Source organism: Chiloscyllium punctatum, chromosome 34 (genome assembly GCF_047496795.1).
Source record: "Chiloscyllium punctatum isolate Juve2018m chromosome 34, sChiPun1.3, whole genome shotgun sequence".
Classification (NCBI taxonomy): domain Eukaryota; kingdom Metazoa; phylum Chordata; class Chondrichthyes; order Orectolobiformes; family Hemiscylliidae; genus Chiloscyllium; species Chiloscyllium punctatum.
In genome coordinates, this window is record NC_092772.1 from 72374986 (window position 1) to 72519164 (window position 144179).

Consider the following 144179-nt stretch of genomic DNA (forward strand, 5'->3'; position numbering starts at 1 on the left):
ACAGCTGAGTGCCACAACTGTAGCGGGGGCAGCGGGTTTGAAGTTTAATTTTGCTTCATTATCACCCAGTTCCCTGGAATGAATTGCTTTCACCAGTTCTATTTCCAATTGTTTAATATCTCCCTGTAGTCTGCGGCTTTCTTCCTCATGGTTAATTGCATGACGAACTGTTGTATGATCTGCACACTGCTAAATCACGGCCACGACAAGTAAATATGACTCATTGATCTATATGAGAAAACAGTGGAACACACAGCAGGCATGCTTCGTAGGTATGCAGGCGACGCCAGAATTGTAGACAGTGAGGAAGATTATCTAAGTTTCAAAAGGATCTTAATCCAATGAGTCGTTGTACTGAAAAATGTAACATGGAGTTCAATCTGGATAAATGGAAGATATTGCATTTGGTACAACAAAAAAATATGGCTTTGCGTATGTTGGAGAGCACGGACGTTCGGTGTGCAGGTACATAATTCCTTGTAATTTGCATTACCAACAGACAAGATTGTTCAAAGGCATTTAACATACTTCCCTTCATTGTTCAGTCCTTTGTGTATAGTAGTTGGGACGTTATGTTGAAGTTTTGCAGGACATTGATGAGGCGTCTTCTGGAATATTATGTCCAGTTCTGGTCGCCCATTTGTAGGAATGATATTATTCATTGGTGTAGTATCACAAAAGGTATACACGCTTGTTGCCTGTGGAAGGTTTGAGTTATAATGAAAGGCTGGATAGGCTGATACTATTTTCAGATTCGAGATCGGGGTGCTGGAAAACCACATCAGGTAAGGCAGCATCCCAGGAGCAGGAAAATATTTTTTTTCGCGCAAGTGTCCTTCACCAGGCTCTTCCCCGAAACGTCGATTCTCCTGCTCCTCAAATGCTGCCTGATCTGCTGTGCTTTCCCAGCACAACATTCTCGACTCTGATCTCTCATCTGCAGTTCTCACTTTCTCCTAGTTGAGAGTGTTTTCACTCTAGCTTAGGGGTTTGAACGGCCACCTGACAGAAGTTTATGAATTATTGAGAGACAAGTTTAGAGTTAACGAAGGCGGCCTTTTCGCAAGAGGGGAATGTCAAGTCGAGAGGGCATATGTTTATGATGAAAAGAGAGATCTTTAAAAAAAAGACATGTGCGGCATTTTTTGAGGGACGGTGTTTTACATGTGTAATTAACTTGCTGAGGAAGTGATTGATGAGGGAATGTTTGCAGCATTTAATGGACAACTGATTCCAAACATGAATGGGCAAGTAGGATTTTAAAAATAAATGTATTCATGCCTAGTAGGTCATTTATTTCCCAGAGCGCATTTAAGAGTCAACCACGGTATTATCCATCTGGAGTCTCCTGTGGGACAGAGCAGATGAATAGGGCAGTTTGCTTCCCGAACTGGCATGAGTGAATCAGATGGGACTTTCCACACAACTGATTCAGGTCATCACGAGAGTCTTCAATTCCAGGTGCTTATTGAATTCAAACTCCACTATCTGCCATGCCAGGACCTGAACCCTTTGTCCCCAAAATATTACCTGTGCTTTGGATAAACAATGCAGTAATAAAACTACAAGGGCATTATCACCACTCAGCGGGTACAGGAGGAGGCAGACGGGAATGGGTTAGTTTGGCAGTATGTTCAGCATGGATCGGTTGCACTGACAGGCCTGTTTTCATGTTGTATGACTCTGACTGACGCAATGGAGCAGGCAGCTGGTTGGGATTAACAGCCGCATTGACATCATAATCGAACACCTGATGGGATATGTAATCCTGCTGGAGTCTCCGAGGTTGGTTTGCTCAGTGATCCCTTCCCACACACGGGACTGGTGAACGGTCTCTCCCCAGTGTTACTGGTTAAATGAGATTCCATTTCTATGGTGAATTAACTCTCTTCCAGCAGTTACCACATTGCCCTGCTTTCTCTGTGGTATCAGTGTCCTTTTTTTCTACACAGGGAGAACGATCCTTTTAAATTGTGTCCACACAGATACAAATCCTGTTTTCCATGTTATGAATGTGTTTTCATTCTTCCTCATTCTCCCACAGGGTGTGCGTATCACTGGTGATGACAACATTTATTCTTTGCCCCTCGTTCGTTGCTGTCTGGCTACACCACACACCCGGATGTGATCCCAGCCTCGGGTGTCTGTCTGTGGGCAATCTACACATTCTCTTTGTGTTTGCGTTTTTATTTCTCCCTCTGACAAAAGATGTGCCAGTTACAGGGATCAACAATGGGAAATGCAGGCTTTTGGGACAGGGAATACTGTGGGGTCTGGTGGAATGCGCTTCGGCTGTACCGTGTGGACTGGAAGGTCCGATTTGACTGCTTCGCCACGCGGTGGAGATTCTTGAATTAAGGGTCAGCTCATGTTTTTCTGGTCCTGGAGTCTCTCGTAGGCAGGACTGGGTGAAGATGGTTGAATCCCCTGCATCGGGGACATGAATGAATGGGATTGCAGGAAATTAAAGTCATGATCTCTGTTCCTGAGGTCAGGCTTGTATTTCATGTTTTATTTGTCGAACGTCAACATCAAAATTTCCGGTGTCCCAACCCACAAGGTAGACTAGTTTAAAATATCACTGCCAGCAGCACCTTCTCCAGGTTGAAGTCTTGACTGTGTGGAAGAAACTGAGCTGATGCGAGCAAATGTAGCTGCCACCGCCAGTGTCGGAAACACAGACCCAAACAGCAAAATCATCTTTGCAGCAAGACCATTGCAAAGTTAAGGGCTCAACACGCTCCAACTTGTGCCACTCAGCTGTCTTCGAAAGATGCTCCGGAAATCGCTATGATAGTATAAACTGGGACAACCATTCCCTTGAGCAGGAGCACACTCAACCGAGGAATTTCTTGCGCCTCTATACCATCACAGAAGGACAGGACGCTCACCTATTGCATCACTGGAACCAGAGAGTAACTCCGCGCGCACATTCCCATCCCCATTTCCGGTTGGATCTGGGCGGCTGTGCTGATGTTAAGCTAAAATGCTATTGAAGCATACATTTCAACAATATCCTGTACTGTCCCCCGAGTCTTTGATGTTTTGTCGAAATCGATCGATCTCATTGTCATTCAAGGGATCTCCACAGTCTCTGAGGACATCGAACTGAAAGATTCAGCTCATTCTCAGTTCCCACATGTCTGTCACTGTTCGCTGAGTACTGATATTGTACATTTGCTGTTCTTCCGAACATTTCCTCTGCTAGTATACTTATTGCTGCTTGCAAGCATCCAGTTCAATGATTGCTGTGATCGTGGTTGTCGGTATTTTGCATTGTGACCACAGCAACCTCGATTTGAAACCAAATCACGGCACGAAGTGTTCTCTCCGTTGTCCTTTTTGTGACACATGCTAAGAAAGTAATTGTTTTACCTTCAAATTCCACTCTCTTACATCTCTGCGTTTCATATATCAGGATTCAAACACGCCCGTTGTCAGAGATTCCGGTCCTTCCCACGATCATTAAACCTCCTTTCTGTCCCTCCTCCCATTTCTCTGAGGCAATGCCCAATCTATCACCCTCTTTCACATTCATACTGTTCTGTCTGTGCTGCTGCTGCGGTCACTGTTATTGGGTGAACGTGCCCCAATCCCACCATCCCTTCAAACAAGTCGATCCATTTGGATACCGCGGCTGTGAAATCAATCCCCGTGTAGCAGCTTTTACTGACATAGGCCAGAGACAATTGGAGCGTCAGGCTCATGGAAAATACCCAGGGCAGTTTTGGTGAAAAGGCATTTTGTTGTTCAAGATTAGCTTTGTGGCTTTCTGTGTTGGTCTTCTGGTAATTTCATAGGACTGATAATCCAAAGACCGAGGTAATAGTCTGGGTACTCGGGCTTGAATCCCACAATGCCATTATCGTCAAATTTGGATTCAATAAATATCTGCATTGAAGAATCTAATGACTACTATATATCCAATGACAATGGTTGATAAAAAAAAATCTGTTTCATTGATGTTATTTCGGGATGGAATTTGCTATCCTTAATTGGTCTGGGCTGCATGTGACTTCAGACTCGTAGCAATATGGTTGAGTCTCAACTGCCCTCTGGGCAATTTGGAATGGGTAATAAACTCTGCCCAGCCAGAATTGCCCTCATACTAATCCAGAAATTTTAAAAACAAATGCTCATTAGCCTCAAGCAAGAGTATTGTGTGCAGTCTTGCAAGTCACATTATAGCAGGGATGCGATCACACTGAGAACATTACATGAGATATTTACCGGGATATTGTTTGGGCTGAAGAGTTTCAGTTTGGAAGAAAGACAGGACAGAGTGGAGTGTTTGTCGCAGTGCAAAGGAGATGTAGACAAGACATGATTGAGTTAGGGTGTGGTCAGTGTTGACTGAACGAGTTTGCCATTGATGGAGGGATCGATCAGTAGGGGCCAGAGATTTAAGGAGAAAGACAGAAAGGTTTGAGAAGATGTTCGAAAAAGCTTTATCAGCCAGCGGGGGGTTGGAATTTGGAATACACTGTCTGCATTGTTCAGAGCGGCAGAAACCCTTATAGCCTGAACAAATATTAAGATGTGAACTTTTGATGCCAAGACAAATCAGGCTGTGGGGTAAGCATTCTGAAATGGGATTCAGTTCATTAGGCATTGTTTTTGACAAGTGTGGCCACAATTGGTGGAAGGGCCTCCTTTGACACTCTTGTCCTCGGTAGTATAATGGTTAATATCCCCGCTTGTCACAGGGCTCAATTCTCCACTGGGCACGATGTAAATATTTTTAAATTGTCGCTCCATTTCCAAGTGCGGGTATTGATACCTGTCCTTCCATTCTCGATGGGTCATGTCACAGGAAGGACAGTGCTGCCTGAATCAGTGGAGGAAAGGGCTGCAGCTCTCAGGGAGGCAGGGTGTCAGTGAAAGTGCAAACACGTGACCTCTGCAAACTGCACCTTTTTACTGTGTTGGAATGAAAAGCATTTGACAGACTTGTTCCGGATTGAAGTGTTTATTGGAAGCAGGAAGGTGAGGAAGGAACAGCGTAAAAGCGTTCAAATATGAGTGCAGAAACATTTCCCGCAGCACGAATCAGATTGTAAAGCACAGAGTAGTGTTTCGATACATTGAATTTGGGTTGATTTGCTTTGATGAGGCTGAGTTACCAGGATATAAAGCCATTAAGAATGATACAGGTTTTGCTCACGATGATGGAACATTGGCTCAGTAATTCGCATTGCTGTTCGGTCAGAGGGTTATATTGATTGGCCAAGTTAAATTGCCCTCTCGTGTCCAGGGATTGAATTAAGTAAATTAAGTGAATTAGCCATGGGTAACGCGGGGATAATGCCAGAAGTCACAGGACGCCAGGTTATAGCCCAACAGCTTTTTTGTTTGATATCATAATGGGGAGGGTTGCCCCTTCTTCTGGTGAAATATAAAGAAATGGGGAGGGGAGCTAGGTCTGGGTGAGATGCTCCTCAGTGTGTCGACACCGGCTTGATTGACTGAAATGCTCTCTCTGCACTGTAGGATTCTGTGATTCTCTCGGAGAGGGTTATGAAGGTGTTTGCTGGGGTGTAAAGCCTTTAGAGACGATGCTGAGACGGGGTGTACTGAGGATGAGATTTTATTCACTTGTTGTCTTCGAAAAATTAGAACAGTTATCCCTGAACCAAGAAAGACTTAATTGGGGTAGGGGGTTCATGTTATGAGATGTTTGGACAGAGTAAATAGGAGGAAAATTCCATATTTCAATTGAGTAAACGTCTAGACGTCAGGCATTCAAAACCTTTGATGAAACCTTTGAAGGACAAAGAAATGATGAGAGCAGAATCGCTGTTACTCCGAGAATCTGTTTTTCAAGATATTTGGAAAGGCACATTTGGTGACATACAAGGAAAAAAATTCACAAGGAGAGAGACAGCGTGTGGCTAGGTAAAGGTGTAGGGGTGTGGTGTAGTCGGTCGGAAGTTGCGGGGAAACAATGTCTAAGTGGGTTGACTTTAAATGTAAAGAATTTCGTGAACGTGTGCAGCTGAATATCATTCGATTCCAAAACCTCTGGACTTCGAAAGATTTGGCATAATATTCTACCTGAAGCATTGTGAATGGAACTGAGTGGATTTTTCTTATTGTGAAGGGAAGATATTCCATAATGAATAGGAAGTGACCAGTTGCTTGGAGAGCGACTTACTGCTTTAATCACATGCGATAATGATGTGAGGACAAATACCATGATGTTTGGTCCACTTAATACTCGTTGAAATCTGCCAAAGCAACGAGCAACAAAACTGGTGGATTTTCTTTTGCACTTTAACCCTCTGATTTTCTAAGCAGTATTTTCCTAAAGCTGAAATAAAGTCTGAGCAAATTTGAATGCAACATTAATCGTTCCAAGGAGATAAATCTAATTCACTTGTGATTATTACAATGAACATTGTGAGGTTGCAGCAAAATTAAAATGAAACGAACAAAACAGTGTTTCTTGCGATTTAATCCAATTCAGGTTCAGCCATATGAGAAAGGCCATTGAGCCACAACATCGCCTTTATTTCCCTCTCCATGGCTGCTTCTTGACGTGAAAGAGAAAGTGACTGAAGAAATTATGAGTCAAATGTAGATGTGATTATGAGGGAAAATTCTTGTTCTCTGTTTCATTCCGACACAGTTCTGACTCAGAATGTATCAATGACAGCTATTCATTCGGACGAGCATGGCGATTTGTTGGCATTTGCTGTTATTATAATTCAGGTGCAAGCAGAATCACAATGGTGTGGATTTGATTCCGCTCTGCAAATTTCTCATCCTTCACTTTCACCACATATAACCTGATGAGGTGACATGTCACCGCTCTACAAAATGTGCTGAGAAGACTGAATGATTGTGGTGGTGGGTTATTACACCACTGTGCTCCGCATTCACGAGTTCGAGTCACACTCTGGTTGCTAACTTCACAAACCGCTCCAGCAGTTTTTATTGGCACCTCACACGTCTGGTATAGAATGGATAGAGAATCTTGTTCTTGCCCTTCACTGCACGGGAGATTCACGAATAATCGGCATCACATTAAAATCGAAATGAAGAGTGAGAGCAGTCATTCTATTCAATTGTAGATTAACTTGGTGTAATGAGAAAGAACGCATTTTTCTTTCCGCCCCACATTCCATCTCGTCTTTCTATGAATTTGCATCGAAAGAATGAGAAACAAATAACAACAGATCGGGAGCACAAGTTTATCCAGTCGGGGGTGGGGGGGGGGGGGGGCATGAGTATCTTAACCTAACACTTCACACAATGATCTGATCAGTAATTCAAACAGTGACTCGGAATTGGAACCACAGAAGACTTCTGCAATGAAACGAACCTTTCATTCTTTCACAAGTTTCTGCTGTGTGTGAATCATACAGCGATCCATCACCCAGCGTGATCACTGACTTGCCAATTTATAAGGTCTACCAACTTTCTTCAGCTTTCACAACTTATGTATGCAGCCACCTGTGCTGTGCCCAGTGCCATTTGTTATCCCCAGGTCACAGTACATTTCGTCCTCCTGAGATTATGAGCCTTGTTCCTGATATGTCTGATCTGTTTAATAAACCTTTTCTATCACTTCATCCCATCCCCCCACAATTCTGAACTTATTAATAAAATAAGGCGTTTGACAAAATGTTAAACAAAAGGGAGTTTGCCATTCAGCCCATGGAGTCTGCCCCACCATTCAACGAACTCATGTTTGATCTGATAATCTTTAACTCCTTTCTGCCCACTTACTTCGTCAAATTTTCATCATCTTTCTGATTAACTATCTGGCACAGTTTGAAAACACCCAACAACACTGATGGCACAGATTGTTTGGCCACTGAGCAAAGAGTTGACTCCTCATTTCTGAATTAAATGGGCAATATCTAATTCTGAGATTATGTCCTCTGGTGCTCTCCTCACAGCATGGGGCAAACCACCTGCCCGTATCTATCCTGTCAAGATTCCACGAATATTGAACGTTTATGATTCGTGTTATATGATTTTAGAGCACCCCTCCACCTCCTTTGTTTCGAGGAGAATAATCCCAGCCTAACCAATCATTCCACGAAGGTCTATTTTATACAGAGTTCGCAACATCCTCGTAAATCTCTGCTGTCCCCTGCAGCGTCCTTACATATTCTTAAGACAGGTGGAGAAATTTCTGTGATGAAATGGGTTGGAATTTCGGCCGCAGACCAAATACAGCAACGATAACTCTGACAAATCAGAATCTAATCATATTCGATTGTCATTTGATGGCTTCATTGTAGCTGAATTCCTCCGTGTAATCGTCCTGACAGCTAGTGTTTAGGAGAAATGGAACCTGATCGTGCATAAAAGAAGTTGACGACAAAAATATGTCCGTCGGTCGACTTTGTTTGATTATTAACTCAACCCTTGTCTCCGTGAAGCCTACATCGTCCACAACGCACACATTAGATGTTGAACAGAACTCTCTCCATTTGCCTAGGTGGGTGCCGCTGAAATACCACTGAAGGAACTGGAAACCCTCCACGACAATACAGTCACTTACTGTACATTGTTCAATGCCTGAATATTTATTCACTTCACTGCTGAGGCACAATTGCAGCAGAGTGCACCACCTAGAATATTCACTGAAGTAAGTCATCCAGGCTTTGTTGACAGAACCTTCAAAGCTCAAAGACTGTACCGACTATAATGACAAGGTTGAAGATGCACTGAAACGTCACCATTTATGAATTACCCTCCAAGGCACATACTAGCATGACTTGGAGAGGAAGCAGTGGTAAATTCATTGAGTGGTGAAGCGGTCTTGATGGGCAAAGAGTTATACTCGAGCCCTCCACATTTCATTTTACAATTTTGAAAAATGTTGTTTATCGCATTGACCAGACTTGTGCTCATTCCTTCAGTTGTTTCTAAAACTGGCGTTTGCTAAAGATCGAATATCATTCTCAGACTGTGGTCAACAAAGAGCCTCTCGTACAACTGATCTCCCTGCCCAACAATCTTCAGAGATCTGTGAATATCTACTCCAAAATCTCTTTGGTCCTGTACACCACTCAGAATCCTCACTGCTATTGTTTCAACTCTCCAAATTCATTACCACTTATTGGTTTGGATTCAATTCCATTCGCCGTTTTTCCTTTCCACCTGATTGATACATCCCTGCGATCCCTGATATTATTCATCACAGTCACCAAGACGACCAATTGTTGCATCATCTGTAAACATCTAAACGTGACTCCTACAACTATGTTTGAATTATTGATCTACATCAGGAAACAGTGGCACTTCACTGGAAACAGGCATCCAAGCATGGTTCATTGCTGGATGGGATGAACACCTGCAATAACAGCAGAATCGGACCCTTGCTATCTTTTGTAAACCAGATTGCAACTCAGCAGGTTGGTCTCCTGACTGATTCCTTCTCACATAGGGGAGTGGTGAATGACCTGCCCACATTGTGACTGAGGAAGTGAGTTTACATTTCAGCCGGTAATTAAATCCCTTCCTACAGACCCCGTCCCCATGGACCTGACTTCTTGGAGGCGTGGGTATTCTTGTGTCTATTTAGTTTGGATAATCAGCTGAATTTGAGACCACGCTGAGACGATTCCCAATTTTCCCTGTCATCCATGTATCTTTTGTATCCTTCCTTATTCTCCCAGGAGTGTGACCATCATAGTCTGAACAGCATTTGTTGTTCATCCTTAACTCTCCTTGAACTGAGTCAGAGGGAATGTATGGGTGAACCGTACTATTGTGGGTCTGGAGTTATATGTTGGCAGGTCTCTTTAAGGACGGCAGATTTCCCTTTTGAAGGTACATGAATGAATGGGTTTTCAGCAAATTAAAAATTTTTGTCAGCCTTCCTCTGAGCGGGTTTATATTCCAGATTTTATTCATCGAATCTAATTACCAGCAGCTGCAATGTTCCAGTCTCCAAGGGTTGCTCGCCCAAATATCGCCATTATATTTACAGATGACACGAAGTTTGGTGGAGTAGCAGAAAGCATAGTGGACTGTCAAAGAATGAAGGAGAATATAGATGGGGCAGTTGAGCGGAGAAGAGGCAGATGGAGTTGAATCCAGGCAAATGTGAGTTGATGCATTTTGGGAAGTCTAATTCCTGGACAGATGCATGTGTAGGAAGAGTGCAGAGGGATGCTTTGGAATTGGGTGATAGGTTTATACAATGGATTTGGATCAGCTCAGGCTTCGACATCCAAAGGGCGTGTTCCTGGGCTGTAAATTTTCTCTGTTCTTTGTTCTTCTTTGTTCACTACTCTGTCAACTTCATGCTACATTGCTGCATCTCAGAGAATGATATTGTCAATTCTAATTTTCACAGAGGGAATGAGAATATGACATGTGGCTGTGTCGGAATGAAAGTGATGTACGCTGGTCTGGAGTGTTTACTGGGAGCAAGCGGCTGATGTGGAGATGATGTGATCAAAAACAGCTCGTACTGTCGAAGTAACAAAACAGCGCATTGTTAAGAAAAATTTCAGAGAATGCTTTCAATTAATCGATCTCTCGCTGAAGGCTCCAGCACGCTTCAGCTGATCCAATCTGTATTGCGGGTTAATGCTGGTGTTGTATCCTAATACAACAATTATGCTCTTCGTCCCCGCCTTTGACCAGGAGCACTCCCAGCTTTGGCATTTCTTTCGCCTCGGTGCCATCATAGAAGAACCAGGTGCTCATCTTCAAGCCAATCAATCCATTTCGATACTATGGTTGTGAGATCAATTCTCATGTTACAGCTTTTACCACATGGACCAGAGATTATTCGAACATCAGGCTATGGAAAAGGACACAGGGCAGCACTGAGGAAAAGAAAATTTATTCGAAAATACTTCTGTCTGTGGACTTCTACATCATTTATTCCACTTGCTCATTTAGCTCTGTCTTGTCTATTGTGTGCAGTTCTGCTATTCGCATTATAGAACGGATATGATCGCACTGGAAATGATGTAGGAGAGATTTAACAGGATATTGTCTGGGTAGAAGAGTTTCAGTTGTGAAGAGAAATTGGACAGACTGGAGGCGTTTTTCTTAGAGTTGAAGAGATTGAGAGGAAACATGATTGAAATGCATAAAATAATCAGGAATATGGATGGCATAGACTGAAATCAATGTTTTTCTTTGATGGTGAGATCGATCACGGGGGGAGGGGCAGGGTGGCATAGATTTAAGGATAGAGGAGGAAAGGTTTGAGTGAATGTGCAGACAAATGTCTTGAAACAGCCGTGGGTTGAAATCTGGAACTCATTGCATGCACAGGTTGCAGAGGCAGAAATCCTCAGAACTTTCAGAAGTTTTCCGATGTGAATTTGCCAAGACATACAAGGCTATAGGCCAAGTAATTTTAAAAAGTGTTCCGATAGTTAAGCGAATGTTAATTTCCAGTATTAACACTTAGGCTTATTTTTGCATAGAATTCCTGGGTAGTACCACCGCCTGTCACTGCGTGAGGTCGGGTTCAATTTGCTTCCAGGACAGTCGCTTGCATATTGGGAGGTCTCAGTGGGTAGAACTGCACCATTCAGCGTCAGAATTCCGCCTTCGATTCAAGTCTTGTGTGACTGACTGTGTGGAATTTGCACACTCCTGCTCTCTCTCTCTCTCTCTCTCCCGTGTGAGTTTCCTCTGGCTGCTCTGATTCCTTCCCACAATGCAAATGTGTGCAATTCAGGTAAATGGCAAACAAAATCTGAATGGACTGTAAGTGCTGTAAATAAGAGACAAAATTCAGAATTGCAGGTCGGGGAAAACAGAATGACCATTTCGGGTCAACAGACCCTTCGTAGGACCTGATTTTAATTCTCAATGTTAATTCTGATTTCTCTCCACTGATGCTGCCTGACTCGCTGAGCTTTTGGAGTAATTTCTATTTTTGTAGGTGCACCATAAATGCTGGTTTAGAAAGATAGAGTGGAGAGTGTGAATCTCTTCCACGGCACAGTGCAGACTCAACTGGCCAAATGGTTTCTGTATGCACTGTGTCTAATTCCATTAACTCTGAATCTAGAAGTTTTTGTCCTTTTTTTATTCTTTGGTTTTCACATCTCTCCTGTCATGTGAATTGCAGAGCAGGACAATCGACGGTTCGGACATAAGCCACCACCAAAACTTTACCACCTGACGCCTGGAAGATGAACGCCTCATATTCTGCCTTGGGACCCTGCAACCACACAAGATAAATGTGGATTTCAGCGGCTTCCTCATTTCCCCTCCCCCCACATTATCACAGTCTAAAACATCCAACTCAGCACCACCCTTCGGACCTATTCATCTCTACCCCTCTGACTTATCACCTTCTCCCCTCCTCCATCCACCATTTGCTTTCTCAGCTACCTTGCACCCAACCCCAACTGCCTCCCAATTATCTCTAAGTCCCCACCCTCAAGCCTCATTCCTGATGAAAGATTTATGCCAGAAACGTCGATTCTCCCGCTCCATGGATGCTGCCTGACCTGCTGTACTTTTCCAGCACGACACTATTGCCATGGCGAAGATAGACAAGCTCAGTTCAGGCTCTTTATCTGGGAGCGGAGAAGGCTAAGTGAGGAAGTGATTAAGGTGCACATTAAGGGGATCGGTATGTGTGATAGGAATGAGCTTCTTATGGGAAGAGTTAACATCCAGGGTTTTCTGTTAAACGCAAGGGAGAGAGGATGCTCAGATGAGATATAGGAAGAACGTTTTCACTCTGAGAGTATTGTATCATTGGAAATCACTGTTTGAACTGTGGTAAAGCTATGAGTCATCAAAATATTTCAGGAGTATTTAGCCGAATACTTGAGAAGCGAGAGCACTCTTGGATAAGGACCAGTTACCGGAAAGTGGGGTGAAGATGTCTGATGAAAGATCGCAACACTGCACAAAAAATACAGAGCATGAAAGCATGGGAAGGTTAAAGGCATGGAAACGACTGGCCAACTGTTACAAGGGGTCTCCGGAATGCTACATTCGTCAAAAGGTCACTGGGGCAGGATGGGGCCGCTGTGGCAGGATGGGATAAGTGTAGTGGAATGCTCCTACACCAATTAGCAGAGTCAGACTGAGGCTGAAAGGTTACTATGGCAGGCTGAGATAATATCAATTATATTATATTCCTACTAAATATTATCATGGCAGTTTGGGAAACGTCGTGACAGTACATACTTAGGACATGAATTTAAATAATTAATTGATAATAGAGTCAGCCTGCTTGAGACACTTGTAGCAGGATATGGCATTAAATATCTAATTAGTAGTTCGTAGAGTCAGCTTGGGATAGGAAAACATTGTGATAGATGGGGTAGGTAAATATCTAATCATGACAGGTTAGTCTGGGATGGAGGTTCATTGTAGCACAGGAGGCAGTAGAATATTTAATAGTTACAGTAGAATAAATTAGGAAAAACAATAGTGGCAGAAGTAGAACGATAATCGGAATTAGCACCATTGGTTTATTGTATAGCTGGAGTGAGGTAATTCTGACTAACACAGTTGGCATTCTGATAAGCTAACAAGACATGATTAAAGAAAAAGGTATAAAGTGATGGAGTTTAATTCAGATGCATGTGAGGTGCTGAATTTTGGGAAAGCAAATCTTCACAGGACTTATACACTTAATGGTAAGACCCTAGGGAGTGTTGCTGAACAAAGAGACCTTGGAGTGGAGGTTCATAGCTCCTTGAAAGTGGAGTCGCAGGTAGATAAGATAGTGAAGAAGGCATCTGGTATGCTTTCCTTTTTTGGTCAGAGTGTTGAGTACAGGTGTTGGGAGGGCATGTTGCGGCTGTACAGGACATTGGTTAGGCCACTGTTGCAATATTGCGAGCAATTCTGGTGTCCTTCCGATCGGAAAGATGCTGTGAAACTTGTAAGGGTTCAGAAAAGATTCACAAGGATGTTGTCAGGGTTGGAGGATTTGAGCTATAGGGAGAGGCTGAACAGGCTGGGGCTGTATTCCCTGGAGCTTCGGAAGCTGAGGAGTGACCTCATAGAGATTTACAAAATTATGAGGTGCATGGAAAGGATAAATAGACAAAATATTTTCCCTGGGGTTCGGGCAGTCCAGAACTAGAGGGCATAGGTTTAGTGTGAGAGGGTTAAGATATGAAAGAGACCTAAGGGGTAAACTTTTCACACAGAGGGTGGTACGTGAATGGAATGAGCTGCCAGAGGATGTGGTGGAGGCTTGTACAATTGCAACATTTGAGAGGCATGTGTCTGGGAAGGGTTTGGAGGAATATGGTCCGGGTGATTGCAGGTGGGACGAGACTGGTTGGGATATCTGGTCGGCATGGACAAGTTGGACAGCAGTGTCTGTTTTGATGCTGCACATCTCAATGACTCTATGACTCTATGCCATGGACCCTGAGTTTCGTGCGAGTCAAAAATTTGTTTTCTGAATGTCACTGTTTTTGTTTGCCAATAAAAGATCTCCTTGAAAAACTCCCCATCTCCTGGTGATTGTCGACATCTTCTCGATGACAACCGCAACTTTGGGTGCAGTAAAATTGTGGCGAGTGCAGCTCTGTGGCGCAATGGAAAGTGTGTTAGATTTCTACAAATTTTGGAACTTTGCAATTCAATGTTTGTGGGTTTGAACCGCACTAGAATTGGAGTTAAATTCAATTTTCAGCTGAACCGTTGAGTGTTGTGCTGTTTCATCGCTAATTCCTATCGTCTGGAGTTCTCATCCCTGCTACTGACCAGAGGAAATTCATTACCTTCTTGGTTGTGAGTTTTTAAAGAATCACATCGTTTGAATAATGATCAGATCAGAATCAGATGCTCATCGGCAAAACCTGCAAAATTCGTGCAGAAACCCACTGTGCGACGTGTTCTTGGATGTCCGAATGGTGAAGATTATTGACGGATACAATATGTATCATGTTACCTGTATGAACAGAAATTTTCGATTGCTTAAATGTCTTTATCGCATTGTATGACAGGTTGTTGTGGATGAGCTGGGCAAAGACATTGACATGTTTGGTCAGCCATGATCATATCAAACGGCGGATAGACAGTGAGAGGATTAATCCCACGCTGTTGGTCTCATTTTTCTCACAAACCAGTTCGTCAGCGAACTGAGCTAACCGACTTCCATTCAATGCAGAGCTAAACCAAACAGATCAGTGCATTTGAATTATATAATATTTCATGTAGAATGAGCTGCTGCAACTTCCAACTACATTAGCTCTTCTTACACTTAACATTTTCAATTGCAGGTGTTATGCAATTTCTTTCCTATGAATGTTAACCACTTCCAGAGTGTTTCCCTTTTGCACCCCCATCCAGGCAGCCCAGAATCACTGTCGCTGTTTAATTCACTTCTTGTGTGCCTGCACGCGCTTTTCGAATATTCTGGAATCAGCTCCTAAAATGTTTTTATTTCTGAAAATTCATCTCTGAATGCAATAACTCTCAGAATATAAAATGCCTGACCAAAATTATTTCCCATTCCCTGCTGGGTTTGAAGTTCTAACGTCTAGTTTCCACTCACTGAAACGAGGAAACTTCCCTCATATTTACTCTTAAGATCTTCACATCAGCTGGATAACCTCTATTCGAACACAACTAAGTCTCTCCTGATTTCTCCCGCATTATTCTTTATCTATGCCATCATCCCATTAAACCGTCTCTTTTCTTTTCTGGTGGCTTTATCTCCCAGTAAACCTCATTTCCTTCATTTCGAACAACATGGTATCATGGGCGTGTCATTCCTAACGTCTTTGTATTTCAGTAAACGGTGCCCGTGTCATTATTCATGTCATTATATCCCTGCAAATTTCAACCTGAGAAAGGATGCTGGGTCGAATTCAATGCATGAAAACTCTCCACTAATCTGTGCAATCTTATTACCGAATCAGGAAAGGTGGAAGCAATTTCAATTACAGCTGCAACAGAATCGGGTCAAATCACAGTAACATACTTGACTGTTGTTCTTATAGTTATTTCTTCTCTACGTGTGCTGAAGTTACACAGTAAGGGATCAATTACTATTGCCAGACATACATAAGGGGGCGTATGAAATGCTGAAGTTGTGAGACCGGAGCAGGTTTTTATTGACATAGACCATTCACTGTTCGAACATCAGTCTTAGGAATTAGACAGAGAGCGATTTTGAGCAAAATTTGAGCAGGGACATTTACGCCATAACGTAATACCAAATTATGTGGTTACTTTGTTTTTTTACCTCATTTGTGTGTTTTGCCTCATTGAGGATTTTGAAGTTATCCTCTCTATACAAAAGTTTCGTGCTTTTGCACCATTATACAAAAGATGCAGTATAATAACACCCAATGCTGTTTCAGTCTACTTGTACAGATATTGACCCCTGGAAACAGAACTATGCACTCACCTCGAGTCTGGAAAATAATTTGTTACATTCCCATTCTTATGGATCTTTTCATTACATCAGCTTCTGTTCTTCACAGAACCCGATTCAGCAGATCTTGTCACTGAGTCATTACTTTGTATGTGTTCAGATCATGTGAGCAGAATATCACAGTCCATAACCCTGAAGTCAGACCACACTCAGGAAACTGTACTCTGCTCTCGATCATTTCATGAACACCAGGAAGAAATATCTGTGATCTTCAAAATTTACTCACCTGTTTTTCAGAAGCAAGATAAACAATTCCAGGTTTCTGCTTTTGTTGTCACACCGACAAGGTTGTAATTGCTGGAACCAGTTGAGACTGTCCGCTCTTCCATATCAATTTTCTCCCCAGGAAGTGTAAAGATAATCGTCTGAATGGGATTCTCCAAAAAAGAAGAATCTTTTTATCGATTGATTTCTGGTTTAGGGCCGACCAGGCTTCCGCTGGGCCTCTACGCTAGCGCTGATCACGGCAGTTTCCCGCAGTCTTCAGCGTTTTTGTAGCAAGTACCTTCGAGGATGACATCAAAAGATATTTGCTGTTACTGTATGATACTCTACCAATAAAGACAGCTCTATCAATGGAGGCAGCTCAGTCTGCTGGGATGGGAAAATTTCTGCAGTGTGTCCTGCGGATCAGATACAGTGCACTTTATCATTCAGATCATACAGAGTGAGAGTGCTCGAAAAGGCAAAGCGAGATTTCCCCACAGGAGTTTATTGTAGGTGGAACAATACCAGTGGCACTACCCTAACCGAGGAACGAACAGTCTCAGAAGTCCATTTGGCAAGTTTACTTTTCAGACTCTGGTCACCATGCTCCACGAGCCCTGCAGCCTGTGGGCAATAAGCACAATGAAGTTGGTGGTGGATCCCAAAATGAAAGCATAATTCTTCATTAATATGCCCAATAAAATGGGGGTGAGGGGCTGGGCATTGTCAGAAGGTAGACAATATCAAATACCAGAGCAGGTTATAATCTCCTTGAGTAAAATATTTACAACAGTTTTAGCAGTAGTGTTGGAAGTGGGGTAAGCTTCAACCCATCAAGGAAAAGAAAATGAACAATGACCAAAACATAATTATAATGCTGACACCTTTGCAACTCAATGAAGTCTTTAAACATCTTTTGCAGTTGGCATTAGGTGGTCAGAGGTCGACTCACACTTTTCAGAGAACATAGAACATAGAAAGTACAGCACAAAACAGGCCCTTTGTGGTGGTGGTGTGTGTTTCTGTGTATATCTGTTCAGTGGCAGGTGACAAGATGGTCATGAAGGTTTGTGTGTGTGTTCCAGCATATATCTGCTCAATGGCAGGAGGCACGTTGTTCATGGAATGCTGTGCTTGTGTGTGTGTTTCTGCGTGTATCTATTTAATTGCAGGAGATAGGGTGGTGGTGGAGGATTGTGGTTGCATGTGCGTTTTTGTGTATATCTGTTTAAGGGCAGTAGGCAGGGTGTTCGTAGAAGTTTGTGTGTATATATTTCCGTGTATAACTGTTTGATGAGAGGAGACATGGTGGTCAAGGAGGTTTGACTGAGTCTGCGTGTGTGTTTCTGTGCATATGTGCTTAATGGCACGAGACAATTTGGTGTGTGTATGTTATTGTGTATATCTGTCCAATGGCAGGAGGCGGGGTGTTCATGGAGTGTTGTGCATGTGGGTGTTTCTGCGTATATCCTTTATAATGGCAGGAGACAGGGTGGTGGTGGAGGATATATGTCTGTGTTTCCGTGTCTAAGTGCTTATTGGTAGGAGACACGTTGGTTGTGGAGGTTTGTGTGTGTGTGTTTCTGTGCATATCTGTAAAATGGCAGGAGAGAGGGTGGTGGTGGTGGAGGGGTGTGTGTGTGTTACTGTGTATATCTGTTTAATACCAGGAGACAGATGGTTGTTGGAGGGTTGTCTGTTTGTTTGTTTTTTTCTGTGTCTGTCTGTTTAATGCTGGTGTTAGGGTGGTGGTGCAGGGATGTGTATGTTTTTCTGTAAGTATCTGCTTAATGACGGGAGACAGACTGGTGGTGGTGGAGGGTTGTGTGTGTCTGTTTCTTTGTATATCTGATGAATTGCAGGAAACAGTGTGGCGGTGGAGCGTTCTGTATGTATGTGTGTTTCTGTGTATATCTGTTTAAGGGCAGGAGACGGTGATGGGAGAGGGATGTGTGCGTGTTTCTGTGTATATCTGTTTTATGGGTTGGAGAGAGTGTGGTGGTGGAGGGGTGTGCGTGTGTGTTTCTGTGTATATCTGATGAACGGCAGGAAACGGGGTGGTGGTCAAGAGATGTGTGTGTTTGTGTGTTTGTGTTTGTGTATATACCTGCTTAAAGGCAGGAGACAGGTGGTAGTGGAGAGTATAGTGTCTGTATTCCTGTATCTATGTGCTTACTGGCAGGAGACAGGGTGTTGGTGGACGGTTGTGTATGCATGTGCGTTTTTGCGTATATCCGTTTAAGGTCAGTAAGCAGGGTGTTCATAGAACATAGAATATAGATCATTATGGTGCAGTACAGGCACATCGGCCCTCAATGTTGCACTGACCTGTCATTCCAATCTGAAGCCTATCTAACCTACATTATTCCATTTACGTCCATATGCTTGTCCAATGACGACATAAATTTAATTAAAGTTGGCGAATCTACTACCATTGCAGGCAAAGCATTCCATACCCTTACTACTCTATGAGTAAAGAAACTACCTCTGACATCTGTCCTATATCTGTCACCTCTCAATTTAAAGCTATGCCCCTCGTGCTCGCCGTCACCATACTTGGAAATAACTCTCCCTGTCCACCCTATCTAATTCTCTGATTATCTTATATGTCTCTATTGAGTCACGTCTCAAACTTCTCTCCAACGAAAACAGTCTCAAGTCCCTCAGACTTTCCTCAGACGACCTTCTCTCCATACCAGGCAAGATCCTAGTAAATCTCTTCTGTACTCTTTACAAAGCATACTTCGTATACTTCTTATATTGCGGTGACCAGAACTGTACACAATACTCCAAGTGCGGCCGCACCAGAGTTATGTACAGATGTAGCATAACCTCATGGTTTCAGAACTCGATCCCTATATTAATGCCTTCCTAACAACACAGTCAACCTGGGTGGCACTTTCAAGGATCTGTGTACCTGGACACCGAGATCTCTCTGCTCATCTACACTACCAAGAATCTTATCATAAGCCCAGTACTTTGAATTGCTGTTCCTCCGACCAAAGTGCATCACCTCTCACTTGTCCACATTAAACTCCATTTGCCACTTCTCAGCCCAGCTCTGCAGCTTATCTATGTCTCTCTGTAACCTACAACATCTTTCGTCACTATCCACAACTCTACCGACCTTAGTGTTGTCTGCAAATTTACTAACCCACCCTTCTACTCCCTCATCCAGGTCGTTTATAAAAATGATGAACAGCAGTGGACCCAACACCAACCCTTGCTGCACATCACTAGTAACTGAACTCCAGATGAACATTTCCCATCAACCACCACCCTCTGTCTTCTTTCAGCAATCAATTACTGATCCAACCTGCTATATCTCCTACAATCCCATTCCTCCGCATTTTGAACGATAGCCTACTGTGGAGAACCTTATCAAATGCGTTGCTGATATCCATATACACCACATCATCCAGTTTACTCTCATCTACCTGTTTGGTCACTTTCTCAAAGAACTCAATACGGTTTGTGAGGCACGACATAACCTGCACAAAACCGTGCTGACTCTCCATTATCAAATTATTATTTTCTAGATGATTGTAAATCCGATCTGTTATAACCTTTTCCAACACTTTACCAATAACTGAAGTAAGGCTCACTGGTTTATAATTATCAGGGTTGTCTCTACTCCCCTGCTTGAACAGGGGAACCACATTTGCTATCCTCCAGTCTTCTAGCACTATTCCTGTAGACAATGACGATTTATAGATCAATGCCAAAGGCCCAGCAACATCCTCCCTTGCTTCCCAGAGGATCCCAGGCTAAATCCCATCCAGCCCAGTGGACTTATCTATTTTCACACTCTGCAGGATTTCTAATACCTCTTCATTGTGAACCTCAATCCCACCGAGTCTAGTAGCCTGTATCTCAGTCTTCTCCTCGATAACATTGTCGATTTCTAGAGTGAATACTGTCGAAAAATATTCATTTAGTGCTTTCTCTATCTCCTCCGACTCTTCACACAACTTCCCATTAATATCCTTGATTGCCCCTAATTTTACTCTTGTTATTCTTTTATTCCTTAAATACCTATAGAAAGCTTTATGGTTTACCCTGATCCTATCGGCCAACAACTTCTTATGTCTCCTCCTGACTCTTCTGAGCTCTCTCTTTCGGTCTTTCCTGGCTACCTTGTAACCCTCAAGTGCCCGAACTGAACATTCACATCTCATCCGACCGTAAGCCTCCCTCTTCCTCTTGACCAGAGATTCCACTTCCTTCGTAAACCACGGCTCCTGCGCTCTACAGCTTCCTCCCTGCCTGACAGGAACATATTTATCTAGGACTCTCAGGAGCGTTTCCTTGAATAAGCTCCACATTTCTAATGTGCCCATTCCCTGCAGGTTCCTTCCCCATCGTATACTTCCTAAATCTTGCCTAATCGCATCGTAACTGCCGTTCCCTCAGCTGTAAATTTCGTGGAAGTTGTGTGTGTGTGCATTTCCATGTATAACTGTTTGATGACAGGAGACAGGGTGGTCGAGGAGATTTGAGTGAGTGAGTGTGTGTTTCCATGTATATGTGCTTACTGGCACGAGACAGTTTGATGTGTGTGTTTTTTGTGTATATCTGTCCAATGACAGGAGGCAGGGTGTTCATGGAGTTTTGTATGTGCTTGTGTGTGCGTGTGTGTGTATGTTTGTGAGTTTCTGCATACATCTTTTTCATGGCAGGAAACAGGGTGGTGGTTGAGGGATGTGTGTGTGTTTGTGTGTATATCTGCTTAAAGGCAGGAGACAGGGTGGTGGTGGAGGGTTGTGCATTGGGTTCAGTGTCTACCTGTTTAATGTCAGGAGGCAGGATGGTCATATTGGGTTGAGTGCATGTGTGTCAATGTGTATATATATTTAAGGGCTAGAGACAGGGTGGGAGTGGATTGTGCTGTGTGTGTGTTTCTGTGTATAACTGTTTAATGGCAGGTGGCATGTTGGTGTGGAGGGTTGTGTGTGTGCTTCTGCGTATATATGCTAAATGGCAGGTGACATGATTGTGTGTGAGTGTTTCTCTGTATACCTGCTCAATGGCAGGAGACAGGATTGTCATGGAGGGTTGTGTGTGTTTCTGCGTATCTCTATTCAATGTCAGGAGACAGTGCTGTTGAAGGGTAGAGTGTCTGTGTTTCTGTGTCTGCGTGCTTAGTGGCAGGTGACAGGGTGGTGGAGGATTGTGTATGTTTCTGTGTATACCTGTTTAAAGTCAGTAGACAGGGTGTTCGTGGAAGGTTGTATGTGTGTTTCTGTGTATATCTGTTTAATTGCAGGAGACGTGGTTGTGCTTGAGGGTTGTGCGTGCGTTTCTGTGTATATCTGCTTAATGGCAGGCAACAAGATGTTGGTCGGGGGTTTTGTGTGTGTTTGTGTGTGGGTGTTGCTGTGTGTATTTGTTTAATGGCATAAAACAATGTGGTGGTTAACAGTTGTGTGTTTGTGCATTTATACGTATATCTGTTTAATCGCAGGGGACAGGTTTGTGGTGGAGGGTTGTGTGTGTGTGTTTCTGTGCATGTCTGTTTAATGGCAGGAGACAGGATGATGGTGTCGAGATTAGTTTGTGTTTCTGTTTATATCGGTTTAATCGCCAGAGAGAGTGTGATGCTGGAGGGTTGTGTCTGTGTGTGTTTATGTGTACGTCTGATTAACGGCAGCAAACGGGGTGGTGGTGGAGGGTTCTGTATATGTGTGTGTCTCTGTGTATATCTGTTTCAGGGCAGGAGACATGATGGTGGTCGAGGGTTGTGTGTGTGTACTTTTATATATATCTGCTAAATGGCAGCAGAACAGGGTGGTGGTGGACGGACGTGTGTGTGTTTGTGTGTATATCTGTTAAATGTCAGCAGACAGGGTGGCGGTCGAGGATTGTGTGTGTGTGTGTGTTTTTCTATGTATATCTGTTTAGTGGCAGGAGAAATGGTTGTGGTTCAATTGTAGAGTGCGTGTTTGAATGTATATCCACTTAGTGGCAGAAAATAAGGTTGTGGTGGAGGACTGTGTGTGTGTTTCTGCATGTATCTATTTAATGGCTGCTGACAGGGAGGTAGTGGGGGGTTTGTGTGTTTCTATATATATATTAAATTGCAGGAGACAGGCTGGCAATGGAGGGTTGTGTCTGTGCTTCTGTGTATATCTGTTTTAGGGCAGGAGACAGGGTGATGGTTGAGGGTTGTGTGTGTGTGTATTTCTGTGTATATCTGCTCAATGGCACGAGAACAGTGTGGTGGTGGAGGGTTGTGTGTGTGTGTGTGTGTGTGTGTGTGTTTCTGTGTATATCAGTTTAATGCCAGGAGACAGAGTGTTGGTGTAGGGTTGTCTGTGCGTTTTTTTTGTGCCAGTCTCTTTAATGGTAGTTGATAAGGTGGTGGTGCAGGGTTGTGTGCGTTTTTCTGTATATATCTGCTTAATGACAGGAGACAGACTGGTGTTCGTGGAGGGTTGTGTGCATGTGTGTTTCTGTGTATATCTGTTTAATGGCAGGAGACAGGGTGGTGCTGAAGATATGCGTGTATGTTTCTGTGTACAACTGTTTATTTGCAGGAGACAGTGTGTTGGAGGAGGATGGTGTGTGTGTGTTTCTGTGTATATATGTTTAATTTCAGGAGACAGTGTGTTGGAGGAGGATGGTATGTGTGTGTGTTTCTGTGTATATATGCTTAATTTCAGGAGACAGTGTGTTGGAGGAGGATGGTATGTGTGTGTGTTTCTGTGTATATATGTTTAATTTCAGGAGACAGTGTGTTGGAGGAGGATGGTATGTGTGTGTATCTGTGTATATATGTTTAATTTCAGGAGACAGTGTGTTGGAGGAGGATGGTATGTGTGTGCGTTTCTGTGTATATATGTTTAAGGACTGGTGACAGGGTGGAGGAGGAGGGTTGTGTATGTATTTCTGTATATCTCTGCTTAATAATAGGAGAACAAGGTGGTGATGGAGGATTGTGTGTGTGTTTCTGTGTATATTTATTTAAGGGCAGGAGACAGGGTGGTGATGGAGGATTGTGTGTGTGTTTCTGTGTATATTTATTTAAGGGCAGGAGACAGGGTGGTGATGGAGGATTGTGTGTGTGTGTGTTTCTGTGCATATCTGATTAATGGCAGGGAACAGGGTGGTGATGGAGGCTTGTGTGTGTGTTTCTGTCTTTCTCTGTTTAATGGCAGGAGACAGGGTGGTCGTGGAGGGTTGTGCATGTGTGTGTTTCTGTGTATATCTATTTAATTGCTGAGGACAGGGTGGTGGTGGAGAGATGTGTCTGTGTTTCAGTGCATATCTGTTTAATGACAGGAGACAAGGTGGTGGTAGGGCGATGTATGGGTCTGTGTTTCTGTGTATATCTGTTTAATGGCAAGAGACAGGGTGGTGGTGGAGGGAGTATGTGCGTGTTTCTGTGTCTGTCTGTTTAATTGCAGGAGACAGGGTGGTGGTAGAAGGTGGTGTATGCGTGTTTCTCTGTATATCTGAAAAATCGTAGGAGACAGGGTGGTGATGGAAGTTTGTGTGTGTTTGTGTTCCTGTGTATATCTGTTTAATGAAAGGAGACAGGGTGGTGGTGGAGGGTTGCTGTATGTTTCAGTAAATTTCTGTTTAATAGCAGCAGACAGCGTGGTGGTGGAGGATGGTGAGTGTGTGTTTCTGTGTATAACTGTTTAATAGCCGGAGACAGGGTGGTGTTGGAGTTTTGTGTGTGTATTTCTGTACATATCTGTTTAATTACAGTAGACAGGTGGAGGGTTGCGTGTGTGTTTCTGTGTATACCTGCTCAATGACAGGAGACAAATTGGGTGTCAAGGATTGTGTGTGCGTGTGTGTGCTCCTGTGTACATCTGTTTAATGGCAGAAAACAATGTGGTGGTGAAGGGGTTTGTGTGTGTTTCTCTGTATATCTGTTTAATTGCAGGAGACAGCGTGGTGGTGAAGGGTTGTGTGCGCGTGTTTCTGTGTATGTCTATTTAATGGCAAGAGACAGGGGGATGGTGTCGAGATGTGTGTGTTTCTTTTTATACCTGTTTAATTGCCGGTGAGTGTGTGATGGTAGACCATTGTGTGTGTGAGTGTGTGTGCGTGTGTTTCTGTGTAGATCTGTGTAATGGCAGGAGACAGTGTGGTCCTGAATGATTGTGTGTGTGTGTTTCTGTGTATATCTGCTTGTTGTTCGGAGGCAAAGTGTTGGTGCAGGGTTGTGTGTGTATGTGCTTCTGTGTATATCCGCTTGATAGCATGAGACAACGTGGCGGTGGAGGCTTGTGTTTTGTGTTTTAGTGTATATCTGATTAGTGGCAAGAAACAGGGTTTTGGTGGAGAGTTGTGTGTGTTTCTGTGTATATCTACTTAATGGAAGGAGACAGCGTGATGATGGAGGGTTGTGTGTGTTTCTGCATATATTTGCTTAATGGCAGGAGACAGGGTAGTGGTGGAAGGTTGTGTGCTGGTGTTTCTGTCAATAACAGTTTAATAACAGGAGACAGGTATTGGTGCAGGTTGGTGTGCATGTTTATCTGCATTTTACGTGAACCGTACAATTTGCTGCAGACACATTCACACATGGAAACGAGCCACATTGATAACAACTGAGTTGGAAACGTTTTGGAACTGAGTTGGAAGAGTGTCTTTTTTTAACGTTTTCAAGATGTCAATTACGCTGAACAGCAACGCGCTATTGGAAACAGAAAGGTGAACGGTACAATGGCTTCAACTTTCAGTGCTGAATGCCACTGAGCCGCAGGAGGAGCGACTGCGGCTTGTTTCTGTCGTGTAGCGGTCATCACGTTCGGCTTAAGTGCAAAACGTCCCCAGTTCGAAAGTGGGCAGAAACTGCTTTGTTCCACAACTGCAGCCTTTGACGTAGACAAGAGCCGAGCTTTCTTGCTTGCTTTCCCTTCTGCAAACCTGCCTTCGAATTTGCTTGAAGAAATCTGCTCTCGAAGTGCACTGCAGTACAATTCCATTTAAATACTGTGCAAAGAATTGCAAATGATCATATGCCTTCTGTTTGAGAGTGTAGTTACCCCCTTCTGATCCTTCCACGAAAAGCATTACCGCATTTGCATTCCTTGCGCAGGCGCCCCGGTTCAAAGAGAGGGAAGAAGCTGATGCGCTGGTGTCACAGTGCACCACGGATTCCTGAACTAATCTGTCTGTTAAATGTATCCCAAAGTCGTCTCTGAAAGAGCTCATTTGGAAGGTGTCTGTCGTTATTCAACGTGCGAGAATTGGTACCAGATTCCTGAATCATGTTTTGGAGCAGTTCGCACGTTAGTGGCTCATTCAATCAGCAATTGCAATGAAAGAAATTACACTCTCAGAGGAACCTCTTGACCTGTGCTTTCATAGCGTCGCTAGTATTAAGGTGCGCCCCGAGATCTAAACCACGTTGGAACTGAAACGGAGGAATCGACAGAGAGTCTACAGAATGACATTGCATCCATTTGGTTTTCTTTAAATCACTGAGGAGCAGGAAAATGTAAACGGGGAGGGCGACTGGGGAAGTCAGGCAGTCGCAGCTCTGGAGAAAATCCTTCTTTGTGACTCACTCAGCAACCAGACACGTGAAGGTGACTCAGGCGTGAGAGCTCTTCACATCGTGAACAAAAAGCAATCAAGGGCCCTTACCACCTCTTCCGGAGTCGAGGTGGGGTGAGGTAATTACCTTTTGACTTCTGTTACTATTTTCAGAAACTGCCTTTCAGATTGAGGTGAACAGAAACTGCATTTCTAAAAAGCACCATGGAATTTGTTAAACTTTATTGAGTCGCTTCTCGTCGATTCCCACACAGGTTTCCAACTCAGTTGCTATTCATGAGGCTCATGTCCAGGTGTGAACATCTCTGCAGTGAATTGCACGGTGAAGGCAAAAGGCAAGGAAAGTGGCATCTCGAACCGGCCCCGAGGTCAGACCTTCCTCACAATGTAATCTGTCGTTCTCGGATTGGAATGCGACCTCCGGTTTTAGGGTGGAACTTTCTTTGGGAACCATATTCTGCAAAACAGACAGAGTGACTGAAACTATGCTGCACGGTATGATTTGGGACACGGCCTGCTCAGCTTTGGGCATTTTCCCTGTAGTCCGGTGTGTTTCATGTTCCGTGCAAACGTGAAAGTTGTCCTGTTTAGAGCAATGGGTGAAATCATTTAGCAAAGCAAGAATCCGAATTGCAGTAATGTCAAGCAGCTGATGGTAATTTGACCCAATCATAACCGATCATATATTCTCACGCAACCACAGATACATTTGTAGCTGAATCCAGTCTGAGAAGATAGACTCAGCTTACCATTGATTTTTGTCTGATTGATGGGCTGTCTTTATCTGCTGAGAAATTGATATTGTAGACGGGCACATCCGAGCAGCTGTGCGAGTCGGAGAGGGATCAGAGAACCCTTTTCACGTGAGTTTGCATCTGTTGTTATGCAGGAGCACAATTGGAATTGCAAGAAAATGACGAGCAGTGCGTGTTGGTAGTGTGGCCGAGCGCTCTCTATCGCTGGATTAAGGCTGCAGTCTCGGCCGAGGCGTGGGTTCAAATCCCACCACTGCCGTTTCCTCTGAACATCTCCAGCGGCGCAGCTTGATTATATGCTGTTTCGATTCCTGCTGCATTTCTGTTTAAAACAGAAGAAAAATGGATTTGCTTCCCGGGGAATTGACTGCGGTGTGTGAAAGCGCCGAATTTTCCAAAGTGTCTGTGCTGTCGTGATCGTGTTCACCTCCCGCGCGGAAAATCGCCAGCAGCTCTACTGTTGCTTTCAGTTACAGGCAAGTTGAGCTTTTACTGGAACCGAATGGAGACTGTTATTTCATCGTTGTTGCGAAACAGAGTCCTACGGTGACTCGACTCGCCGTCATTCGGTTTTCTGGCCAATGTGAAAATCGTTCCAATGTATTTCGATGTCATATGTTATTGAATTTCTCCCACTTTCTTCATTTCCGTCCTGGAGTCATCGGAAGGGAAAGGTAATCTAATCGAGACTGCGATTGGTGAAATTCACTTTTTATGGCCCATTATTATGTTCTTTCTTTGTCTCTTTGCAGCATTGTCTGGGAAGTGGTGGTGCACTCAGGCTCCAGTATGTTAGAAAGAGTAGTTTGGAATTGCCCTGTTGTTAGTTGTGTGATTACTTTATGGCTCATGCCCCCGGACTGTCTCACATTTAGCATTCATGCTCGCTGTGTCTGAAAATGCATTTGGTTTTCCAGTTTTGTTTGTGTTCCGTGTTAAATGCTTTCTGTTTTGCGATTCGCTCAATACATTACGAATTAACAGGGTTTCTGAGGAAACTTCCAGCTGCAAAAATCTTCAACTGAGAATCTGGTAAACTTTCACGGAGTATGGTCAGTCGGAGCAAAAGTAAGGATGTCGTTCGTTTCTGCAGTGTTTCACAATACTACCTTTCCCGTGAGCAGTCGAACAGACTGAATGATTTTGCCACAGACTGCGACGGTAAGGTCCGCAAAAACGTAATTCTTTAAAGCAGGTGTGAGCAACACAACGTTATGGGGTACACCGCATGGAAACAGATACTTCGGTGTATCTCGTCCATGCTCACCACATAGCCAAATTTAAACAAGTCCCCATTCAACAACGAGCTCATGGAAACAGAAAGGTGAAAGGTAGAATGGCTTCAACTTTCAGTGCTGGATGCCACTGAGCCCCAGCAGAGACGGCTGAGGCTTGTTTCTGTAGTGTAGTGGTTATCACGTTCGCCTTACACGTGAAAAGTCCCCAGTTCGAAACTGGGCAGAAGCTGCTTTGTTCTTCAACTGCAGCCTTTTACATGGACAAGAACGGAGCTTACTTGCTTGCTTTCCCATCTGCAAACCTGCCTTCGAGTTTGCTTAAACAAATCTGCTCTCGAAGTGAAATGCAATGCAGTTCCATTTACTAACAGTGCAAAGCCTTGTAAAGTTTTTCTCCAACCTGGTTCTGATCAAATGCCATTCTGTTTGAGAGTGTAGTTACCCCCTTCTGATCCTTCCACGAAAAGCAGTACCGCATTTGCATTCCTTGCGCAGGCGGCTCGGTTCAAAGGCAGGGAAGAAGCCGATGCGCTGGTGTCACAGCGCACCACGGATTCCTGAACTAATCTGTCTGTCAAATGTATCCCAAAGTCGTCGCTGAAAGACCTCATTTGGAAGGTGTCTGTCGTTATTCAACGTGCGAGAATTGGCACCAGAGGTCCTGAATCATGTTTTGCCGCAGTTCGCACGTTAGTGGCTCATTCAATCAGCAACAGCAATGAAAGAAATTACACTCTCAGAGGAACCTCTGGACCTGTGCTTTCATAGCGTCACTAGTATTAAGGTGCGCCCCGAGATCTAGGGTGGAACATTCTTTGGGAACCTTATTCTGCAAAACAGACACAGTGACTGAAACTATGCTGCCCGGTTTGATTTGGGACACGGCCTGCTCAGCTTTGTGCATTTTCCCTGTAGTCCGGTGTGTTTCATGTTCCGTGTAAACGTGAAAGTTGTCCTGTTTCGAGCAATCGGTGAAATCATTTAGCAAAGCAAGAATCCGAATTGCAGTAATGTCAAGCAGCTGATGGTAATTTGACCCAATCATAACCGATATATTCTCACGCAACCACAGATACATTTGTAGCTGAGTCCAGTCTGAGAAGATAGACTCAGTTTACCATTGATTTTTGTCTGGATTGATGGGCTCTCATTATCTGCTGAGAAATTGATATTGTAGACGGGCACATCCGAGCAACTGTGCGAGTCGGAGAGGGATCATTGAACCCTTTTCACGTGACTTTGCATCTGTTGCTATGCAGGAGCACAATTGGAAGTGCAAGAAAATACAGAGTCGTGCGTGTTGGTAGTGTGGCCGAGTGGTCTAAAGCGCTGCATTAAGGCCGCAATCTCGTCTGAGGCGTGGGTTCGAATCCCACCGCTGCCTTTTCTTCGGCACAGCTTGTTAAAATGCTGTTTCGATCCCTGCTGCATTTCTGTTGAAAACAGAAGTCTCTGAAAGACCTCATTTGGAAGGTGTCTGTCATTATTCAACGTGCGAGAATTGGCACCAGAGATCCTGAATCATGTTTTGGAGCAGTTCGCACGTTGGTGGCTCATTCAATCAGCAACAGCAATGAAAGAAATTACACTCTCAGAGGGACCTTTGGACTTTCACCAGAGCTGCAACTTCCTCACTTCCCCACTCGCCCTCGCCGTTTACATTTTCCTGCTCGTCAGTGATTTAAAGAAATCCAAATGGATGCGATGTCATTCTGTAGCCTCTTTGTAGATTCCTCCGTTTCAGTTCCAACATGGCTTATATCTCGGGCTGTACAGTAATACTAGCGATGCCACGAAAGCACCCCTGTTCCCTCAATGCTATAACAGGCCATTTGTTTGAATAAAATTATCCTCCAAAGAGTAACCCACCCAAACACTTTTTCCGATCATATTTCTTCACATTTACAGCTGACTAATACACATATCCCTGAACACAATGTGCGATTTAGCATGGCCAGCTCACCTAACCTGCACATGTTTGGATTGTGGGAGGACACGACAGCAAAGTCGCATCGACTTGGGGAGAACGTGCAAAGTCCCCACAGTCACCCGAGGAGAGAATCAAAACAATGTCCCTGGCGCTGTGAGGCAGCATTGCTAACCACTGAGGTACCATGTAATCTTATGCAATCAGTAAAATCAGTGAAAGATATGAAAAAAACAAGTTTCAAATGAACACTCTCCGGCATTGTCAACGCATGTCAATCTTGCATTCAATACGAATAGGTGTATGGAAAACAATAAAAAACAAAATCCCGGCAATTCATGAATAAACAATAATTAAAAGTTTAATTTGATCAAAGGTCATAACAATGTTTCGATGAATTGCAATTTTTAATGACACATGTAGGTAATTAGCTAACTAATGAATAATTGGAAGTGGCATATATTTACTTAATGAAGAAAGCGACTTGTTTTCCCTTTGTTACACAGCAGCATAATAATGTGTGTGTGTGTGTTCGAAATGTTTCAATCAAGCTCTTTCTCACAAAATAACTGATGACTTACGATCACTTAGCCTTGTCACCTTTAAAACCACAACATTGTCAAATATTTTCCAGGAATTTACAACCAGAAGAACTAGTTAACTTCTTTTCATAGGAACCCAAAGAGAATAAGTAGTGGACACTGTGAATTCGTTGAGTCAATGCAAGAATTCAACTGAAGACAACATCACTTCTTTCCAAAATGTTCAAAATTTTAAAAAATCAGAATTTATTGCCATTGTTGAATGAAAGAATAGAGATGCTAATTCATTTTCATTTGATTTTGTTGCATGAAATATCCGTAAGCCGTATTATGATTACAAGCACAATAAATGTGAGCATTGAAGTCAAATATAATTAATTGAATTCAACGATGTTTCAACAGGCAAAATAAAAATTGATATTTACAATGATTGAGAGATTGTGCACTGCAATATCTTTGCAGTGGTTCATGTACTGTGCCGTAAATCCAAATTTGTGCAACCTACTAGATTGAATAATTATTATTTTTATTCTAAATCAGCAACAATTTAATTTTCAAAGTCTGTCAATGCATTAAAGAATAATGAATAATCTCTTTTTGCAAGTGATTGAGCAATGTCTGGAAATGAACTGGAATTATTTCAGTTAAAAGTAATTACATTTCCCTGAATTTTAAGGCTGAGATTACAGTGATCATTTAAATGAGCAAACATCAGATATTTGCAATGACGTTAGATGGGAAGTCATTGGTTTCTTTGTGGGGTAGGTGACCTGAAAAATAAAGGCATTTTCATACTGTACTATTCGTACTCAGAAATAATGGATTAAATCTAAATGTGAATCTCATTATACTTGTTCAAAAGACTTATTTATAAATAATTGTGCCATTACTGTAATGGCAATGACTTGATAATGAATGCTGTATTTTGAAGAATTAAAATGATACAATATTTCAAAAGCACTTTGCTGTGATGTTGATTTGATATTTATTAAGATCAGTAAACCGAGGCATAAAACATAGTACCTAGCTTTAGGGATTGAAGAAAAATGAGCCATTCTGTGATTATTGAGCAAAATTCTTCTTTTTTAAGTAAAAAATGTACGTAATACAAGAATTGTGAATTTCCATACACCGGATTCCTTGTAGAGATATGATACATCAATTTATATGATCAATATTATGATCAATGTTGAAAGATTTGTGTCAGAATTTGGAAGAGAATTCGTAAGTCATGAAAGTGAGCTTGAAACTGAACAATGTAGTCAATGACATGTGGCGTATATGCGATTTTAATAATATTGTCATTTTTGGACAATGATGAATAATGTTGGAATAGAAATGCCAAAAATATCAACATGGCCAAAGCAATTCTTTTCTTACAATGAAATGAAAACAATAATCATTTTGTAGCAGGCATGATTTGAAATAGCAGTTTTTTAAATATGACATATACAGTGAAGACTAACCCTTTTTCAAAAATGTAGGAACTTCACGAATTTAAAATGCAGTATTTGTTCAAATTGTAATACAATGGTTATAATTTGAATTGTCTCTTGTAAACACACAACAAAAAAGGAGCTTAAAGATTGTTAGATTGACAAAAATTTGCTTCCCAACGTTATTGTAGTATCCTCAATATCTGTGATAAAGTAGAATTATTGGTTTAAACAATATAAATCAACATGAACGACTGAACTGAAATATAACACATCAATTGCATTAACTGCATAGAATAGTAAATAAATGCTTACTGCTGTCATTTGTCCCAGGAACAATAAGACACTTACTCAGGTTATTCCACTGAATAGTAATCAGCTGATGATGAATATCTTTGTGTCGCTTTATGTGCACTGTTTTGTGTGAACATTGATTTCAATAAATTTAGATATTTACATGAATTAGGAACAGGCTGATAACTGGGTGTGAAAGATCTTATTTAAGATTAGACAATTTTTAGTATTCTCTAGGTTTGCTGAACAAAACACAGTTAAGTCATCATACAATAAACTGGATTAGAGAGAAATATGCAAAATTCAATTTCAAATGGATGCACTCGGATATTTTCACAACATTTCAATCTTACATTCAATATAAATAGATGAGTGGAAAACTAAAAACAAATTTAAGACAACTCATAAACAGATCAATAACTAAAAATTGATATATAGTAGGAAGTCGCATTTGTTTATTTAACTGAACAACTTGATTTTTTTCTCGTATTTACACCTTTGAAGCATCAAGTTCTATGTGCAGTCTGAACTCAGCTCTTCAGAACAAAAGAAAATCAAGGAATATCTGTACTTTGCATATTTCATCTTTGTGAGTGCAACATTATCAAATATTTTGCAAAGAATATTGATTGAGTGGAATTAGATACATTCTGTTATTCGTGGACTGAAGAAAATATATAGCAGATATTGTGATTATTGGAATGAACAACAAATGAAAACATATCTAATGTTGAATTGAAAGGCAATTCATTCGATTCTTAGATATTTTCTTATCAACATTCAGAGCTGCTCTGGCACAGCTCTGTGCAAGGTGGGAATTGAAATTGTACCCTCTGGTCTGGTAACAGAGACACGACCAGATGTGCACAAGATTCCTTCATAACATTCCCAACCAGGCTGGGCAGGGCTGAAAACTAATCAGATGTTTATTGTAATAATTGGATTGGAATTAAATGGTTGGATACTGTGTGTAATCTACTTAAAATTCAGTAGCAATTTACAATAATGATGGGAGTTAACAAATGTCTTAATTAAACATGATTTTTATGATCACTTGGGGAATGACAGCTTGACAGGATGGTGTGATTAGTGTGCATTATATATAAAAAATTAATTTAATTATTCTATATGGTCAGAAGTTTCTCATTTTCTGAAATGCAGATTAAAATGTTTTTGATAGACATGTAAATTGGAACAAAATGATGAATTGGTTCGTCAATGTGCCTATTCAGCTGAAGACAACTTTCATTCTTTCTGAAAATGTACGATTTCTAAGAAGTCACTATTTCCTGTGATTGTTTAATGAAATAAGATAGATGCCAACCTTTTTTTGTATGCTTCAAAAAATTCATGGGGATTTGAATGATTTTGCACATGAAACATATTCAATTGTAATTGTGATTAAAAACACAATAAATGTTAACATTAAAGTGATTTCCAATCAAATCAATTCAAAAGTGTTTCCAAGTTTAAACTGAAAAGCAATATTCAGAATGATTGAGTGATTGTACATTGCAACGTCCTTGCATTAGTTATTGTATGGAAACATAGTTCCACATGTCCACCCCTTACCGAATTGAACAATTATTAGGTATTGGCAACAAATCGATTTGAAAACTTTTATTAATGAATTTAAGAATAATGAGTTATCTCCTCTTCCTATTCCACTGAGTAATGTTCAGAAACGAAGAGAAAAATTGCAGTGTAAAATAACTGGTATTCTCTGAATTCCAATGGCTGAGAAGACTGTGATCTTTCAACTGAGCAAAAGACATATATTTACAAATGATGTTGCAATGGCAATTATTGGTCTTTTGTGGGTATATTGGCCTGATCAAACAGGTTTTAATATTGTAGCACTCACACTAAGAAATATGGAAGGTATTAAAAGCACATTGTTTTTGTTATAAAGCCGAAGTTAAAGTATTGCATAATTATTGTAATTGATCATTGTTTCTAAAATCCTGATAAATAAATTGACTTAATATTTTGAATGCACTTTGCTCTGATGTCGATTGTATATTCATTAAGATTAATAAACTGAAAATTAAAATTTAAAACTTGGCTTTAATAATTTAAAAATCTCAGCAACAATTGACATCGTTCAACTTTTTTTTGGTCGGTTCATGTCTATTTTATTAATGTAACTTTTATCATGATACATGTTTAGATAAATGTCAGCACTAGGAAGAAAATAATGAGGATGGGAAAGTGAGTATTATCGTGAACTAAACATCGAGTTCATGTCATTTGGTACAGGAAGTCATTTTGTCGCAAAAAACTAATAATTCTGTGATTATTGATCATTGACAACTACTGTTGGAAGAAAATAAAACTATCTCAAAATGAAACCAAAAAATGAATATCATTTTGGAGGTCACATGATTTGAAAAGCGGACATTGTCACTTAATGTGACGTTTGAGCTGAAGAATCGTTCTTCCCCCCTCCCCCCGCCACCCCCATGTGTAGTCCTTTCAATAATTTAAAATTTAGCTTAAGTTGAACTAAATAACAAATGGATATTCCTCCATTATTTTCTTGCACACAAAAAATAAAAAAAACAGGAAAATGATATCGCTCTGCAAGGAATAGTTTCACAGATAATAAGTGTTTATATTGAATTAAAATGTCACCAAAGCTGGAGGAGTGATTTCCCCTGACAAGGAATGAAGACTGAGGAGATAGGCCGAACTCAGGCAAGTGGAAGATGTTTACTCATGCTGCAATCAGTTAATGCAGGGATCATCCCCCGAGACAAATCTAGGAAGGGAGATCCATGACACACTGTAACGTGTACAGTAAAAAACAGTATTTTTACACACCTTCTGTATTACAATGTCCACATGCAATGTAGTTACAGTCCTTCCCTCATTATACAGACACCCGATCCTGTAGAACAACTAATCTTGGATGAACATCGCTATGGATAGCCCGAGCTTCCTATTGCTTCATGGTGTTTTACAGGTGGTATAATCTCCAGGCCTTGGGATCTCTCTGTGCATTTTATTTCCTCAGATTACAAAATTAATTGTTGCAGTCCTTTGGGTCTCTCACTCTGCCTTATTTACGATTCTCAAGAATATGTAATTAGAAACTTTTTAAATGTTCTGAGCAACGTTAGTGGGCAGCATGGTGGCACAGTAGTTAGCACTGCTGCATCACAACGCCAGAGACCCGGGTTCAATATCCTGCCTCAGGCGACTGACTGTGTGGAGTTTGCACATTCTCCCCGTGTCTGCGTGGGTCTCCTCCAGGTGCTCCGGTTTCCTCCCACAATCCAAAGATGTGCAGGCCAGGTGAATTGGCCATACTAAATTGCCCATAGTGTTACCTAAGGGGTAGATGCAGGAGTATGGGTGGGTTGTGCTTCAGCGGGGCGGTGTGGGCTTGTTGGGCCGAAGGGCCTGTTTCCACACTGAAAGTTATCTATCTATTCTCCAAAAAAAATAGTAACTATTTCTGGCAATCAAATCCTGTCTGTTTCCCTGATAGCCGCTGTGGAAGTTAGCTGGGCTCTATCCTGCAGCTGGTGTTTATTCATTCACTGGGAAAATTATTCTTTCATTAATGAAAGTCAGGATTGGTCATTTTACTGTATGCTGGCATTCTCTTATCACTATCTGGTGTATGACTGTCTGGAATGGCATACTTATGGACTTGGAGTAGGATTGTACTAAATGTTCTTTTTTAACTTACGACTGAAACAGATTGTTCGTCTCATTTATCTCCCCTCCACCATTTTGTGTTTTAATTCCAAGGCAGGCTGCTCGGGGCTTCCCTACAGCAGCAAATCTACAAGGATTTCAGCACTAAAATAAAAATTAGCATTCGCTACCATTAGGAAACAGTACCATGCAATATGCCTACGTCACTGAGACTTAATTCCACACTTAAAGCCGACTATACTGGATTTGATCAATGATTACATATTAGATATAAGTAACATTTAGTGTTAAAACTAGTCACGGTAAACTTAAAATAATTATAAATGTCATATTACAATCCGTCACATGTAGAATTGAACATTAATTATTGGAGTCTAAAACAATCAGACGTATCTTCATTTGTAAGGCGAATATGAATCCAATGATTTCTGTGAACATTCAAATGAGAAGGTATCAGATATTTCCTGTCAGTGTTGGATGAGGAATCATTGCTTGGTTTGTGGTTGTGTTGACCTGGAATAAAAGATAATTTTTTCTTTGTAAAATTGGCACTACTAAATAATGATTAAATTGAACTGTGAATCTCACGATATTTGTTACAAAACCTAACTTGAATTACTGTGTGATTGTTGGACTAACAATGAATTGGTAATCTATTTTAGAACACTGACACATTAAGTGATTCAATATTTCCAAACGGGTTTGCTGTGATATTAATTACATAATAATTAGTATCAGTGAACTGAGAGTTAGAATGCTGGCATGATGTTTTGGAAAATATTTTCGATATGCAGTGATTATTGATCATTCAACATTCTCAGATAAAACTGCAATCTGTAATTGCTGTCTCAGCTTTTCTTCTGTAGAAATACAATATATAATCCATGCAACTTTTCATGTCATCAATATTCAGACATTTGTGTCGGCATTACAAAGAAAATAAATCGACAAGGAACATGGGTATCATAGCAAAAAACAGTCAACAGCATTTATAGAGAAAATTTTTAAACATTGTCTCTGAGTGAATACATAAAAAGGTTGAATGGGGATCTGTTACAATGTATTGAGCCGCATTTACATTTTTAGCACGATGATTGGGGGAACCTATCAGAAAACTCGCCTATATTTAGGAATTCCTTTATCTCAAAACATGTTACTATCAGCATCCTTTGTCGTAAGTGAAGTCTATTTAATGGTGTGGGAAAGATGTGTGTATATGATAAGAAGGAATCTCTTGCATATATTTGGGATGGTGTGAAAGCGTGATGTTTGTTGTGGTTATTCATCTTGAGAACAATACAATACTGACAAAAGGTTTTGCACTGAACAGTAGTTAGGTGGCCTTGAATACCATCGTGTGGCTTTATGTGCAGTGATTAATTTATTTCAAGAGCTTTTCAATAGCAATCATATTTTCCATGATTTGTAAAATGATTAATAATTTTGTGACAAACATCCACATGTGGTTATGAGCTGGATTTAAAGAATCCAATGTGTTGGTGTGAAAACCCTTCATTATTGACATTTCCAAGCGAGGTGTATAATGCTCAGGCACTGGCTGGAATTCAAGGTGTAAGAAAATCTGATTCACCCTGGAGCTGATTGATTCTAACTGCTGTTTGATTGAAGTTGATTGATATTGTATTTGTCCCGATTTCTCTGCCTGTGGGTGAATTTACAACGTCCAATTTCTGTCCATGGGTCACTTCACATCACTGGAGGTTTAAAATATAATTCTCATATTGTGATAACAACGAATTTTCAATTAAAGTTTGTGTGTTAACAAACAAAACGATTTGTTGTTTTCCAGGAATTTCCACTGACATTGATTAGATATTTATTAAGATAGATAAACTGAGAATTATAATCTAGTTGCAGGATTGTTGAATTGTTCAACCACAGACTTAAGGGTTTTATTTTGGGAATGATTTGGAGGCGCCAGTGTTGGACTGGGCTGTACAAAGTTAAAAATCAAACACCAGCAGTTTATTAACCAATATGTTTATTTTGAAGAACTCGCTTTCAGAAGAACCAGCGTTCATCAGCTGTTTGTAGGAACAGCGCTCCGAAAGCCAGTGCTTCCAAATAAACATGTTGGACTATAGCCTGGTGTTGTGCGATTTTTAACTTTGTTTTTTGGAAGGAATGTTTTCTTTATTCAAATATACAGGCTGTTCAATAACTCTATCGCGCCTTTCTTGATTTTCTTCTAGATTTTCTCATGTAAAATTCACACAATTTTCACTGTAATCAGTATTTCAAATTTCCGTCAGATCTAAGATGAAACGAGGATCAATTAATGAGTACTTCCATGAATGGAAAGCACAATAAATTCACTTTGCAGAGGCAAGATTCAAAATTTATCTGAATAAGCAAATAAACATTTTGAATGGAAAATATCTGAAAATGTTTACATTCAAATTTGAATGAAGTCAAATAACTTCTTTTTGAAATACATGGCCTGAAAACCTGTTTGAAAACATGAACAAATCAAGACTATCAATATGTCTTGCTCTCAGTGTCCTCGGCCAATTTTCAGAAAGAATAAACACCACTTTCAGCAGAAAGTATCATGTGTAATTACTGAATTGAAAAATAAGGTGATCGCTCTTGTATTTATTGGCAAGAATGTTTACTGTGGTTATTGCACTCAGTAAAAATAAAATCAAGACCAATGGCTGTTAGAATCATCAAAAACTATGTGACATGCGTTTATTATTATTTAATAAAATAATTATTAAATTATTTTAATAATTTTAATAAATTTTAAAGATATTAAAAATTATCTTTAATAATTTTAAAGATTCTGCGGTGTAAATAATATTTAAGGTGAGGGGGAAAGATTTAAAAGGGGTCTGAGGGGAAACATTTCCACACAGTGTGTTTCACATTTTGGGATGAGCTGTGAGAGGAAGGGCAGTTGCTGGTACAATTACAACATCTAAAAGACTTTTGGACACTTTATTGGATAGAAAACTTACAAACGGGTATGGGACAAACACAGGGAAATGGGACTAGTTTAGTTTAGGAAACCTGGCCGGAATGCTAAGTTGGGCTGAATGGTCTGTTTCTGTGCTGTGTCAGTCTAGCATTCTACAATTCAAACTTCACTGTGATTGGTAAAGGAAAGAACAAACGGGTGTTAATTGTATTTTGTGTCCATAAAAAAGTGTCATGAATTTTAAATAATTTTGTCACATGAAATATTTCGCTCTTATTGTGATTAGAAGTACAATGAACGTGAGCATCAAAGTGAAATATAATTAAATCAATTCAACTGGTTCCATGGTTAAGATAAAAATTGATATTCACAATCATTGTGAGTTTGTAAATTGCAATATCTTCACATTACTTCATGCACTGAGCCATTATTACACATTTATACCCCCTACTGAATTGAACAATACTTAGATATTAGCAACACTTAGATTTTCTAAAATCTATCAGTACATTTAGAAGGAGAAATCTAATTTTGCTGCATGACTGTGCAATGCGCAGACATGAACAGGAAGTATTGCAGAGAAAAGTAGTTACAGTTCTCTGAACTCATAAGGCTGAGATTACTGTGATTATTCAAATGAGCAAAAGTCAGTTTTCGAAGCGTGTTGGATGCAAAATGATTGATTCCATTGTGGGATAGTTGACCTGAAAACATTGTTGCAATGGATTAAATTAAAATATGAAATAAAACAATATATGGATCTGACGATACACGTTAGAAAGCCAAATAACTTATTCAGCAATTATTATAAGGATAATGAATTCCTAATAAATGTTGTATTCTGAACAAATAAATTGACACAATATTTTAAAAACACTTTGCTCTAGTGTTGATTAGACGCACATTAAGATCGGTAAACTGATGACTGAAATATAAAATCTAGATTGATGGATTGAGGACAATAAATCAGCCATTCATTAGTTTATGAAAAGAATTTATTTTTTTCTCAAAATGCAGACAATACAGGAGTAATGTATTTCATTCAATTAGTTTACTTTTAGAAACATGTGTTTTTAATTTATGTAATTTTATTCCGATCGATGTTCAAATATTTGTGTCTGAATTAGGAAGCAAATAAAAAGATAATGAAAGTGAATATGATAGTGACCACAAGATACAGTTCATGACATTTGATAGAAAAAGGAATTTGCATAATCTCATGACTATTTAATGTTCATAAATAATTAACTCCTCAGGTACTGAAGCAGTCCAAGTCCAACGACAACAAGATCAGGACAATATCCAGGCTTGGGCTGACAAGGGGTAAGTAACATACATGCCACACAAATGCAGGCTATGTCCATCACGTATAAGAAATAACCTAACCACCATCCCTTGACATTCGATGGTGTTACCATGACTGAACACCCACTATCAACACTGTCCTGGGGATAATCGTTGATCAGGAACTGAATTGGTCTCACCACATAAACACAGTGGCTACAAGAGTAATTCAAATCCTGGCTCCTGAAATCCTGTCCAAACGCTACCAGGCACAAGTCAGGAGTATGTTGGAATACTCCTCACTTGCCTGGTTGAGTGCAGCCCTTACAACACTCAAGAAACTTGATACCATCCGGAATAAAGCAGCCCACTTGATTGGCACTGCGGCTACTGAGCATCAGTGGTGCAATCTCTACCTCTTCTTATTAACAAGGATAAAAGAATTTTACATTGTTCAACTTTCTCATCAAAACCGAGTACAGTATTCACCGCAGCCCTCTTTTATACTAACCAGCAGCATTTCCATCACCAATAGCAGCTCCTCTTAAAATATTTTGTCAGTAACTTGTAATTAACTGATTGCTCCAATTAAAACTGAAAGCGTGTTACTGTAAAAGCGCAGCAGGTCAGTCAGTATCTACGGAGGAGGAGAATCGACGTTTCGGGCATGAGCCCTTCTTCACGAAGGTCCTGAAGAAGCAGTGAACCAAATTTTGAAATGATCTTTCTAAACATAATATCGATCAGGTTAAAACTGAAGTAGGTGTCTTACACAACTTGCTGCAAGGACACAGACAGTAGAATCTGAGGTGATCATGAGTATGTGGAGGTGAATTTGGGAGACAAGCTGGGACTGTATTGGATTAGTCATGGTGAGAGGGAACAAATGCTGGATGCAGGGTTTCAGCAGCTGATGGACTGACGCTGAGGCGAGCCATCGGAAACTGAGCAGGAGACCACCATCTAATAGGACAGAGAAACTGATCCATCAGCCTGAAACTGAGTGACCACGTGGCTGTCAGTGACTCCAACACAAGTGAATGGAAACATTGCTCAGAGCCTGTTTCTGTACAACTCAACACAACCAGGAAATGGAAAGTGATTAATTAGCTGAAAACAAAGCCATTGCTCTGTTAGAGTCTAAACCATTCAATGTTCAGTTATTGAACATTATTGATTCTCAGAATATTCTACCCTGCAGAATCACAGTAAAAGGGGAAAGTAAACAACATTCTTGGCAAAGACATAATGAACCAACTGCTTATATAAAAACAGCTCAGCAAAAAGGGCTGAATCCTCCACAAACTGACAAACACAGTTACCATCAGATTTATAGATAGACAATGAAATTCTTCAGAAAATCACTTCCCTGCTTATGGTGTGTGGGAGAAACCATTCTCAGTGAGAACTGCCACTTATTTCCTTTAAAAAGAGTCTCATGTTCCCCTCAGAAAAGCAGGTGTGTTGCTCACTTACAGACTGACTTACAGACAAAGGAAACCTGATCAGGGACTCGCAGGTTAATTAAGCTATTAATGACAGTCCATTGCACACAACAAGAGCTTAGACCACAACAGATTCTAGTGAAACCAACAATGCAATGAAAAAGGTTTATTAGTCTTTATAATCATGCAGCCTCTCTCAATCAAATAATCCCAGTCAACTTCCAAACATTTTAAAACTATTAATACCAATGTATACATATTTATTTCCTTTCCTAATTTCCTCCAAAAAATATCTGATTATTCTCTTCAAAGTATATTTTAAATGATTAATTCATAATCACAATTCATTTCCAAGTATTCTTAGAGCAAAACAACTTGCAAACTAAAATAGTTTTCATGTCAATAATGACACTGGAAACTTTGTTATGTAGTTTACCCATATTTCCAAATATTGTTTTGGTTCATTATTGCAGTGGAGCTAAAATTGAAGTCTACTTATTTTCTTTGATATCCTTCCATTACTTTATTCCCTAATAACAATGCCCATGGTGTAATGGGTTACAAGCATTGAATAAAATTGAATTTTCATTGCAAGAACTGGTACAAATAATCACATGTTGTCGTTGATTATCATTTATTTTCATTGTATGATCACATTAAATTCACTTAAATAATCACAGTACAATTCTCACCTCGATAGATATGTCGAGTGAATGTCAAATTATTCTTATTTCAAGTAAAACCAAATTACATTTTGCTCTGTTTTATTCCAGGAATGACGGAATATGTTGCATTATTATGACAAACAGGAACAGGTGAAGGTGGTGGCTCTCAGACGTGAGGCCTTAAAGCCAAAGAACCAGGTGGTAGTTACAGTGGGGGAGGTACCTAGTGCCCCGCTCTCCTCAGAAGGCAGTGAGGATGGTGACACTGACTGGAACGGGTTAGATGACAAAGCGCACACGTATGGACAGAGAGACGGCAATGAGTGGGATCACCCATTGCCCTATAAGGTCCAAAAGGCCCTCTCTATGGAACCACTGGGCATCTAAGCTCAACTTGGACAGACAGTAGGGAGCAACAAACGGAACTGACAGAAATCAAACATGAACCGTTCACCTGCTGAATGACAGATGTTGGTGAGTTAACACCCAGCCTGATAGAGAAATGGTAATAATGGGCCTTATTGGGAGAATATAGATGAATTAATTGAGGTACAGTCTCACCGATGATGGTGTCAGGCCAAAAACTCTCAGGCCAAGATGCCCCGACATGTACATCAGAACCTGTCTCTGCAATGAGAGGGTGCGGGTGCGAGCCGATTCCCCCAGTGCACAGCTGATCAGTGTCTCCAGGCATTTACATATATTACAAGGACACACTGGGGAGGGTACAGGCTGAATGGGCTAAAATAACCTTGGTGTCTCAGGGAACCAAGGGTAATATCGAGGATCATACAGAGAGGAAGCCTGAGGTGTGTAAGGGCCACGGGGGATTACCAAATCCCAATCTGTGATGATGATATCAGTTTGTTGTTTTTCAACTGGGACCCCATTTAACTATAATTATAAACATGTGACTCCCAGTGGGAGATCATTCTAACCACCTTCTGAATTGGACCATGAGTGCTGAGACAAGCTCAGAAACACAGGGGAATAGCTGCAGTACAGGGAGGGTAACCAGACTGGCAATTTTACAAGTAAAGCAGTAAAGGACATATTGCCAACGAACGTAGGCAGAGAGAGGGAGATAGATATTCACATTGTATGTGTGCATGTGTTCACCTAGGCACATGAATATTCTTTGATGCTGTGTTTGGGAACCAGCAGAGCATAATATTAATACAGGAGCATCTATATCAATTACCAATATGGATTTGCCACATATCACCTCAATTGCTAAAATGAGAGCAGTCGGAGAGGGAATCGAGGAAGCTGGATGAAATAAACCTCTCCCGACGCAGATCACGGATGTGGCAAAATATATTCAGATATGGGAGTGGGAAACTGGGGAAGGGACCATTCTGGGAGTTGCAAGTTTAGAACAGTTAGGACCAACTATTGATTTAGAGACACAAACTGTAATATGGGAACAACCTGAACAGGCCTGGGACAGGAAGCAAAGGAAAGGCGACATCTGCAGAGTAGTTACCTTGCAGGGAGACTGGAACAGTCAGGGAATCTGAGGAGTTATAGCTAGGACCCAAACAGCAGTGTGGATAACTTAAACAGGAATGTGGGTTATTACCTGTAGATACTGTAAAGATCGAGGGCCCTCTCACACCCCACACAAACAGGATCTCATTAAAGCTGAGGAGGCAGTAATTGCGACAGTAACAGATTGACAGAAGCAGGGAATAGTCAGATGGACAGTATCCCAGACTAACTCACAGAAGCCGGACAGCTCATCCCACCTCACTATTTAGTATACCTCCCTCAGTAAATCCGCCACTAAAGAGTATCCTACATGAGCGAACCACACCACTGTATTTAATGGACTGAAATCGCAACAGTACATAGTCTCAACCCTTGATATTGTGAATGGGTTCTGGTCCATACCTGTGCACCTGGAATCCCAGAATAAGCTGGCGTTTACTGGCTGAGGAAAACAGCACACCTGGATCCAGTTACCTCAGGGATCCCACAATATTCCACTATACCCACCGATATATGGCTGATGGAATTAGTCACATTGATCTTTCCAACACCTCATTACCTCAGTTGGTGAGAAAGAACATATCCAGATATTAAACAGAATATAGTGCCAGGTCAGGCAGGACGGGCTTAAAATTAACCCACAGAGAGTGGGAAGGTAGGGGACCTGGGACATCACATCAGGGAGATCAAATCAGGAAGGGAGAGGGGACAATCCCAGTGGAACGACAGACCATGATTTTAAAACTATCCACCCCCACAGCGTGAAGGGGGTAAGGCAAACATTAGGATTGTTTAATTACTGTGGAAAGTTTGTGGAGAATTCTCCAGAATTGGCAGAATCATCACAAACCCTGACAGAAGCACGGACATTAGCCAGGGGTCAGGGAGTCAACATCTACACACACAGTCAGCATGCCTTTGGTATTGTTCATGACCATGTGTTGGCCTGTGCTCGGTGAGGGTACATCACCCTGTCTCGGGGTCACATAGAGCACGAAGCACAGGTCAGATAGTTAGTGGGAGCAGTTAACTATCCCAGTGAAGCAGCAATAATGAAAGATTAGAGCTCACAGGGAAGTAGAAACCCCACACCAACGGGGCAGTAAGTATGTGGGGAACGCGAGTGAAATACTGACTGAAACAGTGCAGACATTTGGGGAAGTGGCAGTGGCAGTAACTGCAGAAGTGAGTAAGGAAAGTTTAAAGACCTTCGCAGATACAGCCCCACAACAGGAGAATGAGGAATGGGAAAAGGGTGGGGCAGTAATATGACACAACAGAGTCTGGATTACCCAGCAGTGCCACTACACTGTATAAGACAAACATTATTAAAACATATCATGGGCTGGCCCATACTGGTGAGGATAAAATGCAATATCAGATGATCCACTACAATCCTTGCCTGGAACAGGGAGAAATACAGCAAGGTTTTGTCGAAGGTGTGTAGTCTGTTCACAGTGTGAGCCAGGGAAAGCAATCAGGATAAAATGGAGGCAGCAGCAGCGACCCAGAGGCCCATGGGAACAAGTACAGATGGGTTTTACACACCCACACCCACCCCAATCCCAGGGAAGGAGGTCCTGCTGGGTTTTAATAAATAGGTTAACTCAGTGGGTGGAATCATTCCCCTGCAGATTCTGACCAAGGGACACATGTTACAGGGAACATAGCTAAAAAGCTATGTGCCCTGTTTAATACTGAACAGAAATCCCATCACCTTACCACCCCCAGAGCTCTGTGACAGTAGAAGGAATGACGCAGACACTTAAAGCTCGTCTGACTAAGGCTCTCTCAGAGACAGTACAGCGATGGGTTAGAGTACTCCCCACCAGCCTAATGAAACTGAGGACAAGCCCAGAAAAGGGGACGGGGCTGTCCCTCTTTGACTTAATAACTGGATGGAAGATGCAGATGGCACAGGGTATAGTAGTGGGAGAACCGGAGATGTGTGGTAGTGGGAGGGCTGGAGATGTGCAATGATAAGGTTAGGGTTAAACCATTTGTGAAAGAGCTAACAAAGCAGCTGCATGAGTTGAGAGAATCAGACTGTGAAAGGGAACGCGGAAATATCGGAGCTGACATTCCAAACCCTGGAGTTCAGGTCAGGGGGCAAATATTACTGGAACATATGAAGTAAACACATCAAAATGCTGGACTTATCTGGGGGAGCCGGAGAGGGACATCTCCCATCATGTATTAGTAAGGAGCTCTGAATAAACGTTGGTCGTGCTGCTCAACGCAGAACTCAAGGCTCCTCTTTGATATTTCTCTCAGCAATAGTTGTGCAGGGGCATGTTGCTGGCTGGAGGTCTATGGCTAGTGCTGTTCCACAAGGATCAGAACTGGGACATCTGTTGTTTGTAATGTATATAAATGAAAAGTTTGAAAATGTAAATGATTTAATTAGCATGATTCGGAGATGCCGGTGTTGGACTGGGGTTTAATTAGCAAGTTTGTAGATGGCGCAAACTGTTGAACTTGTGAATTGTGAAGAATGATGTCAAAGGATACAGCAAGAAAAAGATGAGTCGGAAAGTTTTGTGGAGAAACTGCAGATATATTTTAATTCAGACAAGTGTGAGGTGATGTGTTTTGGAGGACACATAGCAAGAGGAATGTATACTATAAACGGAAGGGTCCTGAGCAGCACTGATATACAGAGCGATCTTCAGTTGCAAGCTGAAAGATCCCTGAAAGTGGTGAAGGAGGTGAATGGCAGGCTTGCCTTCTTCAGTCAGGGGAGTGAATTTAAAACTATAATCAGGCCACCTTTGGGGGATTGTGTGCCGTTTTGATCACCACATTATAGGTAAAATGTGAAGGCGTTTGGGAAGGTGGAAGCAAGTTTTCCAGGAGGTTTCCTGGATTGGGAGAGGTTGGAAAATCTTGAATTGTTGTCTTTGAAAAGTCAATGGCTGTGGGGTGACACAACTGGCACAGACAGAGTTTGTAAACCATGGTTTACTACAGAAATTGCATCCCTTGTTAAGAAGAAGAAAGAGGCTTATGCGTTGATGAGGCAAAATGGTACAGATGAAGCAATAGAGATTACAGATCAGCTAGGAAAGATTTAAGGAGAGAGTTAGGGACAGCAAAGGGAGGACACAAGCAGTCTTCAGCAAATAGAACAAAGGATAACCCTGAAATTTTCAATAGGTATGTGAAGAATAAAAGGATGTTTAGGGTAGGAATAGGGCTAATCAAAGACAGAAGTGGGAAGTTTTAATGTTTTTCATGTATTGTTATTTTTATGGGTGGCACGGTGGCACAGTGGTTCGCACTGTTGCCTCACAGCACCAGAGACCCGGGTTCAATTCCCCCCTCAGGCGACTGACTGTGTGGAGTTTGCACATTCTCCCCGTGTCTGCGTGGGTTTCCTCCAGGTGCTCCGGTTTCCTCCCACAGTCCAAAAATGTGCAGGTTAGGTGAATTGGCCATGCTAAATTGCCCGTAGCGGTCGGTGAAGGGGTGAAATGTAGGGGAATGACTCTGGGTGAGTTGCACTTCAGCGGGGTCGGTGTGGGCTTGTTGGGACGAAGGGCCTGTTTCCACACTGTAAGCAATCTAATTTCAAAGTTGAGTGTGGACCCTGCAGAGATCAGAAAAGTGCTAAATGAACATTTCTCATTGGTGCTTACACAGTAAAAGGAGAATATTGTAGAGGACAAAAATGAGGTACGCGATACTAGACCAGAAAGGATTGAGGTTAGTTATGCACAGGTGCAATCAATTCTAGAAGGAGTGAAAGTAGACAGGTCCCCAGCCCGGATGGGGTTTATCCGTGGATTCTCTGCAAAGCTAGGGAAGAGATAGCAGAGCCTTTGGCTTTGGTATTTGAGTCATCATTGTCAATGGGTTTAGTACCCGAGGACAGGAGGATTGCAAGTGTTGTGTCCTTGTTCAAGAAGGGCAGCAGAGATGACCCAGGTAATTATAGACCAGTGAGCCTTACTTCCATTGTAGGAAATGTTTTGGAAAGGATTATAAGAGATAACAGTTATAATCATCGAACAAGCAACAATTTGATTTCAGATAGTCAACATAGTTTTGTCAAGGGCAGGTCGTGTCTCACAAACCTCGTTGATTTTTTTGAGAAGGTGACCAAGCATTTAGATGAGACTAGGACAGTTGACGTGGTATACATGGACTTCAGTAAAGCCTTTGATAAGGTTCCACATGGTAGGTTGTTAGAGAAAATGCAGAGGTATGGAGTTGAGGGTGATTTAGCAGTTTGGATTAGAAACTGGCTTTCTGAAAGAAGGCAGCGAATGGTGGTTGATGGAAAATATTCAGTCTGGAGCCCAGTTACTTGTGGTGTTCCACAAGGATCTGTTTTGGGACCACTGCTGTTTGTCATTTTTATAAATGACTTAGACGCAGGCATAGGTGGATGGATTAGTAAATTTGCAGACGACACTAAAGTCTGTGAAGTAGTAGACAGTTTGGAAGAATGTCACAGGTTTCAGGGGGATTTAGATAAACTGCAGAATTGGGCTGAGAGGTGCAAGTGGAGTTCAATGCAGCGAAATGTGAGGTGATGCACTTTGGGAGGAATAACAGGAAGGCAGAGTACTGGGTCATTGGAAAAATTCTTGGTAGTGTGGGTGTGCAGAGGGATCTTGGTGTCCATGTACATAGATCCCTGAAAGTTGCCATCGAGATTGATAGTACTGTTAAGGCGGCATACGGCATGTTAGGTTTCATTGGGAGAGGGATTGAGTTCTTAAACCACAATATCATGCTGCAACTATACAAAATGCTGGTGCGGCCACAGTTTTAATATTGTGTACAGTTCTGGTCGCCCCATTACAAAAAGGATGTGGAAGCATTGGAAAAGGTGCAGAGGAGATTTATCAGGATGGTGCCTGGTGTGGAGGGAATGTCTGAAGAGGAAAGGCTGAGAGACATGGATCTGTTCTCATTGGAAGGAAGGCGGCTAACGGGGGATTTGGTAGAGACATACAAGATGATCAGAGGATTAGATATGGTAGACAGTGAAAGTCTTTTTCTTAGGATGATGAGGACAGCTTGTATGAGAGGTCATAACTACAAATTGAGGGGTGATAGATTTAAGTCAGAGACAAATTCTTTACACAAAGAGAATGGTAAGTGTGTGGAATGCCCTACCTGCTAAGGTAGTCAACTCAACCACATTAGGGAGATTTAAACAATCCTCAGAAATGCTCATGGATGATTTTAGGATAGTGTAGGGGGACGAGTTGAGAAAATTCCACAGGTCGGCACAACATTGAGGGCCGAAGGGACTGTTCTGCACTGTATTGTTCTATGTTCTATGTTCTATAAACTCAATCTTTTTCCAAGGTAGAAATGACAAATTCTAGAGGCCATAGCTTTCAGGGGACAGGGGGAAAGTTAAAGAAAATAAAAACCGGGAGAACAGTAGATGCTGTAAATCAGAAACAAAAACAGAAGTGTCTAGAAATGCTCAACAAGTCTGGAAGCATCTGTAAAGAGAAATCAGAGGTCACATTTCTGAAGAAGGACCCGAAACATTAACGGATTTTTATTTTCACAGATGCTGCAAGACCTGCTGAGCATTTCCAACAACATGTGAAAGTTTAATGGGAGTTATATCAGGCAAGTCTCGTATGCAAAAGGTGATAGATGACTGGAAATGTACTTTCCTGGGAGGTGGTAAATGCAGAAACAATCACAATGCTTTAGAGGCATTTGGGCAGGCACATAAGTGGACAGGGGTTGGCAGGGATATGGATCATGTCCAGGCCGGTGGAAATGGTTTGGAATGGCATCATGGTCTGCACAGACATAATGAGCCAATTAATCAGATGCTGTACTTTTCTGTTTTCCAGGGGGTACTGTGCATGGAGCGAAAGGTAATATTTTTTTCTAACACACAGTGAGTTGATACATTTTGAGAGAAGCAATGTAGAAAGGAAATATATATTTAGATAGCACAGACACAAAGAGTAGAGACTGAGGGAAGGGCGGGGGAATGTGTATAATTCATTAAAGGAGAGAAAACATAATCAGAGTGTTTTGATCAAAATATATGGGAACCTGGGTTTCATTAATAAAGGGAATGAGAACAAATTCATGGAAACAATTTCAGTGACTGATTAGGTCACAATCAATCATTGTATCCAATTCAGGTCAACAAATTCCTGCTCAGGAAGGATCTGAGTGATCTTCAGAGTGTGCAGTACAGACTTACTGGTGTGGTGCACTGATGAAGAAAATGCAGTCACTGGATTGATTTGGAAAAAAGATTGTTATTTTCTTTGAAGAAATCAAGTTGAATATATCTTAATAGATTAAAATGGATAAGATTATAACTACCTAGATAGAGCAGACAATAAAATAAATTGCACTCAATAGGTGATGGCTCAAAACTTAAGATCAAATATAACGTTTTGAGAAAGTGGAAGATTGCAATGTTCCGCTGACTGTATTGGCTGGAAATATGCAGAACGTGCTGCCTATTATGGTGTTGCAAGTAGAGATGATCAAAGATTCACAAATACGATTATATCAGATCTGAGGGAAATAAACTTTCAGGGTTTTGAGGACAGTTGGAGAATGAGAATAAGGGATTCTGCTGCAGAGAACCAGCTTGAATTTGATGGGCCCCTTTCTGTGCTATAACACATTTTTTTGTACTTGCTTAACTTGGTCTGGTTATTTGTCTTCAGGGGTTAAATTATCATTAAGGTAAATCTGCTCTGTGCTCATGCTCAGACCAACACAGGTTGTCCTTCCACAGCAGGAGATAATGTTTACTCCTTTATAATTGGTTCTGGGGGAGTCCCCAGGTAGGGTACCCAGAACTGAAAATCTGCTCCAGGGTGTTTTAACCAGGATTGTGAATATCTTGGAACATCTAGTGCCACACCAATACCTGAAATACTTTCCGACTGAATGACTAAATGAAATATGTTCCTTCCACAACATGTTGCTGGCTGGAGTTCTGTGGTCAGTGTTGTTCCACAAGGATCAGAATTGGAACATCATTGTCTGCAACATACATCAATGCTTAGCATGGAAATGTAAACGATTTGATTAGCAGGTTTTAGATGGAAGAAATTGATGAAGTTGTGAATCGTGAAGAATATTGTCCAAGGATACAGCAAGAAAGAGATCAGTAGGAAAACCTGTACGGAGATAGATATTGATCCAGACAAGTGTGAGGTGATGTATTTTGTGAGGCTCATTGCAAGAGGAATGTATTCACTAAACTGAAGGGCTCTCAGCAGCATTGATGTACACAGGGTTCTCCAGGGGCAAGTTCACAGCTCCCTGAAAGTGGTGAAGGAGGTGGATGGCATACTTGCCTTCTTGTGTCAGGGACTGAATATAAAACTGTCATTAGGCAACCTTTGGAGTATTGTGTGCTGTTTTGATCACCACATAAAAAGGAGGATGTTGAGGCTTTGGACAGCGTGAAAACAGGTTTACCACGATGTTGCCTGGATTGGGAGAGGTTGGAAAGACTTGGATTTTTGCGTTGGGAAAGTCAGTGGCTGTGGGTGATCCGAAAGGCTCAGACAGAGTGAATAATCTGAATCTTTTCCCAAGGTGAAAACGGCAAATTCTACAGGCCAGAGTTTTAAGGGGAGTGGGGGCAAGTTTAAAGGAAATGAAAACTGAACCAACTGCAGATGCTGTAAACCAGAAACAAAAATATTTTTCTGGAAAAGTTCAGCAGGTCTAGCAGCTTCTATGAAGATAAATTAAAGTCAACGTTTCTGAGGAGGGGTGACCAGACCCGAAATATTAACTCATTTTTCTTCACAGATGCTGCATGATCTGCTAAGCATTTCCAACAACACCTGAGCAAGCTTAAAGGGAGTTGTGTCAGACAAGTTTCTTATGCAGAAGCTGGTAAGTGCCAAGAATGTACTTTCCTGAGAGATGGGAAAAGCAGAAACAATCACAATGTTTCAGAGGCATTTGGACAGACAGATAAGCAGGCATGGATTGGCAGGGATATGGACCATGTACAGGCAGATGGAATTAGTTTGGAATGGCATCATGGACCGCACAGACATGGTGGGCCAATTATTCCGGTGCTGTCCTGTTCTGTTTTCTAGGGGGTAGAATGTGTGGAGCGAGAGATAATATTTTGAGTGGAATATGTCTCTTCTTTAGAACACACAGTAAGTTAATACATTTTGAGAGAAGCAATGTAGAAAGGGAATATATATTTGCATGGCACAGACACAGAGAGCAGGACAGCAGGAATGGGGGACAATGTGTACCAATCCTTAAAGGAGAGAAAACATTATGTGTTTTGGGTAAAACAAATGGGATGCTGGGCTTCATTAATGGAGGAATGATAACAAACTCACGGAAAAGATTCTGACCCTTGACAAAGCTTGAGTTAGGTCACAGTCAATCATTGCATTCAATTCTGGTCAACATATTCCTGGTCAGAACGAGGAAGTTAAAATACCATAGAGGGACCAGTTCCATACATTTTGCTTCTCTTTCAGGACACCGTGGGGTCTCAAGGGTTAAACATTACCTTGCAAAAGGCCTTATTTCATCAACTGAAGGCCTGTACTCTTAGAATACAGACAGAACACCTCAGAATGGTGGAGGCTGACAGTATCTCAAAATAGAACCTCTTGCAGCCAGACATGTGGATTGCCCCGTAATCCCAGACAGAGGAATTTGCCCTTTTCAGACAAGACTGGTAGCCCTGGGCACAACTCTGTTAAACTGCCTCCACTCCCATTGTCTTACCTCCCCTCCATATTGGCATAGGTAAGTGAATCCCTTATTTACTGAAGGAAGAACCATTCTGCCTTAATCTCCTCCCATCAACACATAATCAACACATAATCATGAACAATACGATCATCAGTTTCTGTAATCCATCACACGTTATCACAGACATCGCTTTGTAAGGTCATAATTACCTACTTTAAACTATGCAAAGACAATCGTCCATGTGATTGATATGCCTTTGTCTAATTCCTATTAAATATACTGTCTCTGTGGGTAAGGCAGAGATTCGTGAAGAAGAGTGTCTACAAGTAGACACTCAGCTACTTTAGAGACATTTTGAAACTCTCGCCGGCTGTCCAATAATAAAGTTACTGCTGTTGTGCAGAAAACTTGCATCGTCTGGATTTGTGGAACAAAATAGGCATCAACAATGAAGGATATGAGTGATCTTCAGACTGTGGCATATAGGCTTACTGGAGTGGCTCACTGATGAAGAAAATGCAGTCACTGGATTGATTTGAAAAAATTGCGATTTTCTTTGAAATGAAGAAGTTGGATATATTTTTGATAAAGCTGTATAAGGTTATAACACACCTAGATACAGCAGACAAAAATATCTGCATTCGATAGGTGATGGCACAAGAGTTAAGGTCAGATGTAAGGTTTTGAGACAGCGGGAGATGAGTAAGTGTTTCTGCTGACTGTATTGGCTGGAAATATGCAGAACATGCTGCCTACTATGTTGGTGCAAGGAGAGAAGATCAATGATTGATAAAAACAATTAGATCAGTTCTGAGGGAAATAAACTTGCAGAGTTTGGGGTACGTATGGGGAATGAGAATATGGGATTCTGCTACAGAGAGACAGCTTGGATTTGATGGGCCTCTTTCTGTGCTATAATGCATTTTATTTGGACTTGCTCAACTTGCTCTGGTCACCGATTAAGTTGTCATTGAGGTACATCTTCTCAGTGTTCCTACTCAGACCAATACAGGCTGTCCCTCCACAACAGGAGATAATGTTTACTGCTTTATACTGGGTTCTTGGGGGGGGGGGGTGATGGGGACGGGCTATCGGTGTGTGTAACAGTCTGTCAACATTTATCTGAAATGGCTCAACACCAGTGCAGCCACACCAGGGATCGACTCTGGAAATGTGGGGAATGCCAGAAGGGAATTCTTTACCCATCCCACCTGGAAACTGGCCAAACCAGTCAGACTGGGGGGCCGTTCACCTGCTCTGTGTGTGTGAGGGGGAAGGGATTCACTCAGGCATCCATCCTGCTGAGACACCAGTCAATTTACTGATAACCACAGTTGAAGGACTTTTTCCTCTTTTTCACGCCAAGTAATGAACAATGGTTTTGACAGCTCATAAAGTTGTGCACACAGAAATTAGCTTTGGAAATGTTCACAACATTGTTGAACATGCACAGATTCACACTGGGTACAGATTTTTATTTTCCTTTATTCATTCACAGGATGAGGGTGCCGCTGGCCCGGCAGCATTTACTGCCCATACCTCATTGCCCATAGGGAAGGTAAGAGTCAACCACATTACTGTGGATCTGAGGTCACAATGTTGGCCAGACCAGGTAAGGATGGCAGCTTCATTCCTGAAAGGGCATTAGTGATCCAGATGGGTTTTTCTGACAATCGATTAATGGTCATCATTAGACTCTAATTTCACAAGTTTTTTTATTGAATTCAAATTCCCCCATCTGCTGCAATAGGCTTTGAACCCAGGTCTCCAGAACACGATCTGGGGTTTTAGATTAACTGCCTCGCGACAATACCACGAGACCAATACTTCCCCACATCGCTGTCCATCTGCACAGAGTGAACAGTGATTTTCTGGTTCATCAGAACTGGGTAATCACACATATGTTTGCTCAATGATTGCAGGAGTTGGATGTTGATTGGCTATTGACATCCATCTCCGAACCATGTATTCTGGGGTTTTTTTCTGATGATGATTGGAAGCATCATCAGTCTTGTTATCTTTTGGGGGTAAAAACAGTTTCAATTAGCTTTCTGCTAAATGCATGGCAATCAATTCTATCTCACAACTCACAGGCACATTAGTTTCTTTTGAAGGGCTCTCCATCTCCCCAACCTCCTTCATCCTCACCTCCAGCAATACAATAATCTCACAGTCTCTTTGTGACTATGAATGAGATAATCTGATCAGCTGCTTCTTCCCCAGCTCCTATGTCAAGTTGGATCTTGAACTCCCCTTGCTGCAGTTGTGGTCCTGCAACATTGTACAGTGTTTCTTGTATTTCATGACTTGGCCTATCAGTGTTCATGATACTGCATGTATTATATGGGGCCAACAGTGTAAGAGTTTAGCTCATTCCTTCCAAGAACTGCAGTAGAATTGTACTCCAACAAATCTTATACAATCAGGGCCCCGCATATTACCCAACTTGCCTCTTACCATCAAACCAGAGTATCAGTCCTCATTCAACTGTGAGAATTCAGGAGGGCATATCAGTAAAAGCAGCATGAATACCTAAAAATGAGGTGTTAACCTGATGAAGTTCCCAAAGAGGACTACTTGTGTGCCTAACAGCATAAGCAGCAAGTGATAGACAGAGTGAAGCAATCCGGGAAACAACAGAACAGATCTAAGATTTGCAGTCCAACCAAATCCAGTTGTGAAGGAAGTCAGAGCACAGCTGGAGTTCTGAGGACAGTTCTCTTCAAGATATTAACCAACAAGAATGTCAGACTGGATTAATTATCGTAAAACTCAAGTCCGTTTGATATTCATATATTTACAATCAGTGTTCAATTCACCAAATGTAGCTGAAGGTAAAGATAATCTTCAAGTAATTGTCACGATGGAGACATCTGAATACTTGGTCAGCAACTTAAAGCCTATTGTGTTTAGATAGTAATATTTTTAAAGAGATTTTAAAAAGTAAGGTGACTTGAGTATAATGGAAGCAGTTGATTGGTAGGTAGCTGATAATGTTCTTTTAATCTGAAGTTAATTTAGGATGTGTTAACAAATAAACACATGGTAGGGAATCCCAGCCCCATGGAGTGCAAATCCAGTTCCAAGTGGGAAACCAGGACACGTCTTGTGTGATCGACAACCACAAGAACACGGAGGTGACATGGGAAATATCAGCAACACTCATTTGACTGCAGTTAATGTACTGCACACACTTCTGATCCCCTTATTCCAGGGTTAATGTGATCACACCAGTGAGGATACAGAGGAGATTGATCAGAATGTTTCTACAATTGGAAAATTCCTGCTCTGAGGAAAGGTTGGATAGGCTGGGGATGATTTCCGAGGAGGATGACCTGAGATTTAATTGAAGTGATAAAATGCTGAGGAATCCAGATCGAGTGTCTAGGAAGGAGCTATGCATTAACTGAGAGGTCAGAAACTGGACGATTTAGATTGAAACAAATTCCCAGAAAGAAGGGGAGAGGAGAATTCATTTCACTCAGAGATGGTGGGGAGCAGGAAATCATTGATGGGGTGGCAGAGGCAGTAACCAGCATCACATTAGAATAAAAGGACATGGATGTAACTGAGATGCTGGAACATTAAGGGCTGCGGACTAAAGTCTGCAGAATGGGATCATTGTGATTTATTTAACATTTCTCCAGAATATTAAACTCAAGTCCAATTTGAGAATTTATGAACATCATTCGACCTGAATTCCAAATGTCAGAATAAATTTATCAGAAAGTTACAGCACAGATAGAGGCCACTTGGCCTATCCTGCATATGTTGGCTGAAATAGAATGACCCAGGCTTTACAGCGTTCTGTACTCACCAATGAGAGCAACAATTTCAGACTGTGTACTCTGCCCTCAATGTTGTTATAATCTGCTTTTTCAATGTATTTCTTTGACAGCTGCTCACCTTGTTTCCTGGTTTCTTTCCCAGCTCTAACTCCATTCCCCATGGCCTTGAGGGACTACCATTTCTGTAATTTAATCTCTCCTGTCTTCCCCCGTGTGACAGAGTGTCTTTTTGTCCTTGTCTCCCTCCCACCTTGCTCACATCTTGTTTCAGTTCTGATTGTTCCCAGACCTCTGTGACTTCACTGCGCCCCCTGGGTCAGTGGCACGAGTTTTGAATTCTATTTCTCATGAGATAATCGGAAATCTTTCTGGCTGCAGTTTCTCCCAGATTTTATTTTGAAAAAAAAGAGGATTTGCGTCAAAGTCAAGTATTTCTGAGCCTTCATCCCACAATCCTGAGCACTTAGACATAATATGTGACCCTCCCACAGATGTGCAGGTTTGGTGGATTGGCCATGCTAACATGGCCAATAGTGTGTAGGTTAGGTGGGTTGAGTTAGCCAGGCTAAATGTGGGGTTATGAAGGTAGGGTAGGACAGCAAGTCATTGCATACTGGATGGACCAAATAGTCTCTTTGTGCGCCTAAGGGATTCTGTAATTCTAACTAGTTGTGATTGTTGTCACATTTTCCTAAGTCCAGGTTCATTCAACTCAGGTACACATGCTGCCTTTTGTGTTTTTGTGGGTGCTCAATCAATCCTTTCCTTCTGTTTTACATCAAATTCACACTGTGTGTGAGGGTGGGAATTTATGTAAATATAAATACTCCAACCGAACCCCCTCACAAGTCAGGAACTGTTTCTGGTACGAGCATCACTCACAACAGGAAAATAAAGGTTCAGTCATAAATCTGACAGAGAAACAGTGGGTATAATCACCAGGAAAGGCATAACAGCTTAAAAATCTTTTCTTAAGAAAACAGGAGGCTGAGAGACAACCTGGTACAAGTAGAAAGCTTTGTATCTGTGTTTTAAGAGATTTGAGGTTGAAATCATTGCGTTTGAAGCATGTTTCATTGCTCCAGGTCATCAAAGGTACGATCTAAATGTGCATCTTTCTTACTGCCTATCTGTCTGAGTCAACAATCAGACGGATATGTCATTGTCTGAGTGTTTTCCCAAATCCCTGATTGAATCTGCCTCCTCCCACAATTTCAGGTGCCAGCTGCCTCGAGTCCACCCACATGGGCATGTTGAAGAGCATGACAGGAGAATGGATTGAAACCGAGAGTTCAATGCCAGAATGAAATAGGAAGAAGGAAATAAACAGGATTTTTGGATCCCAGGGGATACATGCTCCAGGATTAGTCCTTATGGGCATTCCCGCAGTAACACGAGACAGCATCCCATGATGAGAGTTAAATCCGGGTGGCAGTAGAAGGAACCACTGAACATGAGCAGGTTTAGTTCAAACACAGGAGGTTTGTTCAGTCAGTAACAGTGTGTTAGACATGGAGGGGAAGGGAGCAGTGAGGGGAAATGTTACCACAAGCTGCAGATGGATAACTTTCACTGAAATAGGAGGAAGTCATTCACCCCTTCAACCCTGCTCTGCCATTCAATAGATCATGGCTGATTTGTGGCCTAAGTTGGAATTTTCAAAACCATTCAAACACATCAATTAACTACTCTGCACCAGACAAGATCAATATTCAAAAACTAAACATCTGCAAATGCTGGGAAATCAGGAACAATACCAGAAACTGCTGGAAAAAATCAGATCTGGTAGCATCTGTGGAGAGTGAACCTTTGGGTCCAGCGACCGGTCAAGTGATCACCTGCAGCTGACCATTCTGCAACACTCTCTGGAATAGGTTCTGGTGCGAGTGGAATGAGACAGTCAATAACAATTTAGAAAATAGGAGGATGTGCTCAATCAGAATAAAACACATTTTGGTCTTTCACTTTTAATTCAACTGCAAAAATTATTCATTATCATTTCAGAAATACGATAATAGGCCAGAAATCAACTCTTCATGTCATTGGGTCTGAGAAACTGTTAATTCTGACCTGGTCCAGCCTACAAGTGAATCCAGACATTGAATAACGTGGTTGACTCTGAACCATCTCTTGGGCAGTTAGAATGGATGATAAATGCTGCCCCAGCACGTGATGCCATGATCCCACGAACAAACAAAACAAATCTGATCGCTGTGGTTACTTGTGAACTCGCCGGTGTTATTGGAAGAGGATGAATGGGAAGGTTTATGGGGTAAAGGCAGAAGACTGGCATTCAGTGAGGTGATCCTTTGGAGAGCTGATGAGCCAATCAGCCTCCTTTTGCACAGTAACAATTCTGTGAATATTTCATTCTGAGCCTTATGAGGAAATATCTGGGCAGGGTTTGTAAAGAGGTGAGATTGAATGAGGGTCTCAGTGAGCACAAGTGAGACACAAGTACAGAGAGGTTTTGGGATAGATTAAATTAAATTTTATACATTTGCATAGTCATCAACATGACAGCAGTTAAAACTGGGAGTCTAATTAGAGCAGCAAATAAATCTTAAACAGTTACGCAGCTAAAGGGGATGCTGGGTAAAGATACTGTAGTTCGCGTTTATTTTATTCCAGGCACACCAGCCTAGGAGCACATCCTTCCTGTATGTATCCTCTCGAGCTCTTGAAGATTTTTGTTCCTTTGAAGTGTTTCATGTTTAGATACTCCAGAGAAGACAGCTTCAAGCTCCTTAATCTCTCCTGCCAGGGCAATGCTGCTGTTAGATTTAAATTCACTGCTGCATGTTACTGGCTGCTTCATGGACTGGAACTGGCAATTGAGAATGAAAGGTTACTGTATAAAATATCTTCAATGGTATTACCAGACGGGAGTGGTTTTAGGAAAATTACCTTGGCTTACCGGCATTGAGTGTCAGAGCACTTCCTGTTGTGGGGCATCCTGTTTAGATTCAATCTATTGATAACTATTAGAACTGACTTGTACTGGCTCCGTCAAAGTGGTCAGAGCATTATGGCTGTCATCGAAGGTGGTAACAAATTTCTCATGGGTTAAAAATCATAAAAGATAAAGTAGTCTGAATTGCAGAACTGCACACAGTAATCTAGCTAGGATCCCGCTGGGCTTCTGTATATCGCACTGACGACAGCTGTTTCCAGCCGTCTTCCGCTTTTTTGTTGCAAGTACCTTCGCGGATGACATCAAAAGACGTTGGCTGTTACTGTGTGATACTATACCAATGGAAACAGCTCGATCAATAGAGGCAGCTCAGTCCGCTGGGATGGGTTAATTTCTGCAGTGTCTCCTGCGGATCAGATGCAGTACATTTTATCATTCAGATCATACAGAGTGAGAGCGCTCGAAAAGGCCAATTGGTCACTCGTACCTGTGTCAGCTCGGGAGTTACAAAATATGGGTTAAAGCGGAAACACTGGGGATTGGATCATGTTTCAAGTATTTACGTGAGGCAGGAAGCAGTGATTAGGATCTGACTACAGGAGCAGCAAATAGGTTGTATAGCGCATAGGAGAACTTTGAAGTATTGAATTCTGATTGATGGGCCGATCATGCTTTCACTAGGCCACGCTGTTGCAGAAGATAATATGTCAGTGTCTCTCGCAATTGTGATGTCGCAGGCAAATATCACCGTTACTTTGCAGGAAATTCCTTTTTCCAATGTGACGACAGTCTGTATGTAAAATAGCTTCTAAATTTAATCCTTTCTCATAAATAATTCCACTCCATCTCAGTGTGTTCAATTGTCTTCTTTCTAATTTACCTGTTATTGTGCCTGCATTGAAGTTGCTTTGCTCCTTCTGCGAATCTTTTACAGTCTGGGTGATGTGATGCATTTGTATTGACCCACCTTCTGACAGAATTTTCCACTTCACTTCAGCCCGTCCTAACTTCGCTATCTGATACCATTCCCGTTGTCTGGGTGTTAAGCGCTCGTCTCAGACACAGACTACCCTCACCCAAAATAAACGCAAAACTCAGACACACTGTGATCACTGCAATATACCGGCCATTCGAACTGACAACCGGAAGCGGCAGAGACAGGCCACGATAAATGCCGGAAGAAACAGCACAGAAGCGCGTCACAGGAGGTTCCCAAACACTGAGGATGTCAACTCGACGAAACGTTTGCAAGACAAATTCCCAGCTCCACAACAGAACCACAACAGGGGCTCTATTCTCTTCTCATGAGGAAGAAGGTACTTATCTCAATCTGTGGAATTCCCTATTCAAAATGCGGTGGATGCCAGGACAATGAGCCAATTTAATGAAGAGATACAGATGTTTAATTTGCAATGAGATGAAGGGTGAGAGAGCAGGCTGGAAAATCCAGCTGAGACCGATGTGAGCTCAATCATCACCGTATTAAATGGTGGGGCTGGTTCTCCAGTGCCCAGTGCTTATCTTCTAACGGTAATAACTGGAAAGCTGAATCCAAAAATCACCAACTTCACCAAAGGAGATTTTCGGAAAATGACAGATAGTCAAGTGCATTAGCATACCAAGCTTAGATAGTGAGGAAGTGTGTAGGAGATAATGATTTTGCAATTTTAAACTCAGGGGAGAGAGTGATTTATGGTTTTAGACTGTGTGGTACATTCACACCGTCCAGAATACTCTGTTGTGATTACCTATCCTGTACTTTATTACACAGCCAAGGTCTCTGACAATGAAAACCAAAACACCCAGGAAACATCGCCTCCCCTCTTAATCTGATAAAAGAATTCTGAGAAGTCTGGTTGAACTTAGAACACAGATGGAAAGCTGGAAGATTAGATCCACTCCCAAGATCCAGTGCTTAAACAAAAGGAGACTACAATAGAATGAGGCAGGAGTTGGCTAATGTGGACTGGAAACAAAGACTTTATGGTGGGAAAGTTGGCGGACAGTGCAGGAATATCAAAGCCATTTTTCGAAGTGCTCAGCAAAAGTATATAGCAGGGAAAAGGAAGGACTGTAGGAAGAGGAGTCATCTGGCAAGGGTGGCTCAGGAAATAAGGTAGTCTATCAAAATGAAATAAAATACATAAATATTGGCAAAGACCAAGGAGATTAGAAAAACTTTAAAGATCAACAGAAAGCGAGATGGAATTGGCGGAGAAAAGTGATTAATACCTGTCCCTTGGGCTGGAATAGCAGTTTACCCTGCTGAGGGGAACATATTGTGTGGGGAATATATGGCCTCTGTAATTGCTGAAGTACTTAACTGTTACCATTGAGATAATCTTAGAACATAGAACATAGAACAATACAGCACAGAACAGGCCCTTCGGCCCACAATGTTGTGCCGAACTTCTATCCTAGATTAAGCACCCATCCATGGACATATCCAAATGCCGCTTAAAGGTCGCAAATGAATCTGACTCTACCACTCCCACGGGCAGTGCATTCCATGCCCCCACCACTCTCTGGGTAAAGAACCCACCCCTGACATCTCCCCTATACCTTCCACCCTTCACCTTAAATTTATGTCCCCTTGTAACACTCTGTTGTACCCGGGGAAAAAGTTTCTGACTGTCTACTCTATCTATTCCCCTGATCATCTTTCAACCTCTATCAAGTCACCCCTCATCCTTCGCCGTTCCAACGAGAAAAGGCCGAGAACTCTCAACCTATCCTCGTACGACCTACTCTCCATTCCAGGCAACATCCTGGTAAATCTTCTCTGCACCGTCTCCAAAGCTTCCACATCTTTCCTAAAGTGAGGCGACCATAACTGCACACAGTACTCCAAATGTGGCCTAACCAAAGTCCTGTACAGCTGCAACATCACCTCACGACTCTTGAATTCAATCCCTCTGCTAATGAACGATAATACTCCATGGGCCTTCTTACAAACTCTATCCACCTGAGTGGCAACCTTCAAAGATCTATGTACATAGACCCCAAGATCCCTCTGTTCCTCCACCTGACCAAGAACCCTACCATTAACCCTGTATTCCGCATTCTTATTTGTTCATCCAAAATGGACAACCTCACACTTGGCAGGGTTGAACTCCATCTGCCACTCCTCAGCCCAGCTCTGCATCATATCTAAGTCCCTCTGCAGCCGACAACAGCCCTCCTCACTGTCCACAACTCCACCTATCTTTGTATCATCTGCAAATTTACTGACCCACCCTTCGACTCCCTCATCTAAGTCATTAATAAAAATTACAAACAGCAGAGGACCCAGAACTGATCCCTGCGGAACTCCACTTGTAACTGGACTCCATGCTGAATATTTACCATCTACCACCACTCTCTGACTTCGACCGGTTAGCCAGTTTTCTATCCAATTGGCCAAATTTCCCTCTATCCCATGCCTCCTGACTTTCCGCATAAGCCTACCATGGGGAACCTTATCAAATGCCTTACTACAATCCATGTACACTACATCCACTGCTCTACCCTCATCCACATGCTTGGTCACCTCCTCGAAGAATTCAATAAGACTTGTAAGGCAAGACCTACCCTTCACAAATCCGTGCTGGCTGTCCCGAATCAAGCAGTGTCTTTCCAGATACTCGTAAATCCTATCCCTCAGTACCCTTTCCATTACTTTGCCTACCACAGAAGTAAGACTAACTGGCCTGTAATTCCCGGGGTTATCCCTATTCCCTTTTTTGAACAGGGGCACAACATTCGCTACTCTCCAGTCCCCTGGTACCACCTCAGTTGCCAGTGAAGACGAGAAGATCATTGCCAACGGTACTGCAATTTCCTCTCTTGCTTCCCACATAATCCTCGGATATATCCCGTCAGGCCCGGGGGACTTGTCTATCCTCAAGTTGTTCAAAATGTCCAACACATCTTCCTTCCTAACAGGTATCTCTTCTAGCTTATCAGTCCGTTTCACACTCTCCTCTTCAACAATACGGTCCCTCTCGTTCGTAAATACTGAAGAGAAGTACTTGTTCAAGACCTCTCCTATCTCTTCCGACTCAATACACAGTCTCCCACCACTGTCCTTGATCGGACCTACCCTCGTTCTCGTCATTCTCAGGTTTCTCACGTACGCATAGAATGCCTTGGGGTTATCCTTGATCCTATCCGCCAGGATAATCTTGATCAAGTTAAAAATCACAGCACACTCCAAAGGCTTGTACCTCAAAATAATCCTGTTGGATTGCAACTTGGTGATGTGTGGTTTTTAACTTTGTCCACCCCACCACCGGCTCCTCGACATCAGAATCCTGAGAGATACCCCACTGAAACTGAAGCGCCTGTCAGATACTTGAGGGAGTCACAGGGGTGTGGGGGAAGGGTATGTGGTTTAACCACAAAGTGCTGAACTGAACTAGACTTTCTAACTGCCGTTGCCATGGAGATAATACTGAGAGACAGTCTCTATTCAAAGTCCCAAACCACAACGGTATACGAATGGGAGCTGTACATCCGACAGGCAGGGAGTTACCTGATGCTGTCTGGAGGTATTTTGTATGTACACTATCCAGGTATCTGCCATGTCTCATAAATGAAGATTCAAAGAAGACCTCTCACAGTTCTGTGCCGAGTTATTCCTATCCAGCAGGGTTCAGGAATATGAGTACACAGCAGTCAGCCTTCACAGTGGAGGATACGAAGAACAGGACAGGAATTGATAAGGAGACTGAGGAAGGTGAGGACCTAGATAATAACAATTATCGTGAAAGAGTTAGAGCTGGGCAAGTTAATGGAGCGAAAGGTACACAAGTCTCATTGCCCTGATGGAATACATCCCAGGATACCAGAGTTAGTGGGAGAAATAGGAAATGCACTTAGAATTGTAGAATCTTACAGCAGAGATAGGCCCTTTGGCCCAAACTGGCCCATGCCGACCAGAATGTCTATCCACACTAACCCCATTTCCCTGCACTTGCCCATTTGCTTTTGACCCTTTCCTATCCATGTATTTGTCCAAATGCCTTTTCCCTGTTGTGAGTGTTCCTGCCTGACCCACTTCCACTGGCAGGTCATTCCATATACATACCACCCTCTGTCGAAAACAGTTGCCCCTCAGCTTCCCTTTTATTCTTTCTCCGCTAACCTTAAACTGATCTAATCAAGCCGTCCAATCCTTGAGTTCCTGGGAAAAGGATGAGTGCATTCACCTTATCCATGACCCTCATGGTCTTATACACTTCTAGAAAATAACCCACTCAGTTTCCTCTGCACTAAACGTAAAATCCTCACTTGTACAACCTCTCCCTATAACACAGACCCCGAAGCGCTGGCAACATCCTTTTAAATTGTTCTGCACTTTTTACTGTTTCATACAGGAAAATACATTACATTCATCATATTCTCACTATTTCCCCACGGTGCTGGAACCGACATGACAATGCAAATCGATTACAATCCATGATCGAGAATGAACTCCTTGACAACAATCCCGTTTTGATAGTGTTTCCCATGGTGCAGGTATACGAGTGTCTTTCTGGTTGTATGGTTAATTCTCACAGATACATTTGGAGCTGAAAGGAGTCTGAGAAGATAGACTCAGCTTACCATTGATTTTTGTCTGGATTGATGGGCTCTCATTATCTGCTGCGAAATTGATATTGTAGACGGGCACATCCCAGCAGCTGTGCGAGTCGGAGAGGGATCATGGAACCATTTTCATGTGACTTGGCATCTGTTGTTATGCAGGAGAGCACAGTTGGAAACGCAAGAAAATGGTGGGCGCGGCCGGCTGGTAGTGTGGCCGAGCGGTCGAAGGCGCTGGATCCAGGTTCCAGTCTCGAAAGGGGCGTGGGTTCGAATCCCACCACTGCCATTTCTGCAGATCAACTCCAACGCTGCAGCTTTTTTGTTAAAATGCTGTTTCTGTCCCCACTGTATTGATGTTGAAAACAAAAGTAAAATGGCTTTGCTTCCCGGGGAATTAACTGTGGTGTGGGATAGTGCCGAATATTTCAAAGTGTCTCTGTCTGTCATGATCGTGTTCGCCTCCCGCGCAGAAAATCGCAAGCAGCTGTGCTGTTCCAGGCAAGTTGAGCTTGTACTGGAACCGAATGGAGACCGGTATTTCATCGCTGTTGTGAAACAAAGTCCTGGGGTGACTCGACTCGTCGTTATTTGGTTTTTCGGCCAATGGGAAAATCGTTCCAACGAATTTCGATGTGATATGTTGTTGAATTTCTCCCATTTCCTTCGTTTCCGTCCTGGAGACATCGGAAGGGAAAGGTAATCTAATCGAGACTGTGATTGGTGAAATTCACTTTTTATGGCCCATTCTTATTAGGTTCTTTCTTTCTCTCTCTTCAGTATTGTCTGGGAAGTGGTGGTTCCCTAAGGCTGCAGTATGTGTGAAAGAGTAGTTTGGAATTGTCCTGTTGTTAGTTGTGAGATTTCTTTATAAATCATGCCCTCGGACTGTCTCACATTTAGCATTCATGCACCTCTGTGTCTGAAAATGCATTAGGTATGCCAGCTTTGTTTGTGTTCCGTGTTAAATGCTTTCTGTTTTGCGATTCGCTCAATACTTTACGAGTTAACAGCGTTTCTGAGGAAACTTCCAGCTGCAAAAGTCCTTAACTGAGGATCTGGGAAAATTTCACAGAGTATGGTCAGTCGGAGCAAAAGTAAGGAAGTCGTTCCTTTCTGCAGTGTTTCGCAATACTACCTTTCCCGTGAGCATCGAACACAGTAAAGGATTGTGCCACAGACTGCGACGGCAAGCTCCGCTAAAAAGTAATCCTTTAAAGCAGGTGTAAGCAACACAACGTTTTTGGGGGACACCGCGTGGAAACAGATACTTCGGTGTATCTCGTCCATGCTCAGCACATAGCCAAATATAAACAAGTCCGGTTCCCCAGTATTTGGCCCCAAACCCTCTCAACCCATCCTATCCAGAAACTCATGCAATTTTCTGAGCCTCCTCCGCTTCCTCTGGGAGCTCATTCCATACACGCACAACCTTCTGTGTGGGAAATGTGCCTCAGGTCCTTTGTCAATTTCAGCCCACTCACCTTAAACCTATGCTCTCGAGTTTTCAACTCACCCCAATTTGGGTAAAACACGTAAATACTCAGTTTCCAACCCTTCCATTAGATCATGTCGCAGTCGTTACGCTGCAGGGAAAGTCGTCCCAGCCTAGTCGACCTCGCCCTACGGTCCAAACATTGACCACATCCTTGTCTATATTTTATCATCAATTTCACGTGTCTTTTTTTTATGTTTTGAAGATGTCAATTACGCTGGACAACAACGAGCTATTGGAAACAGAAAGGTGAAACGAAGAATGGCTTCAACTTTCAGTGCTGGATGCCCCTGAGCTGCCGGATGGGCGGCTGCGGCTTGTTTCTGTAGTGTAGTGGTCATCACGTTCGCCTCACACGCGAAAGGTCTCCAGTTCGAAACTGGGCAGAAACTGCTTTGTTCTTCATCGGCAGCCTTTTACATGGACAAGAACGGTGCTTTCTTGCTTGCTTTCCCATCTGCAAACCTGCCTTCGAAGTTGCTTGAACAAATCTGCTCGCGTAGTGAAATGTAATGCAATTCCATTTAATGACTGTGCAAAGAATTGTAAAGTTTTTATCCAAACTGGTTCTGATCATATGCAATTCTGTTTGAGAGTGTAGTTACCCCCTTCTGATTCTTCTACGAAAAGCAGTACCGCATTTGCATTCCTTGCGCAGGCGGCCCGGTTCAAAGACAGGGAAGAAGCTGATGCGCTGGTGTCACAGTGCACCACGGATTCCTGAACTTGTCTGTCTGTTAAATGTACCCCAAAGGCGTCTCTGAAAGGCCTCGTTTGGAAGCTGTCTGTCGTTATTCAACGTACGAGAATTGGCACCAGAGGTCCTGAATCATGTTTTGGAGCAGTTCGCACTTGAGTGGCTCTTTCAATCAGCAACAGCAATGAAAGAAATTACACTCTCAGAGGAACCTCTGGACCTGTGCTTTCATGGTGTCGCTAGTATTAAGGTGCGCCCCGAGACCTAAGCCACGTTGGAACTGAAACGGAGGAATCGACAGAGAGGTTACAGAATGACATCGCATCCATTTGGTTTTCTTGAAATCACTGAGGAGCAGGAAAATGTAAACGGCGAAGTCGAGTGGGGAAGTCAGGCAGTTGCAGCTCTGGAGAAACTCCTTCTTTGTGACTCACTCAGCAACCAGACACGTGAAGGTGACTCAGAGGCGTGAGAGCTCTTCACATCGAGAACAAAAAGCAATCAAGGGCAGTTAGCACCTCTTCCGGAGTGGGGGTGGGGTGAGGTAATTACCTTTTGACTTTGTTACTATGTTGAGAAACTGCCTTTTAGATTGAGGTGAACAGAAAATGCATTTCTAATAAGCACCATGGAATTGAGCAAAATTTATTGAGTCGCTTCTCGTCGATTCCCACACAGGTTTGCAACTCAGTTGCTATCCATGTGGCTGATGTCCAGGAGTGAACATCTCTGCAGCAAATTGCACGGTTCGGGTAAAAGGCAAGGAAAGTGTCATCTCGAACTGGCTCCGAGGTCAGAGCATCGTCACAATGTGATCTGTCGTTCTCGAATAGGAATGCGACCTCCGGTTTTAGGGTGGAGTACATTGTTTGGGACTCTTTTTCTGCAAAACAGACACAGTGACTGAAATTACGCTGCACGGTATGATGTGGAACACGGCTTTGTGCATTTTCCCTGTAGTCCGGTGTGCTTCATGTTCCGCGTAAACGTGAAACTTGCCCTGTTTCAAGCAATGGGTGAAATCATTTAGCAAAGCAAGAATCGAAATTGCAGTAATGTCAAGCAGCTCGTGGTTATTTGACCAAATCATAACCGAACATATATTCTCACAGATACATTTGGAGCTGAAAGGAGTCTGAGAAGATAGACTCAGCTTACCATTGATTTTTGTCTGGATTGATGGGCTCTCATTATCTGCTGCGAAATTGATATTGTAGACGGGCACATCCCAGCAGCTGTGCGAGTCGGAGAGGGATCATGGAACCATTTTCATGTGACTTGGCATCTGTTGTTATGCAGGAGAGCACAGTTGGAAACGCAAGAAAATGGTGCGCGCGGCCGGCTGGTAGTGTGGCCGAGCGGTCGAAGGCGCTGGATCCAGGTTCCAGTCTCGAAAGGGGCGTGGGTTCGAATCCCACCACTGCCATTTCTGCAGATCAACTCCAACGCTGCAGCTTTTTTTTTAAAATGCTGTTTCTTTCCCCACTGTATTGATGTTGAAAACAAAAGTAAAATGGCTTTGCTTCCCGGGGAATTAACTGTGGTGTGGGATAGTGCCGAATATTTCAAAGTGTCTCTGTCTGTCATGATCGTGTTCGCCTCCCGCGCAGAAAATCGCAAGCAGCTGTGCTGTTCCAGGCAAGTTGAGCTTGTACTGGAACCGAATGGAGACCGGTATTTCATCGCTGTTGTGAAACAAAGTCCTGGGGTGACTCGACTCGTCGTTATTTGGTTTTTCGGCCAATGGGAAAATCGTTCCAACGAATTTCGATGTGATATGTTGTTGAATTTCTCCCATTTCCTTCGTTTCCGTCCTGGAGACATCGGAAGGGAAAGGTAATCTAATCGAGACTGTGATTGGTGAAATTCACTTTTTATGGCCCATTCTTATTAGGTTCTTTCTTTCTCTCTTTTCAGTATTGTCTGGGAAGTGGTGGTTCCCTAAGGCTGCAGTATGTGTGAAAGAGTAGTTTGGAATTGTCCTGTTGTTAGTTGTGAGATTACTTTATAAATCATGCCCTCGGACTGTCTCACATTTAGCATTCATGCATCTCTGTGTCTGAAAATGCATTAGGTATGCCAGCTTTGTTTGTGTTCCGTGTTAAATGCTTTCTGTTTTGCGATTCGCTCAATACTTTACGAGTTAACAGCGTTTCTGAGGAAACTTCCAGCTGCAAAAGTCCTTAACTGAGGATCTGGGAAAATTTCACAGAGTATGGTCAGTCGGAGCAAAAGTAAGGAAGTCGTTCCTTTCTGCAGTGTTTCGCAATACTACCTTTCCCGTGAGCATCGAACACAGTAAAGGATTGTGCCACAGACTGCGACGGCAAGCTCCGCTAAAAAGTAATCCTATAAAGCAGGTGTAAGCAACACAACGTTTTTGGGGGACACCGCGTGGAAACAGATACTTCGGTGTATCTCGTCCATGCTCAGCACATAGCCAAATATAAACAAGTCCGGTTCCCCAGTATTTGGCCCCAAACCCTCTCAACCCATCCTATCCAGAAACTCATGCAATTTTCTGAGCCTCCTCCGCTTCCTCTGGGAGCTCATTCCATACACGCACAACCTTCTGTGTGGGAAATGTGCCTCAGGTCCTTTGTCAATTTCAGCCCACTCACCTTAAACCTATGCTCTCGAGTTTTCAACTCACCCCAATTTGGGTAAAACACGTAAATACTCAGTTTCCAACCCTTCCATTAGATCATGTCGCAGTCGTTACGCTGCAGGGAAAGTCGTCCCAGCCTAGTCGACCTCGCCCTACGGTCCAAACATTGACCACATCCTTGTCTATATTTTATCATCAATTTCACGTGTCTTTTTTTTATGTTTTGAAGATGTCAATTACGCTGGACAACAACGAGCTATTGGAAACAGAAAGGTGAAACGAAGAATGGCTTCAACTTTCAGTGCTGGATGCCCCTGAGCTGCCGGATGGGCGGCTGCGGCTTGTTTCTGTAGTGTAGTGGTCATCACGTTCGCCTCACACGCGAAAGGTCTCCCGTTCGAAACTGGGCAGAAACTGCTTTGTTCTTCATCGGCAGCCTTTTACATGGACAAGAACGGTGCTTTCTTGCTTGCTTTCCCATCTGCAAACCTGCCTTCGAAGTTGCTTGAACAAATCTGCTCGCGTAGTGAAATGTAATGCAATTCCATTTAATGACTGTGCAAAGAATTGTAAAGTTTTTATCCAAACTGGTTCTGATCATATGCAATTCTGTTTGAGAGTGTAGTTACCCCCTTCTGATTCTTCTACGAAAAGCAGTACCGCATTTGCATTCCTTGCGCAGGCGGCTCGGTTCAAAGACAGGGAAGAAGCTGATGCGCTGGTGTCACAGTGCACCACGGATTCCTGAACTTGTCTGTCTGTTAAATGTACCCCAAAGGCGTCTCTGAAAGGCCTCGTTTGGAAGCTGTCTGTCGTTATTCAACGTACGAGAATTGGCACCAGAGGTCCTGAATCATGTTTTGGAGCAGTTCGCACTTGAGTGGCTCTTTCAATCAGCAACAGCAATGAAAGAAATTACACTCTCAGAGGAACCTCTGGACCTGTGCTTTCATGGTGTCGCTAGTATTAAGGTGCGCCCCGAGACCTAAGCCACGTTGGAACTGAAACGGAGGAATCGACAGAGAGGTTACAGAATGACATCGCATCCATTTGGTTTTCTTGAAATCACTGAGGAGCAGGAAAATGTAAACGGCGAAGTCGAGTGGGGAAGTCAGGCAGTTGCAGCTCTGGAGAAACTCCTTCTTTGTGACTCACTCAGCAACCAGACACGTGAAGGTGACTCAGAGGCGTGAGAGCTCTTCACATCGAGAACAAAAAGCAATCAAGGGCAGTTAGCACCTCTTCCGGAGTGGGGGTGGGGTGAGGTAATTACCTTTTGACTTTGTTACTATGTTGAGAAACTGCCTTTTAGATTGAGGTGAACAGAAAATGCATTTCTAATAAGCACCATGGAATTGAGCAAAATTTATTGAGTCGCTTCTCGTCGATTCCCACACAGGTTTGCAACTCAGTTGCTATCCATGTGGCTGATGTCCAGGAGTGAACATCTCTGCAGCAAATTGCACGGTTCGGGTAAAAGGCAAGGAAAGTGTCATCTCGAACTGGCTCCGAGGTCAGAGCATCGTCACAATGTGATCTGTCGTTCTCGAATAGGAATGCGACCTCCGGTTTTAGGGTGGAGTACATTGTTTGGGACTCTTTTTCTGCAAAACAGACACAGTGACTGAAATTACGCTGCACGGTATGATGTGGAACACGGCTTTGTGCATTTTCCCTGTAGTCCGGTGTGCTTCATGTTCCGCGTAAACGTGAAACTTGCCCTGTTTCAAGCAATGGGTGAAATCATTTAGCAAAGCAAGAATCGAAATTGCAGTAATGTCAAGCAGCTCGTGGTTATTTGACCAAATCATAACCGAACATATATTCTCACAGATACATTTGGAGCTGAAAGGAGTCTGAGAAGATAGACTCAGCTTACCATTGATTTTTGTCTGGATTGATGGGCTCTCATTATCTGCTGCGAAATTGATATTGTAGACGGGCACATCCCAGCAGCTGTGCGAGTCGGAGAGGGATCATGGAACCATTTTCATGTGACTTGGCATCTGTTGTTATGCAGGAGAGCACAGTTGGAAACGCAAGAAAATGGTGCGCGCGGCCGGCTGGTAGTGTGGCCGAGCGTTCGAAGGCGCTGGATCCAGGTTCCAGTCTCGAAAGGGGCGTGGGTTCGAATCCCACCACTGCCATTTCTGCAGATCAACTCCAACGCTGCAGCTTTTTTGTTAAAATGCTGTTTCTGTCCCCACTGTATTGATGTTGAAAACAAAAGTAAAATGGCTTTGCTTCCCGGGGAATTAACTGTGTTGTGGGATAGTGCCGAATATTTCAAAGTGTCTCTGTCTGTCATGATCGTGTTCGCCTCCCGCGCAGAAAATCGCAAGCAGCTGTGCTGTTCCAGGCAAGTTGAGCTTGTACTGGAACCGAATGGAGACCGGTATTTCATCGCTGTTGTGAAACAAAGTCCTGGGGTGACTCGACTCGTCGTTATTTGGTTTTTCGGCCAATGGGAAAATCGTTCCAACGAATTTCGATGTGATATGTTGTTGAATTTCTCCCATTTCCTTCGTTTCCGTCCTGGAGACATCGGAAGGGAAAGGTAATCTAATCGAGACTGTGATTGGTGAAATTCACTTTTTATGGCCCATTCTTATTAGGTTCTTTCTTTCTCTCTTTTCAGTATTGTCTGGGAAGTGGTGGTTCCCTAAGGCTGCAGTATGTGTGAAAGAGTAGTTTGGAATTGTCCTGTTGTTAGTTGTGAGATTACTTTATACATCATGCCCTCGGACTGTCTCACATTTAGCATTCATGCATCTCTGTGTCTGAAAATGCATTAGGTATGCCAGCTTTGTTTGTGTTCCGTGTTAAATGCTTTCTGTTTTGCGATTCGCTCAATACTTTACGAGTTAACAGCGTTTCTGAGGAAACTTCCAGCTGCAAAAGTCCTTAACTGAGGATCTGGGAAAATTTCACAGAGTATGGTCAGTCGGAGCAAAAGTAAGGAAGTCGTTCCTTTCTGCAGTGTTTCGCAATACTACCTTTCCCGTGAGCATCGAACACAGTAAAGGATTGTGCCACAGACTGCGACGGCAAGCTCCGCTAAAAAGTAATCCTATAAAGCAGGTGTAAGCAACACAACGTTTTTGGGGGACACCGCGTGGAAACAGATACTTCGGTGTATCTCGTCCATGCTCAGCACATAGCCAAATATAAACAAGTCCGGTTCCCCAGTATTTGGCCCCAAACCCTCTCAACCCATCCTATCCAGAAACTCATGCAATTTTCTGAGCCTCCTCCGCTTCCTCTGGGAGCTCATTCCATACACGCACAACCTTCTGTGTGGGAAATGTGCCTCAGGTCCTTTGTCAATTTCAGCCCACTCACCTTAAACCTATGCTCTCGAGTTTTCAACTCACCCCAACTTGGGTAAAACACGTAAATACTCAGTTTCCAACCCTTCCATTAGATCATGTCGCAGTCGTTACGCTGCAGGGAAAGTCGTCCCAGCCTAGTCGACCTCGCCCTACGGTCCAAACATTGACCACATCCTTGTCTATATTTTATCATCAATTTCACGTGTCTTTTTTTTATGTTTTGAAGATGTCAATTACGCTGGACAACAACGAGCTATTGGAAACAGAAAGGTGAAACGAAGAATGGCTTCAACTTTCAGTGCTGGATGCCCCTGAGCTGCCGGATGGGCGGCTGCGGCTTGTTTCTGTAGTGTAGTGGTCATCACGTTCGCCTCACACGCGAAAGGTCCCCAGTTCGAAACTGGGCAGAAACTGCTTTGTTCTTCATCGGCAGCCTTTTACATGGACAAGAACGGTGCTTTCTTGCTTGCTTTCCCATCTGCAAACCTGCCTTCGAAGTTGCTTGAACAAATCTGCTCGCGTAGTGAAATGTAATGCAATTCCATTTAATGACTGTGCAAAGAATTGTAAAGTTTTTATCCAAACTGGTTCTGATCATATGCAATTCTGTTTGAGAGTGTAGTTACCCCCTTCTGATTCTTCTACGAAAAGCAGTACCGCATTTGCATTCCTTGCGCAGGCGGCCCGGTTCAAAGACAGGGAAGAAGCTGATGCGCTGGTGTCACAGTGCACCACGGATTCCTCAACTAGTCTGTCTGTTAAATGTACCCCAAAGGCGTCTCTGAAAGGCCTCGTTTGGAAGCTGTCTGTCGTTATTCAACGTACGAGAATTGGCACCAGAGGTCCTGAATCATGTTTTGGAGCAGTTCGCACTTGAGTGGCTCTTTCAATCAGCAACAGCAATGAAAGAAATTACACTCTCAGAGGAACCTCTGGACCTGTGCTTTCATGGTGTCGCTAGTATTAAGGTGCGCCCCGAGACCTAAGCCACGTTGGAACTGAAACGGAGGAATCGACAGAGAGGCTACAGAATGACATCGCATCCATTTGGTTTTCTTGAAATCACTGAGGAGCAGGAAAATGTAAACGGCGAAGTCGAGTGGGGAAGTCAGGCAGTTGCAGCTCTGGAGAAACTCCTTCTTTGTGACTCACTCAGCAACCAGACACGTGAAGGTGACTCAGAGGCGTGAGAGCTCTTCACATCGAGAACAAAAAGCAATCAAGGGCAGTTAGCACCTCTTCCGGAGTGGGGGTGGGGTGAGGTAATTACCTTTTGACTTTGTTACTATGTTGAGAAACTGCCTTTTAGATTGAGGTGAACAGAAAATGCATTTCTAATAAGCACCATGGAATTGAGCAAAATTTATTGAGTCGCTTCTCGTCGATTCCCACACAGGTTTCCAACTCAGTTGCTATCCATGTGGCTGATGTCCAGGAGTGAACATCTCTGCAGCAAATTGCACGGTTAGGGTAAAAGGCAAGGAAAGTGTCATCTCGAACTGGCTCCGAGGTCAGAGCATCGTCACAATGTGATCTGTCGTTCTCGAATAGGAATGCGACCTCCGGTTTTAGGGTGGAGTACATTGTTTGGGACTCTTTTTCTGCAAAACAGACACAGTGACTGAAATTACGCTGCACGGTATGATGTGGAACACGGCTTTGTGCATTTTCCCTGTAGTCCGGTGTGCTTCATGTTCCGCGTAAACGTGAAACTTGCCCTGTTTCAAGCAATGGGTGAAATCATTTAGCAAAGCAAGAATCGAAATTGCAGTAATGTCAAGCAGCTCGTGGTTATTTGACCAAATCATAACCGAACATATATTCTCACAGATACATTTGGAGCTGAAAGGAGTCTGAGAAGATAGACTCAGCTTACCATTGATTTTTGTCTGGATTGATGGGCTCTCATTATCTGCTGCGACATTGATATTGTAGACGGGCACATCCCAGCAGCTGTGCGAGTCGGAGAGGGATCATGGAACCATTTTCATGTGACTTGGCATCTGTTGTTATGCAGGAGAGCACAGTTGGAAACGCAAGAAAATGGTGCGCGCGGCCGGCTGGTAGTGTGGCCGAGCGTTCGAAGGCGCTGGATCCAGGTTCCAGTCCCGAAAGGGGCGTGGGTTCGAATCCCACCACTGCCATTTCTGCAGATCAACTCCAACGCTGCAGCTTTTTTGTTAAAATGCTGTTTCTGTCCCCACTGTATTGATGTTGAAAACAAAAGTAAAATGGCTTTGCTTCCCGGGGAATTAACTGTGGTGTGGGATAGTGCCGAATATTTCAAAGTGTCTCTGTCTGTCATGATCGTGTTCGCCTCCCGCGCAGAAAATCGCAAGCAGCTGTGCTGTTCCAGGCAAGTTGAGCTTGTACTGGAACCGAATGGAGACCGGTATTTCATCGCTGTTGTGAAACAAAGTCCTGGGGTGACTCGACTCGTCGTTATTTGGTTTTTCGGCCAATGGGAAAATCGTTCCAACGAATTTCGATGTGATATGTTGTTGAATTTCTCCCATTTCCTTCGTTTCCGTCCTGGAGACATCGGAAGGGAAAGGTAATCTAATCGAGACTGTGATTGGTGAAATTCACTTTTTATGGCCCATTCTTATTAGGTTCTTTCTTTCTCTCTTTTCAGTATTGTCTGGGAAGTGGTGGTTCCCTAAGGCTGCAGTATGTTTGAAAGAGTAGTTTGGAATTGTCCTGTTGTTAGTTGTGAGATTACTTTATAAATCATGCCCTCGGACTGTCTCACATTTAGCATTCATGCATCTCTGTGTCTGAAAATGCATTAGGTATGCCAGCTTTGTTTGTGTTCCTTGTTAAATGCTTTCTGTTTTGCGATTCGCTCAATACTTTACGAGTTAACAGCGTTTCTGAGGAAACTTCCAGCTGCAAAAGTCCTTAACTGAGGATCTGGGAAAATTTCACAGAGTATGGTCAGTCGGAGCAAAAGTAAGGAAGTCGTTCCTTTCTGCAGTGTTTCGCAATACTACCTTTCCCGTGAGCATCGAACACAGTAAAGGATTGTGCCACAGACTGCGACGGCAAGCTCCGCTAAAAAGTAATCCTATAAAGCAGGTGTAAGCAACACAACGTTTTTGGGGGACACCGCGTGGAAACAGATACTTCGGTGTATCTCGTCCATGCTCACCACATAGCCAAATAGAAACAAGTCCGGTTCCCCAGTATTTGGCCCCAAACCCTCTCAACCCATGCCATGTTGTGTGCCATTGATTTCATTGACATTGAGATATTTTGCTTATACAGGAAGGGATTCATAATCACGTAAAGTTCGTAATTAAAGTCATATTTTCTTTTTTAAAATTATGAGAATTCCTTTGTGAAACAGTGATTTAGAGATGCCGGAGTTGGACTGGGGTGAGGAAAGTTAAAAATCACGTGACACTATGTTATAGTCCAACAGGTTTATTGGGAAGCCCTAACTTTCAAGGTGATGCCTCTTCATCGGGCGACCTTCATCTCTTCATCCGCTCGGACTAGAGAATAAGGATTGGTGTACGTGAGGAGTTGAACTGCACCATAATGATGTGTTAAATGTTTATTGAAACTCTTCTGCAGAATTAAGTTCACAGAATAAACAATATTTGAACATTCTTGAGTTGACTAGAAGTAAAATCCTGTTGCCCACCATATGAATAATACCCGAATGTATTTTGATTTAATAAAATGAATTTCATTACTTAGATACTTTAAAATTTTAAAAACTGCAGTGTCCTCAAATCTAAAATTTGGATATAATGTAATATGATACATAATGTTATTAATGACCTGAAAATAATAAATTGCAGATTAAGAGATTATTGGAATGAACAACAGACAGAAGCAGATCCAAAACTGGATTGAAAATCAATTCAAACTCTGCTTAGATATATTCTAATCACCATTCCAAGCTGCTCTGGCATATCTCTGTTGGAGAAGGGAACCGAACCCACACCTCCTAGTCTCATAAGAGTGACACTACTAGAGATCCACAAGTGTCTTTCATTATGTTCCTAACAAGGAAGGGTGGGATTATAATCAATTGTGATGATTATAATACATCATAATCAAATGAAAACTAATCAATATTCATTCCGATAATTGGGCTGGGAATTAATTAGACTGTTTCTGTGTGTAATGGACTGAGAATGAAATAATAATTCCCAATAATGATGGTACTAAGCAGAAATGCACTTACTTAAAAATTAAAATCATGACAATTGAAAGAAAGATAAATGCACATATCATGCGCTTATTGTAAATTCATGAAAAATATGACTGCGGAATGTGTTTAAAGCCGTTTTTCTTATAATGAAACGATAGCTAGAATGCTTAGCAGCAGGATGTAATCGCAAAAAAAACATTCAATGTGACTATTCAGCTGCAGGCAGCTCCCCTTCCTTACACATATGTATAACTTCCAACAATTCAAAATTTACTCTGATAAAGAAAAGAACATACGCATGTAAATTCTTTTTTCTTGTTGACAATAAAGTCGCAAATTTGAATTTTTTTTAGCTTTAAAGTATTTAACTATTCCTGTGATCAGAAATACAATAAATCTTCATGTTGAAGAAAAATATGATCAAATCAATTCAAATCAAAATAAATATCGATATTCACAACAATTGGGAGAGTAGACACAACAATATCTTTCCATGTACTGAGCCATAATTCCACTTTTATACCCCTTACTGGAATGATCAATTATTAGATATTAGCAATAACTAAATTATTAATATGCTGTCAGTGAACTGAATATTAATGTGAAATCTCACATTGCTGTTTGAAAGAGCAATGTGTCGATATAAACAGTAATTCTTAGTGAAATGCCTTAGACATCTCTTAATCAATGAGGCTATGTATACTTTGATTGTTGAAACGAGTAGCATTCAGTTACTTATAAAGAGCATTGGATGGAAATCACTGCTTTTTGGTGCAGAGCTGAAAGATTTTGTTATTGTAGTATTGGCAGTAAGAAATAATGGATTAAATTATGATGTGCATATCACCTTACTAAATATTTTCAAGTTTTCTAAAAGGCTTCTGGTCCAATCTTCAGTTTAACAAGGGGAAGTTTGGGTCAGAACATCAGTAACTGCAAACAATTTCGACACATCTCCATCAAAGTTATTAATCTGATAATTCAGAACAAATATCAAAAACTTACCTCCGTAAATTTAGTTGACTATATTTTTAGATTGTAGTAAAGTTCGTTCTCTACTTATTTCCTTCCTATTTCTGACACCAGTGGCTAAATATGGATTAGATTAAATGTCATATGAGTTAGACGTTCGTTTTCTCTCACAGATCCGTGCAGCACAGGAATTGGTTATTTGGCCCATAACGTTGTGCTGAACATAATGCAAAAGAAACTCATCCCTTCTGCCAACTCTTGGTCCATATCCTTCCAAATTATCGAAATGAACATTAAAGAGCCTTAATGTATCTGCTTCCACCACCAACCATGGAAGTTCATTCCAGACACCTACCACTCCCTGTGTAAAAACAAATTGCCCGTTACATGCCCCTTGAACTTTCCCCCTAACCTTAAATGCATGTCACATAGTTTTTGATGCTTCAACTATGGGAAAAACTTTCTGACCGTCAACCCTATCTACGTATCTCATGATTGTAGAGACTTCCATCAAGTCTTCCCCCAGTCTCCGCCACTCCACAAAAAAGCAATCTGAGTTTTTTCTCGCCTCTCTGAATCCAGGCAGCATCCTGGTAAAAGCCCTCTGTACCCTCTCCAAATCCTCCATACCTGTCCTGTAATGTGGAGAACAAAAGTGAATAAAATACTTCAAGTATGCCTTAACCAGTCTTATAAAGTTACAACATGGCTTCCTGACACTTGTAACCAGTTCTCTGACCAATACAGGCAAGCATACCATTTGCCTTCCTAACCACTTTCAGGGAGCCATGGTCTTGAACACCAAGATCCCTTTCAATAATAAAGCTGTTAGGGTCCTGCTATTAACTATCTACTTTTCCTTAACATTTGAGCTTCCAAAGTGAAACACCTCACACTTGTATGGATTAAACTTCACCTTTAATTACTCTGCCCATATCTGCAATTTATCTTTTTCCTGCTGCATTATATGACAACCCTCTACATTGTCCCCAACTGCACTGAACTTATTAACTCCCCCAATTCGATTATAATCCATTTCACTTCTATATAATTGTATCACAAACAGAAGGGTTCCAGTACAGGTACCTGTGGAAAAAAGACAGGTAATGAGGGAAATGCAGAATTCTTGACGAAATGAGGTTTTTTTTCAATGACAGAACAATTCTGATGAATAATCTTCTAAGGTGTGATTTTTGTTTTTAAATTAACCCAATGTTTTAATTCTCAGTTTACTGATCTTAATGAATATCCAGTACAAACTGCTTTGTTAATATTGAATCATTTTAAGTGTTGAGTTCTAACGTTAATTATTGTTTAATTGTTATTTCAATTCTCACACCATCAGGAGATTCACATTTTAGTTGAATCCATTATTTCTTAGTGCCAGTATCATAATGAAATATTAACATTCTTTTCAGGTCAACTCACCTGCAATCAACCAAAGTTTTCTCATCCAACATCTAACTATCTCATTCTCTTTCATTTGAGTTCTCATATTAATGGAAGGATCATTAAACAGTCTTATCAATTAAGAGATGGCTAACTATTTTTCATATAAATATTTCATTTTTTTCCAACATATTGCACAATTACATTGCAAAAAGAGTTTTCTTATCATTATTAAATTTGTTATCAGCCATTTTAAAACTAATTATGGTCAATATCTAACCGGCAAACATTGTTGAAATCCAATATCTCCAGCTGTCGATGTGGAGCTATGGCTCAATACATCAACTGACGTAAACAATATTGCACTCTGCAATCTCTTAATCTTAGCAAAAATAATTTTAAGTGTTTACGCTTAGATGGATTGAATTGGTTGTGAGCAAAAATGCAGACTGAAGAAAGGTCACTGGCCCAAAAGTTTTCACACTGATTTCTCCCCACAGATGCTGCCAGACCTGCTGAGTTATTTTCCAGCAATTACTGATTTTGCTTGTGATTTCCAGCATCCACAGTTTTGTTTACATTCTTGTATTGATTATATTTCACTTCAATTCTAACATTTCTATATATCTGATTATGACAATAAGAGCTAAATATTTTTCATGTTAAACATGATTTAAATTTTCCGAGTTTCTTGTTTAAATAAACCAGAATTAACAAATGTTTGCTCTATGCTATAACAATAAATCTTGAATTCTTAGCAATCACAATTTTTTGAAAATGAGGAAAGTTATCTTTCGCTGAATAGTCACATTGAAAGACTAATGCTTTATTTCCATTTCATGTGCATTACAAAGCGTGTTAATTTTTATTTATGCAGATGAATAACTGCTTCAAACATATTGACTTACTTGATTATCATGAGATCTATGTTTATTTAAGATCATTGTTGCTTCGTTCCTTCATTATTAGAAATAACTAATTCTTTTTATCGATCCATTACACTCTGGAACTGTCTAATACAAGCCTAGTCCAATTATAACAATAAATATCTCAGTAGTTTTCCCTGTGAATAAACACAGTAAGTATGTGATTATAGTCCTGCCCTTCCTGCAAGGGAATATTATGGAGGACTCCGGTAATGTCTGTACTAGTAGACCAGGTGGCATGGGTTCAATTCCCACCTTCAACAGAGGTGTGTCAAATCACCTCAGAGTTGATGAGAAAATATCTAAGTGTCGATTGAACTGCTTTTCAACCAACATTGTCTCAACTTGTAACTGTTGTTCATTATAATGATCACAACATCTTGAATTTATTTGCTTCACATCACTGATTAAAGTATGAATGTTATTACGCTGCTTCTAAATACCTCTCAACTTTTAGTAACTTTGCAGTCTTAAAGATTCTACGATTTAAGGTGAGGGGGAAAGAATTAAAAGGGGTCTGAGGGGCAACGTTTCCACACAGTGTGTTTCACATTTTAGGATGAGCTGTGAGAGGAAGGGCAGAGGCTGGCACAAATACAACATCTAAAAGACTTTTGGACTGTTTATTGTATAGAAAACGTCCAAAGGGGTATGGGACAAACACAGGGAAATGGGACTAGTTTAGTTTAGGAAACCTGGCCGGAATGCCAAGTTAGGCTGAATGTCCTGTTTCCATGCTGTATCAGTCTAGCATTCGACAACTCAAACTTCACTGTGATTGGTAAAGGAAAGAACAAACGGATGTTAATTCTATTTAGTGTCCATAAAAAAGTGAAATGCATTTTAAATAATTTTGTCACATGAAATAGTTCGCTCTTATTGTGATAAGAAATACAATGATTGTGAGCATTGAAGTGAAATAAAATTAAATCAATTCAACTGTGTTTCCATGGTTAACATAAAAATTGATATTCACAATCATTGTGAGTTTGTACATTGCAATATCTTCACATTACTTCATGTACTGAGCCATTATTACACATTTATACCCCCTACTGAACTGAACAATAATTAGATATTAGCAACACTCAGATTTTCGAAAATCTATCAGTACACTTAGAAGAAGGAGAGATTCAATTTCACTACATGACTGTGCAATGCGCAGACATGAACAGGAATTTTTGCAGTGAAAAGTAGTTACAGTTCTCTGAATTCATAAGGCTGAAATTACTGTGATTATTCAAATGAGCAAAAGTCAGTTTACAAAGCGTGTTGGATGCAAAATGATTGGTTCCATTGTGGGATAGTTGACCTGAAAACAATAGCATTGTTGCAATGGATTAAATTAAAATATGGATTAAAATAATATATGGATCTGACGATACACGTTAGGAAGACAAACAAATTATTCTGCAAGTATTATAAGGATAATGAATTCATAATAAAAGTTGTATTCTGAACAAATAAATTGACTCAATATTTTAAAAACACTTTGCTCTGATGTTGATTAGACATACACTAAGATCGGTAAACTGAAGACTGAATTATAATACCTAGATTGATGGATTGAGGACAATAAATGAGCCATTCAATAGTTATTGAAAAGAATTTATATTTTTGTCAAAATGCAGACAATACAGAAGTAATGCATTTCATTCAATGAGTTTACTTGTAGAAACATGTGTTCTTAATTTATGAAATTTTATTGTGATCGATGTTCAAACATTTGTGTCTGAATTAGGAAGTAAATAAAAAGATAATGAAAATGAATATGAGAGTGACCACAAGATACAGTCCGTGATATTGGATAGAAAAAGGAATTCTCATAATCTTATGAGTATTTAATGTTAATAAAATATAACTCCTCAGGTACTGAAGCAGTCCAAGTCCAAGTACAACAAGACCTGGACAGTATCCAGGCTTGGGCTTACAGGAGGCAAGTAACATACATGCCACATAAATGCAGGTTATCACGTATAAGACATAACCTAACCACCATCCCTTGACATTCGATGGTGTTACCATGACTGAACATCCACTATCAACATTATCCTGTGGATTATCATTGATCAGGAACTGAACTGGTCTCACCACATAAACACAGTGGCTACAAGAGTAATTCAACTCCTGGCTCCTGAAATCCTGTCCAAACGCTACCAAGCACAAGTCAGGAGTGTGATGGAATACTCCCCACTTGCCTGGATGAGTGCAGCCCTAACAACACTTAAGAAACTTGATACCATCCGGAATAAAGCAGCCCGCTTGATTGGCACTGCTGCTACTGAGCATCAGTGGTGGTGAGGGTGGATGCTTGTGGATGTCCTACCTGCAATCTCTGCCTCTTCTTATTAACAAAGATAAAAGAATCTTACATTGCTCAACTTTCTCATCAAAACCGAGTACTGTATTCACCTCAACCCTCCAACCACAAGGGATGAACTCAGATTTCTCCAGTTTCCTCATTTCTCCTCCACCTACCTTGTCTCAATCAAATCCCTCGAACTCAGCACCACCTTCCTAACCTACAATCTTCTTCCTGACCTCTCCGCCCCCACTCCATTCGAATCCTATCACCCTCACCTTGACCTCCCTCCACCTATCGCATTCCCAATGCCCCTCCCCCAAGTCCCTCCTCCCTACCTTTTATCTTAGCCTGCTGGACACACGTTCCTCATTCCTGAAGAAGGGCTCATGCCCGAAACGTCGATTCTCCTGTTCCTTGGATGCTGCCTGACCTGCTGCGCTTTTCCAGCAACACATTTTCAGCTCTGATCTCCAGCATCTGCAGTCCTCACTTTCTCCTCCAGCCCTCTATTATACCATCCAGCAGCATTTCCATCACCAATAGCAGCTCCTCTTAAAATATTTTGTCAGTAACTTGTAATAAACTGGTTAATACAATTACAACTGAAAATGTGTTGCTAGAAAAGCGCAGCAGGTCAGGCAGCATCAAAGGAGCAGGAGAATCGACGTTTCGGGCATGAGCCCTGCTTCAGGAAGGTCCTGACGAAGCAGTGAACCAAATTTTGAAATGATCTTTCTAAACATAATATAGATCAGGTTAAAACTGAAGTAGGTGTTTTACACAACTTGCTACAAGGACACAGACAGTAGAATCTGAGGTGATCATGAGTATGTGGAGGTGAATGTGGGAGACAAGCTGGGACTGTATTGGAGTAGTCACGGTGAGAGGGAACAAATGCTGGATGCAGGGTTTCAGCAGCTGATGGACTGACACTGAGGTGAGCCATCGGAAACTGAGCAAGTGACCACCATCTAATAGGACAGAGAAACTGATCCATCAGCCTGAAACTGACTGACCAGATGGCTGTCAGTGACTCCAACACAAGGGAATGGAAACATTGCTCAGAGCCTGTTTCTGTAACATTCAACACAACCAGGAAATGGAAAGTGAATAATGAGCTGAAAACAAGGCCACTGTTCTGTTCGAGTCTAAACATTTCAATGTTCAGTTATTGAACATTACTGACTCTCAGAATATTCTAACCTGCAGAATCACAGTAAAAGGGGAAAGTAAACAACATTCTTGGCAAAGGCAGAATGAACCAACTGCTTGTATAAAAACAGCTCAGAACAAAGGGGCGGAATCCTCTACAAACTGACAAACACAGATACCATTAGATTTATAGATAGTGATTGGAATTCTTTCGAAAAACACTTCCCTGTTTATGGTGTGTGGTAGTAACCATTCTCAGTGAGAACTGCCACTTATTTCCTTTGAAAAGAGTCTCTGTTTCCCCTCAGAAAAGCAGGTGTGTTGCTCACTTACAGACTGACTTACAGACAAAGGAAACCTGATCAGGGACTCGACGGTTAATTAAGCTGTTAGTGACAGTCCATTGCACACAACAAGAGCTTAGACCACAACAGATTCTAATGAAACCAACAATGTGATGAAAAAGGTGAATTAGTCTTTATAATCATGCAGTCTCTCTCAATCAAATAATCCCAGTCAACTTCCAAACATTTTAAAACTATTAATACAATGTGTACATATTTATTTACTTTCCTAATTTCCTCCAAAAATATATCTGATAATTCTCTTCAAAATATATTTTAAATGGTCAATTCATAATCACAATTCATTTCCAATTATTCTTAGAGCAGAACAAATTGCAAACTAAAATTGTTTTCACGTCAATAATGACACTAGAAAATTTGATCTGTAGTTTAACCATATTTCCAAATATTGTTTTGGTTCATTATTGCAGTGAAGCTAAAATTAAACTGTATTTATTTTCTCTGATATCCTTTCATTACTTTATTCCCTAATAACAATGCCCATGGTGCAATGGGTGACAAACATTAAATAAAATTGAATTTTCATTGCAAGAACTTGTACAAATAATCACATATTATTTAGTTCATTCATTGTCGTTGATTATCAGTTATTTTCACTGTATGATCAAGTTAAATTTACTTAAATAATCACAGTACAATTCTCACCTTTATAGATATGTCGAATGAATGCCAAATTATTCTTATTTCAAGTAAAAATAAATTCACGTTTTGCTCTGTTTTATTCCAGGAATAACAGGATGTGTTGAATTATTATGGGAAACAGGAATAAGTGAAGGTGGTGGCTCTCAGACGTGAGGCCTTAAAGCCAAAGGGCCAGGTGGTAGTAACAGTGGGGGGAGGTACCTAGTGCCCCGCTCTCCTCAGAAGGCAGAGAGGATGATGACAAAGTGCACACGAATGGACAGAGGGACGGCAATGGGTGGGATCACCCACCACCCTGTAAGGCCCAGAAGGCTATGTCCATGGCACCACTGGGCATCAAAGCTCAACGTGGACAGACAGTAGGGAGCAACAAAGGGAACTGTCAGAAACCAAACATGAACAGTTCACCCGCTGAATGACAGATGTTGGTGAGTTAACACCCAGCCTGATAGAGAAATGGTAATAATGGGCCTTATTGGGACAATATGGATGAATTAGTTGAGGTACAGTCTCACCGATGATGGTGTCAGGCCAAAATCTCTCAGGCCAAGATACCCTGACGTGTACATCAGAACCTGTCCCTGCAATGAGAGGGTGAGGGTGTGAGCTGGTCCCCCCCAGTGCACAGCCGATCAGTGTCTCCAGGAATTTACAGATATTACAGGGACACACTGGGGAGGGGACAGGCTGAATGGGCTAAAATAACCTTGGTGTCTCAGGGAACCAAGGGTAATATCGAGGATCATACAGAGAGGAAGCCTGAGGTGTGTAAGGACCACGGGGGATTACCAAACCCCAATCTGTGATGATGATATCATTTTTTTTGTTTTTAAACTGGGACCCTATTTAACTGTGATTATAAACATGGGACTCCCAGTGGAAGATCATTCTAACCACTTTCTGAATTGGACCATGAGAGCTGAGGCAAACTCAGAAACACAGGGGAATAGCTGCAGTACAGGGAGGGTAACCAGACTGGCAATGTTACAAGTGAAGAAGGAAAGGGCACATAGCCAAGGAATGTAGGCAGAGAGAGGGAGATAGATGTTCACATTGTGTGTGTGCATGTGTTCACGTAGGCACATGAATATTCTTTGATGCTGTGTTTGCGAACCAGCAGAACAAATATTAATACAGGAGCATCTATATCAATGACTGATATGGATTTGTCCCTTACCACCTCAATTACTAAAATGAGAGCAGTCGAAGAAGGAATCAAGGAAGCTGGATGAAATAAACTTCTCCCGACGCAGATCATGCATATGGCAAAATATATTCAGATGTGGGCTGTGGGAAACTGAGGAAGGGACCACTCTGGGAGTTGTCCATTTCGAACAGTTAGGACCAACTATTGATGTAGAGACACAAACTATAATATGGGAACAACCTGAACAGGCCTGGGACAGGAAGCAAAGGAGAGTCGACATCTCCAGAGTAGTTACCTTGCAGGGAGACTGGAACAGTCAGGGAATCTGGGGAGTTAGAGCTAGGACCCAAGCAGCAGTTTGGGTAACTCAAACAGGAATGTGGGTTATTATTTGTAGATCCTGTAAAGATCAAGGGCCCTCTCACTCCCCACACAAACCGGATCCCATTAAAGCTGAGGAGGCAGTAATTGTGACAGTATCAGATTGACAAAAGCAGTGAATAGTCAGACCAGCAGTATCCCAGACTAACTCACAGAAGCCGGACAGCTCATCCCACCTCACTATTGAGTATACGTCCCTCAGTGAATCCGCCACTAAAGAGTATCCTACATTAGCGAACCACACCACTGTATTTAATGGATTGAAATCACAACAGGATATAGTCTAAGTCCTTGATGTTGTGAATGGGTTCTGGTCCATACCTGTGGACCTGGAATCCCAGAATAGGCTGGCATTTACTGGCTGAGGAAAACAGTACTCCTGGATCCAGTTACCTCAGGGATCCCACAATATTCCACTATATCCCACCGATATATGGCTGATGGAGTTAGTCACATTGATCTTTCCAACACCTCATGACCTCAGATATTAAACAGGCAGGCCAGGCTTAAAATTAACCCACAGAGAGTGGGAAGGTAGGGAGAGATGCCACTGCTCTGTTAGAGTCAAAATCATTCAACGTTCAGTTATTGAATATTACTGACTCTCAGAATATTCTAACCTGCAGAATCACAGTAAAAGGGGAAAGTAAACAACATTCTTGGCAAAGACAGAATGAACCAACTGCTTGTATAAAAACAGCTCAGAACAAAGGGGCGGAATCCTCCATAAACTGACAAACACAGATACCATTAGATTTATAGATAGACAATGAAATTCTTCAGAAAAACCCTTCCCTGTTTATGGTGTGTGGTTGTAACCATTCTCAGTGAGAACTGCCACTTATTTCCTTTGAAAAGAATCTCTGTTTCCCCTCAGAAAAGGAGGTGTGTTGCTCACTTACAGACTGACTTACAGACAAAGGAAACCTGATCAGGGACTCGACGGTTAATTAAGCTGTTAGTGACAGTCCATTGCACACAACAAGAGCTTAGACCACAACAGATTCTAGTGAAACCAACAATGCGATGAAAAAGGTGAGTTAGTCTTTATAATCATGCAGCCTCTCTCAATCAAATAATTCTAGTCAACTTCCAAACATTTTAAAACTATTAATACCAATGTATACATATTTATTTCCTTTCCTAAGTTGCCTCCAAAACTATATATCTGACTATTCTCTTCAAAATATATTTTAAATGGTCAATTCATAATCACAATTCATTTCCAATTATTTTTAGAGCAACACAACTTGCAAACTAAAATAGTTTTCATGTCAATAATGACACTGGAAACTTTGTTATGTAGTTTAACCATATTTCCAAATATTGTTTTGGTTCATTATTGCAGTGAAGCTAAAATTAAAGTCTATTTATTTTCTCTGATATCCTTCCATTACTTTATTCCCTAATAACAATGCCCACGGTGATATGGGTGACAAGCATTAAAATAAAATTGAATTTTCAATGCAAGAAGTGGTACAAATAATCACATATTATTCAGTTCATTCATTGTCGTTGATTATCAGAGTTATTTTCATTGTATGATCACGTTAAATTCACTTAAATAATCACAGTACAATTCTCACCTCTATAGATATGTCAAAGTGAATGTCAAATTATTTCAAGTAAAACCAAATTCACATTTTGCTCTGTTTTATTCCAGGAATGACAGGATGTGTTGAATTATTATGGGAAACAGGAACAAGTGAAGGTGGTGGCTCTCAGACGTGAGGCCTTAAAGCCAAGGGCCAGGTGGTAGTAACAGTGGGGGGAGGTACCTAGTGCCCCGCTCTCCTCAGAAGGCAGTGAGGATGATGACAAAGTGCACACGAATGGACAGAGGGACGGCAATGGGTGGGATCACCCACCACCCTGTAAGGCCCAGAAGGCCCTGTCTATGGCTCCACTGGGCATCAAAGCTCAAACTTGGACAGACAGTAGGGAGCAACAAGGGGAACTGACAGAAACGAAACCTGAACCGTTTACCCACTGAATAACAGATGTTGGTGAATGAACACCCAGCCTGATAGAGAAATGGTAATAATGGGCCTTATTGGGACAATATGGATGAATTAGTAGAGGTACACAGTCTCACCAAAGATGATGTACGGACCCTCCCTCGAGCCAAGATGCCCTGACGTGTACAGCAGAATCTGTCCCTGCAATGAGAGGGTGAGGGTGAGAGTTGGTTCCCCCAATGCACAGCCGATCAGTGGCTCCAGGAATTTACAGATATTACAGGGACACACTGGGGAGGGGACAGGCTGAATGGGCTGAAATAACCTTGGTGTCTCAGGGAATCAAGGGTAATATCGAGGATCATACAGAGAGGAAGCCTGATGTATGTACGGACCACGGGGGATTACCAAACCACAACATGTGATGATGAAATCGGTTTGATGCATTTAAAAGATGACATGGGACCCTATTTAACTGTAATTATAAACATGGGACTCCCAGTGGGAGATAATTCTAACCACACTCTGAATTGGGCCATGAGAGCTGAGGCAAACACAGAAACACAGGGGAATAGCTGCAGTACAGGGAGGGTAATCAGACCCACAATGTTACAAGGGAAGCAGGAAAGGGCACATAGACAAGGAACATAGGCAGAGAGAGGGAGATAGGTGTTCATATTGTGAGTGGCCTGTGTTCATGTAGATATATGCATAGCCCATGAATATTCATTGATGCGCTGTTAAGGGGCCAACACTTTCATGATTCTAACACCGGAGCATCTTTGACTTTTATGGCTCACCCTACAACTCAAATCCTCCAACCCTAACAACATCCTTGTAAGTCTTTTTTGAAACCTTTCATGTTTCACAGCACCCTTCTGATAGGAGGCAGGCCAGAACTGCACACACTATTCCAAAAGTGGCCTAACGAATGTCCTGTACAGTAACATGACCTCCCACATCCGATACTCAATGCTCAAACCAATAAAGGAAAACATACTGAACACCTTCATCATCCTATCTGCCTGCAACTTGACTTGCAAGGACTATGAACCTGCCGTCCAAGCTCTCTTTGTTGCGCAAACGTCTTCAGGGCCTTGCCATTCAGTGTACAAGTCCTGCCCTGATTTGCTTTTCCAAAATGCAGCACATCACATTTACCTAAATTAAACCCCATCTGATCAATATCTTATTGTAATCTGAGGTAACCTTCTTCATTATCCACACCCCTCCAATTTTGTATGACCTGTAAACTCATTTACGATACCAAATTATTTAAATGAATGACGAAACAAATCCAGAAATAGACATCCATTTCTCAGAGTTTGAATGTGCTCTGTGTAAATCCTGCCCAATGACTCTGTACCAGAGAAAGGCTGCACATGCGCCTGGCTGCACCTTGCCCCCTACAAAGCTGGTGGCTCCACATGTGTCCAGAGAATTCTTGCCCCGAATAAAGATGGCGGCACACACTCATGCCTGCTGCCACACTGAGGCAATTCCCCGTTTACTGAAAACACGAGACTGGGACGTTCAAATTTGTGTTTTCCGACGTGCACATTTTGTTTGTAAAACCTCTCCGCTCATACAGAATCGCTCTCACCTCCTGCGGTTCCACAGACAACCTTGATGATTTTTGTGGGTACCTATTCTCTGCCTGGTTACTCGTTTGTCCTTAGTGTATTTGTACAATCACTCTGGATTCTCCTTAAACCTATTTCCTGAAGCTATCTCATGTCCCCTTTTTGCCCTCCTGGTTTACCTCGAGTATACTCCTACTGCCCCTATACTCCTCTAGGGATTCACACAAATATAGCTCTCTGTACCTGCCATATGCCTCCTTCATTTTCTTGACCAGGCCCACAATATCTTTCGTCAGGCAGCATTCTTTACACCTACCAGCCTTGGCCTTAACAGGAACATACTATCTGTGTACTCTCATTGTCGCAGGCCTATGGAGGCAATGGCAGATGAGGACAGAGAAACAATCATTCTCAGTAAAGAGGTAATGTTGGGAAAGATAACAGCCTGAAGGTAGATGGGTATCCAGGCTCTGATGGAATGCATCGCAGGGACTAAAAGAGGTGGGTGAGGGGAGGGGGGGGGGGAAAGAGATAACAAATAGACCTCGTGATAATTCACTACCATTTGTTGGATTCTGGGATGGTTTTGACAGACTGGAAGCTGCAAATATGGTGCCACTATTTTTCAAAAAGGACCCGTTAGCTTAACTTCTGTAGTGGGGAAAATGCTTGAATCTCTCAAGGAAGTAGTGGTGAGATATCTGGGTAGAAATTGTCTCATTGAGCAGACACAGCATTGATTCATGAAAGGCAGGTCACGTTTAACGCATTTACTGGAATTATTTGAGGATACGACGAGTGCGTTGGACAAGGCGGACTCGGTGGATGTGGTGTACATGGATTTCCAGAAGGTATTCAACAAGTTGCCACACAAAAGGCGGCTGAATAAGGTAAAAATGCATGGCATTGTGGGTAATGTATTATCATTGATACTGGATTGGTTAACCAACAAAAAATAAAGAATGGGAATAAACGGGTGTTTGGATTAATGTTGGCACTACAACTGTTTGCAATTTACACAAATGTTTTGGAGTTGAGGACCAAGTGTACGGTGTCAGAGTTCATATTTGATACAAAGATGAGGTAGAGCAATGTCTGCAGAGGCCACTGTCAGTCTGCACAGGGATACAGATCGGTTAAGTGAGTGGGTAAGGATCTGGCAGATGGAGTTCAATGTTGGGATATGTGAGGTCATCCATTTTGGCTGGACTAACAGCTAACTGATGATGAAATGGTGAAAACGTGCAGCATGCTGCTGTGCAGAGGGAGCTGGGTGTCCTTGTGCATGAATCACAGGAAGTTGGTTTGCAGGTGCAGCAGGTAATTATGGCAGTGAAGGGAATATTGTCCTTCATTGCTAGAGGGATGGTTATGCTGCAGCTGTACAGGGTGTTGGGGAGGCCACACCTGGAGTACTGTGTACTGGTTTGGTCTCCTTACTTCAGGAAGGATGTACTAACACTGGAAGGAGTACAGAGGAGGTTCACTAGTTTGAGTTGGGAGTTGAGGGTTGGTGTATGTGGAGAGATTGAGAAAACTGGTTCTATAATCATTGTAATTTAGAAGAATGGGAGGTTGGAGAGGAAACAATAAAATTATGAAGGGAGTAGATAAGACAGAAGCAGGGAGGCTATTTCCACTGGGGGCGGGTCAAACTACAGAGCATTACCTCAAAATAAGGGAGAGCAGATTTAGGACGGAGTTCAGGAGGAGCTTCTTCAGCTAAAGGGTTGTGAATCTGTGGAATTCCCTGCCGAGTGCAGCATTTGACATTCTCAACTTGAATGCCTTTAAGGCAAAATGTAGATTTGTGAACAGGAAAAGAATTAAGGGTTATGGGGAGAGAGCAGGAATGTGGAGTTGAGGCCATGAAAAGATCAGCCCTGATCTTATTGAATGGTAGAGCAGGCTTAAGGGGCCAGATGAAAGTTCTTGCCTTGTGCCATCAAAATTGGCCTTTGTCCAATTCAGAACCTTAACTTTTAGATCTGGTGTATTGTTTTCTGTATCTATTTTAAAACTAGTAGAATTATTAGAGACTCCCAACAGTGTGGAAGCAGGTCATTCAGCCCATCACATTGATACTGACCTGGAGAGCCTCCTAACCTCCCCCTGTAACATTGCATTTCCCAGGGCCAGCCAACCTACACATCCCTGAACACTGTGGGCAATTCAGCCTGGACAATCCACCCAACCTACACATCCCTGAACACTGTGGGTAATTCAACCTGGATAATCCACCCAACCTGTACATCTTTGGACTGTGGGAGGAAACCAGAGCACCCGGACGAAATCCTTGCAGAAAATCCCAATAAGGTGATCATCCCTTTCTTATTTCCCAGTTCCACCTAAATAACTTCACTGGCGTACTCCCAGGAATATCTTCCCTAAGCAAAAACATAATGCTGTCCCGAATCAAAAATGCCACTCCCCCTCCTTCCTTCTCCCCCTTTCTATTTTTCCTATAGCATCTATACCCTGGAACATTAAGCTGCCAGTCCTATCCATCCCTGAGTGATGCCTCTGTAATTGCTATAATATCCCAGTGCCATGTTCAAAACCACACCCTGAGCTCATCTGCCTTCCCTGTCAGGCTTCTTCTATTGAAGTAAATGCAGTGCAACTGCTCAGTCCGACTTCATTCTGTGCCTTGCCCTTGCCTGCCTTGACTATTTGACTTCTGAACTGTACCAGCCTCAGACATACCTCTATTCTCACTATCTTCTTGGGTTTACACCCACTCCCTCACTGGTTTAATGCCTCCCGAGTATCACCAGGAAGTCTCCCTGCCTCGATGTTAGACACCTTCCAATTCAGGTACAATCCATCCTTCTTATGCAGGTCAACTCTACTCCAGAGGAGATCACAATGATCCAAAAAACGTGAATCCTTTTCCCCTGCACCAGCTCCTTAGCCACTCATTGAGCACCTCCTCCTCCTCCTCTGTACTATGGACATTTTTCAAGATGTCACCATTTATTTCCCCACATTCTATATCTCCCATGTACTTCTTCACAGTAAACACTAATGCAAAATACTTGTTTCCTATCTCGCCCTTCGCCTGCAGCTCCACACAATGGCTGCCTTGCTGATCTTTGAGGGTCTCTATTTTCTCCCTAGTTAGCCTTTTGTTCCTCATGTATTTACAAAAGCCCTTTGGATTATCCTTAACCCTATTTGCCAAAGCTATCTCACACCCCTTTTTTGCCTCCTGATTTCCCTCTTAATTATACTCCTACTGCCTTTATACTCAAAAATTTTTTGGATTGGAATAAATAAAAAATATAACATCCTGACAAAACAAACGAGGGTAGGACTTACACTCAATAAAAGTAGGGCCTTGAGTAGTGATATGGAACCAAAGAGACCGAGGGCTTCAGATCTTTGAAGTGTGTGTTACATGTAGACAGGGTGGTTAAGAAGGTGCTTAGCACACTTACCTTCATCGTTCAGACCTTTGAGTCCAGGAGTTGGGACTATATGTTGAGGATGTACAGGACGTTGGGCAGGCCACTTCTGGAATACTCTGTCCATTTCTGGTCATGCTGTTATAGGAAGGATGTTATTAAATTGGAGCAGGTTCAGAAGAGATTTACCAGCATGTTGCCATGAATGGAGGGATTGTGTTCTAAGGAGAGGCTGGATAGGCTGGGAATTTTTTTCACTGGCGTGCACGAGGTTGAGGGGTGACCTTATTAGAGGTTTACAAAATCAGAAAGAGTGTAGATAAGGTGAATAGCCAGGAGAGAGGGGGATTCAAAACTCGGGTGCATTCATTTTGAGAAGAAATGAGAAAGATTTGAGGGGAAAGACATTAGGGCTTTTAAAAAAAAAATTACACACGTGGAATGAACTTCCAGAGGAAGTGGTAGCTGTGAATACAATTACAATATTTAAAAGACATTCAGATAAGTACGTAAATAGGAAATATTTGGATGGATGTGGACCAATCAGAGGCAGGTACAATTAGTTCAGTTTGGAATTATGGTCGGCATGGACTGGGTGGACCACAGGGCCTGTTTCCTTGCTGTATAACATTAGGAGTCTAATCCTCACTAACTCTAAATTCCTCCATCCTCAACTCTCCCAATCACTGTCACTTCATCTAGCCTCACAACTCTTCCTTATTTATATAATTCCTCACCAGCCACAGAACGCTCCCTATCTCATGTCCTCCAGTTTCTCAGATCTCTGTGATATGTGCCTTTCTTTAGTTCCAGCCTTGAGGATGTCCTCATTCACTCAGATTGTTTGGAGGACAAACTGGTACAACCTGGTCCTCCAGTACTGCTCTCTGCCCCCTATTGGCCTGCGCTGACATCAATCATCGAGGCCCATTGCGAGGTGGGTGGTGGGATCCTCCCTCTCTCTGCCCTGGGATGAGCTTCAACATTCACAGTCAATGGGGCAATATCACAGAGCACAGGGGCTGGGGCTATTCAGCCCATTTGGGATGTACCCTCTCCCTCTGGAGATGCTGCAAATCTGTCCCAATTCCCTTCCCATTTGCCCATAGCCCCCAAATCTTCCCTTAAAAAGCAAAATTCCAAATCTGTTTATGAATAACTGCTGAGTCTGTGTCCAGCTGCCATTCAGACTTTTCCAGATACTCAGAACTTTCTGAATAAAATAATGTTCACATATTCACATTATTTGCCAATTACCTGAAAATAGTTACTAAAATTGTGACATTGTTAACAATTCCCCTCTCTCTGCAGATTAGATATCCTAGAAACAAATTTGCACCTGGTCAAAATCACTGCTTAACCTTCTCAGCTCCAAGGACAATTATCTGTGCTTCTACTGGCTCTCCACAAAAGAGGAACATATCTTATTTTCATTTATTAGTGTCATAGAGATGTACAGCACAGAAACAAACCTTTGGTCCAATTTGTCCATGACAATGAGGAATCCTCAATAAACGGAGCCCCATTTGCCAGCTATTGGTCCGTATCATTGGAAACTCCTCCTATTCACGTACCCAATCGGATGCCTTTCAAATGTTGTAATTGTATCAGCCTCCACTACTTCATCTGGCAGCTCATTCCACACATACACCACACACAGCTTGAAAACTTTGCCCCTTAGATCCATTTTAAATCCTTGCCCTCTCAACTTTAGTCCATGTGATCTTGTTTTGAACCCACATAACTGGGGGAAAGGACCCTGGCTGTTCACCTTATCCATGCCCCTTATGATTTTATAAATCTCCATGAAGTCACCTCTCAGTCTTTGACTCTCCAGGGAAATTACCCCTAGCCTATTCACCCTCTCCCTGTAGCCCACATCCTCCAACCCTAGCAAAGTCTTTGTAAATCTTGTCTGAACTCTTTCAAGATTCACAACATCCTTTCCAGAACAGGGAATTTCGAACTTAAAACATAATTCCTGAAATGGCTTAATCAATGTCCTGTCCAGCCACAATTTGATGTCCCAGCTTCTGTAGTCAATGCATTGACCAATAAATATAAGCATACCAAACACCACCTTCACTAGTCTGCCTACCTGCGACTCTACTTTCAAGGAACAATGAACCTGAACTCCATAGTCTCTATGTTCAGCAACATTCCCAAGGACTTTACCATTAAGTGTACAAGTCCTGCTCTGATTTGCCTTTCCAAAATCCAACAGCTTACATTTATCTAAATTGAACCCAGTCTGCCATTCCTCACTCCAATGGCCCATCTGGTCAAGAGCCTGTTGCATTCTGAACTAACCTTCTTCATTGTCCACTACACCTCCAATTTTGGTGTCTCCTGTATACCCACTGACCATATCTCATATATTCACATCCAAGTCATTTATTTAAGGACCCAATATCCATTCCAGCAGGACAATGCTGCTCACAGGCCTCCAGTCCGCAAAGCAAGCCTCCATCACCACCCTCTGCCTCCTACCTACAAGCCAGTTTTGTACCAAAATGACTCGTTCTCCCAACATTTCATGTTATCTAACCTTGCTAACCAGTCTGCTCTGTGGAACATCGTTCAGTGTCCATAAAGACAACGCCCACAGTCTGCCTTCATCAATCATCTTTGTCACATCTTCAAAAAAACTCAATCAAGTTAGAGAGAGAGAATTTCCCACACACAAAGCCATGTTGACTATCCCTAATCAATCCTCGTCTTTCCAAATACATGTAAATCCTGTTCCTCAGAATCCCTTCCAACAACTTACCTACCACTGACGTTAGGTTGACTGTTCTCTTGTTCCCTGGCCTTTCCTTACCACCTTTTTTAAATAATGGCACCCATCTTCCAGCACCTCACCTGTCACAAACAATGATATAAATACCTCAGGGAGGGGCACTGCCATCACCTTCCTAGCTTTCCACAAATTTCTGGGATACACCTGATCAGGTCCCAGGGATTTATCCACCTTGCTACTGTTTAAGACTTTCAGTACTTCCTCCTCTGTAATATAGACACTTTTCAAATTATCACTATTTATTTCTCCAAACTCTCCAGAATAGAAGAGCATAGTATTTCTCCCACCTCCTGTTGTTCATAGATGGCCTTGTTGATCTTTAAGGGGTCCTATTCTCTATCTGGTTATTATTTTATCCTTAATATATTTGTAGAATCTCTTTGGATTCTCCTTAAACTATTTCCTAGAGATATTTCAAGTCCCCTTTTTGTTCTCCTGATTACCCTCGAGTATATTCCTGTAAAAACGTGATTCTGTACTCCCAATTCCGCTGCCTCTGCCATATCTGCTCCCAGAAGAAGCAATTCCACTCCAGGACATCCTAGAAAGGTTTCCTCTTTCAAAGACCGCATTTCCCTCCCACTTGATCAACAATGCACTCCAACGCATATCCTCCACTTCTTGTACCTCCGCCTTCCCCCCACCCCTCCAACCACAATAAGAATATAATCCCCCGGTCCTCACCTGCCACCCACTAATCTCCATTAACCTCTGCTATGTCCGCTACCTACAGTCAGACCCCACCACCAGGGATATATCTCCCTCCCCAGCCCTTTCTATCTTCCGCAGAGACCATGGGATCTTTGGTGCTGATGTGCTGCCCCACGGATACCTCAGTCACTCACCCTGCCAAATGGCCGAGTGAGATTATCACTAGATGGATAATCCAGATACCCTGATAACGTTCTGGGGCCCAGGGTTTGGATCCCGTCATGGCAGACAGTGGACTGTGAATTCAATAAAAATTTGGAATTAAGAATCTATTAAAGACCATGAATCCATTGTTGATTATTGCAAAGAAAAACCCCATCAGATTCGCTAATATCCTTCAGGGAAGGAATCTGCCATCCTTACCTGGTCTGGCCTACATGTGACTCCAGACCCACAGCAATGTAGTGGACTCTTTACTGCCCTTTGGGCCCAGCCAGTGACACCCTCATCCTGTGAATGAATAACAAAGAAGGTCAAGTCTTGTACACAACTATACTGTTCTTACAGATAAGTGATCTCTTAATAAATTTGCTTCTCAACTCCCTGCTAACTATTGGGGAAGGGGGTCAACATTACCATCCCAATAAGGAGATCATCCCTTTCTTATTTCTCAGTTCCACCTGTATAACCTGCCTGGATGTACTCCCAGGAATACCCTCTTGAAGCCGAGTTGTAATGCTATCCCTAATCAAAAATACCTCTCCCCCTGCTCTGTTGCCCCCTTTCTATCTTTGCTATTGCATCTATACACTGGAACATTAAGCTGCTGGTCCTATCCATCATTAAGTCATGCCTCTGTAATTGCTATAATACCCCAGTGCGATGTTCAAAACCATACCCTGAGCTCCTCTGCCCGACCTATCGGGCCTCCTGCATTGAAATAAATGCAGTGTAACTGCTCATTCTGTGCCTTGCCCTTGTCTGCCTTGACTGTTTGACATCTGAACTGTACCAGTGTCAGACTGAGCTCTTCCCTCACTCTCTCTCTGGGTTTACCCACATTCCTTCACTGGTTTAATGCCTCCTGAATAGCACTAGCAACTGTTCCCTTCCAGTGCCAGTACAATCCATCCTTCTGATGGAGGTCAATTCTACCCCACAAGAGATTCCAATGATCCAATAATGTGAACTCTTCTATTCCCATGTCATTGATACCAATAAACAATAGCCTCCCCTCAAAATGGTTATTCTCCCCTTTAAGAATATTCTGCTCCCTCTCTGAGAAATCCTTATACAAAAATTACACATTCGAATAATAAACCTTACAGACATCAGGTCATCATAAAAGGATTACATGACTCACTGAAGGTTTGGGGAAACCTTTTGAGAGAATGCGATGATTCAAAGGAGAATTTTTAAGCAGCAAATGGGATTGATCTGGAACACAATACTCACACACACAATGTGAATATCCAGATCCTGATATACTGAGTAATTCAATCAGAGTTTAGAAGAATATTTACTGAGATTACCATCTGAATGTCCACCTGTAATATCCTGTAATACAAGTTTATAAAATCTGTCACTCTCAGTTCAAGTTAGAAACCCACACCATCCCCTCCTCGTGGCCCAGGATTACTGTACATATTACCCTTGAGGGCATCAACAGTCAACTCAGAGGGACATCTGTGGGTTTCTAGGAGATTCCAACTGGAGAGCTCATGTGACTGAACACAGCAGTTAGAACATAGAACATAGAAGAATACAGCGCAGTACAGGCCCTTCGGCCCTCGATGTTGCACCGATCAAAGCCCACCTAACCTACACTAACCCACTATCCTCCATATACCTATCCAATGCCCGCTTAAATACCCATAAAGAGGGAGAGTCCACTACTGCTACTAGCAGGGCATTCCATGAACTTACGACTCGCTGAGTGAAGAACCTACCCCTAACATCAGTCCTATATCTACCCCCCCTTAATTTAAAGCTATGCCCCCTTGTAATCGCTGACTCCATACGTGGAAAAAGGTTCTCACTGTCAACCCTATCTAACCCCCTAATCTTTGACACATTGGAGAAAATGATCCAAGCGTCAGTGAGATATGGGGAACAAGAATTACTTTCTTTTCTTTCATTCCGTGCTGCCGCTCTGCCTCATCAATAAGACATGGGTGTGAAAGGCTAATGCCTAACGATGGGCAAGTTGTCTCCATCCTGACCAATGGGTAGGAAGATCCTCCCAAACACTCCAAAGCGTATCCCTAGAAAGATAGCAACTCTGCCTGCTTTCCACTGCCTTCCCACTGCCCAGTGTTCCCAGTAAATGTTTGGAAGAATGGGAAAGGGGGATATCTCCTAGAAAAGGCATAACCGGAAAGGTCTAAGAGGATTATGAAAAAAGAGAGAGATGCACAGGAGAAGGGGGCAATAAGTTGCCAGATGGGGTGTAACTTGGGAAAATGGGAAGTTGCTCATTTTGGAGGAGTTAATAAAGAACAAAGTACTATTTAAATGGTGGAAACTGTAGAAAGCTGCACCACAAAGGGACCGGGGTAATTGTTCAGTAAACACAGAAAGCTACCACACAGTTACACCAGGGAATCAGGAAGGGGAATTGAATGTTTTGTTTCAAAGTTTTTCAGTATTAGAGTTTGGAGTCTCTACCTGAGAGTAATGTGTGGAAGTGCTGGTGAGACCACCATATCTGCAGGAATGAGAGCAGTTTTGGTCCGTTCAGATAAGGAAATGTGTCACTTTATTGGAGGCATTTCAGGGAAGATTCAATGAGATGATCCCTGGTTTGGAGGGATTATCTTTTAAATAAAGGCTGAAAAGGTTGGGACTCTACTCACTGGATTTTGGAGAAAGAGAGGTGATCTCAGTGAGACAGATGGGATTCTTAAGGGGTTTGGCAGGATAAATACAGAGGGAATGTGTCTGAGGGTAAATACTGAGAGGGGGGTCTGAAACCAGATTCTGAGTCACTAAATCAAGGGTTCTGTTTTGGATTCAAGTTTAAGGCGACACAGACGCAGGTACGGGTTTTCAGTAGCAATGGAGCTGGGGTGAGGTGGAGAGAAGCAACGTTGAAGAGATTGGATTTCCTGGTGTTGCGATTGTGTGGATGTCTGATCAGAAGGTCATCTTGGGGTCAGATATAACAGCAATATTGTGAAGAGTGTCGTTCTGCCTCAGAGTTCCCAGTGGGAGGGAGGGGCTCAGCAGAAAGGTAAAGGTAAGGCAATGGGTTTAACCATGACAATGTTTCATTGGAGGAAATTGCAGCTAATTGAGTAGTGGAATGTGATAAGCAGTTTGATAACTGAGTAACAGTGGAGTAATGGAGAGGGATGATGGGGAGGGCGAGCTGGGCATCGTCAGTGTACATGTCAAACCTAACACTGTTTTTGGATGATATCACTTCCCGGCACTATGTACGTGAGATACAGGAGAGACCAAAGATAGATCGTTGAGGGACACCAAATGCAAGGAATTCAGAAAGGAAAGGGAGAATGGAGATGGAGCAGGATTTTCCAACAACAGTGAGGTCAAATATCAGTTTTTCACAGAATGGGAGAGAAGGACATAACCAGAAAAGACCAACAGACAGAACAAGGAACAATATCTATGAATTGGCGAAGGGGAGTGATGAGGCGGCAGCGGAGGAAAGAGAGTTGGAAAGGGAGTTTAGTGAGATTAGGGTAAAGGGTCAAGGTGAGCTCTGATAAGGCTTGACAAGACACTGGAGAAAGATGTAGGTTTAGGACAAAAACCAGGAACACCACGTGAGGCAGTTTGGCTCAGTGGGCTAGTAGGAGGGAGAGAAACAGCAGATCGGATTATCTCAGTCTTAGTGACAGAGAAACTCCATGTGCTCCTCACTCGTTGTTGGAGGGGAGGATGGAGGAGACAGGATGATGGACAGTGTTTTACAAAGAAACAAAACCAGGGTTAGTGATATTTAAAATGAGTGATCAAACCTGATGTATTTCGGTTTTATCCAGAATATTAAAACAAACGACTGAAGTCCTGGTTCGAATCCCATCTTGGCAGACGGTGGAATCTGAATTCAAGAAAAAAAAAAGAATGTATTAGGAATCTGCTGATCTCCATGAAACCATTGTCAATGGCGAAACAAATCCTGCCAACCTGACAGCGGCCCAGCCAGCTACTCACTGAAATAATCACTGCAAAGTCTCAACACCGGAATGAAACTGGATGGACCAGTTGGCAACTAACAAGGCACCAGAAATTACAACCACAGAATCAGCCCTCTCGATGGTGCAACATCCTACTCACGAACATAAGGTTTTTGGTGCCAAAATGTGGAGAGCTCTCACAGACTAGTCAAGGAACAGCCTGACATAGTCATACTCACGGAATCATCCCTTACAAACATTGACCAGACACCACCATCACCATCCCTAGATATCGAGAGTGTGGTGCTGGAAAAGCACAACAGGTCAGGCAGCATCCGAGGAGCAGGAGAATCGATGTTTCAAGCCTAAGCCCTTCATCAGCCTGACCTGCTGTGCTTTTCCAGCACCACACTCTCGACTCTGATCTCCAGCATCTGCAGTCTTCACTTTCTCCTGAAATCTCTGATACGTCCTGTCCCACCGGCAGGACAGACCAGGCAGAGGTGGTGGCACAGTGGTGTACAGACAGGGAGGATTTGTCCTGGGAGTACACAGCATTGGCTCCGGAGACCAGTAGGTTTCATGGCTCCTGCTGATTACCACATACCATCCTCCCTTGGCTGATGGATCAGTTCTCCTTCATGTTGAACAACATTTGGAGGAAGCACTGAGGCAATAAAATGATGTCAAATGTACTCTGGGTACAGGATTTCAATGTCCATGATCGAGACTTGCTCTGCAACAGAATTACTGACTGAGCTGGTCAGGTCCTAAAGGGTATAGCTGCTCAACTGAGTCTGCAGCGGGTGGTGAGGGAACCAACAAGAGGGAAAAACATACTTGATCTCATTGTTATGAATTGACCAGCTGCAGATACATCTGGCCATGACAGTATCGGTAAGAGCGACCATCACACATTCCTTTTGGAGACACAAGTCTTGCCTTAAAGTTGAGAAAAACCTTCATTGTGTTGAGTGACACTATCACCGTTCTAATTGGGACAGACTTTGAAGAGATGCAGGATCTCAAACTGGGTATCTCTGAGGCACTGTGGGACATTAACAGCAGCAGAACTGTACTCCAGCACAATCTGTAAAGCTAAGTGATCCTACGTCCAGTGGAACAGATCGGAGCTCTGCAGTTCTGCCACACCCAGTTGTGAACGGTGATGGATAATTAAACAACTCACTGGAGGAAGCATCACAGATATCCCCACCCTTACTGATGGAGGGGTCTCACACACCCATTCACCAGATAAGATGACAGCATTTGCAGCAATCTTCAGCCAGAAGTGTAAAGTGGGATGATCCATCTTAGCCTTCTCCAGTGGTTTCTAACATCACAGATGTGAGTTTTAAGCCAATTCAATTCAGTTTGAATAACATCAAGAAATGGTTAAATAGTGCAAAGGCTATGGGCCCTGCCAATATTCTGGCAATAATACTGATGGTTTGTACTCCAGAACTTGCCACCCACCAAGCCAAGTACCACTCCAGCACTGGCATTGACCAACAATGTGGAACATTGCCCAGGGATGTTCAACACAAAAACACAGGGCAACCCAACTCAGGCAATTTCCCTCTATCGGTCCACACTCGATCAGCAGTAAAGTGATGGAAGATGTCATCAACAGGGCTACCAAGCAGCAGCTGCTCAGCAACAGCCAGCTGAGTGACACTCATTTTAGGCTCCACCAGGACCACTCAGCTCCCGATTGTGTTACCGCCCTGATTCACAATCTGGCTACCAGCTGAATCCCAGAGGCGAGGTGAGGGTGACAGCCCAGTCCCACTCCAAGATCACTAATTCTAGCTGATTCCACCCTTGTCTCAGCTCATATACTGAAACTCTCATCCGTTGTGTGTTATCTCCAGACTTCATTTTCCAAACACACTCAGGGCCAGCTTCCCATATTCAACCTCCCTGTAATCTCAAGAAAGTCTAAATCACTGCTTGTTGATTCATCAAAAGGCTCCTAATTAGAATCAACAGCGTACAGCCATAGAGATGTACAGCATGGAAACAGACCCTTCGGTCCAACCCGTCCATGCCGACCAGATACCCCAACCCAATCTAGTCTCACCTGCCAGCACCTGGCCAATATCCCTCAATTTAAAATTCTCACACTTGATTTAATTCCTGGCTGTCATAGTCCCTAACTCCCTGCACCACACACACTTTGAGACCTGGACAACCCATTTTCTTCGAGACTCCCAACCATTTGTTAATTCATTAGTTCACCTGTGTGGCTGTTTCTACACTTGCTGAAGCAGCATGGTCTGAAATTTGCAGCCAAAACCTCACAGGTCTGCTTTCCACCTTTAAGACATCCCTCAAAACCTGCTTTTTGGCAATGCTTTGGCAATGACCTAATATCTACATCTCTGGCCTGAGGTCTAAAGTTCTCAATAGTATTTTTGTGAAATTATAAGCATGATAATAGAAATACAAAATGTTGAGAGGGGGAATGAGAGCAAGGGGGTGAGAAAAGGGGAGAGAGGGGTGAGTGAGAGAGGGGGAAGAGAGCATAAGAGGGGAAGGGAGAGAGAGGGTGAGAGAGAGATGGGTTGAGAGTGAGGAGGGGTGAGAGAGAGGGGCGAGGGGGTGAGAGAGAGGGGCGAGTGAGTGAGAGAGGGGCGAGCGAGAGCGCGAGACCGAGGGGGGCAAGAGGGGGGGCAAGAGAGAGAGAGAGGTGCAAATGAGTGGGAGGGAGGGGAAGGAAATGAGACGGAGAGTCTGAGAGCAAGAGAGCGCACGAGAAGGGGACGAGAGAGAGAGCGCGAGCGAGAGAGAGAGAGAGAAAGATAGATATCGAGGAGGCAAAGCTGATAGGGAGAGATAGAGGGCAATCCAGTGATAGAGGGATGAGAGAGAGAGGGATGCGAGGGAGAGAGAAGTCGGGTGAGAGAGAGAGTTTGGGTGGAGAGTGAGTGAGGGGGTGAGAGAGAAAGAGAGGGTGAGAAAGAAAGAATGAGAGTGAGGGGGTGAGAGAGAGAGTCAGAGAGAGAAGTCTCAGTGAGGACCAGTACAGCAGAGGTGAAAGCAGGTCCCTCACAAGATGATGTGAATGAAGCCTAGAATGTTGCTTTACCTTGCCCAGTTCGGTGTCTATGTCCTGTCTTCCAGGTCTGAATACAGAAGGTCACTAACCCCTCCCTGTGCTGTTCACTGTGAGTGATCTTACCGACTGCAGGATTTACTGAAGGCTCCAGACCTCCCTCTTCATGTCTCTCTGACTGACCAACCGTCTTTGATGTGGTTATGGACGAGACAAGAGTTAGGAATTCGGCTGAGACAGGAACATCCAGATGACCTACAGGAGACAGAGAAACAGACAGAATGGGAAATTAGACTGATGCAGTGAGGGTTACACATGGAGAATGGCACTGAGTCCCACAGAGATCTGGAAAATCCCTGTCTCCATCCCTGGCCTGTGCTGCTGTGTCCCTCTGGAATGGAGAATGCTGTTGGGTCAGGATCTGGAGTAGCTGCAAGAGTGAGAGACACTGACAGAGGCAGCAATTAGACCCACACAGTGAGGGATACCACATGGAGAGAGACTGAGTGATATCACCAGAGTGCAGGAAGGTATCAGGATCACACAATGGTCATGATGAAAGGGTTGTGATTCATGGTGCACGGGGATCCGTACTCAGTGACAGGTTAGCTACGAGTGGGACAGGTGATGGCCTCGTGCTATTCTCACCTGACTGTTCATCCAGATGTTAATGCTGGTGTCCAGTATAACCCACCTAACTGCCTAATATTCTTTCCGAATGGAAATCTGTTATAGGCAGCGGGTCTGGCCTACATATGATCCAGACCCAGAGCGATGGGGTTGACTCTAAACTGATCTCTGTAATGATCCAGCAAGGCACTCAGCTCAAGGGCAGCTCAGGGTGGGCATGCGATGCTGGCCTGCCAGAGACAGCAACATCCCATGAGTGAATTAAACATAACACTGCTGGGAGCAGTGTCCTGGTCAACCATGTCGGTAAGCTTATGGAAAGGACTTTAAACTGACAGAGAGGATGCAGGGCCAGGGTTCAGGTGAAAGGAGCTTTCCAAATCCAAACAGAAATGGCAATGTAGCTGAAGACAAGCAGAAAGGAACAGGAAGAGACAGAGTTTAACTGAAACTGTACATCAGTGAATTGGACTGTGACAAGAAATTGTGGAAAGAGTCAATCGTAATGTTCTTTTTTGGACTGGATAAAGTCTCTACAATAAGGAGGATAGACTGGGGCACAGAGATAAATGAGATTTAGTGGTGACAGGGTGAACAAAAGGTGGAACATGAATATTCTATTGTACACCTCCTTGAGGGGTCTCAGGGAGTGCAGGATGGGTAACCCTGACAGTAATGGGTAACAAAGGCATAACAGAGAAAGCATTTGGCCTCAGATGATGAAGCTGAATCAGTCCGAATGGAGATTCTGGGTAACACGTGTCAACAACACAAGCAGGTGAACAGTTTAGAGGCTGCCTAACAGCATTTCATTGCTCAACCCTGTTCCACATTCCAATGTATTCCTGTGTAATACAAAGGCACTGTGATAATTCTGGGAGACTTCAGTCTTTGTATAATCTGGGACAGTCACATCGGCAAAAGGGATGTTCTCCGAACTCCTCTTTGAATGTTTGTGTCAGTGTTTCTTTGAATAAGACATTGTTGAAACGGCCAGGGAGGTGACTATCTCAGATCGACCGTTGGGTGATGATGCTGTGGGAAGGAGTAATGTCACACTGAGATATCCTCTGGGAAATTGTAGTGTCGTGGAATTCAGTGAGATGATGGATTTTTAAAGTGACCATAAAGCACACCCTACAATCACAACCAAAGCCATTGACATGTGTTTGAGAGGAGAACTGACCAAGGTAAACAGGGGAAACCGTGAAGTGTATGGCTGGAAATGGACAGTACAAAACATTTACAGTCAGAGAGATGGACAGCACAGAAACAAGGCCTTCGGTGTCCAACTCATCCACACCACCCACATATCCGAACATAATCTCATCACATTTGCCAGCACTTGGCCCAAATCCCTCTCAACCCTTCCAGTTCGTATACCCATCCAGATGCCTTTTAAATGCAGTAATTGTATCAGTCTCCACCACTTCATCTGGCAGGTCATTCCATACACGCAACACCCTCCACATCAAAACGTTGTCCCTTACGTTCCTTTTATATCTTTCCCCTCTCATCCTGAACCTAGGCCCTCCAGTTCTGGACTCCCCCACCCCAGGGAAAAGACCTTGTCTGTTAAACCTAACCATACCTCTCATAGCTTTAGAAACCTCCATATGGGTTATCCCTCGGCCTCAGACATTCTCGGGAAAACATCCCCAGCCCATTTAACCTCTCCCTTTAGCTCAAATCCTCCAATCCTGTCAGCGTTTGTGCAAATCTTTTCTGAACCATTTCAATTTACACAACATCATTCCGATAGGGAGGAGACTAGAATTGCACGCAATATTCCAAAACTGGCTTATCCAATGTCCTGTATAGCTACAACATGACCTCCTAACTCCTCTACTCAATGCACTGATCAGTAAACGCAACCATACCAAACACCTTCTTCACTATCCTATCGACCCACAATTCTCCTTTCAAGGAACAATGAACCTGCACTCCAAGGTCTCTTTGTTCAGAAACACTCCCTGGGACATTAACATTAAGTGGATCAGTCCTGCGAAGAGTTGCTTTCCCAAAATGCAGCCCCTCCCATTTATCTAAATGAAGGTCCATCTCCCACCCCTCAGCCCATTGGCCCATCAGTTCACCATCCCGTTGTAATGTGAAGTAACATTCTTCACTGTCCACTACCCCTCCAATTTTGGTGTCATCTGCAAACTTACTAACTATACCTGCTGTGTTCACATTCAAATCATTTATATAATTAATGGAAAGTAGTGGGCACAGCACCGATCCTTGTGGCACTCCACTGGTCACAGGTCTCCAGTCTGAAAAAAAATACCCCCCACACCACCCTCTGTCTTCTACCTTCGTGCCAGTTCTGTATCCAAATGGCTGGTTTTCCCTGTATTCGGTGAGATCTATCCTTGCTCTCCAATCTCCCATGTGGAAACATTTCGAACACCTTACTGAAGTCTATATCACTCATCCACCGCGCTGCCCTCATCAATCCTTTTGTTACTTCTTCAAAAAACTCAATATCTTGAGCCATGATTTCCCACGTACAAAGCAATGCTGACTATCCCCAATTAGACATTGCCTCTGTAAACACATGTAATTCCTGTCCCTCATGTATCCGTCGCTCAACGTGCCCACGACTGATGACAGGCGAACCAGTCTGTAGTTCCCTGGCTTGTCCATACCAGCCTTCCTAAACAGTGGCACCATGTTAGCCCAACCTCCAGTCTTCTGGCATCTCACCTGTGAATATCGATGATACAAATATCTCAGTAAGAGGCCCAGCAATCACTTCTCTAGCTTCCCACAGAGATCGAGATTACACCTGATAAGGTCCTGGGGATTTATCCACCTTTAACCATTTCAAGACATCCAGCACCTCCTCCTCTGTAATGTGGACATTTTGCAAGATGACATCATCTATTTCCCAATGCTACTTCTCAAACCATCATTCTATTCGATATCTTCCATGTCCTTCTCTACAGGAAATACTTGTTCAGTTTCTCCCCCATCTCCTGCAGCTCCACGTACAGACTGTCTTGATCATTGAGGGGCCCTATTCTCTCCCCAGGGACCCTTTTGTCCTTTATGGATTTATAAAAACATTTTGGATTCTCCTTAAATCTATTTGCCAAAGCAATCTCATGTCCCCTTTTTGCCCTCCTGATTTCCCTCTATCCCTACACAACACTGCACTCACCCCCTCCCTGACTGATCACTACACAAACTGCAATCTCCCCCTCCCTGACTGATCCCTACCCAACACTACAATCTCCCCCTCCCTGACTGATCCCTACCCAACACTGCAATCTCCCCCTCCCTGACTGATCCCTACCCAACACTGCACTCACCCCCTCCCTGACTGATCCCTACCCAACACTGCACTCACCCCCTCCCTGACTGATCCCTACCCAACACTGCAATCACCCCCTCCCTGACTGATCACTACACAAACTGCAATCACCCCTCTCCCTGACTGATCCCTCCCCAACACTGCAATCTCCCCCACCCTGACTGATCCCTACCCAACACTGCACTCACCCCCTCCCTGACTGATCCCTACCCAACACTACAATCTCCCCCTCCCTGACTGATCCCTACCCAACACTGCAATCTCCCCCTCCCTGACTGATCCCTACCCAACACTGCACTCACCCCCTCCCTGACTGATCCCTACCCAACACTGCACTCACCCCCTCCCTGACTGATCCCTACCCAACACTGCAATCACCCCCTCCCTGACTGATCACTACACAAACTGCAATCACCCCTCTCCCTGACTGATCCTTACCCAACACTGCAATCACCCCCTCCCTGACTGATCCCTAACCAACACTGTAATCACCCCCTCCCTGACTGATCCCTACCCAACACTGTAATCTCCCCGTCCCTGACTGATCACTACCCAACACTGTAATCTCCCCCTCCCTGACTGATCCCTACCCAACACTGTAATCTCCCCCTCCCTGACTGATCCCTACCCAACACTGCAATCACCCCCTCCCTGACTGATCCCTACCCAACACTGCAATCACCCCCTCCCTGATTGATCCCTACCCAACACTGCAATCTCCCCCTCCCTGACTGATCCCTACACAACACTGCAATCTCCCTCTCCCTGACTGATCCCTACCCAACACTACAATCTCCCCCTCCCTGACTGATCACTACACAAACTGCAATCACCTCCTCCCTGACTGATCCCTACCCAACACTGCAATCTCCCCCTCCCTGACTGATCCCTAACCAACACTGCAATCTCCCCCACGACTGATCCCAACCCAACACTGCAATCTCCCCCTCCCTGACTGATCCCTACCCAACACTGTAATCTCCCCCTCCCTGACTGATCCCTACCCAACACTGTAATCTCCCCCTCCCTGACTGATCCCTACCCAACACTGTAATCACCCCCTCCCTGACTGATCCCTACCCAACACTGTAATCACCCCCTCCCTGACTGATCCCTACCCAACACTACAATCTCCCCCTCCCTGACTGATCCCTACCCAACACTGCAATCTCCCCCTCCCTGACTGATCCCTACCCAACACTGTAATCTCCCCCTCCCTGACTGATCCCTACCCAACACTGTAATCTCCCCCTCCCTGACTGATCCCTACCCAACACTGTAATCTCCCCCTCCCTGACTGATCCCTACCCAACACTGTAATCTCCCCCTCCCTGACTGATCCCTACCCAACACTGCAATCACCCCTCCCTGACCGATCCCAGCCAACACTGTAATCTCCCCCTCCCTGACTGATCCCTAACCAACACTGCAATCTCCCCCTCCCTGATTGATCCCTACCCAACACTGTAATCACCCCCTCCCTGACTGATCCCTACCCAACACTGCAATCTCCCTCTCCCTGACTGATCCCTACCCAACACTGCAATCTCCCCCTCCCTGACTGATCCCTACCCAACACTACAATCTCCCCCTCCCTGACTGATCCCTACCCAACACTACAATCTCCCCCTCCCTGACTGATCCCTACCCAACACTACAATCTCCCCCTCCCAAGGAAAAAAAAAAATAACTCGAGAGAAAAATAGGACACTTCAAGGACGAAAGTGGACGTGTGTGCAGAAATGCAGGAGTTATTTCCCCTCTGTGTTGACCTTGGAGAAGGACATGAAGGCCTGGGAACTTGGGAAAGTTAGTGATGATCTCTTGGTGTCAGTCCATATCACAGGAGAGGATGTGTTGAATGCATTAGAATGTATGAAGGTGTATAAATCTCCTGGACCTGACCAAACATATCCAACAGCACCTCAAGAGGTGAGGGAAGTTCTTGTGGAGTCCCTGCTGATCTTTTTGCCTCACCTTTAGCCACGGGTGAGGTCCTGGAAGACTGGAGGACAGCATATGCTGCACCCTTATTCAAGAATGGCTGCAAAGATAAACCTGGGAACTATAGATCAGTAAACCTAACATCCGTGGTAAGTAAGTTACTTGAGAAGATGCTGAGAGATTAGATAGACATGCATTTGGAAATACAACATTTGATTGGGAGGAGTCAGCAAAGCCTTGTGCATGGGAGACCATGCCTCACAAATTAGTCAGCGTTCTTTATTGAAGTGATCAGGAAGTTTGACGAGGGCAGGCCAGTACATCTAGACTCTACAGATTTCAGGAAGGCCTTTGATAAGGTTCCACATGGTACCTTGCTCTGGAAGATTAGATCGCATGGAATCCAGGGGGCGTTGGCAAGCTGGGTACACAATTGGCTTGATGGTAGGAAGCAGAGTGTAACAGTCAGACTGGAGGCCTGTGACTCATGGTGTGCCTCAGCGGTCATAGAATCATAGAATCCTTCCTCTGTGGAAACAGGCCCTTCGGCCCAACAAGACCACTGGCCCTCTGAAGATTATTCCACCCAAGCCCATTCCCCTACTTTATTACTCTACATTTACCCCTGAGTAACGCAACTTACACATCCATGAACATTCTCGGCAATGAGCATTGCCAATTTACTTGACCTGCAGATCTTTGGATTGTGGGAGGAAACCGGTGCACCCAGAGGAAACCCACGCAGACATGGGGAGAATGTACAAACTCAGTTGGTGTGGCATGGTGGCTCAGCGGTTGGCACTGCTGCCTCACAGCGCCAGGTACCCAGGTTCGACCCCAGCCTCGGGTGACTGTGTGGAGTTTGCACATTCTCCCTGTGTCTGTGTGGGTTTCCTTTGGGTGCTCCGGTTTTCTCCCCATTCCAAAGATGCGAAGGTCAGATGAATTGGCCAGGCTAAATTGCCCATATTGCTAGGTACATTCGTTAAGGGTAAATGTTGGGTAGGGAGAATGGCTCTGGGTGGGTTACTCTTCAGCAGGTCGGTGTGGTTTGTTGGGCCAAATGGCCTGTTTCCATACTGTAGGAAATCTAACCCTAACAGGATCTAACCCCCACAGAGCATCCTGTGAGGTTGGAATTGAACCCAGATCCGCGGTGCTGTGAGGCAGCAGTGCTAACCACTGAGCCATTGTGCCACGCAGCTGGTCAGTGCTAGGCCCATTGCTGTTTGTCATCTATATCAATGATTTGGATGAGGATGTTTAAGGCATGATTAGAAAGTTTTCAGATTACACTAAAATAAGTGAGGAAGGTTCTCAGCAATTGCAACAGGACCTTGATCAGCTGGGGAATTGGGCTGAGAAATGGCAAATGGAGTTTAATACAGACAAGAGCGAGATCTTACATTTTGGAAAGTCACATCAAGACTGCGGTTTCATGGTGAATGGTAGGGCCTGAAGGAGTGTCGTGGAACAGAGGGACCTTGGATTCCAGGAGCACGGCTCTCTGAACTCAGGGAGACAGGGCAGTGAAGAAGGCTTTTGGTACACTGGGCCCTTCACCAGTCAGGGCATGGAATATCGAAGTTGGGAAGGTCTGTTGTAGTTGTGCAGGATGTTGGTGAGGCCGCACTTGGAATATTGTGTTCAGTTTTACCCACCTTGCTATCGGAAGGATGTTATTGTACTAGAAAGAGGACAGAAGAAATTTACAAAGATGTTGCCAGAACTCAACTGGACAGATAAAGAGAGAGGTTGGACAAGCAAGGACATTTTCTTTCATGTGTAGGACACTGAGGGGGGTGTCCTTATAGAGGTGTATAAGATCATGGGTGGCATGGATAGGATGAATGCACTCAGTCTTTATCCAAGTGTTGGGGAATCAAGGATGAAAGGGCATCAGTTTAAGGTGAAAGGGGAAGATTAAAAGGGAACCTGAGGGACAATGCTTTTACCCAGAGGGTGGTACACATACGGAATGAACTACCAGTGCAAGTGGTCGAGGAGGATACATTTAAGAACATTTAAAATGCACTTGGACAAATACATGGAGAGGAACGTTTTGGAAGGATATGGTTCAAGTGCAGGGAAACGGGGTTAGTGTGGATGGACCAGTTTGGGCCAAAGAGCCTGTCTCCGTGCTGTAGAACTCTATGAACATACCTAAGTGTCCCATAATACAGAAGCGACCAAAGCAATAGGAACACAAGCCGGTACAAATGTGTAACAGTCCTGCAGAATTTCACAGGAAGCCAGCCTGGCCGTGCAGTGAAGGGTTCCTGGTACAGGAGCTGTGGTGAGATGCCCACAGAGAACCGGGGAAGGAAGCTGGAAAGCTCACTCCACTGCCGATAGCCTGGAGGACCCCCGGCTGGGATAAGGCAGCTGGGATCCAGTCACCCCAGGGAAACCTACAGGCTGTGACAGAGCTATGTCCCCGACACAATGAGCAGGACAGAACAGGGCAGGAAAATCTCACCCACATGGGACTACTCCAGTTCCAATTGGGAAGAGTCCAATCCAGTGAAAGGAGGGTCTCTGGGGATGGGTAGGCAGCCTCAGGTTACATTGACAATCTGGAAGGACAGTGTATGAGCTCCAAGCAGCTGCATGGGTCCTGTACACCTGCAACACGGAACAACTCACATCAGGCCCTAGGAGGAGGTGCCAGGAGCAAATACAATCCCTAGGGAACTGAGAACTCTCCCAGAATGGGATAATGTGTGCCTTTGTGGTTCTACCTCCCCAGGGAGATACTGACAGGCTCCACACTGACACATCCACACCCGCTCACAGATGGGGACTCCCACTGCCTGTCTCCCAGGTAACTGCACCTTTTGCCCCCCGCGCTGACTCACAGCCGAACTCAGATTCCATGAATCATGTGGTTCCCCAGTGTAAAGCAGATTATGGTCTCACTCCGTACACAACAGCCATTCCAGGCACCCAGCTGGTGGGCAGCACTACAAAGGCCACTCTGTTTGATCCTGTCTCAAACCCAGATACATTTTTGGTTGAGACAGACCGACAGTCTGTCATACACGGACTGGATGCTGACAAACAAACTAAATTAATCACCATGTGACTTTGTCCACCAGGCCATTCAGCCCTCGCTGAGGGACAACAGTGAGGGAGGGACATCCATGATGAAATGAAGGCAGCGGTCCTTAATGCTCGAGAAAAGTCCCATCCCGGGTTAGTGACAAACAGCGTAAATATTTGTTCCAGGAGAACACCCACACGAACATGTCTCACTGTCAGTTACAGCAGCTCACCAAGGGCTGGGTTAATGACAGCTGTAAGGACACTTTCAGTGGGGCACTGGGCCTGGTATGAGGAATTCCAATTATCCCAAGTGACAATGTTAGGATGGGGATCTTTGAAATCGAAAGTATCGGAATTACATTTAAAAAGGTACTTGGATGGGTTATCATGATTCCCTCCCACATGCTGTGGAGATAGAGGGGACATTGACAGGGACCACACTTACGTAAATAGAGAATAGACAATAGACAATAGACAATAGATGCAGGAGTAGGCCATTCACCCTTCGAGCCTGCACTGCCATTCAATATGATCATGGCTGATCATTCCTAATCAGTATCCTGTTCCAGCCTTATCTCCATAACCCTTGACTCCACTATCTTTAAGAGCTCTATCCAATTCTTTCTTAAATGAATCCAGAGACTGGGCCTCCACTGCCCTCTGAGGCAGAGCATTCCACACAGCCACCACTCTCTGGGTGAAGTAGTTTCTCCTCATCTCTGTCCTAAATGGTCTACCCCGTATTTTTAAGTTGTGTCCTCTGGTTCGGCACTCCCCTATCAGCGGAAATATGTTTCCTCCTGCCAGAGTGTCCAATCCTTTCATAATCCTATACGTTTCAATCAGATCCCCTCTCAGTCTTCTAAACTCAAGGGTATACAAGCCCAGTCGCTTCAGTCTTTCCGTGTAAGGCAATCCTGCCATTCCAGGAATTGACCTCGTGAACCCACGCTGCACTCCCTCAATAGCCAGAATGTCTTTCCTCAAATTTGGAGACGAGAACTGTACACAGTACTCCAGGTGTGGTCTCACCAGGGCCCTGTACAGCTGCAGAAGCACCTCTTTGCTTCTATACTCAATCCCTCTTGTTATGAAGGTCAGCATGCTATTAGCCTTCTTCACGACCTGCTGTACCTGCATGCTTGCCTTCATTGACTGGTGGACAAGAACACCCAGATCTCTCTGAACAGCCCCTTTACCTAATTTGATACCATTGAGGTAGTAATCTGCCTTCCTGTTCTTGCCACCAAAGTGGATAACCAGACATTTATCCACATTAAACTGCATCTGCCATGCATCTGCCCACTCATCTAACTTGTCCAGGTCACCCTGTAATCTCCTAACATCCTCATCACATTTCACCCTACCACCCAGCTTTGTATCATCAGCAAATTTGCTAATGTTATTGCTGATACCATCTTCTATATCATTTACATATATTGTAAAAAGCTGCGGTCCCAGCACGGATCCCTGCGGTACCCCACTGGTCACTGCCTGCCATTCCGAAATGGAGCCGTTAATCACTACCCTTTGTTTCCTATTAGCCAACCAATTCTCTATCCAATCTAGTACTTTGCCCCAATACCGTGCGCCCTAATTTTACTCACTAACCTCTTGTGTGGAGGAACAGGCCAGACCATGGCATTCCCATCGCCTGTCATTAACGAATTCGGCTCCTCTCACATCAAGCTGTGGTCCTAACCACACTCACCTTGATATATCTCGGGATCCCGGTGGTTAGGATTGCAGGCTGTAACAGATGGGTACGATCATGGTGAATAATGCCTGGACACACCCCCAGGGACTGGAAGGTAGATGGAACTCCCCGGGTGATCACCTTAGTTTCATTCATTTGCAGTGTTTGAGTGTTCCTGGCTGGGCCCAGTATTGATTGCCTGTCCGTAGCTGCTCGGGAGCTGGTTTTGGTCGTGAGCTGCCTCCTTGAACTGTTGCAGGTGGTGGACTCACAATGTCCTTCGGGAAGGAATTCCTGGAGTTTGAGCCAGCAGGTCTCATTCACTCGCATTTATTCTGCTCACCGGATGTAGGCTATGCATCACAATTCTGTATGGATTCTCAGAACGGAATATGTTTTGTCGAAACAGTTTGGAGAGCCACAGTCACTCAGTGGTTAGCACTGTTACCTCACAGCGCCAGAGACCTGGGTTTGATTCCACTCCTGAGCGACTGTCTGTGTGGAGTTTGTACATTCTCCCGACATCTGTATGGGTTTTCTCCCACTGTTCAATGGTGGGCATTTTTGACAGATTGCCCGTAGTGCCGAGGGATATTCAGGTTAGCTGGAATAGCCATGGGAAATGTAGGGTTTCAGAGATATCATCAGGGGATAGATCTGAGTTGGATTCTCTTCAGAGGGTCATTGTGGACTCGATGGGCTGAAGGGCCTGTTTCTGCTCTGTAGGGATTCTATGATATCACTTATCAGCCATATGACAATCAGTTTGACCAATGTACAAAATGGCTTTCGCTCAAACAGCAGGCTACTCTGACAACAAACATAACCAGCTTTTAAAATTAGGTTTGTAATTCATTGTATAAGCTTCTTTCTATTCAAAACACTGGGTGGGGGAGGGGGAATGGGTGAAATTTTGCGGTCTTCTTGTTAAAACACAGATAGACAGCTAAGAGATGCTGGGTATATTTGACAAGTTATACTCCCAAATCACAAAAGCCTGACAGCAGCCAGATGGTTATCCCATCAGCATAATGTAAAAGGCAACAGTTCCCCTGGGCAGACATATCCCTAATAACGTCTCCACTAAACAAAGGAGGGCCCAGACAGGAAGGTACCGGGTCCTGCTACACAAAGAAACTGACAGGAACAAGCCATCCAAATGATTAGCAACGCTTCAAACTATTAACTGATTCTCTGAATTGGCCAGAAGTATAGAAAGCTCTGGGAAACCATCCAGAAATGAACGAAACCAGGGATCACCTGCAGACTGATCTCTTGAATTTTCTGGAGGCTTTCTGAGGTGACCAACATGGCAAGGGACAGAGACCAGCTCACCATCCAGAGAGAGGGAGAGAGAGAGGGAGAGAGACAAGCTGAAGAAAACCTCAGGAGCATGGGAGAAAGGGAGTGTGAAAAACCATTGAGAGAGAGAGAGCTGGAACCAACTGGAATACTGAGTGTCACCCCTTCAGTCTGTCCATGCTTCAACGCCTGTTTGTCTCAGTCTGACTTCCCCTTCTCTCTTTGTCCTTCTCTCTCCCTGTCTGTCTCTTTCTCTCAATCTGCCTTTCTCTCACACCCTCCCTCTCACTGTCTGTCTCTGCCCCATCTTTCTCTCATCCCCCTTCTCCATCTCCACTCGCTCTACCTCTCTCTTTTTTTCTCACCCTCCCTTTCTCTTTTTCTTTATTTCAGACCTGAAAGTGCTCACCCAATTTTGACCCCGCTAAAAACATTTGCCCCTCATTTTAACTCTCCTCCCAAATTTATTCCCTTCCCCAAATACCTTCCCTCCCTAATACCTACCTTACCAACTGTGCCCCCCTCAAATATTTCGCTGCCCCCAACATTGCTGTGAGCCCCACTCCCTGGGGCAGAGGGAAATGAGTGGAAAAGTGTGGAGCTGGAAAAGCCCAGCAGGTCAGGCCTGAACCATTGACTCTCCTGGCTGACCAACTGTGATTCCCCAGCTCCACACTTTGTAACTCTGACTCTCCAGCATCTGCAGTCCTCACTTTCTCACATAGGTAAATGAGTCTGGGTTGACTGACTCACCTGTAACGATTTTAATGTACAGCAAGATCCCAGTCCGAGAATTACAGAAGGTTTACATCACAGATGGAGTCCTTTCTGCCCATCATCCCCCCTCACCCATTAAATGATCCTGGACCGGTTCAGGATCCTCAGGATTGGCCCCTGAATGGCCTCATTGACTATCCTTCCTGTGCAGACCTCTTCACAACCCTGTCTCAGATTTTGCATCACATGCTATCCCTCCCTCCATCTCTCTCTGACAACAGCCCCTCCTTTCTCCACCAACCCCAAAACTCCATCAAACCCTCCCCCTGTCTCTGGCTGTCCCACTCTCTCCTTGTCTCCCACTCTCCCCCTTCCCATGCAGACTCACAGTCCCTGGGCTGGAGGACATAGTGCAGAGACTAACTCACCTTTTGACTGACTGCAGTAATGCACAACAAGATCCCACTCTGAAACCGTCGCCAAGTACACACACTGTCCTTCTCCCTCCATATATGCCCTTCTCACTTTCTGTCTCTCCCAGTCTCTCTCACTCTGTCCTTTTCTAACTCCGCGTCCCTGACTCTTACTGCCCATTTCTCTCTCTCCACTTTCTCCATCTCCACTCTCTCCATGTCTTTCTCTCTTTTTATCACTCTCCCTTTCTCTTTTTCTTTTTCTTTATTTCAGACTCACTCAGAAAACTACTTCATGTTCCTTCCACTCACCCCCTCCCCACAGTGGGTGTAAAACCTAGGAGAGACCAGGCACTGAGGCAAGCTCTTCCCAATGCCCCTTCCCCCAGTCGCTAGGACAGAGCAGAGGGGTCCAGGGAGAAAAAGGGAGAGCAACTACACGAGAGAAAGAGAGATGGATGGACAGACAGTGAGAGGGAGGGAGAGAACAAGAGAAAGGCAGAGGGGGGTAGAGGAAGTGAGAAGAACTGGGAGAGAGCAGACAGAGAGAGAGAGAGAGAGAGAGAGAGAGAGAGAGTTAAACTCCAGGAAGAGAAATACAATGTCAGACAGATACAAGGAGAAAATGGGAGGAGAAAGACAGGGAGAGTTCAGGCAGACAGCAAGACAGAAATCCCAGGGAGAGATATAGGACAGAGAGAGAGAGGAGTTACAACAGCAGAGAGATAGAGCTGAGAGAGTGGGGTGGTAGTGGGGGCTATGATGTTGCTACAGTGATGTACAGACAGGAATAGCAAGATCCCACAGAGCTGAGAGACAGATGCAGAGAGAGATGAGCAAGGTGTTAGTTTTGTGAAAGACTGAATGATTAAGCATTCCTGAAAAACCAGGTGAGGTGACAAAGGGGGAAGGGAATCTACTGGGAAATGTAAACAGGACAGAGATGTGAAGGATGGTGAGAGATAGGGATTGAAGGAAAGATGTGGGAGAGAGAACTGGGAAAAACAAAAACAGACATGAGAGCTGCAGAGAGAGAGGGAAGGAGTGAAATCTGTGGGATCAGATCCCTCTCTAGCATTATGCTCCTTTGTCTCTCCCCGTTTCCACAGACGGCCTGAATCCCACGATTTGTGTGTGTGTGTGTGTGTGTGTGTGTGTGTGTGTGTGCTCTCGTCTGATAATTCCGTATCGCAGAATAATTTGATTCTCTGTCTCTGTACTGTCCAGGTTTCAGCTCCCAAATCAATACTAAATCATTCACGATTCTATTGAATAGTAGAGCAGGCTCGAGGGGCTGAATGGTCTCCTCCTGTTCCTATTACAGATGGTCTTATGTCCTTAACACTACCTCCCAGCTCTTGGCCCCCACACTGGAGGTTATGACTCCACAAGGCCCTGATCTGTAGAGTGCTGCACCCTTCCATGAGTCTCGGAGGGAACCAGTCTGATTTGGATTGGAGTTGCAGCCTCTCAGTGAGAAGTGAAATCTCCTCGAGGTTCCCCTCAGTCTCTCACTGTAAGGTGGAGCAGGCCAGTCTCAGGGAAGCAAACAGCAGGCCCGGTCTGCCCTGTCCTCCAGCTCCATTTCAGAAGGCCACATGGGAGGGGCTTGGTTCCTTCATCAGCTTCCCGTGCTCTCCCTTCTGGGTTAGGGTGGGGGCCGAATGGCCTTGCTCCTGGCTCTTCTTGAGGTGCAGGCTGGCAATGATTGGGTTATACACGGCATGCCCCTGGAGTGAGGTTGGTTAGCTCAGTTGGCTGGTCAGTTAGCTTACCACACTAGCTGAAGTTACTCTGAAGGACTCTCCTTCCCAACCTCTCCCCTCAGCTGGGCCCTGGTGACCCTCTGATTAAATCCCCACCAGACCCCACTCTGTAATGAGGAGCTGTCCCATGCTCTGGTAAGACTACAGTGACATTACATTGGTTTGTACCTGGGGCACTGTGTGCAGGACTAGTCACTGCATTGCCAGAGGGATGTTAGTGTGTGGGGAAGGTTTACTGGATGAATCCCCACTGGAATGAACAGCACTCTCTTTCCCCCAGTTAATTCACTCTTGCAGCCTTTGTGTCTTTGGAGACACGAGGACCACCTCACCTGAAACAGCAGCTGGATTTTATATTCATGGGCACCTGATAAGATTGGCTAGTTTACACACACACACACACACACACACACACACTCTCTCTCTCTCACAAACACTCACTCTCTCAAACATACACACACTCTCACTCCCTCAAACACAGACACACACACACTCTCTCACAAACACACACTCAGACAGACACGTACAAAAACACATAATCCCTCTCTCACACACACAGACACACAGAGATACGCACACATGCACTCTCTCTCACACACACGGACAGACACTCGCTTTCTGTGTCTCTCTCTCACAGAGATAAGCACACAAAACCACGGTTACTGTACAAACGTGGAGGAAGGTTCAATGGAGAGGTCACTTTCCAAGGACTGAACCCTGATCTCGCATGATGACTGCTCCAGGGAGACAAACAGCAACTGCAAATGACTTGTTGGATCTTCCTGTGCACCGCATCTTGCATCGATAGCATTGGTCTGTTTGGGTGCCTGCTTTTCTGGAGAGTCTCCAAGCATCAAGTGACCATACATTGACAACAGTTTTTCTCCAATCCATGTTTAAGGCACCTGGTGATGTTATTTTTCACTGATTGTTTAAAAAGATCTGAATCTTTTAAAATGGACGTGGCCTCCATCCCAAACCATTTCCACAAGCCACGCTGACCATCCCTAATCAATCCTTGCTTTTCCAAATCCATGTAAATTGTCTCTCAGAATGCCCTCCAACACCTTACCCCCCACTGCCATCAGGCTCACAGCTCCATAGTTCAATGGCTGTTCCTTGCAGCCTTACTTCAATAATGGCCCATCATTAATCACCCTCCAGTCTTCAGGCACCTCACCCGTTGCCACTGATCGGTCCATCTGACAAGGCCATCTCCATCCTTCTGTAATCTAAGGCTATCATCCTCAGTATTTATCACCCAACCAATCTTCATATCATTCATGAACCCAATGATTAACCCTCCACCATTCAAATCTAAATCTTTTCTATCAACCACATCAGCAAGACCCCAACAGCGAGACATGAACAGAGATTTCTAATTGGGCCATCACTGTCTACTTCCTGCCACTCAGCATTCTGCGCCAAATTCCTTGGATCTTGAGTTTTTATGTTCACTATCAGTTTCCAATATGGGTCCTGATAAAAGCCTTACTGACCTCCAAGCAGGCGACAGGAAAGTGTTGCCCCTTTTTACACACCTGATCACCTCCTTAAAAAGTGCAATCCCATTGGTCAGACCTGACCCCTCCTTAACACAACCATTCTGACTGGTCTTCATGAACTCCAGTCTCTTTAAATGCTGATTAATTCTATCTCCCAAAATTGCTTCCAACAGACGTCCCACCCATGATATTAGCCTGACTGGCCTGTAGCTGGCTGATATATCTCATGCTCCTTCTTGAATAACAGTACCACCTTGTCAGTCCGAAGACATCTCTCCTGTGGCCAGAGGGGATTTGAAAATGTTTGCAAGTGTACCTGCTCCTTCCTCCATCACCTCATTCGGTAAACTGAGATACATTTGGAGATTTATTGGGTTGGAAGAAGGCCAGAACACTCAGAACCATCTCTCTCTCTATATATGCTAATTCATTTAATTGTATCAAGGAGCATCTTCACAATTTCATATCAACCCTGTCCCAATGAGCACTGACAAAATGAATCCATTCACTGTAGCCTCTGGGTCCATGCACAAATTCTCACTGTGTTCCACAACTTACTCTTTCTGTCATTATCAATTCACCATTAATGTCACTGTAAGGTACTTTCAGATTTTTATTTCCTCTCTTAGCACTCCTCTCTCCCAGGCAATTCGCCTGCGATACGATTTGGAGGAGTGTGGATTAGCATTGGGAAGCTCAGAAATAAGGAACACCCGACTGTGCTGAGTGTGGGGCAGTGGGATTCATTTGGGATGAGCACATGGAAGCTGAGGAATAAACCTCAGTCCTGCAGCATGAAAATATACAATTGAGCTGGCAGGTCAGTCACACGAAACGAAAACTTGATCCCTGGGAAAAGAGGGTGGTAACCAAATGAAGGCGGTCTGTTTGAACACAGCCTCTGGAATTTGAACGTGGGAATCATTGCTGAGCAGGGTTTGTAGGAAGCAGAGGCAGAAATATACTGAACAATTTCAGATATTCCTCTTAGACCACAAGACATGGGAGCAGAAATTAGGCCATTCAGCCCATCTGATAGTGTGGCACTCACTCAGTCCTGCCTCTCTTACAATGCAGGTAGGCCCCAGACTGATGCGCTGACAGTGCAGCACTCCCTCAGTCATGATCCTCTGACAGTGCAGCACTCCCTCAGTACTGACTCTCTGACACTGCAGCACTCCCTCAGTACTGACCCTCTGACAGTGCAGCACTCCCTCAGTACTGATCCTCTGACACGGCAGCACTCCCTCAGTGCTGTCTCTCTGACACTGCAGCACTCCCTCAGTACTGACCTTCTCACAGTGCAGCACTTCCTCAGTACTGACCTTCTCACAGTGCAGCACTGCCCCCAGATTGACCCTCTGACATTGCAGCAATCCCCCATTACTGACCCCCCTGATAGCGCAGCACTCCCTCAGTCGTATCCTCTGACAGTGCAGCATTTCCACAGTACTGACTTTCCGACAGTATGGCACACCTGCAGTGCTGACTCTCTGACAGTGCAGCCCTCCCTCAGAACTGACCTTCTGACAGTGCAGCACTGCCTCAGTACTGACCCCCTGACAGTGCATATCTCCTACAGTACAGTCCCTCCGACAATGCAGCACTCCCTCAGTAATGACCCTCTGACAGTGCAGCACTCCATCAGTACTGATCCTCTGACAGTGCAGCACTCCCTCAGTACTGACCCTCTGACAGTGCAGCACTCCCTCAGTAATGACCCTCTGACAGTGCAGCACTCCATCAGTACTGATCCTCTGACAGTGCAGCACTCCCTCAGTACTGACCATCTGACAATGAAGCACTCCCTCGGTACTGACCCTCTGACATTGCAGCACTACCTCAGTCCTGACCCTCTGACACTGCGGCCCTCCCTCAGAACTGACCCTCCGACAGTGCGGCACTCCCGCAATACTGAGCCTCTGACAGTGCAGCACTCCCTCAGTACTGACCTTCTCACAGTGCGGCCCTCCCTCAGAACTGACCCTCCGACAGTGCGGCACTCCCGCAATACTGAGCCTCTGACAGTGCAGCACTCCCTCAGTACTGACCTTCTCACAGTGCAGCACTGCCCCCAGATTGACCCTCTGACATTGCAGCAATCCCCCATTACTGACCCCCCCGAGAGCGCAGCACTCCCTCAGTCGTATCCTCTGACAGTGCAGCATTTCCACAGTACTGACCTTCCGACAGTATGGCACACCTGCAGTGCTGACTCTCTGACAGTGCAGCCCTCCCTCAGAACTGACCTTCTGACAGTGCAGCACTGCCTCAGTACAGACCCTCTGACAGTGCAGCTCTCCTACTGTACAATCCCTCCGACATTGCAGCACTCAACAGTACAGACCCTCCGACATTGCAGCACTCCCTCAGTAATGACCCTCTGACAGTGCAGCACTCCCTCAGTACTGCTCCTCTGACAGTGCAGCACTCCCTCCGTACTGACCCTCTGACATTGCAGTACTCCCTCAGTCCTGACCCTCCGACAGCGCCGCCCTCCCTCAGTACTGACCCTCCGACAGTGCGGCACTCCCTCAGTACTGACACTCTGACAGTGCAGCACTCCCTCAGTACTGACACTCTGACACTGCAGCATTCCCTCAGTACTGACCCTCTATCAGTGCAGCACTCCCTCAGTACTGACCCTCTGACAGTGCAGCACTCCCTCAGTACTGACCCTCTGACAGTGCAGCATTCCCACAGTACTGACCCTCTGACAGTGCAGCACTCCCTCAGTACTGATCCTCTGACAGTGCAGCACTCCCTCAGTACTGACCCTCTGACAGTGTGGCACTCCCTCAGTAATGACATTCTGACAGTGTGGAACTCCCTCCGTACTGACCCTCTGGCAGTGCAGCACTCCCTCAGTACTGACTCTCTGACACTGCAGCACTCCCTCAGTACTGGCCCTATGACAGTGCAGCACTCCCTCAGTACTGATCCTCTGACAGTGCAGCACTCCCTCAGTACTGACCCTCTGACAGTGCAGCACTCCCTCAGTACTGACCCTCTGATACTGCAGCACTCCCTCAGTACTGACCCTCTGACAGTGCAGCAATCCCTCAGTACTGGCCCTCTGACAGTGCAGCACTCCCTCAGTACTGACCCTCTGACAGTGCAGCACTCCCTCAGTACTGATCCTCTGACAGTGCAGCACTCCCTCAGTACTGACCCTCTGACAGTGCAGCACTCCCTCAGTACTGATCCTCTGACAGTGCAGCACTCCGTCAGTACTGACCCTCTGACAGTGCAGCACTCCCTCAGTACTGGCCCTCTGACAGTGCAGCACTCCCTCAGTACTGACCCTCTGACAGTGCAGCACTCCCTCAGTACTGGCCCTCTGACAGTGCAGCACTCCCTCAGTACTGATCCTCTGACAGTGCAGCACTCCCTCAGTACTGACCCTCTGACAGTGCAGCACTCCCTCAGTACTGACTCTCTGACACTGCAGCACTCCCTCAGTACTGGCCCTCTGACAGTGCAGCACTCCCTCAGTACTGACCCTCTGACAGTGCAGCACTCCCTCAGTACTGACCCTCTGACCGTGCAGCACTCCCTCAGTACTGGCCCTCTGACAGTGCAGCACTCCCTCAGTACTGACCCTCTGACAGTGCAGCACTCCCTCAGTACTGGCCCTCTGACAGTGCAGCACTCCCTCAGTACTGGCCCTCTGACAGTGCAGCACTCCCTCAGTACTGACCCTCTGACAGTGCAGCAGTCCCTCAGTACTGACCTTCTCACAGTGCAGCACTGCCCCCAGATTGACCCTCTGACATTGCAGCAATCCCCCATTACTGACCCCCCCCGAGAGCGCAGCACTCCCTCAGTCGTATCTTCTGACAGTGCAGCATTTCCACAGTACTGACCCTCTGACAGTGCAGCTCTCCTACAGTACAATCCCTCCGACATTGCAGCACTCAACAGTACAGACCCTCCGACATTGCAGCACTGCCGCAGTAATGACCCTCTGACAGTGCAGCACTCCCTCAGTACTGATCCTCTGACAGTGCAGCACTCCCTCCGTACTGACCATCTGACATTGCAGTACTCCCTCAGTCCTGACCCTCCGACAGCGCCGCCTTCCCTCAGTACTGACCCTCCGACAGTGCGGCACTCCCTCAGTACTGACTCTCTGACAGTGCAGTGCTCCCTCAGTACTGACTCTCTGACAGTGCAGCGCTCCCTCAGTACTGACACTCTGACAATGCAGCACTCCCTCAGTACTGACACTCTGACACTGCAGCATTCCCTCAGTACTGACCCTCTATCAGAGCAGCACTCCCTCAGTACTGACCCTCTGACAGTGCAGCACTCCCTCAGTACTGACCCTCTGACAGTGCAGCACTCCCTCAGTACTGACACTCTGACAGTGTGGCACTCCCTCAGTACTGACCCTCTGACAGTGCAGCACTCCCTCAGAAATGACCCTCTGACAGTGCAGCGCTCCCTCAGTACTGATCCTCTGACAGTGCAGCACTCCCTCAGTACTGACACTCTGACAGTGTGGCACTCCCTCAGTACTGACCTTCTGACAATGCAGCACTCCCTCAGTACTGACCCTCTGACAGTGGAGCACTCCCTCAGTACTGACCCTCTGACAGTGCAGCACTCCCTCAGTACTGACCCTCTGACACTGCAGCACTCCCTCAGTACTGACCCTCCGACTGTGCAGCACTCCCTCAGTACTGACCTACTGACAGTGCAGCGCTCCCTCAGTACTGACTCTCTGACAGTGCAGCACTCCCTCAGTACTGACCCTCTGACAGTGCAGCACTCCCTCAGTACTGACCCTCTGACAGTGCAGCACTCCCTCAGTACTGACCCTCTGACAGTGCAGCACTCCCTCAGTACTGAACCTCTGACAGTGGAGCACTCCCCCAGTACTGACCCTCTGACAGTGCAGCACTCCCTCAGTACTGACCCTCTGACAGTGCAGCACTCCCTCAGTACTGACCATGTGACAGTCCAGCACTCCCTCAGTACTGACCCTCTGACAGTGCAGCACTCCCTCAGTACTGACCCACTGACAGTGCAGCACTCCCTCAGTACTGACCCTCTGACAGTGCAGCACTCCCTCAGTACTGACCCTCTGACAGTGGAGCACTCCCCCAGTACTGACCCTCTGACAGTGCAGCACTCCCTCAGTACTGACCCTCTGACAGTGCAGCACTCCCTCAGTACTGACCCTCTGACAGTGCAGCACTCCCTCAGTACTGACCCTCTGACAGTGCAGCACTCCCTCAGTACTGATCCTCTGACAGTGCAGCACTCCATCACTACTGACCCTCTGACAGTGCAGCACTCCCTCAGTACTGACCCTCTGACAGTGGAGCACTCCCCCAGTACTGACCCTCTGACAGTGCAGCACTCCCTCAGTACTGACCCGCTGACAGTGCAGCACTCCCTCAGTACTGACCCTCTGACAGTGCAGCACTCCCTCAGTACTGATCCTCTGACAGTGCAGCACTCCCTCAGTACTGACCATGTGACAGTCCAGCACTCCCTCAGTACTGACCCTCTGACAGTGCAGCACTCCCTCAGTACTGACCCACTGACAGTGCAGCACTCCCTCAGTACTGACCCTCTGACAGTGCAGCACTCCCTCAGTACTGACCCTCTGACAGTGGAGCACTCCCCCAGTACTGACCCTCTGACAGTGCAGCACTCCCTCAGTACTGACCCTCTGACAGTGCAGCACTCCCTCAGTACTGACCCTCTGACAGTGCAGCACTCCCTCAGTACTGACCCTCTGACAGTGCAGCACTCCCTCAGTACTGATCCTCTGACAGTGCAGCACTCCATCACTCCTGACCCTCTGACAGTGCAGCACTCCCTCAGTACTGACCCTCTGACACTGCAGCACTCCCTCAGTACTGACCCGCTGACAGTGCAGCACTCCCTCAGTACTGACCCTCTGACAGTGCAGCACTCCCTCAGTACTGATCCTCTGACAGTGCAGCACTCCCTCAGTACTGACCCTCTGACAGTGCAGCACTCCCTCAGTACTGAGTCTCTGACACTGCAGCACTCCCTCAGTACTGACCCTCTGACAGTGCAGCACTATCTCAGTACTGGCCCTCTGACAGTGCAGCACTCCCTCAGTACTGACCCTCTGACAGTGCAGCACTCCCTCAGTACTGGCCCTCTGACAGTGCAGCACTCCCTCAGTTTGATCCTCTGACAGTGCAGCACTCCCTCAGTACTGACTCTCTGACACTGCAGCACTCCCTCAGTACTGGCCCTCTGACAGTGCAGCACTCCCTCAGTACTGACCCTCTGACAGTGCAGCACTCCCTCAGTACTGGCCCTCTGACAGTGCAGCACTCCCTCAGTACTGACCCTCTGACAGTGCAGCACTCCCTCAGTACTGACCCTCTGACAGTGCAGCACTCCCTCAGTACTGATCCTCTGACAGTGCAACACTCCCTCAGTACTGACCCTCTGACAGTGCAGCACTCCCTCAGTACTGACTCTCTGACACTGCAGCACTCCCTCAGTACTGACCCTCTGACTGTGCAGCACTCCCTCAGTACTGATCCTCTGACAGTGCAGCACTCCCTCAGTACTGACCCTCTGACAGTGCAGCACTCCCTCAGTACTGACTCTCTGACACTGCAGCACTCCCTCAGTGCTGACCCTCTGACAGTGCAGCACTCCCTCAGTACTGACCCTCTGACAGTGCAGCACTCCCTCAGTACTGACCCTCTGACAGTGCAGCACTCCCTCAGTACTGACCCTCTGACAGTGCAGCACTCCCTCAGTACTGACCCTCTGACAGTGCAGCACTCCCTCAGTACTGGCCCTCTGACAGTGCAGCACTCCCTCAGTACTGACCCTCTGACAGTGCAGCACTCCCTCAGTACTGACCCTCTGACAGTGCAGCACTCCCTCAGTCGTATCCTCTGACAGTGCAGCATTTCCACAGTACTGACCTTCCGACAGTATGGCACACCTGCAATGCTGACTCTCTGACAGTGCAGCCCTCCCTCAGAACTGACCTTCTGACAGTGCCGCACTGCCTCAGTACTGACCCTCTGACAGTGCAGCTCTCCTACAGTACAATCCCTCCGACATTGCAGCACTCAACAGTACAGACCCTCCGACATTGCAGCACTCCCTCAGTAATGACCCTCTGACAGTGCAGCACTCCCTCAGTACTGCTCCTCTGACAGTGCAGCACTCCCTCCGTACTGACCCTCTGACATTGCAGTACTCCCTCAGTCCTGACCCTCCGACAGCGCCGCCCTCCCTCAGTACTGACCCTCCGACAGTGCGGCACTCCCTCAGTACTGACCCTCTGACAGTGCAGCGCTCCCTCAGTACTGACTCTCTGACACTGCAGCACTCCCTCAGTACTGACACTCTATCAGTGCAGCACTCCCTCAGTACTGACCCTCTGACAGTGCAGCACTCCCTCAGTACTGACTCTCTGACAGTGCAGCACTCCCTCAGTTCTGACCTTCTCACAGTGCAGCACTGCCCCCAGATTGACCCTCTGACATTGCAGCAATCCCCCATTACTGACCCCCCCGATAGCGCAGCACTCCCTCAGTCGTATCCTCTGACAGTGCAGCATTTCCACAGTACTGACCTTCCGACAGTATGGCACACCTGCTGTGCTGACTCTCTGACAGTGCAGCCCTCCCTCAGAACTGACCTTCTGACAGTGCAGCACTGCCTCAGTACTGACCCTCTGACAGTGCAGCTCTCCTACAGTACAATCCCCCCGACATTGCAGCACTCAACAGTACAGACCCTCCGACATTGCAGCACTCCCTCAGTAATGACCCTCCGACAGTGCGGCACTCCCTCAGTACTGAACCTCCGACAGTGCGGCACTCCCTCAGTACTGACCCTCTGAGAGTGCAGCGCTCCCTCAGTACTGACTCTCTGACAGTGCAGCACTCCCTCAGTACTGACACTCTATCAGTGCAGCACTCCCTCAGTACTGACCCTCTGACAGTGCAGCACTCCCTCAGTACTGACCCTCTGACAGTGCAGCACTCCCTCAGTACTGGCCCTCTGACAGTGCAGCACTCCCTCAGTACTGACCCTCTGACAGTGCAGCACTCCCTCCGTACTGACTCTCTGACACTGCAGCTCTCCCACAGTGCTGTCTCTCTGACAGTGCAGCACTCCCTCAGCACTGACCCTCTGACAGTGCAGCACTCCCTCAGTACGGACTCTCTGACACTGCAGCACTCCCTCAGTACTGACCTTCTCATAGTGCAGCACTGCCCCCAGATTGACCCTCTGACATTGCAGCAATCCCCCATTACTGACCCCCCCGATAGAGCAGCACTCCCTCAGTCGTATCCTCTGACAGTGCAGCATTTCCACAGTACTGACCTTCCGACAGTATGGCACACCTGCAGTGCTGACTCTCTGACAGTGCAGCCCTCCCTCAGAACTGACCTTCTGACAGTGCAGCACTGCCTCAGTACTGACCCTCTGACAGTGCAGCTCGCCTACAGTACAATCCCTCCGACATTGCAGCACTCAACAGTACAGACCCTCCGACATTGCAGCACTCCCTCAGTAATGACCCTCTGACAGTGCAGCACTCCCTCAGTACTGATCCTCTGACAGTGCAGCACTCCCTCCGTACTGACCCTCTGACATTGCAGTACTCCCTCAGTCCTGACCCTCCGACTTTGCGGCACTCCCTCAGTACTGACCCTCTGACAGTGCAGCGCTCCCTCAGTACTGACTCTCTGACAGTGCAGCACTCCCTCAGTACTGACACTCTGACAGTGCAGCACTCCCTCAGTACTGACCCTCTGACAGTGCAGCATTCCCTCAGTACTGACCCTCTGACAGTGCAGCACTCTCCCAGTACTGACCCTCTGACAGTGCAGCACTCCCTCAGTACTGACACTCTGACAGTGAAGCACTCCCTCAGAAATGACCCTCTGACAGTGCAGAGCTCCCTCAGTACTGATCCTCTGACAGTGCAGCACTCCCTCAGTACTGACCCTCTGACAGTGTGGCACTCCCTCAGTACTGACCCTCTGACAGTGTGGCACCCCCTCCGTACTGACCCTCTGGCAGTGCAACTCTCCCTCAATACTGTTCCGATGACAGTGCAGCACTCCCTCAGTACTGACCCTCTGACAGTGAAGCACTCCCTCAGAACTGACCCTCTGACAGTGCAGCACTCCCTCAGTACTGACCCTCTATCAGTGCAGCACTCCCTCTGTACTGGCCCTCTATCAGTGCAGCACTCCCTCAGTACTGACCCTCTGACAGTGCAGCACTCCCTCAGTACTGACCCTCTATCAGTGCAGCACTCCCTCTGTACTGACCCTCTATCAGTGCAGCACTCCCTCAGTACTGACCCTCTGACAGTGCAGCACTCCCTCAGTACTGACCCTCTGACAGTGAGGCATTGCACGTATACTGACCCTCCCACAGTGTGGGGCACCTTCATACTGACTTTCAGATGATGCGGCACATTCTCTGATCATTCAGTACTCCCTCAGAACTGACCCTCTGACACTGCAACAGCCCCTTGGCCCTGCGCCCCTGACGGTGCTGCAATCCCTCAGTACTGACCCTCTGACAGTGCAGCACACCTTCAGCACTGCTCCTTTGACACTGCAGCACACGCTCAGAAATGACGCCCTGACACAACAGCATTCCCTCAGTACTGACACTCTGACACTGCAGCACTCTCTTTGCACTGACATTTCTACAATGTGGCATTCCCTCAGTACTGACCCTCCGACAATGTAGCCCTCCCTCAATACCGATGCGCTTACAGTGCAGCACTCCCTCGATACCGACCCTCCGATAACGTGGCATTTTCTCAGTACTGACTCTCCGACAGAGCAGAACTCCCTCAGTACTGACCCTTTGGCAGTGCAGCTCTCCCTCAGTACTGACCCTCTGAAACAACACTCCCTCAGAACTGACACACTGACCGTGTAGCGCTCCCTCAGTAATGACCCTTTGAGTGTGCATCACTCTCTCAGTACTGACCCTCTGGCAATGCAGAAATCACTCAGTACTGACTGTCCGACACATAGTGTGGTGCTCCCTCGGTACTGACCCCCTCACAGTGCGGTGATCCCTCAGTACTGACCCTCTCACAGCGCAGTGATCCCTCAGTACTAATCCCCTCAGAGTGTGGTGCTCCCTCAGTCCTGACCCCCTCACAGCGCGTTGATCCCTCAGTACTGACCCCCTCAGAGTGTGGTGCTCCCTCAGTACTGACCCCCTCACAGTGTGGTACTCCCTCAGTACTGACCCCCTCACATCGCGGTGATCCCTCAGTACTAATTCCCTCAGAGTGTGGTGCTCCCTCAGTACTGACCCCCTCACATCGCGGTGATCCCTCAGTACTGACCCCCTCGCAGTGCGGTGATCCCTCAGTACTGACCCCCTCACAGCGCGGTGATGCCTCAGTACTGACCCCCTCACAGCGCGGTGATCCCTCAGTACTAATCCCCTCAGAGTGTGGTGCTCCCTCAGTTCGAACCCTTTCACAGTGCAGCGCTCCCTCAGTAGTAACCCTCTCACAGTGCGACACTCTGACAGCATGGCCATCCATTAGTACTGACCATCAGAGAGTGCGCACTTCATCATTACTGACCCTCTCACTGCACAGCAATCCCTCCATCCTGACTCACTGACAATGCAGCACTCCCTCCATACTGACCCTCTGACAATGCAGCACTACCTCCACACTGATCCTCTGTCAATACAGCACTCCCTCCACACTGACCCTCTGACAATGCTGCACTCCCTCCACACTGATCCTCTGATAATGCTGCACTCCCTCCACACTGATCCTCTGATAATGCTGCACTCCCTCCATACTGACCCTCTGACAATGCAGCACTCCCTCCACACTGATCCTCTGACAATGCTGCACTCCCTCCACACTGATCCTCTGACAATACTGCACTCCCTCCACACTGATCCTCTGTCAATACAGCCCTCCTTTCACACTGACCCTCTGACAATGCTGCACTCCCTCCACACTGACCCTCTGACAATGCTGCACTCCCTCCATACTGATCCTCTGTCAATACAGCACTCCCTCCACACTGATCCTCTGATAGTGATGCACTCACTCAGTACTGACTCTCTGACAGTGTGGAAGTGGCCCTATACTGACCCTCCGACAGTATGGCCCAATCTCAGGACAAAACCTCTGACAGTACAGCACTCCATCATAACTGATACTCTGACAGTACAGCACTGCCTCAGTACTGACTCATTGACAGTGTCGCACTCCCTCAGTACTGACTCATTGATAGTGAAGCACTCCCTCAGTACTGACCCTCAGGCTCGGTCCTGCTCCTCTGACAGTCCAGCAGTGCCTCAGTACTGACCCTCTGACAGTGTAGCGCTCTCTCTGTACTGACCCTCTGACAGCGTAGCACTCTCTCTGTACTGACCCTCTGACAGCGTAGCACTCTCTCTGTACTGACCTTCTGACAGGATGGTGCTCCCTCAGTACTGACCCTCTGTAATTTTTGACCCACCCTGAGCTTCTTCATTACGCTGATTTGAACAGAGGTAAAGAAACAGAGTTAGTGACCATCCACCGTCACCCTGTAATAAAACTTATTTTCAAATGTGGCTTGTATGTGATTCCCACAGCCTCTAATAGTTGCCTGGAAGGTGGGGGTGGGGTGTACTCTCTTGCTGCAGTCCTTGGGTGTCCCACAGTGATGTTAGGGAGGGAGCTCCAGGAGTTTGACCTGAACCATGTAAAGAGCTCTCTTACTGGAGTGCCCTTTTTAAAGTTGGGAAGTTATTATAGACCAGGAGGACCTGAGAGCTGCTGTCTTGTCAGAGAGAGAGGCCTGGTGGGTCACACACCTCAGGTGAGAGGCGAGGTTGAGAAGCTGGGGCCTTCATGGTAATTTCAGACATGATAGAGATTGAACCAACAATGTTGGCATCACGAACCTGTTAGCTGTGGTAACTGACCCCCCTTTGTAGCAGAGGGATTCAATCCCTTTAATAGAGCAAGCTTGAGAATTCAACACTAAAATCAATCTGTACGGACGCGCTAGAGACCTGAAACATCAATACAGAGATTGCTGAAGAAGCTCAGCATGTCTGGCAGCATCTCTGAAGGGAGAGGGAGAAAGAGACAGAGAGAGATTTCACATTTCAATCCAGTGATTTCTGCGGGAAAGTTCCTTCAGAACAGACCGTTTTGAGGAAGAGTCACTTGGAATGCGAATTGTTCCTCTCTCTCTCTTCACCGTTGCTACCTGCTGAATTGTGCTGAATTTCCCCACCATCTGTTTACTTGAGAACTACCTGATCCAAGTGTCACTGAGTAATTCAGTCTGTGTTCAATGCCCTGAGGCTGCTTCTGCTGAAAGTTGACAAACAGGTTTAAGGCTTTGTAAGGTATTGTATTCGGAGGGCGGGCTACATGGGAGAACAGATACAGAACAAAGGCACACGGAAATGTTAGGTCTGAGCTATTCCTTCTGAACTAACATCACAAAGTTACATTGATCAGGATCTTTGTGAAGTGCCTTTGTCAAGTGACCCTTCCTCAAAACGGTCTGTTCTGAAGGAACTTTCCCACAGAAATCACTGGATTGAAAGGTGAACTCTCTGTCTCTTTCTCCCTCTCCCTTCAGAGATGCTGCCGGACATGCTGAGCTTCTTCAGCAATCTCTGTATTGATGTTTCAGGTCTCTAGTGCGTCCGTACAGATTGATTTTAGTGTTGAATTCTAAAGCTTGCTCTATTAAAGGGATTGAATCCCTCTGCTACAAAGGGGGGGTCAGTTATCACAGCTAACAGGTTCGTGATGCCAACATTGTTGGTTCAATCTCTATCATGTCTGAAATGACCATGAAGGCCCCAGCTTCTCAACCTCGCCCCTCAGCTGAGGTGTGTGACCCACCAGCCTCTCTCTCTGACAAGACAGCAGCTCTCGGGTCCTCCTGGTCTATAATAACTTCCCAACTTTAAAAAGGACACTCCAGTAAGAGAGCTCTTTACATGGTTCAGGTCAAACTCCTGGAGCTCCCTAGCTAACATCACTGTGGGACACCCAAGGACTGCAGCAGGAGAGGACACCCCACCCCCACCTTCCAGGCAACTATTAGAGGGGGTGGGAATCACATACAAGCCACATTTGAAAATAAGTTTCATAACAGGGTGACGGTGGATGGTCACTAACTCTGTTTCTTTACCTCTGTTCAAATCAGCGGAATGAAGAAGCAAAGGGTCAGTTGAAAATGACAATGATATCCTTTCGTAGGTTGGTGTTTATTAGAGTTTGTATCGACAGTATGAATGTTTGAGCACTTATTCAAGGGCATGCAGGTAGCTGCCAGAGGAAGTGATGGGGGCTGTTATAATTGCGACATTTAAAAGGCATCAGGATGAGTATGTGAATAGGAAGGGTTTAGAGGGATATCAGCCAAGTGCTAGCAAATGGAATGAAATGAGATGAGAATATCTGGTTGGTATGGGCAAGTTGGATAGGACCGTCCATTTCCAAGCTGTGCATCTCTGTGACTCTGTGCCTCTGAATAGTCTATTGCAGAGAGTTTCATCTCAGTGACTCTGTGCCTCTGAATACTCTATTGCAGAGAGTTTCAGACAGGGTTTGGTTTGTGTGTCTCTCTCATGCTTCCTCAGAATCTGCAAACCCTATGTCTCCAAATTTCCACAAGACTCTGTTAAATAGAAAAAAAGTGGGTCGGTGCTGAGGGAGTGCTGCAATGTCGGAAGGTCAGTACTGAGGGAGTGCTGCACTGTCAGAGGGTCAGTACTGAGGGAGTGCTGCACTGTCGGAAGGTCAACACTGAGGGAGTGCTGCACTGTCGGAAGGTCAACACTGAGGGAGTGCTGCACTGTCAGAGGGATTGAATCCCTCTGCTACAAAGGGGGGTCATTAACCTCAGCTAACAGGTTCGTTCTGCCAACATTGTTGGTTCAATCTCTATCATGTCTGAAATTGCGATGAAGCCCTGAGGGAGTGCTGCACTGCCAGAGGGTATTACCTAGGGAGTGCTGTACTGTCAGAGGGTTAGTACTGTGGGAGTAATGCACTGTAAGATGGTCAGTACTGAGGGAGAGCTGCACTGTCGGAGGGTCAGTACTGAGGGAGTGCTGTACTGTCAGAGGGTTAGTACTGTGGGAGTGTTGCACTGTAAGATGGTCAGTACTGAGGGAGTGCTGCAATGTCAGAGGGTCAGTACTGATGGAGCGCCGCACTGTGAGAGGGTCAGTACTGAGGGAGTGCTGCACTGTCAGAGGGTCAGTAATGAGGGAGTGCCACACTGTCAGAGGGTCTGTACTGAGGGAGTGCTGCACTGTCAGAGGGTCAGTACTGAGGGAGTGCTGCAGTGTCAGAGGGTCAATACTGAGGGAGTGCTGCACTGTCAGATGGTCAGTACTGAGGGAGCGCTGCACTGTCAGAGGGTCAGTACTGAGGGAGTGCTGCACTGTCAGAGAGGTCAGTACTGATGGAGCGGTGAATTCTCAGAGGGTTATTACTGAGGGAGCACTACACTGTAAGAATGTCAGAACTAAAGGAGTGCTGCACTGCCAAAGAGCTGCACTGTCAGAGGGTCAGTACTGAAGGTATACCACACTGTCACATGGTCGGTATGGGGGCAGAGCCACACAGTCACATGGTCTGTACTGAGGAAGTTCTGCACTGTCAGAGGGTCAGTACTGAGGGAGTGCTGCACTGTCAGAGGGTCAGTACTGAGGGAGTGCTGCACTGCCAGAGGGTCAGTATTGAGGGAGTGCTGCACTGCCAGAGGGTGAGTACTGAGGGATCACCGCACTATCGGACAGTCAGTAGTGAGGGACTGCTGCATTACTAGAGGGCCATTTCTGAGGAGTACTACACTGTCAAAGGGTCAGTACTGAGGGAGCACCACACAGTCAGCGGTTCAATCCAGAGGGAATGCCGCACTGTCTGAAGCTCTGTACTCTGAGAGCACTGCACCATCAGAGGGTCAGGACTGAACGAGCACGACACTGTCAGAGGGTCAGTACTGAGGGTGTACCACACTGTCACATGGTCGGTATGGGGGCAGAGCCACACAGTCAGATGGTCTGTACTGAGGAAGTTCTGCACTGTGTGAGTGTCAGAACTGAGGGAGTGCTGCACTGTCAGAGGGTCAGTACTGAGGGAGTGCTGCACTGTCAGAGGGGTCAGTACTGAGGGAGTGCTGCACTGTCAGAGAGTCAGTACTGAGGGAGTGCTGCACTGTCAGAGGGTTAGTACAGAGAGAGTGCTACACTGTCAGATAGAGAGTACCCTGAGGCACTGCTGGACTGTCAGAGGTGCAGGACTGAGGCAGAGGGTCAGAGCTGAGGGAGTGCTACACTGTCAATGAGTCAGTACTGAGAGAGTACTACACTGTCAATGGGTCAGTACTGAGGGAGTGCTACATTGTCAATGGGTCAGTACTGAGAGAGTACGACACTGTCAATGGGTCAGTACTGAGGGAGTGCTACATTGTCAATGGGTCAGTACTGAGAGAGTACGACACTGTCAATGGGTCAGTGCTGAGGGAGTACTACACTGTCAATGGGTCAGTACTGAGGGAGTACCACACTGTCAATGGGTCAGTGCTGAGGGAGTGCTACACTGTCAATGGGTCAGTACTGAGGGAGTACTTCACTGTCAATGGGTCAGTACTGAGGGAGTGCTACATTGTCAATGGGTCAGTACTGAGAGAGTACTACACTGTCAATGGGTCAGTGCTGAGGGAGTGCAGTACTGTCAGAGGTTTTGGCCTGAGATTGGGCCACACTGTCAGAGGGTCAGTATAGGGCCACTTCCAAATTGTCAGAGGGTCAGTACTGAGGGAGTGCTGCACTGTCAGAGAGTCAGTACTGAGGGAGCACCACACTGTCAGAGGGTCAGTCCAGACGGCAAGCCTCCCTATCAGAGGATCTGCACTGAGAGAGCACTGCACCATCAGAGGGTCAGTACTGAGGGAGTGCTGCACTGTCAGAGGGTCAGTACTGACGGAGTGCTGCACTGTCAGAGGATCAGTACTGAGGGAGTGCTGCACTGTCAGAGGGTCAGTACTGAGGGAGTGCTGCACTGTCAGAGGGTCAGTACTGAGGGAGTGCCTCATTGTCTGAGGGTCAGTACTGAGGGAGTGCTGCACTGTCAGTGGGTTAGTACTGAGGGAGTACTACACTGTCAATGGGTCAGTACTGAGGGAGTACCACACTGTCAATGGGTCAGTACTGAGGGAGTACCACACTGTCAATGGGTCAGGGCTGAGGGAGTACTACACTGTTAATGGGTCAGTACTGAGGGAGTGCTACATTGTCAATGGGTCAGTACTGAGAGAGTATTACACTGTCAATGAGTCAGTACTGAGGGAGTCCTACTCTGTCAATGGGTCAGTGCTGAGGGAGTGCAGTACTGTCAGAGGTTTTGGCCTGAGATTGGGCCACACTGTCAGAGGGTCTGTATAGGGCCACTTCCACACTGTCAGAGAGTCAGTACTGAGGGAGTGCTACACTGTCAGAGGGTCAGTACTGAGGAAGTGCTACACTGTCAGAGGGTCAGTGTGGAGGGAGTGCAGCATTGTCAGAGGATCAGTGTGGAGGGAGTACTTCACTGTCAATGGGTCAGAGCTGAGGGAGTGCTACACTGTCAATGAGTCAGTACTGAGAGAGTACTACACTCTCAATGGGTCAGTACTGAGGGAGTGCTACATTGTCAATGGGTCAGTACTGAGAGAGTACTACACTGTCAATGAGTCAGTACTGAGGGAGTCCTACACTGTCAATGGGTCAGTGCTGAGGGAGTGCTACACTGTCAATGGGTCAGTGCTGAGGGAGTGCAGTACTGTCAGAGGTTTTGGCCTGAGATTGGGCCACACTGTCAGAGGGTCAGTATAGGGCCACTTCCACACTGTCAGAGAGTCAGTACTGAGGGAGTGCTGCACTGTCAGAGAGTCAGTACTGAGGGGGTAAAACACTGTCAATGGGTCAGTGCTGAGGGAGTGCAGTACTGTCAGAGGTTTTGTCCTGAGATTGGGCCACACTGTCAGAGGGTCTGTATAGGGCCACTTCCACACTGTCAGAGAGTCAGTACTGAGGGAGTGCTACACTGTCAATGGGTCAGTACTGAGGGAGTGCTACACTGTCAATGGGTCAGTGCTGAGGGAGTACTTCACTGTCAATGGGTCAGAGCTGAGGGAGTTCTACACTGTCAATGAGTCAGTACTGAGAGAGTACTACACTGTCAATGGGTCAGTACTGAGGGAGTGCTACATTGTCAATGGGTCAGTACTGAGAGATTACTACACTGTCAATGGGTCAGTACTGAGGGAGTGCTACATTGTCAATGGGTCAGTACTGAGAGAGTACTATACTGTCAATGGGTCAGTGCTGAGGGAGTACTACACTGTCAATGGGTCAGTACTGAGGGAGTGCTACATTGTCAATGGGTCAGTACTGAGGGAGTGCTACATTGTCAATGGGTCAGTACTGAGGGAGTAAAACACTGTCAATGGGTCAGTGCTGAGGGAGTGCAGTACTGTCAGAGGTTTTGTCCTGAGATTGGGCCACACTGTCAGAGGGTCTGTATAGGGCCACTTCCACACTGTCAGAGAGTCAGTACTGAGGGAGTGCTACACTGTCAGAGGGTCAGTACTGAGGAAGTGCTACACTGTCAGAGGGTCAGTGTGGAGGGAGTGCAGCATTGTCAGAGGATCAGTGTGGAGGGAGTGCAGAATTATCAGAGGATCAGTGTGGAGGGAGTGCAGCATTGTCTGAGGGTTAGTGTGGAGGGAGTGCAGCATTGTCAGAGGGTCAGTGTGGAGGGAGTGCAGCATTATCAGAGGGTCAGTGTGGAGGGAGTGCAGCATTGTCAGAGGGTCAGTGTGGCGGGAGTGCAGCATTATCAGAGGGTCAGTGTGGAGGGAGTGCAGCATTGTCAGAGGATCAGTGTGGAGGGAGTGCAGCATTGTCAGAGGATCAGTGTGGAGGGGGTGCAGCATTGTCAGAGGGTCAGTGTGGAGGGAGTGCAGCATTCTCAGAGGATCAGTGTGGAGGGAGTGCAGCATTGTGAGAGAGTCAGTGTGGAGGGAGTGCAGCATTGTCAGAGGGTCAGTATGGAGGGAGTGCAGCATTGTCAGAGGGTCAGTGTGGAGGGAGTGCTGCATTGTCAGAGGGTCAGTGTGGAGGGAGTGCTGCATTGTCAGTGAGTCAGGATGGAGGGATTGCTGTGCAGTGAGAGGGTCAGTAATGATGAAGTGCGTACTCTCTGACGGTCAGTACTAATGGATGGCCATGCTGTCAGAGTGTCGCACTGTGAGAGGGTTACTACTGAGGGAGCACCGCACTGTGAAAGGGTTCGAACTGAGGGAGCACCACACTCTGAGGGGATTAGTACTGAGGGACCACCGCGCTGTGAGGGGGTCAGTACTGAGGGACCACCACACTCTGAGGGGATTAGTACTGAGGGACCACCGCGATTTGAGGGGGTCAGTACTTAGGGAGCACCACACTCTGCGGGGATTAGTACTGAGGGACCACCGCGATGTGAGGGGGTCAGTACTGAGGGAGCACCACACTCTGAGGGGATTAGTACTGAGGGACCACCGCGATGTGAGGGGGTCAGTACTGAGGGAGCACCACACTCTGCGGGGATTAGTACTGAGGGACCACCGCGCTGTGAGGGGGTCAGTACTGAGGGACCACCGCGATGTGAGGGGGTCAGTACTGAGGGAGCACCACACTCTGCGGGGATTAGTACTGAGGGACCACCGCGATGTGAGGGGATCAGTACTGAGGGAGCACCACACTCTGCGGGGATTAGTACTGAGGGACCACCGCGCTGTGAGGGGGTCAGTACTGAGGGAGCACCACACTCTGAGGGGATTAGTACTGAGGGATCACCGCGATGTGAGGGGGTCAGTACTGAGGGATCACCGCACTGTGAGGGGGTCAGTACTGAGGGAGCACCACACTCTGAGGGGATTAGTACTGAGGGATCACCGCGATGTGAGAGGGTCAGTACTGAGGGAGCACCACACTCTGAGGGGATTAGTACTGAGGGATCACCGCGATGTGAGGGGGTCAGTACTGAGGGATCACCGCGATGTGATGGGGTCGGTACTGAGGGATCACCGCACTGTGAGGGGGTCAGTACTGAGGGAGCACCACACTCTGCGGGGATTAGTACTGAGGGACCACCGCGATGTGAGGGGGTCAGTACTGAGGGAGCACCACACTCTGCGGGGATTAGTACTGAGGGACCACCGCGCTGTGAGGGGGTCAGTACTGAGGGAGCACCACACTCTGAGGGGATTAGTACTGAGGGATCACCGCGATGTGAGGGGGTCAGTACTGAGGGATCACCGCACTGTGAGGGGGTCAGTACTGAGGGAGCACCACACTCTGAGGGGATTAGTACTGAGGGAGCACCACACTCTGAGGGGATTAGTACTGAGGGATCACCGCACTGTGAGGGGGTCAGTACTGAGGGAGCACCACACTCTGAGGGGATTAGTACTGAGGGATCACCGCGATGTGAGGGGGTCAGTACTGAGGGATCACCGCGATGTGAGGGGGTCGGTACTGAGGGATCACCGCACTGTGAGGGGATTAGTACTGAGGGATCACCGCGATGTGAGGGGGTCAGTACTGAGGGATCACCGCGATGTGAGGGGGTCAGTACTGAGGGATCACCGCACTGTGAGGGGGTCAGTACTGAGGGATCACCGCACTGTGAAGGGGTCAGTACTGAGGGATCACCGCACTCTGAGGGGGTCAGTACTGAGGGAGCACCACACTCTGAGGGGATTAGTACTGAGGGATCACCGCGATGTGAGGGGGTCAGTACTGAGGGATCACCGCACTCTGAGGGGGTCAGTACTGAGGGATCACCACACTCTGAGGGGATTAGTACTGAGGGATCACCGCACTGTGAGGGGGTCAGTACTGAGGGATCACCGCACTCTGAGGGGGTCAGTACTGAGGGATCACCGCACTGTGAGGGGGTCAATACTGAGGGAGCTCCACACTATGTGTCGGACAGTCAGTACTGAGTGATTGCTGCATTGCCAGAGGGTCAGTACTGAGAGAGTGATGCACACTCAAAGGTTCATTACTGAGGGAGCGCTACACGGTCAGGGTGTCAGTTCTGAGGGAGTGTTGTTTCAGAGGGTCCGTACTGAGGGAGTGCTGCACTGCCACTCGCTCAGTACTGAGGCATTGCCAGACTATCAGAAGTGCAGGACTGAGGCAGTGCCGCACTGTCAGAGTGTCAGTACTGAGGGAGTTCTGCTCTGTCGGAGAGACAGTACTGAGAAAATGCCACGTTATTGGAGGGTCGGTATCGAGGGAGTGCTGCACTGTAAGAGCATCTGTATTGAGGGAGGGCTACATTGTCGGATGGTCAGTACTGAGGGAATGCCACACTGTATCAGTATCAGTACAGAGGGAATGCTGCACTGTAGAAATGTCAGTACAAAGAGAGTGCTGCAAAGTCAGAGTGTCAGTACTGAGGGAATGCTGTTGTGTCAGAGCGTCATTTCTGAGGGTGTGCTGCAGTGTCAAAGGAGCAGTGCTGAGGGAGAGCTGCACTGATAGAGGGTCAGTACTGAGGGAGTGCTGCACTGTCAGAGGGTCAGTACTGAGGGAGTGCTGCAGTGTCAGAGGGTCAGTACTGAAGGAGTGCTGCACTGTCAGAGGGTCAGTACTGAGGGAGTGCTGCACTGTCAGAGGGTCAGTACTGAGGGAGGGCTGCACTGTCAGAGGGTCAGTACTGAGGGAGTGCTGCACTGATAAAGGGTCAGTACTGATGGAGTGCTGCACTGTCAGAGGGTCAGTACTGAGGGATTGCAGCACCGTCAGGGGCGCAGTGCCAAGGAGCTGTTGCAGTGTCAGAGGGTCAGTTCTGAGGGAGTACTGCAGTGTCATAGGAACAGTACTGAGGGAGAGTTGCACTGTCAGAGGGTCAGTACCAAGGGAGTGCTGCACTGTCAGAGGATCAGTACTGAGGGAGTGCTGCACTGTCAGAGGGTCAGTACTGAGGGAATGCTGCACTGTCAGAGGGTCAGTACTGAGGTAGTGCTGCACTGTCAGAGGGTCAGTACTGAGGGAGTGCTGCACTGTCAGAGTGTCAGTACGGAAGGAGTGCTGCACTGTTGGAGGGTCAGTGCTGAGGGAGTGCTGCACTATCAGAGGGTCATTACTGAGGGAGTGCTGCACTGTCAGAGGGTCAGTACTGAGGGAGTGCTGCACTGTCAGAGGGTCAGTACTGAGGGAGTGCTGCACTGTCAGAGGGTCAGTACTGAGGGAGTGCTGCACTGTCAGAGGGTCAGTACTGAGAGAGTGCTGCACTGTCAGAGGGTCAGTACTGAGGGAGTGCTGCACTGTCAGAGGGTCAGTACTGAGGGAATGCTGCACTGTCAGAGGATCAGTACTGAGGGAGTGCTGCACTGTCAGAGGGTCAGTACTGAGGGAGTGCTGCACTGTCAGAGGGTCAGTACTGAGGGAATGCTGCACTGTCAGAGGATACGACTGCGGGAGTGCTGCGCTATCAGTTGGATTAGTCATGGGGGATTGCCGCAATGTCAGAGGATCAATCTGGGGGAAGTGCTGCACTGTGAGAATGTCAGTACTGAGGGAGTGTTGCACTGACACAGAGTCAGTACTGAGGGAGTGCTGCAGTGTCAGAGAGTCAGTACTGAGGGAGTGCTGCAGTGTCAGAGAGTCAGTACTGAGGGAGTGCCACACTGTCAGAGGGTCACGAACAGCATGATCAGCAGCATGTGTCTGAAACATGGTTTGGGTGAAATCTTTCATCAATCTATTGTTACTTGTTGCTTGGAGATGTTTTAGAAAAGCAGGCACCTAAACAGAATAATGCTGTCGATACAAGAGGTGGTGCACAGGAAGATCCAACAAGTCTTCTGTAGCTGTTGTCTGTCCCCCGGAGCAGTCATCAAGTGAGATCAGGGTTCAGTCCTCGGAGAAATCATTTCTCCAGCAAAACCTCAACCATGCCTTTACAGCTGTGTATGTGTGTGTGTGTGTGTGTGTGTGTGTGTGTGTGTGTGTGTGTGTGAGAGAGAGAGAGAGACTGCCCGTGTTTGTGTGTGTGAATGAGTGGATGCATGTGTATCTCTGTGTGTCTGTATATGTGTGCGTGAGAGAGAAAGTGAATGTTCATGTGAGAGTGTGTGGCTGTGTGTGTTTGAGGGTGTGTCTTAGTGTGTATGTGTGTGTGTGTGTATGTGTGTTTGTGTATGTGTGTGTGTATGTGTGTGTGTGTGTATGTGTGTGTATGTGTGTGTGTGTGTATGTGTGTGTGTGTGTGTGTGTGTCTGTGTGTGTGTGTTTGAGGGAGTGTGTGTGTGTGTGTCTGTGTGTGTGTGTGTTTGAGGGAGTGTGTGTGTGTCTGTGTGTGTGTGTTTGAGGGAGTGTGTGTGTGTGTGTCTGTGTGTGTGTGTGTTTGAGGGAGTGTGTGTGTGTCTGTGTGTGTGTGTGTTTGAGGGAGTGTGTGTCTGTGTGTGTGTCTGTGTGTGTGTCTGTGTGTGTGTGTGTCTGTGTGTGACTGTGTCTGTGTGTGTGTCTGTGTGTCTCTCTGTATGTGTCTGTGTGTGTGCGTGTGTGTTTCTGTCTGTCTGTCTGTGTGTGAGTGTCTCTGTGTGTGTGTATGTGTGTGTGTGTAAGTGTGTGTGTGTCTGTGTGTGTGTCTGTGTGTGTCTGTGTGTGTCTGTGTGTGTGTCTGTGCGTGTGTGTGTGTGTCTGTGTGTGTCTGTGTGTGTGTCTGTGCGTGTGTGTGTGTGTCTGTCTGTGTGTGAGTGTCTGTGTGTGTGTACGTATGTGTGTGTATGTGTGTGTGTGTCTGTGTGTGTGTGTGTGTAGGTGTGTGTGTATGTGTGTGTGTATATGTGTGTGTGTGCGTATGTGTGTGTATGTGTGTGTGTGTATGTGTGTGTGTTTGTGTGTGTGTCTGTGTGTGTGTGTGTGAGGGAGTGTGTGTGTGTGTGTGTTTGAGGGAGTGTGTGTGTGTCTGTGTGTGTGTGCTTGAGGGAGTGTGTGTGAGTGTGTGTGTGTCTGTGTGTGTGCGTCTGTGTGTGTCTGTGTGTGTGTCTGTGTGTGGGTGTGTGACTGTGTGTGTGTCTGTGTGTGTGTCTGTGTGTGTCTGTGTGTGTGTGTCTGTGTGTGTGTGTCTGTGTGTGTGTGTCTGTGTGTGTCTGTGTGTGTGTCTGTGCGTGTGTGTGTCTGTCTGTCTGTCTGTGTGTGAGTGTCTGTGTGTGTGTGGGTATATGTGTGTGAGTGTCTGCGTGTGTGTGTGTCTGTGTGTGTGTGTCTGTGTGTGTGTAAACTAGCCAATCTAATGAATATAAAATCCAGCTGCTGTTTCAGGTGAGGTGGTCCTCGTGTCTCCAAAGACACAAAGGCTGCAAGAGTGAATTAACTGGGGGAAAGAGAGTGCTGTTCATTCCAGTGGGGATTCATCCAGTAAACCTTCCCCACACACTAACATCCCTCTGGCAATGCAGTGACTAGTCCTGCACACAGTGCCCCAGGTACAAACCAATGTAATGTCACTGTAGTCTTACCAGAGCATGGGACAGCTCCTCATTACAGATTGGGGTCTGGTGGGGATTTAATCAGAGGGTCACCAGGGCCCAGCTGAGGGGAGAGGTTGGGAAGGAGAGTCCTTCAGAGTAACTTCAGCTAGTGTGGTAAGCTAACTGACCAGCCAACTGAGCTAACCAACCTCACTCCAGGGGCATGCCGTGTATAACCCAATCATTGCCAGCCTGCACCTCAAGAAGAGCCAGGAGCAAGGCCATTCAGCCCCCACCCTAACCCAGAAGGGAGAGCATGGGAAGCTGATGAAGGAACCAAGCCCCTCCCATGTGGCCTTCTGAAATGGAGCTGGAGGACAGGGCAGACCGGGCCTGCTGTTTGCTTCCCCGAGACTGGCCTGCTCCACCTTACAGTGAGAGACT

The 144179-nt window shown here is 44.9% G+C and overlaps 1 long non-coding RNA gene and 4 other non-coding genes across 7 annotated transcripts; 4 read left to right on the forward strand and 1 right to left on the reverse strand.

The window, feature by feature from the left end:
- Positions 1-34730: 34730 nt before the first annotated feature.
- Positions 34731-104145, reverse strand: LOC140458934 (uncharacterized). 3 transcript variants are annotated; one of them, XR_011953785.1, is made up of 6 exons: positions 104021-104145; positions 100678-100760; positions 97118-97204; positions 88391-88454; positions 78022-81615; positions 76066-76348 (listed from the first exon to the last, which is right to left on the reverse strand). It is a non-coding gene; the product is annotated as an uncharacterized lncRNA (long non-coding RNA). The 3 variants fall into 3 exon arrangements; XR_011953787.1 differs by lacking the exons at positions 76066-76348; positions 78022-81615 and adding an exon at positions 34731-36448; XR_011953786.1 differs by lacking the exon at positions 76066-76348 and having other exon boundaries at positions 77658-79074.
- trnal-cag (transfer RNA leucine (anticodon CAG)) lies at positions 64927-65008 on the forward strand. The gene has a single exon. It is a non-coding gene; the product is annotated as a tRNA-Leu (tRNA).
- Positions 66534-66606, forward strand: trnav-cac (transfer RNA valine (anticodon CAC)). Its single transcript has one exon. It is a non-coding gene; the product is annotated as a tRNA-Val (tRNA).
- Positions 68256-68337, forward strand: trnal-cag (transfer RNA leucine (anticodon CAG)). The gene has a single exon. It is a non-coding gene; the product is annotated as a tRNA-Leu (tRNA).
- trnav-cac (transfer RNA valine (anticodon CAC)) lies at positions 73192-73264 on the forward strand. The gene has a single exon. It is a non-coding gene; the product is annotated as a tRNA-Val (tRNA).
- Positions 104146-144179: the final 40034 nt, after the last annotated feature.